Raw genomic sequence first — 144,179 nt, forward strand, 5'->3', positions numbered from 1 at the left:
TTCAAAGATACCTTCAAAGACCAAATATTACACCAGCTGTGTTAATTTTCTTTTAATCTTACCATACTGAAAATTAAGCACACCAATGTTCTGAAGTGCCGAGGAAATTCCCAAAATAAAATAAGAGGTCATTAATGTGACTATCTGATTAATCATTATAAGATAGAGTGATCATGCATTTTTCCCTAACAGTTACGTGCTGAGGTTGTAGGTAAATTATACTAAAATTCACAAACACTTCAAGTTAGCATAAACACCACTGCTGGAATTCTTCCTTTCTGCTGTTGGCTGCTTATTAGCAGCTATATATTAATGCATTTAAGGGCAATCTATTCTGATAGTGTGTTTATCTAAGGACTACAGTTTGAAATCAACTACTTTAATTGTCATTATAAATAACAATATTGTTATTTTGAACACACTTTTAGAAATAATATCACAACAAGCTCTATTAGGAGATAAATTAAGATTGTAAAATGCTGTAAAACCTATCATTTGAAGTTTTTAAGCATTTTTGAGATTAAAATAGAATTGCCAGAAATGGAGAAAGCATACAAGACAAATGACTACTTGATTCTTTTTTTAATTTACTAGGAGTGGGCTAGTAAGCTAAGCTAGAAGGTATCTTGTCTGGCACAGTTTTATTTTTATGTTCTTAAAACAAACAAAGCAAACCGGAAACCCTGGCATTGTTTGTCTTTGGTGTAGCTTGGTCCGGTTTTTCCTATGCATTAAGATAAACTCTAAATGTTACAATATTTTTACATGCTATCCCTTTTGCAGCCATTAAATGAATGATTATTCCATATTTCATTTCATATATTCATATAAATCTCCTATTAAAATAAAATTTACTAAATACCTAATTAGTTTCAATATTATTTTCACTTTTTTTTTTTTAATGGTGAAGAAGTCATTTTCAGAATACTGCTGTTGATGCTTTCCAACTGAAGAAATGAGGTACAGAGAAATTCCTTTTCCACATGTCAAAACTACTGAAATATGAGCATTCAGATTGAATCTCTGGTGCTTTCAAGTGCTTTAATGTTTTTTTTAGATTGGTACATATTGATGATACATCTCTATTTGGAAGCTGTGAGTGTTCAGCACTGCTGCATATCAGCATCCAATTGCTTCACATTGCTGGGCAAATAGAAATTTGGTACACTTATATGTCAGTATTTACATTCTTGTTTAGCACTGCATTGATTTCAGCTGCTATATTTAGTAACTTATGCTTCTATTTCCTGATTTCTGTTACAATATCTGTAGCTTTCTGTTCCTGTTCTCTCTGTCTGCATGGGCCTGCTCTCAACTATTTCATGCTCAAGTCTCAGTATTCATGTTGCTGATTCTTCCAAAATGCCGTGTAAGCATCAGCATCCAGTCATTCTATTTTCATGACTGGGTTCCTAGTAGCATGGGTTTGGCAACATGCTATAATGACCACTTCTGCTGAGCCTCAGTAGCCTTAGATTAGGATAAATTCGATTATTCTGTGCAGATAGAACACTTCCAGTTAAGTGGCATAGAAGAGAGATGGAGCTAGAATACAGAAATACTATTAGGAGAGTAATTTTGCCAGCCTCTTATGAACATTGGTGAGCTGAAATTCTCAAAACTCATAATTTCTTTCATTTTTATATAGTTTATAGTTATGGAGGGAAATTTATGAGGTAACAGAAGACAAGCTGTGATACAGGGATAACCCTCGTGCTCAGTTTTCATGTTGTTTCTAACAATGGAATGATCATTTAAGAAAACATTATGTGCATCTACAGCCTTATTTTAGAAAAGGGTTTTTATTTTGTTGTTACTTTACAGAAAAATTCAACCCGAAGACACATAACAATTGAGAATTTTCTGCCCAACTGCAGTTATAAGAAGAAGGAAACAGTATTGTAATGAAAAGACTAACTTTGCTGCTATTAGCTCCATCTATTATTATTTGAATTTTGCCTCTACAAAAAGAGACTGTTCTGTTAATTAACAAAATATGGGAGAAGTCCGGGAGATGAAGAACGCTCGTTGGATGATTCCATATGGAGTAAAGTAAAAAAACACTATAAAGAGGTAAAAGTTTTTCTATCAGGTAATGATGGTTCTTCCTTATTTTGCATGTTAAATTTGTAAAACAGAGGTACTTCAGATGGCTGGGCAATTCTGGGGACTGACTAAATTAAGCTTAATAATGCTAGTAAAAATACGGAAGTGTATAAAATTCCAAGTACTGAATGTGTTACTAGGGAAAATATCATTTCTATTCATGACTGAAACGGAAATTGGCAATGCTGGCTCAGAACATAATGCCTATTTATCCTTATGGAAAACATGACACCTCAATTCAGTGTCAGATAACAATGTGCCAAATATAAAAAGGGATTTTCGTTTGGCATTTTAAGTACTCCATCCTACTTCTAACTATGGTATGAGAAGAACAGTTCCTATTCTAGCTGGATGAGAAAATGCCTATAAATTTAAATTTCTTCTAAATACAAATTTAGGAGAAAACAGATGTATGTTTTTCTCAGACTTATATAGATTACAGTGTAAACTATTTTCTTACTGCCTTTTCCAGCTGCTATTTTGACTTTTGTGTGGATTTAAGATTTTTTTTTAAAGGAAAAAGAGTAAATGGCTGCTTCTCTCAAGATAACTGTAATTAAATTCCTATCTGTTAAAAATTGTGATATTTATTCTCAAGCACATTTCCTTTCCCTTACACCATTGCCCTTTGTTCATTTACTTAGATTTATTTGGACATAGTTTACAGAAAACATATTATTTTACCCTAGTATATCCCTCCTGGAGCCAGATCATAAGAGGATCTTCATTTTGCCACTCTTCTTTTAAAAATATAAATTTGTATTCTGTTCATTGAAGTCGAGGGGATCTTTGGATGCTGTGACATTTGGATCATACCCTCTGTTCTTGATGGACTATTGCCAGCATTCTAAAATGTTATTTTTCTGATCATCAAACAAAAGAACCCTGAGTAGAATAGAAAGAGTGTTTCAGTTTAACATTCCTATGGGTAGAGTATTTTAAACTACGATTAAATATACTAGTTCTTATTTATTTGAAAAGTAATATAAAGGAATTAATACAGAATCCTTAGCTGTACTGCTACAGTCCTTTATTTTAGGGTTACAGCTTGTTTAGGAATCCAATCCTGTCCTGTGGCTCTTCAATTTGTGTCATGTTGAAACCTTGTTATTTACTCGCTAGCAATTACTCACACTACTGGAACTACTTATGAGTAACTGCTGATGACTATGAGTAATAAGCTTATGGCATATAAGCATATTCTTAAAAAAAAAAAAAAAAAAAAAAAAACAACCCTGAGGAATTTAGATTCCATTCTCCAAAACTGGCCAAGAAAAAAAGCCTGCCACGTAATTGGTTTAAAATAATATGACATAGCACAATGAAATGTATATCATAAGCATTAGAGATTTTTCCATGTTTTATATTTACCAGTGCATTTATTTGCTAATTTTAATGTTCTGAGATTTATAAAAGTATCTTGGAGTTTGATTTTTTTTTTCATCATCCATTCTCAGTAGTTTCTTTGTATAATAGTATAAGCTATGTATAGTAACTTCTTTGATTCAGCCTGAATGAAATAATAAGAGACTGTCAAAGCTGCTATATTTTAGATCTATATTTCTTTATTAATCTGTATTTCAGGTACTTACTGATGTGATTTGTCTTTTTTTTATGATAGACTATTTTTTTTTACAATAAAGAGCATAAAAGAACAATTATACTTTAAAAGCAGGAGAACTTAACAAAAACTGATTTAACTTTTAGGCTGGTAGCCTAATTACATGAAATTAAAGCTCTTGATACTTTTGACAGTGCCTTTTTAAACAAGTCTAAATATGATAAATGAAAGAGAAATGCAGAATCTGGAATGAGACAGACTTTTTAAATGGAACAAATACAATTCAGAATCTTGGAACCTGTGCCTGTTATGTTCTGTCCCACTTGAATATCACCAGGCTAGCAGGAGTGGTAGTGAACTCAATACTATGTACAGTATAAATAATCCTCATATTTTGAGCAGCAAGCATCATGACCAGCTGATATTTTCTTTCCTCAGGACCAGTTGTTCCCAAGAGTGCGTGGCTGGAGCCATATGATCTTATCAACACATTTGAGAGCCCTGCCCAAACACTGAGAGAGATTTTGCTGCAGCAATGACTGTCATAGAGGAAAATCGCCCTTTTGCTCAGCAGCTATCTAATGTCTACTTTACTATACTTTCCCTTTTTTGTTTTAAACTTTTTGTGAAGATCAGCCTTGCTATACTTAGTCATTTCTACATTGTGAAAGGGAACCGTAAGGAAGCAGCAAGGATAGCTGCTGAATTTTATGGAGTTCCTCAAGGACAAGGTATGTTTGTACTTACTATCTTAGTTTATCACTATTGTTTAATTTTTTTCAGGTAATTTTTTTTCTACTAGCTTGATTTCTTTTCAGTTTGAGAAGTGATATGTGTGAGTTTTTAATGTAGTTTTCTCTGTTTTTAACAAAGTATTTAAAGGAGTTTTGTTAGATATCTTTAGTTATAAGTAAATATATATATATATATATATATATATATATATATATTTTTTTTTTTTGGTTGGTTAATACCAGGTTCAGAATAAAACAGAAGTATTATGGGCAATTTCCAGTTGGAAGAGAGGCCTATACTGAGATTACCATTACTTCCTATTCTATACCAATTTTCCCAATTACCTCTAAGGTTGCCCCCACTTAATCCACATGTGGGTGAAATTTTCCATACCTATCACATGGCTAAAATGAGGTTATTCTTAACATGTTAGTGAAAATAGTCCAGATATTTTTGTGAACAAATTAAGAAAAATATTTCCTCCTTAAATTAAAATGTTCCTACAATAATTTATTCAAGAAGATATAGTCCTTCTTTGCCTTGAATTAGAGACTTGGCATGCACCAAGAAGATTATTGTTTGTCAGAGTGAGCTTTTGGTCATTGTGGTGAAAAAACATCCAACTTCTGTTTGTTGAAGCAGAACTTTGTTAGAGCTGGGCACTACTATTCTCTCAGGCTCTCATCTGCAGTGAGTCTGTACCATTTTTGTTCAATTCTTTTCTGTGTCACAGGATACAAAAAACTCTTTTCTTAAATACATCTCCTAGTGCATGATGGAGCCATGCTTTTACTTAGCATGGGATCCCTGCTGCCTTGCTTTTCTTTGATTGCAGTTCTTTGTATTTAGAGATCATACCATGTGAATTATACAACAGAACAAAAAGATACTTGCTTTGTCTTTCATTGACTTCATTGCTCATCCCTAGATATCAGGAACAAGAAGAAACAGTCAAGAGTTAGATGCAAAGGATAAACTGTAGAAATGGGCTAGAAACATTTTCAAACCGAAAGATCTTTTCACTCTTCAGTGTTGGGATAAATGTCAGATATAATGTAATTCTGCATATGTGTTTAAATTTGCAAACCAGAGAAAGGCACCTACTTCCCAAAGTGAATAGCTTGTGTATTGGGAGATTTGCTTAAAGGTTTTATGTCATGTGTACTCTATATGACTTAGAAAGTATTGAAACCCAGGATTTTCACATCTGAACATGTAGCATCACATCACTGGATCTATTACACATATGTGTGAGTATATGTATATGTATAATTTATGTGGGTGTATGTGTGCACCTGTATTTGCTACGGTAGTGGGGGCAGGATAGGCTTTCTAGCCTACTGGCAAAATTACTTACGCAAGATATGGTAACTCCTGCTCCAAATCAAGAAGAATTTGTCATCAAACACTTCCAGCTAGCTCTAAGGAGGATCATTCTGGGCAGACTGAGACACAATCTGAGTAGTGAAGGAAAAAGAGTAGGGGGAAAAAGTAGCAGGAAAGGAATAAAATGCATTAGGTTAGAGGATGAAACAGTCTGTCTTCTGTTATCTGTCACTGAACCCAGGAGACTTTAGTTTGATCATTCATCAGACGTCTGAACAGCTATATAAAAATGTGTTCAACCTTCTAGCAGTTGGCTCATGTAAAAGATAAAAACTTATCACTGTTGCATGTAACCATTTTGCTGAGGTAGCAGAGGTTTATATTGATCTTAAAGGCTCCAACACATGGTAGAGTTTCTGGTTTTCTGCTTGATTTTTTTTTTTTAAAAAACAATTATTTTTCACAGTGGGCTCTGGGTGTCTTAGTCTTTCATTGCACTCAGTGTTTGGGCCTAGATTTGCAACTGAACTAAGCATGTGTTCGGCTAATGTTACATAATAATCCTAGCTCTTCTGCACACAAACAAGGCTCCTCAAAATTACTGTTTTATCTTAATCATTTTTGTACCTTTACTCTGTGTTCATAGTGGGGTAGCGTGTTGCTGTCTCAATTCACATCTTGTTGTGGGGATGGGTTTATTTATGTTTGTAAAGCAGAGTACACAGATACTTTGTAGAGTTTTTGGAATATAATGTAACAGTTTCTTGTTCTAAGCCACTACATGATAAAATTAAGCACTGAATATCTGCCTAATTAATGACCTCCTTCTGTGTTTTTTATTAAACAGAGAAGTCTCAGCAGAATAAAACAAAAAATAGTAAAATAACCTAATTGAAGGTATAATTAAGAAGTAGTTCCAATTAAAGGAAATGTTAGTTCTTATTTTCTAATTTTAACCTGATTACATTTTCTTAAAATCCTTTTAATGCTGGTATTTTCAGTTTGCTTGTAACTGTAAAATTATTTTTTGCTGCCCTAATGGGTGGGCCATGATAGAATGCTATAATTCTGTAGAGGAATAGCGCTTCAGAAGTAATGCACGACTAGCAGCAGGCATTATCTTGTGTTTACTGGACTGAGCTCCTGAGCTATAATAATCCTTTATGAAACCTGTATAAATGATAGAGTACAGAGGAGTAGTAGTTGATGAAATTCCATTTATCAAACTGTAGGCATATAGGTCAATGCAGGATTTGGGCCCTAGGGATCAAACATTTCTTGGCTGACATCCTTTGTTTTGTGACTGTCCTCATTGAATACGAGGAGACAGGTTCACCTGTGTCATCTGCCCAGTGTAGTCTTGTTGCTAGATTTAAGTTGGAAAAAAGGTCATATTTTGTCCCTTAATATTTCAGGAACATTTTCTCTCTAGTTTGGGTAGTCACCAGCCCACTGTGTTAAATCTATCCTTTGGATCTCATATGAACAGCTGGATTGGAACAGAGTCCATAACTAATTAGAAATGATTATCTTATGTATGTGGCATTGAAATATAAGAACTAGATCAGTGTTCAGCACCAGGTAAGACCAGAAAAGCGTATCTATAAACTCTACTAGTTGTAAATCACATTAAATTGTTTACTGGAGATCAAGTCTGAATCAAACTTTCCTTTTTAGAACTGCAGGAGTGTACAGCTGAAAGGCACCTTGGGAGGTTTTTTGGGCCCATTTACGATCCCACAGCAAATGTTTTTTCAACCTGTTTTTAAAATGCTTAGTAATAGGGAATTCTGCAGTCTCTTTCTGTAGCCTATTACAATTTTTACTATTATCATAATTGGAGTGTTTCTAACTCCACCCAAGATCCACCTAAATCTTTATTTCTGCAAACTAAATATATAAATTTTTAGTTTAATAATGTTTATTATAAAGCATAATTAAGGTATTTATCAGTTATACTCCATGTGTGAAAAGCAATCAATTTTAAGATTATTATCATGGATCTCTTCCTGTCTTGTCAGGAATTACTGTAGTTGCTCTCTTTTGGAATTCTGCCAGTTCATATACATCTTTATTAAAGTCTAATGTTCCAAGTTAAACAGAGTGCTCCAACTAAGACTTTATTAATGCAACAAGTGAAACTATTAGTTGAGTGGAACAGTTATATCACGTGCCATGTATATGATATCCTATGTAATACCTCCTGGAATGAGGCCCCCCCCCCTTTTTTTTTTTAACAGTAAAGTATTATTGACTCAGTCTGTAGCCCTTTACAAACCCCATGCTATTTTGAACAGTAGCACTATACTATGCATTTGCTTTTTCCTGTCTAAATATAGTATGTTGTACTTGTTTTTAGCTAACATCATGCTCTTGATTAAAGACAATTTCTCAGTTTTACTCAAATCAATTTGAAGTTTATTTCCCTCAGAGTAGTTGCAGTACCTCCAACTTTGTGTCATTTGCAAGTTTTCTGAAGATAAATGTAATAGTCTGTCACGTAAAACACCAAAACAATAATACAACAACAATAAAACAACAAAACCTAATGCATGACAGAATTCTGTAGTCTGTATTTGTTTACAGTGGATCAATTCTTGTCTTAATAAACTATCAAAATTAAAACTTCTTTTGTGAAATCAATAGTATTACTACTATAAAATAAGTAAGTGAAAAGGGGGTCTGTCCTATTATAAAGTACCCATTTACTGGATTATTTTTAACTTTGGCACTGATCTTGTAAATAAACACTTACTAGTGCACACATACTTGCCCTATTGAATTGAGGAGGACTGATTAGTTATTTAGAGCTAAGTGCTTTGCAGTCAGGGCCTATCACTGTGTTTTAAATAAATTATGGTATCTTCCTTTTCATGTTGAAGTGAACATGTATTCATTATTCTAGAAAATTCACAAAAATCAGCATTTTATTCATTTATTTCTTTTACGGAAAAAGTCATTGTGCATTGTACGTATATTCAATTTTAATATCCTGTACCCTACAAACTGATCTACAAAGATGAACTTACGCTCAAATTAATTTTGGAATTAATTATTTCCTTAATGGGCTATCCACAGTGACAGTGATTTGCAGTGATTTACTTCTCTTGATGTATTTCCTTAGCATAAAGCACAAGTAGTTTCAGAAGCAGAAAATAGAACCCAGGAATCCTTTCTCAATAATCCTTTGTCCTTCCTAAAAAATCAGGACAATAGTTCAGCTGTTGTGCCATCTCGCTGGGCACAAACATTAGAAAAAGGAAAGGAAAAATAATGTTTTTTAAAAAAATCCTTCTCTTGACAAATTCCTAAAATGTGTAACTACTGCACAACAGATTGGCAATCAATGACTGGTATCACTACCCTATCAACACTTAATAAAATAAAGCAATTAAACCCACCTAAACATTACCTTTATCTTAGTTCCTCTATCTGCAAGTACTAGTCTATTCGTATTAAGACTGAAAAAACTTAAGTTTTTAAGTCACTTAAGTGTGACTTTCTTCATGCCCATATACTACCAGGTGCATTTATGGATAGAATTTTATAAATTTTACAATTCAGGCTTATTATTCTGTCTTGCTTATTTATAATTCTAAAATTCAGAATGTATATGGATAAGAATATAAATATAAAAAGAAACTTTAAAATGAAGTATAATCTCACTATCATATCAAGTATGTAGAATTTAAAGGACACCTAGTTAAATTGGGGCTTGATGTAATTTTGAATGAAATATTTTAATATTGGCTGTTTCTATTTTAAAAAGAAAAGGGAGGAAAAAGAAAAAAAAACATGAAAGCAATTACTAGAATTCTTAGATAAGTAAATCTCTTGAATCTACAATTGAAAGTTCTTGGAGCACTTTCAAAGGTTGCTTTTTTCTTAACAACTCAAATATGACAGTTTTTTCAAGGTACATGTATTTTTTAATAGTTCTGAATGGAAATGCACTTCAGAATTATGATTGAAAAGTCCCTTACTATGCTGAGAAAGAATAAGCTTGTAGACTGAGAAGAATTTGGCTTTTGGCACCTGCAAAGCAACTGGTGTAGGCATGCTCATTGAAGAATTTTACAAATTTGACTTGCTATGAAGTGGTTGCACTTTGGCACAGAAACTTTTTTTGCCTTCTTTGGAAGTACAGCATTTAAGATTAAAAGCTCTTCTTTCCATTTGAGCCCAAGACTCGTTTTTATCCCTATCAACAGTTTCTTGCTATAGTGTTCCTATTTTGTGTGTTTTTGGTTTTTCGCCCCCCCCCTTCAAGACTGCATCTCAGTTTTGTCTTTGTTTTGGATATTTCTTTCTTACTTTGTGCCCAAATTGTGTTAATCTGCCTTGAGAATGAAAAAGTAACTTTCATTATCTAAACATAGATAATCTATTGAAGTGAATGGAGTTAATTCATATTTTTCAGAGCTTTATATCAATGTGCATTGTAATCAGGTAGTTAGCACTGAATTATTTTAATTTATGTTTTTTCATCCTTGTAAGATTAAAAAATTTAGCCGTAATAAAGAAGAAAGTTGTCAACCTTGAAAGCAGTTCTGCTGAACAAATTTGACTGAATGACCAGTTTGTCAATATTATAGGGGAGAAAACTCTGACTACACGCTCTTAGTAATATCCACATTGCTTCTCCTTTTTCCCTCTTAAATTATGGTAAGAAGATTGTACTGAATCCAGGCCTGTGAAGAGTTAATAACTCAGTCTGTTGTACAGCTGTTGCTTGATACAAACTGGAGGATCAAAAGCAACCTTTAGGCTCTTCCTACCATACCAGCTACTGGTCATACCGTGAAAGTGCTCTATATTTACAACTGCTGCTTTGGCACTTCAGCTGATTTTTATAGTTCCTTTGCTTTAGAATGAGGCAGTAGGGCTGCAGTAGTAAACGATTTCAAAGTGTAAGTGCATGTATCAAGTCTTAGGACTTGTCAGATGTTACTGGGTTCACAGGATATAAACTCTATTGGCAAATGCTGCTCAGAGCTTAGCTTAAAAGAAAAAGTCCATACTTTGATAATACAGATAATTTTATTAAAGTTCACATTCATAAACTTGTGTAAGGGAAAAAGATTTTATTTGTATCTAAATTTAAACTAATATTCAGTAACTATCAAAAAGCTTTTAGCTACAAGCAGATGGTGTTACAGATGAACTTTCCTATGAAAGAATCATTTGGCAGAAGTTAAGAAACAAATAACAACAAACAGTTAGTCATGTGCTTACCCTGATACCTGGGGTCTGATGCACAAACCAAGTACTTTGACAACATGAAATTGAATCTTTTGTAAATGTACTGCTTGAATTATGCATTTTATCTTATTTTTAAAATACTACTGTCAACTGCCTGTCCAGGTCTTCAGAGAATATCACTTTATAAGTATTTACATTACTTTAAAATTTTATTTGAACATTATTTTAAATCATTCTATTTGTAGAGTTTGAGTATAGAGTCTCAAAGTCTATTATATTGTTTTTGCAGAAATGGAGAGTTGAATATGCCTTGAATTCTTTTAAGTTAAAAAGTCTACTGTTGAATGAAAATTCTAATGTGTCCTTCTGTGCTGTATATGCCTTGGCAGTGGTAATTATTAGTTTATTAATTTAATTAATTATTAATAGTTATTCTTCATTATCGCATATTAGGCCATCCATGGAATTTTCTGTCTGAGATGGGAGTCCCCATCTCTTTTCAGGATTATGAGACTAGGTGAATATTATTAAGCCTCACATTTCCTGCTTCTTCTTGTACACTGAGCACTACTTATGCAGACATAAGAAACCAGGGACATTAAATACAACTCATAAATTGGAAAAAAAAGGTTGTGTATTGCTTTTAGATCTGCACTGTTTGGAAAGCTTACTTTTCTTTTTAATTAAAATTGGAACTGTAGTGAATGATTAGAGCAATGTTTTCCTACTATTCTATTCTAACAAGCTGCAATTGATAATGTCACTCAGCAACAGTTGTTAGGTAGGGAAGATAGGCGCAAGGCATTTTCTCCACTTGCATTCCACAGCGATCACAGTTCTATTAATAAAAGCCATATAAGACCTCTGCTAGCTTCCTGGATACAATAGGGATTCATTTAGTAATGACAGGAATACTGTATGGCATACCTATTCACCATACCATCCAGTGTAAGGCACCGCATTTAGCATTTGTTTTTCATACACTGTATGTAAGTTAATGGTGTAAAAATGCTTAAGATAGTATGAGTGCCCTTTTTAAAAGCTGTAAAAGGGAGAATTTTCTGATAAGTGTATTACCCCTTCTTCATATGCTAAATAACTCTGCCAGAGAAGAGTCATACTCAAAAATAATTCTGAAGATTCTAGACACTTGCTTAAAATGACGCAAATAACACCACATATCAACAAATTACCAGAACCTCCTCTGAAGAATATAATCTATCTTAAAGGGGTTTTGGTGAGGGTTATGTGATGGAAATAGACTGGCATAGCAATTCAAGCAGCCACAGCACTGGCATATCTGTGCCAGCAAAACCCAAGCACACCTCTTGGCGGGCACTGACTCTTCCCTCACCTTAAAGAAAATCTTTGGGGTGACAGAAGGCTCTTGTGAATGTGCCTGCTGGAACCTGTTTGCATCCTTCCTTCCCTGAAAGTAGCTGAGGTATCCCATTACAGGTATTCCTTCATGGAAAGTGTTTTTTTTTCTTTTTTTTTCCCCCCCACTTCCCTGAGAAGAACATTACCACAAGCTCTGTTTTCTGAAGGCCTTTACGCATTTTTGTCAGTATCATTCATGCTTACTTCCTTGAAATATCTTTTTTTTAAGGTAGATCTTTTACTTGTCACCAGCATACTTTTGGCATGCTTGATTGGCATGTTTTAAATTAACTCATGTGGAAATTCATCAATTCATCAATTGATTTATTTTTCTGGATGAAATGAGTAATGAGCTTTTGAACTACAAACAAGTAGACAATGAAACAATGTGAACTTTGATATAACTTAGAACTCTAGTTTTTAAAGGTACTTAGCAATAAGACTGAAAAATGATCCTGGAGTAAAGGATAGAGCGATCTACCTGCAATGGCAAAGACAACTGTTGTTAAAGGAGAGATATTAAGGAATCTCCAGTATTAGATTGAGGCAGGCTCAGACGTACCATCTGCACTGGTCTATTTTGCAGCAGAGGGCATAGAGCAGCCTGGGAAAACCAAAATAGCATAGTTCCCTGAAGGTGATTCTCCTTCCCACAGCCATAGATCTGTTGTGGCCAGGGTTCTGCTATTCACACTCTTCTCTTGTAGGAGGTGTTCTCAAACATTTGCAATGCAGGCAAGCAGAGAGTGAACTTCTGCCAGGGTTAGATGATGATGGCTTTGGGGGAATGCGTGACGTGCCTAAGTATTGAGCTATATTCACGATTGCAGAAAGACTGACTGGTTGATCATAAATTCATTATGGCATGCTCTATCTGTTTCACTAGTCTTCCTGGCAATAGATAAGATTTCAGTCTTTATAGTTGTGTCCTCATGCTAATTAACTGAAGATTCACTCTGTAGTGCTCTGTACCATTACCATGCCAGCTAATAATGTCATGCTTTGTCTCCTCCATCTCTCCTCCAATATCTGAAGCCTGGGCTTGTTTGACAATTGCTTTGGCCATGTTGACCAGCATCACTGCTTTGAGTTGTTTTTCTTAAGTGCACAGATTAGAAAATGCTGAGTTACCTCTGTCTGTCTGCATGAAGAGATCTAGAGGGTGCCCATTGCAAACCTGAAGAAGAAATGTAGTAAATGTATCATTGTTCCATGTCTGACTGCTGTAATGGCTGAGGCAGAGCCTTTACTGATAACATCAGAAATTTAAGCTCTTTCTAAACCTTCCAGTTTGGTTCCAAGCATAAAAGAGTGCAAGGCCTGCGAAGTGTTAAAATGTTAGGGAGAAGAGGTAGGACAACTAGTAGCTATCCATGCTATCACTATCTTAATAATGATTTGTACTTCAAATAAGAAGCAGTGATGATACAAGCAGGAGTCTGTAATAGTTTTGTTTTGTTTTGTTTTTTTGGTGCTATTGGTGGTATAGGGAAATGACATTTCTTGCTTGTTTGTTTGCACTAATAATGCTAGAGGCATATGTTTATAATGAGCAATTACCTTCCTGTATAACTGTTTTTGATTTTGATATACACCAGGTTGGTCCCAGATGAGTGTCAAATGGTGCTTGACTGTAAGCCTCATATGGGGAAACTTCTGAGCTGGTTGACTTACACTGGAAATGGACAGGAAATTTTTGCAAACAAGCCACTACACTATTTCTCATAAACAGAGAATGAGAGACATTGCAAATACAGTCAAATCTTCTTATGACTGATCCACAAGTACTACTTAAAAAAAAATAATAGTGGAAGATAGTACACTCTTGGGCATAAATAAATATTCTTGAATGTATGACCATCTAAGTATTACCTGTTTATCTGCTGGCATTTAGCAAGATGTGGAGGACAGAGGGCTGTGGTTGGTGACATATGGGTAATGTCTAAGCTTCTAGTTGTTTGCTAGTGATTGATATCATCTTAGCCACAGACCATGGCTTGATGCAAGCATTTGATTAAAAAAAAAAGGAAAATTTTTCCCCCCTTATCATACTACTAGAGCTTTATCACTGTGATGTACTGTGATGCATTTAATTTCCTTGGTGCTGAGCCAGCACTGCAGGATGTAACAGTGGCCCCCATGGCCTTTTGGGATGCTGTGTTTTTATAGGTAATGGTGTTTCTGTAATTATTTCCAAAATTTGCTTGATATTAGCCTCTTGTATATTCAAGATCTCTTCTGGTTCGTTTGTGACAATGTTAAACGACAGGCAACTCCTACGGTATTGGCACTGAGACCCAGGAAGCCTGTCCATCATGTCACCTTCTATTTACAGCCTATGTATCATACAAGGAGGAAAAGACATTTACATGTCCTGTTCCAGAATTTAATGTGGCAGGCTCCAAATAACCCCATAATTATACTGGTTGAAAAAGTAGATAGAGTGGTTGAACCTGAAAGCACAGAATAGTTTGGGAAGCCGGATGGTACATCGTTTGGCTAAATTGAGGAGGGTTGCACACAAAAAAAGGACTAATCTTTGGCATTTGGAAATAGGGCAATTTTGCCCAATTCTTCCCAGGATAAATTGTTATTTTTAGAGTGCGGACAGTTTGCATCAGGCTGCATCATGTCGATTCTTGGTGGTGTTATTGTTTTAATTAATGTATCATCTTGTGGTATCTAAATGGCATCTCTATGGCATTAAGAGCAGCATTCAGAATAGAATGGGTTCCCCATTGAAATAGATGAACAAAAATTTCTTTCCATATTCATTCCCACCTGTTAAGAGCACAGTTGTCCCCACAGAGTAAGCTCAGCTATTTGCTGGCACACAAATGTTGAGAGTGTACTGACATTTATTCTTACAACAATCTGGATAGAAAACATTATGAAGAAAATTTCTTGAAAGTTTCCTATAACATTTCTCCCCTTATAAATTAAATAAATATTAGTGAAATGCAACGTAGTGTATTATTTAATGTTTGCCAGTTAAACTAAGTCCAAAGGCCAAGCTCATCAGTAAAAACCTCTGGTTTCTTTATTCTGAAACTGTATTCTGTAGTGTCGGCCCCTTCATCTTGCTCCTTTTGTGCAGGGAGCTGCATTGCTACCATGAGTAAATATAATCTGAAAGCTTTCCCTGATTGCTTGTATACCAAAGTAGGTAAAAATATGGTCTACTGTAGTTTCTTAGATAAAAGAACCTATACTATACATTTGAATGTGTATTTAGATTTTTTTGTTGTAAATTTTGTTAGTGGATTTTGGAACTCCTTAAATGTCTACCTTTGTTTTAAAATAACCTTTTATGTACTTTTTATGTACTATTATAATGTGACTTTTGTATGGTTTTTGCCCAGAAGATGAATAGTTCTGCCTCGCAGAATTTAGTGGAAAGCTGCTTCTAGAATTCTGAATGAGTTTTGCCTTTTCTAATGCATGAAGGAAGATAGTACATATTTTATATATTTCATTCTGATGTCTTCCAAAGTATGCAAAGTCGGTGCACAATAGTCATTGGTAAGTGTCTATGGAATAGAGATACATTTCTCAATATCCTTGCCTTGAAGGTGGCAAATTTTTGAGGTAGTCTACTTCCATTGCCAGCTCACTGCTTTGTATACAGTTCTTTGGGTGTCAGCAGCACCTGCTCACCCTCCTCCTTGAGGGTCTGTCTCTTTGAGGCTGTGGCAGCTGTCTGTGCATGTGCTGGTTGCCTTGCTGCTGCAAGTCACACTTCTGCAGATGGTGATGATAATACTGTGCAGGGCTGGAGTATCTGTGGGAACTGAGCAGCATGAACTGCTCACCTCACAGAACAGACCTAGCTTCATTCTCAGCTGACAACCTCACCCACAAAGCTCCTATAAAAAACATGCAAGTCTTGTCTTCTCAGCCCACTGTCAATCCCTGCTGTACAGTGCCGAATGCTTTGCTTGATCCTAATCCTCATCACCTTCTCCTGAAAGTCTTGGGATTCCATTCTAAATGGAAAGAGAATGTAAAACTGAGATGAACCCCAAAGCCATGGAAAATGTAGAAATTGTCATCAGCTGTTTGTCACCTGTAGAATAATGCTGATATCTTCCTGACATGGACTTGTGTATACACACAGTAAGGTTTCTTGTGAATTCATCATATTTTTTCTGTATTTATTTTCTTGGAAAAGATAGTATAATTTAACAAGTAATTCTAATATTAAAGTGACATATTTGTAATGTGCATGCTGTTCTGCTCTGTTTCAGCTTTTACTTGCAGAGAGTCTGATTGCTGGATGTTGCTGTAGAGGTGTTTATTTCAGTCTGTGAGGCATTCTGGCTGATTCAGCTAGATAGACTCTGAGGAAAACCTCTTCCTGAAAGCTGCAGCATCTCTGAGAGAATGCAATTTCCTTCTCTTTTGCTAGAATAGAAATAGCTCACCTACTTCTGTTCTCCTGTAAAGATATTCCAGTCAGGCACACCAGTTCTCATGCACTGCATATTCAAGGTGAAATTCAAGGTGTTCCTTCTACATCCCCTTGTCCCACCTAACTATGATCCTGGCACATATTTTTTCCTTAAAGAAAGACAAAAGGACAGAGAAAGAATGTGTATTATTTCAACATTTAAGGGATAAATTTTCGTTAAATACCTGAAAGAAATCACACTAGGAAAAAAACAATAATGTTTATTTTCTTTTAAAAAGTTTGCAAATGGCTAGATTTTATATTAGTAGAAGAGGACAGTTAGGAAATACTAGAAGGAAGGAGGGGGAAGGGAAGGGGTAGTATGTTAACTATTACTGGTACAAGGAAGTCACTCCATGCTTGAATTTTATCATGAATCAGTTACTTCTTTTTGCTTCTCCCTGCAGATTTCTGTTCTGTAGTACCAGCATGGTGCATGGTAATACAGAAAAAAATTTGCTACTAGTGTGTTGCCCTTGTTTTCCTTATATTTAAAATATAATGAGTTGTGCCTCTTTTGATAAAGTTGCAGCCTTGCTTTTGTAATGGGATTAGACTTTCAAAATAACCAGGGAAGTCTTGTTTTGCTAGTAAAATCAAGCTTTTATTTATTCAAGATGTAGTTTTCAGTTAACATCTGTACGATACTGTGTCTCCTATTTAAAAAACAAAGCAAACAAAAACCAAAAGGTGTTTTGTAATTAGATTCTTCCTAGCTACACAATTTCTCTCTTAACTGCAAATTACATATGAGTAAAGCTTGATTCCATAATAATTTTTGTTTCAAGCTGTCATCAATAAAAGAATTGCCGTCCTGATAAACGCAGTTCTATTTTTTTCTGTTTTAGTTTGCTTGTTATGCAAGCAATAAAGCAGTGAATACTTACGCTTTAAGAATCTGTTTCCTTTTCGGTTTAATGATGAAAAATTAACACCTTCTTTCCATTTAAATCATGTAAATAGTTAAGACTCATGCTGTAGCTAAGCTGATTCTTTCTCCGTTTTAAAAATAGAAAATGCTAGAGCAATCCTTCCCTTCCCCCACTGTGTACTCACTAGTCCAAGCTAGTAAATGTAACTGAATGGATTTCAGTGTTGTAGCCATTCTACAGTAAGTACAACAAGATCCCTTGTGAAAAACTGAAAGGAGGAATAAAAGGTGGTAGAAATTCATTTGTGGATGTGCGTCAGACCAGAGTACCTGCATTAATGATAGACAAGCTTTCCTCGAGAAACAAGTAAATAATGACAACAAATACTGCTGTTGAGAGGAGCTGCACTCACCAGAATCTCCCCAAAAGAAGCCTAGAAAGTATAGGGGAGTGTCCTGCAAAACGAAAAGCTAGCTGGGGTATTCTGACCAGCCAAGGTTAGTATAGCAGCCATTTCACAAACTGATGGTGTACTGAAATATGCTAAGCTGACCCAGTTTATGATCTAGCTTTAAATTGTTATTTCTTTCCAGCTGTAATGTAAATTTTTGATTGTTTTTGGCACTCTATTACCTTCCATGGGTTAACACAAGGGTATTGAAACTATTTGCTGTTGTTCTTTCTGCACTGAAATCAGCTGATCTGAACTACTCTTTCTTGTTTATCTGCACTGTTTGTTTTATGCAAGTATTTAAGGCTTGACTTACCCCGACTTTTGCTGTCCTGCCATAAGGTAACTGGATACTGAGGGCTAATTGTTTACAAGAGAACAGAGAATGAAAGGAGGTGGAAGAGTAACTTTATACGCCAAGTTTAGAGGTAACTGAAACAGAAGGCAGTGGAGGAAATACAGGTGACAATTATTGCATCCTATACTAAGATACTAAAGGCAAATTTGTAATTGTAAGGGTTTGTATAGAGAAGTAATTATGAGGCATTTAAGTTACTGGACAGACATTTTGAGCAATGAGGAATAAACTGAATAATAATAGAAATGTTTAGGACTGCTATATTATATGTTCCATTTTTTTCTAATTTTGTCTTAGTATAACAAGTGTGTAAAAGAGCTTTGAGTAATTGTGCAGTTGAGTAATTCTCCGCTGAAAGGTGAGTTTTTTTAAAAAATAGTGATCATTAACCCTATTTAATAACAACTATATTCTAAGACTCAGAGTAAGCCAAATAAATGAAGGAAGTGAAAACTTGTTAGCATTGACAACATGAAATTAGTAAGTATTTAAAAACTGGAAGATAATGAAATAATCAAGGAAAGTAGACAGGGTAGGTGATGTGAGGGAGAGGTTGAATATATTTTACATGGGAATTTCATAATTCTTTCCATGCAAAACATAGCTATATGGTATGTGAACAGGAGGATGAGAAGCATTCCTAAAATAACTTTGCTAATTTCCAGTACTGTCAATTTTAGAATTAAGCAATGTTCAATAATTTCAGCAGCAGTTACTGTAGTTTCCTAAATAACCACTGAACTACAACGGTATTGTAAGGTTATATTTATTCATCAGTATTAACCTGCAGTGTACCTTTTACCCTCCAATTGTTCACCATTTGAGCTAAAATTACCTGATCTGTAGTAACTTTTCATTTATGAACGTTTCAGTTTATTAGATCAGCAGTTTCCAAGAACAAGGATAATCTTCATCAGAAAAGAATTTTTAAGGATATTTTGTTTAAAAATGTTAGCACTAGCTGCTCCTTGATCAGATCAGGATCAGAACAGGTTTTTTTTGTCATTTTTATAAAGAATTGCCTCAGTTAGCCAAGATTTGAAATTTTAAAAAATTCACAGCAAAATATGGAAAGTAAATTTTTCTGAAGGTCCAGCTACTTACACCTTCTTTGTGATGGCCAAACTGCACATCTATGCTTTCTGATAGACATTCTGAAGCTTCTGAGAGACTCCTGTTGCAGCTGATGCTTCCAGTTGTTGCATGTTACTTGAGCAGCAGGAATATGTAATATCAGATAGGAAGGATCCATACAGGCTTCCAAACCTGACTATCTTTGCGAGGCACCTTGCAGAGCAATGCCAGAGGACATCATTCCAGAATGCATAATATCTGCAGATTGTAAAATGGGCTAAAAGTGGCAAAGGGACAGGAGACATATGTCATAGTAGATTTGGATAGAAGGGAAAAGAGTAGAGCCAGACTAGGAAAAGATCTTCAGCCCAATGGCATGAGGGCCACAGCCAGGCTGTTTTAGCAAAATCTCTTGGATTTGGCAAAAATCAGCACACTAGGCGCATCTTTACTGGCCAACTGGGTATTCTCTGCAGTAGTTACACTCTGACGAAAGATTGAAAAAATGCTGAGAGTTATGAGCCTAATCTGGGCAAAATGACTTGCAGTCTGGTTTAAGGGCTACAAACTATTTGACAAGCCCAGGTCAAAAATTCCTCTAGACAAAAGTCCTCCAAAATCTGAAGTCAACTCAGAATGTCAGTTATTCCTTTTCTGTAAGCTTCTACTTGGGAAGTCCTCTGAAAAACTCTTCTTTTGTTTTAGTTATTAGTGCAAGCAAATATTAACAGCCTAAGAACACTACCAACTGCTCCACACACTCAAATCAAAGAATATGATGTGGATCTAACATTCTCTATTGATTACAGAAGTTTAGAGGCTAATATGACTTTTTACATCTTAGTGCTCTTGCTGTGGCATAGTTTGCAAGCTACTTTAGGCTGGACAAAAATGTAGCGAATTGTTGATCCTTCAGGAAGGTGGAAAAACAAACTGTGTGACTAATGGACAGAGGAAGGAGCAGTTGTTGCTATGCTTTCACATGACAGGAGAAGGCACCTGACACACTTCTGTGTATGCAAGGCCCAGAACTGAGGCAGGAACAGCTGCTGCTGCTGCCATTGCCATTACCACTGCTTTCATGTAGCATAATGTTGCTTTTATAGTGGTGGAAGCCAAGCAAGCAATGTTTGGTTATTGCTGTTGCTTTTTTAAAGGACTTTTAATACATTTCGGTGCCTCATGTTTCTCTGTTAAAAGTAGGTTGAGTTGCAATTCCAGGCACTCCAAATTTAGGAAGTGTTAAAAGATATGTTGCCTATGCCATGCTGATTTGACCCTCTGATGTACTGTAATGCAAAATTTGACAACATGGCCACATGCTGTACTTTTCTACAGAACTTCTGCTCCCTTCACTGCACAAGATAGTCTATGTTTTGAGAATGGATTAAGTTTATATATGAAAAAATATGTCCTGTGTGTTCCTATTTACTGGAAAGGTTAGAAGATATGTAGTGAATGAGGTAGGAATTCACAAGAAAAAAGGGTTTATTTTTTTAGTTCCATTTCTAAAACTGGATTTGGTTCATCTCTCTGCTGTGGCATCTAGATGGTTGAAGATGAGTCATCTAACCTAAAAGTTTTCTGAGTGATCGTAGTTATTCTTGATATTATCCAAGGCTGCAATTTCAGAAGATCCAAGCTCTCATAACTGTAATTGAACAATGCTTTCAATGTAAGCTACAATGCCTAAGTACTCTTGAAAAAATAAGTCATTAGATCTGTTTTACAATTTGAGCCTTAAAACTCTGTCTTTTGGTTCCTTAGTTATAAAACAGTATGAGTGGACAATGTTGTGAAGATAGATTCAATAAGGGTTTTGAAGTATTCTTTTGTTATTGTGAGAATACCCAATTGTTATTGTGAGAATACCAATGGAAAAGGCAATATAAATGTTTAGATTGTGGTTTGGATAGTATGTGCTAAAGAGCAAGAGATCCTTTTAGATATGAAGATATAAAATAATTTGATAACTTATTCATTGAATATGACACAGGTAGTCTCACAAAAATAATGTGTGAGTGTGTAACATGGCTGTATCAGAAGTTGAACTGTATAGAAAAGCTTTTGTTTTGTATGATTTTCAAACATTGGAAGTTGTTGGCATTTGAATTTGGAATGAAGTCCACAAATTTTGAAAGTCTGTGTGATGATTGGTTCACTGTGTGATGATTGGTTCAAAACTAAACTTTGCAGGGTTCATCAACATTTCAATTTCATGTGTGTATGTGTACACACACACAGAGTAATTATATGTGTTATAATTTCTATATTATATGTATATAATGTATAATTCAAAGAGGTGAGACTTTCACTGCTGACACATAGTTATTAAAAACTCTTTTTCCTGACCTCAAAACTGTTAAGAACTTCATTGACATAGTAGTGAACTGCTAAAAGAAAAACCTAGAATTAGTAGCAGTTGGTATGCTTGAAATATTCTATGCTTATTTCTTTTCTAATATAATGTGAGAAAGTAGTAAAATACCATATGAACATTTGGCAGTGCTTCCCTTACAAAGCTATTTACTAATACTGATTTTTTGAGGATAATAAACTATTGATTCCTGTGTTTAATTACATGAGGTTAGAAAAGAAAGCGTTTATCCTGCAGTTTATATGCAGTTCAAACTTCTATTGATTTCACTATGAATCTCCCTCATGCTGAAATTCTAGTTAGGCTGTCTTGGAAAGCAAATGCTGGCACTTTACAAAGCCTTTTTTTTTTTTTTCTTTTTTTTTCCTTTAAAAAAGAAAAAAAAGAAACAGGAAAAATAAAAAAGAACCACTGCCCTTTAACATAAGAAAAGAAACTGGCAACTGTTTGAGTTCATATCTTAGAGCTGTGTTTACTGCAGAGGTTTTACAGGTGAAAGTTCATATTACAGTGAGCTGCTGATCTCCTTCCAAACATAGCTGAAGTGTATTAAGAACAGGCCCAACTAGCAAGAACAGATTTTTATTTTGAATTGAAAGAAATGAGTAGGATTTATAATTGCAGCTGGCTGGAAGTGCCATGGGGAGATGGAGATTTAGGTATTGTATATTTTGTAATAATATTTTTTTTAGCCTTGCCTGTTAATACAATGAATAAATATCTTTATTCTTTCTCTTTAGAGTTTGTAGAGCAGTGTGGGCTGCCGTTCCTGGTAAACTATATGCCAGTGAGCTTGGAACTAATGTGGTTTCTAAATTTAGTTAGAATTACTTTGCCTTCAGCATCTGTCAGAGACAACGTCAGTAGGGACTTAATACATTAACAGTTTTTGAATATAATATGTTTGCTAATACTGTTGTTACAGACAATAATGAATTGAAATTTTACTCATTTATGTTCTTGTAAATGCTTTCTAAGTAATAGACATGGCAAACTTAGATTAGCAGAGGCAGAGGCAGGAAGCTAAACAAAAAATTTAATTCTTTTGATGACACCTGTTTATTTATAAGATAGGTATTTATTTTGAACATATTCTTGTCCACTTGATACTTAGTGATGAATTATTATGCTTAATGATAAATCAGTTAGAATGTGACATTTTTTTCCAAACTTGGATTGAACAGAATCTTTCTGTAGCTGTTATACTTACAGATTTTATTATAGAGCTGATAACAAAACTAAGCATTTCATATTTAAGAGATTTAGCAGAAACAGTTAACTGTGCAATGTATACTTGAAAGCGGGGATATAAAGTGGGTCTACGTGCAAAAGTGAGCTTGAAATGGGATCCAGCATCATTTGATTCTCTAGTGTCACTGAAACAGATACATCAACAGACATTCTTGCAGATGTAGGAAAGGAGAATGTAAAAAGCATATTTTTCAGGTCCCACCTGTGCCTCTGTTCTGTTTAGAATTATACTTAGTCACAAAAATGTCCTATGTATGAATATATTTAATGTACATATAGACTTAATGACATTTATATTTTTCTTAGTTGTTTTTTATATAGTAGTTGTCTTTTTTTTTTTCCTTCTTAATTTAGGAATAAAATAAATGGTCAAGAAAGAGAAATTCTCTTCAATTAAGACATAGGGACAAAATTTCAAAAACAACTTCTAAATACAGCTTTTAATTATTTTTGAGCAATTATTGGAAATTAATGTATCCAATGGTTTTGAAAGCTTACTTGAGTGCTGGTTCTAATAATACTAAGGAGGAGAGCATTAGTCAAAATTGTCGTAGTGATTGCACATATCCAGCCTGTTATATGATAACTATACTTGAGCTTATTGGAGTGGGAGCGAGGAAATTCTCACATTTTCTAAAAATCAGGATCATTTAAATTTCTCAGCTCTGTTACTGTAGTATCAAGTCCCCTAAATTGCAAACAATTTTTGTATGTTTATCAGTTATTCTCACTAGAAATAAGAATTGCAAGATATTTAATAAATGCAAAATAAAAGTATAGGGAACAGTGTGTACGCCTGTGTGCACATGTGCACACACACACGTACACACACGCATCTTAGAGCAAATAAGAATATTGGAATCTGGATCTTACCTGTGGTCCAGGTAAGTGTAAGGGAATCATACAGATTAAAAAAAAAAAAAAAAAAAAAAAGTACAAGAAATTTCACAGGTACTGGATACTACAATATAATAGAAATCTTCTTGCATTTTTAAAGGCCCAGATTGGGAAATTTTAATCTCTAGTATTTTAGTTCTATAACAAATTTTATCTAGTCCTATGATAACTTAAATGTTCAGTTGTGCTTTAATTTTTCTAAGGTTTTTCTTTTTTTTTTTTTTCTTTCTTTTCTCCTGTCTCAGTAGCATCCAAGGACGCTGAGTTCCATGGTGCGGTTGTGAGTTCTATGAGAAGATAGTCTTGTGCATGATTAAGTTTAAGTTTCATAGAACTGCTTGTTTAGTTAGGGGAAAAGGAAACTAGGAGCTCTTATCTTTTCCATCTTGTCTGTTTATATGTTTATATAAAATAAACGTATTTTATATGTTTTAACTATCCCCTCGTTTCTATTCAGGTTGAACAGTCTTAATCTTTCCGGTCATTCTTTATGTGATTCTCTGTGCATTCTCATCACTAGACTGTAAAATCCCACTGATTTACTGAATTCTTTTAGGGTACTGCACGGTGCATTCCAGAAGATGGCAGACAATTTGAGATGGAAGATGGATTCTCAATCTGTCTTTCTCTCCTTGCACTGGTGTAGTAGCAGCAGATGAATCTCATCATGCACAGGGATTTCTCTATTGAATTTCATATAGTTTAGCAGTTTTTTTGCACTTTTTCAGGGTGGTTTATGTCAGTGTTAGGTCTAAATATCATTTTATTGACGTTTATAAGTTTCTGTATGACAACTATAAAAATTAATTTTTTACAAAATGATGTAACTTACTATATCACACTAATATAATCAACGTATCAATACTTTGTTCTCCACTGTACAACAGATTCATATAATATGAATGTTTACAGTTAATGTAACTTAGTTTTTATTGTCTAGAAACTGGTAATTTGAAATACAGACTATAAAGAGGAACAAATAATTTCACAGAACAACTGACTTTGCTATATTCATTCCAAAATCCTTCTAATTTATATGGTTTACTCAATAAATGTTGTTATTATATAGGTTCTTGGGCAGATCGCTCACCTCTGCATGAGGCAGCAAGTCAAGGACGTCTTCTTTCACTAAAGACTTTATTGTCACAGGTGAAGGCTGTGTTCTTAAATTTGCTTTTCTTTTGTTATTTAATTTCTCAGCATAGATTGTTACTGTGGATTTAGTATGTTTTGCTTTGCTTTTTTTTTCAACTGAATGTTTCAGAAAAATTCACATTTGGGAATTTTTTTTTAGTGTAAGTTAATATTTAAAATATTCTCCCTATTTTAAAACTTTCTAAAAATTAGTCTTTGTATCTGAATGTATATCACTCACCCTCTCTTCTGTAACTGTAGTTCCACTAATTAGAGTCCTCAGGTAAATAGAGTTGGTCAGAAAGATACTTGTTTATGAGGAAGAATCATTCTGTTTTTTGCCTAGTTCTGATTAAAACAAGAAAATTATATTTTTAACAGCAAAGGAAGAGAATGTAAATCACTGAATTTTATACTGCAGTATTGTGTCATCTGTTACAATACTGATCAATTATACTGGAGAATATATTTGATGTAAGCCAATAAAGATGATTAACTTTAAAGAATCAAAAAACACCTACTACAGAAAATTTCAAGGGCTCCATCACTTTATCAATCTGAGAACAGTTCTCCTTGCTGAAATCTGTTTGACCTTAAGGCAGAGAATTGTGTAAACACAGAACGGTTTAGACTCAGGGGTTTGTAAAGTTTTAAAGCCCTCTACAGGTGGAGATTCCTTAACCTCTCTGGACCTCTGTCCCAGGGTTTGGCCACTCCCATGGTGGAAGAATTTTCCTTTGTAAATAATTGAAATTCCCTATGTTCCATCTTGTGTTCGTTGCCTTTTGTCCTATCACTGTATACCTCAAATCTAATTCCATCTTCTTTAAACCCTCTTTATACCTTTACACCCTATTTCAGACTCTAATATTTCCAATTTAAAAAGAGAAGAGCTGAAAGCATATTTTCATTCTCTTAGCTACATTGATTGATGAAAGATCCATCTTGTGCTTGTTCAAGATTTATTTATTGCATGTAAAGTTTTAAGTGTGTTTAGAGTAATATAAGCTGTTCATCTGAACAGCAGTGTAAGGGAATCACTCTTAATAGCTTTTCTATGATCTTTGTATGTCATTCATATCTTGTGTAGGGCTACAATGTAGACACACTAACAATCGACCAAGTCACACCACTTCATGAAGCCTGCCTGGGAGATCATGTTGGCTGTGCAAGAATCCTTCTTGAAGCAGGAGCAAATGTGAGTTTCCTTTTCTATATGAAGTCCAGTACCCTTGTTTAGCTGAGAAATATATTATTTTTGTAAGCTGTTATTTCACTGTATTGTGCCTACTGATTGCATTGATTTCATTTAATTACAGTAAGTTGCCATCTGAAAGCTAGCAAAGGAAAGTAGTGGGTCAAAGAAACATCATCAGAGAGATGATAGGTAAAAAACAATTAAGAGAAAAAAAGACTATGTAGGTGCGTGTGTAAGAGTAGCTTTCAAACAGAAGAGGAATAACGTAAAAATAAACAGAAGTTGAGAAGACAGTAAGATAGTTTAATGATTTGAAAAAAAATCTGTTAGTAGTGTGTCACCAGCCATGTGTTATTTCCCTTCTAAATTATATTACATTATTTCTCTTTTAATATGTAGACTGTTTCTCTCTTCTGTACTGGCTTTCTCTGAGTGGCTTGTAAGTGACCATTCTTTTAATCTCCAGAGTATCCTTTGCTGCACTGCACCTGCATGTTCTTTAAGACTCTTTGGACTGAGTATAGAAGAGAACCGGCTCTTTTTCTAAAACAGCCTCTCCATCTGTTATCCCAAAACAAAAATGAGAATTCATAGCTTGCTTTCACTGCAATCCAGGCTGACATTGGACTGCCCAGCAGTTTAAATGCATACTTTTCCAAACTTTTTGGAAATACTGGCCCTGCATGTCAGTTTTCACAAACATGTAAAATAATGTCTACAGAAGAAAGGAAATGTATAAGTGTGCTACAAAAGCAATTCCTTTTCACTTCAGCTAGCACAAGGGATTCTAAAGACGTAAAACTATAGATCCTATGGACAAACCTGTAAGAACAAATTTTATTTTTTGCTCTCTAGTTTTCTAGTACTTTTGATCACTGGATATGGGGGAAGTGAGAGGACATGAAAGAGAATATGCCAGAAGGATTCCTGGAAGGATTCCTTTCAAAATATTTATGTTCTTTCTTTTAGTATTGTCAGCCCTCCAGAAATTTGCCTGCTTTCCCTCTCTCTCTCCTCCCCCCTCCCCCCCGCAGTCTCTCAGACTGGGAATATTCAGTTGTTTTGGTAGATGACAAGGTTGGTGTAAAAACAGTGAGCCTCTATTATTAAGTCTGTCTCCATCCCATGAAATATCCAACACAGAGGCAAAAAATACAGAAGAAAATGGCAAATAGTTCCCACATTTAATAAGGAGCATGCAATCTGGCAGAGGTACAGACAGAAGGTCCCCATAATTGCAACACAATATATAGATTTGGATTTTCTGTGTAAATGGAAAGAGCTAAGTACAACTACTTTTGAAAATTAAGTCATTTAGTGCTTGAATAGATGTATTTTATTTTAGTTAACATAGTTTAACAAGAATAGTAATAAATTAGTTTTGACTGAGGAGTGTGATGAGAGGAGGATGTTAGCACAGGGACTCAGCAGTTAAGCTGTGTTATTCTAAACAATAAATTTGTTGGTATTTTAATGCAGTTACTACCTATGTCTTGTTTAAAAATTTACTCTTATTTCAATTCTGTTCTTATATAGATCTTATGTATTCTAGGTAAACGCTACAACAATTGACGGAGTGACACCTTTATTTAATGCATGTTCAAGAGGCAGTGCATCATGTGCTGAGCTCTTGTTAGAGTATGGTGCCAAAGCTCAGTGGGAGACCTGTCTTCCTTCACCAACTCATGAAGCAGCCAGTAGAGGTAAGAAATTAGCTGCTGAACAAAACAGAACAGTTGACAGATGTCTCAGCAATAGTGTTATGAAATATGTCCCGTTCTGTCTATGAAACAGCTTAGTAAAGTTAAGCAAACTCTGTCATTCTTTGTACTGATAGGTCACAGTGAATGTCTGGAGGTACTGATATCCTGGGGTATAGATGTGGACCAAGATCTTCCTCATTTAGGAACGCCTCTGTATGTTGCATGTGTTTCACAGCAGATCCATTGCATTCGAAAGCTTCTCTATGCAGGTATGTGATTATTTAACTAAAGATATTGCTAGATTTTAAGTAAGTATACAGTACTCAGTTGTGAAGTGAACTGTACTCAATCATCAAAACTAGAACTATTGCTTTCAAAGCTTTACTTGCAAGTTTGCTCCATGATACATGTTCTTCACAATAGTTTACTGTAACTCTTTCAACTTTTTTAAGCTGTAGCAAGCATATGAAGGGAAAAGGGAGCAAGATCAGTAATAAAGCATTCAAAATTTTCGGCACCAGCTACAGCTTTATAGATGTTCATTTTCTATAGGAAAAAGTAAGGTAAATTAGAAAGGAATTTTAAACAGTAACCATTATCTTTCAATAGACTTTCTTCAGCAATGTAGTCCCACTCTTTCATAATTTAGCATATTCTGATTCATCTTTTTACAACTATAGAGGCCGAGCTGCAGAGAGAAGAGGTAAGGTAAAAGGCATTTGATTCCTAAATTTAATTTTATATATTTAATGTCAAACAAACAAACGAGAGATGTTGGTGGTTCGCTCTGTTTCAATCCAAATCTAGGGACACAATCTGCATTGTTACAGGATCATTTGCTATGTTGATAATCACCTTTGTGAATTAAACATATATTTGAATAATTACAGCCAGAGTGGACCATCACAGCCTTGCTAGCATTACACCAGGAATTTTTCTAGTTAATTGACATGATAGTGGTATGCAGTAAAATTCATAAAGTGGCTAAATTCACTGTGTCATTCCAGGATGGGGGAAGGGGTGGAGGTGGGGGTGTACTCCCCCCCAACTTTATTATAAAAACTAAGATATTAAGCACTTTCTTTACTTAATTACCATTTTAATTAATATGTTCTTCTGTCTCTTTGTTTGTATACCACCAGGTGCCAATGTGCAAAAAGGAAAGCATTTGGAAACTCCACTACATGCTGCTGCCCAGCAATCTAGTACAGAGATCATAAACTTACTCCTTGAATTTGGGGCAGACATAAATGCCAAAAATACAGATTTTGAGAGGCCTGTAGATTTAGCTGCCCCAAGCAGTTTAGTGGAGAGACTGTTGCTCCTCCATGAAGGTAAGCTTTATATTTTTACAATTAAAACTTCTATTCTTGGAAAAATATGGAAATGTTATAGAAGCTAACACTGTGCTGTATGAAATTAATATGCTTACATTCAGCTAAATGCATTTGTAGCTGTAAAAAATCCTGGTAATATTTATAGTCTCAGACTATGTTGACCAAGCAGCATCAGAATTTAGACAAGCTGAAAAAGAATCTTCTTAGGTGTTTCCACACTTCAACATTGAAACTACAATTTTTATTGGCTATTAAAAAACAAAGTATTTTAATATTAAATATTTATTTAGTTTTGGCCAGCTATCCAAATTTTATATATATATGTATATATGTATATATGTATATATATATATTTGCAAAGTAAATATAAAGTACTTCATTTTGATTTTAGGTAAAAAGTATGCAAGTATTTAAAGTATGGGCTTTTTGGTTAAAATATTGTCAGCTTTTACAAGGTATAATATAAATTGTTTCAGTCCATTCCTAGTTATGTATACCAATGCAAAGACAAATATATTTTTAATATAGAATATTAATGAGTTATCATGTAAGATTATAAAGTGTATCATATGAGACAAACTCTACAATAAGAACTTTCTTTTTTGGATTGAATTTTCTTTGTTGAATTATAATCATCAGAGATATAAGAGTTGTCACTCAGAACTCTTGAAGAGCATTAAAAATGCTACAATTTACATAAAATATGAATGAACTATTACAGTTACACATAAAGTTCTTATTTGTGGCAGCAAAATAACACTGAATGCTATTTGTATAGGAAGAGTGTTGGCAGCAGGTCGAGGGAGCTGATCCTGCCCCTCCACTCAGCCCTGGGGAGGCCTCATCTCGAGTACTGTGTCCAGTTCTGGGCTCCCCAGTACAAGAGAGACATGGAGCTACTGGAGAGAGTCCAGTGTAGGGCTATGAAGATGGTCAGAGGGCTGGAGCACCTGCCCTATGAGGAACGGCTGCGAGAGCTGGGCCTCTTCAGCCTGGGGAAGAGAAGACTGAGGGGGGATCTTATCAATGTGGATAAGTACCTGAAGGGAGGGTGTCAAGGGGACGGGGACAAACTCTTTCCAGTTGTCCCGTGTGACAGGACAAAAGGCAATGAGCAGAAATTGATCCACAGGCAGTTCCGCCTGACTGTGAGGGGGAATTTCTTCCCTGTGAGAGTGATGGAGCACTGGAGCAGGTTGCCCAGAGAAGTTGTGGAGTCTCCTTCTCTGGAGATCTTCAAGGGCCGCCTGGATGCAACCCTGTCTAACATGCTCTAGGTGACCCTGCTTGAGCAGGGGTGTTGGACTAGATGATCTCCAGAGGTCCCTTCCAACCTTACTGATTCTGTGATTCTATGATATGTTAAAATTTTGCTTTGCCTTTATATATAGTGTACAAGAGAAAAGACAGCCTAAGAATACTTTTTATTTTTACTTTGAGTAGCTGGTTTGAAGCTGGCATCACTGCCAGCACATAAGGCAGCAAGAGTCCTACTCCTAAGGTCTGTGCCTTAAAGATAATATCCCAAAGGGAGCTGGATTTGTTCAGACAGGTATATGCACTGGGCAGGAAAATAAGCCACCCAAATGGATGAGAAATAAGCAGAGGAATTTTTGTAATAACCGTGGGCATATCTTTAGAGGTAAATTGACAAGTGGCATTGATTTAATGTTTGCCCCCAGATATGATCTGTGTACTATGAATGCTGTTTAGCTGCTTGCTAGTTCAGCAGCCTCTAAAAACAATCGGATGTCTTAATTTAGTGCTAGAGGCCTTTACACTAAATTACCAAGGCTAGTACGACTTTTAGAAACTAAAGATGTCAAAAAAACTAAATAGGCATAGAATGTGTGTGGTTCTAATGCTATTAGAAGCACAGCAATATGTTAATTTTGAGGGAGTGGAGGGGCCCAGGGGAACAAAGGTGTTATCATAAGCTAGTAGTACCTGTAGCATGATCTGGCATACTGAGGTATGGAGATTTTGCCTGCTTACTCCTGTTGCAGTAACGGACAACTTGTGTTGCTGTAGCATGTATTTTATCTGTTCTACAAATAAAATAAAATAAAAAAAGCAACTTTAGTCTTTCAAGTTGTTGTCATCTGCTATTTTCTGCGTGCAGCTTTTAAATTAAAAACACAAATTCTGTGCTGGATCTCAGTGACTCTGCTTTTTAGATATTTGTCTGATTATTAATTAGGTTTCAGCAAGCCTTTTCTGTATCTTTGAGGAAAAATACTATTAGAATAAGAAGAAGGATAAAGAATTTGCAAAATGTGAACTTATTTTAGAGATTTCATTATTGTACAAAACTGTTGTAAAACAAAATACTGGCTTTTATAGTTGTATAATAAAACTCCTTTCTTTTTGCAGCTACACCATCTTCTCTTTGCCAGCTCTGCCGGCTACGTATCCGAAATTACATAGGGAGAGCTAGACTCCATCTTGTCCCGCAACTCCAATTGCCAACAATATTGAAGAATTTCTTACAGTATAGATAATACAGTAATTAACGTTTAGAAACTTGAACAAGTACTTTTTCTTCTTTCTGTATATTTTATCTAAAAAAAACCTGCTGGGCGGAAAAAAAGCCTTTGCATATTACTTTAAAAAGTCTTTGATACCCAGTGTAGGGATGTAACTATAATTGGGAGCCATTCAGCAACTGGTACCAAGGTGCTAATAAGGCTGAATTGAATGAAGTGTGCTAATGCTCTGGGAAATGATTGTATAGCTTTAGTTTAACACTTACTAATTAGCTTTAGTGCTGTTAATTTTAATTGTGTTTATTCTTCATAATCCGTTTGACACAACTGAACCACAAAGTTTCTTCAATATTATTTGTTGTCCATTTAGAGTCATTATTTTATGTGTTTTTAAATTTCTGTTATTTGTGTACCTAAAAATACTTGGTGATAGGTACATTATATACATTGATAAATAAAATAAAATAAATGTCCATTTTTCTTCTTTATTTTTTTTATAGAGGCAATTTATTAATGATAGTGAGAAGCTTCCTTTATCTTTCCTCACTGCTTGTGTTGTGAACTGCTCAGGAGCCCATATTGTGCATACTCATTATAAAACTGAGAATACATAGTGAACAAGTTTGTTGTTGCTGTTTTTCATTCAGAAACTAATGATTTGCTTTTTTATGTACAATACCATTACGGTATATTACCTCAGCACGATCTAGAATTATGTCACTTGAATACTCTCACCTTTGGGTATACACAGTGCTTTTTGAGTTGACTCAGAAAGATGGTCGTGAAAAATCAAGAATAATCTTTTGTGTTCCACACAGTAAGATTAATTTTCATCAAATATGAATATTCTACAAAGGATCTGTTTGAAATAAAACTAAGAAAGGATATTAAGAGATTTTTTTGAGAGTTGCATGCGAGGCCCTTTTTGCCTCATGGGCGCCTTCTTGCTCTGGTAGCGTTAGGAACATCTGTAAGTGTTCTCACCAATGCCTGCGGTCATTTAAAGAACACGCAAGATCATCTTAAGAGCTTATTCCTATTCAGTACTACTTTTTTCCTTAATTCTACAGTATTCTTCCTCTACCAGAAGACTAGTCCACAGCTAGTTTCCAGTAGTATTTTTATGACTTGAATGTCAAGTAATTTGCAGTTGTCAGGAGAAGCTTTTATCTTTCCATAGGAGGTAATTCTATGAAAATAGAGTGACTTTAGCAAACTGAGCCAAGCTGGATAGGTATTGTTCCTGTTACTATGTAACACGAACAAACAAAACCGGAATGTAGCTTGTTGCCGGCTGGGGCTGTGTACTGGAGCAAGTCTCTGGCAGACTAGTAGGATACTCTAATGCTACGTACCAAAAACACATGCTAATGAAGTAACTGATATTTCGGCCACCGTTTGGTAAAATTCTTTTCAAAGAATGACCCCTCCTTAGCTGGAAATTAAATAAAACAAGCTTGTTACTGTTTTCAGTATCTGTTTTTACAATGGGGCTCTGATGAGGTCAATTCCTAGTAAGAAATTACTGTTAAGTAATAAATGTTAAGTAAGGTATTGAAATAATATGAACTGTGGTTTAAACCAAACATTGAACCGTGTCAGAGCACCGTTAAAGAATACTGCAACACACATTTTTAGAGGAAACCTTCTTTTCTAGCTGTAGTATTTGCGTTATTAATTATAATGCTAGCTAGTATAGCAGCGAAACGGTATTAGAGGACATTTGCTGAGGAAAAAAAAAAAAGTTATAGTGCAGTGTCTCAGTTCTGCAGCGAAATCCCCGGCGCAGGTAAAGCACTCAGCGGGGGCACACGGACCATGGAAACATCCAGAAGACGCGACTTGCCGCGCCTTCACCGCCGGCGGCGCCGCCCCCCCACCCCGCGCGCCCCGCGGCGCCGCGCTCCCGCCCGCGCCGGGGCGGGGCGGGGCCACCGCCAGAGCCGCCCGCCCGCCCGTTGCCTCCTAACGGCCGTTGGCGGCAGGCGGCGGCGCCGCCGTGGCCGCCGCGCAGCCGGGGCCGCCCCGCGGGCTGCAGCCCCTCGACCTCTCCGCCTGCCCTAGGCTTCGCCTTGCCTCGGCAGGGACTTGCGCCACGGGTACCTGGTGGCGGAGATCCTGTCGCGCTGTTACCGCGCGGGCGCGCAGCGCCGCGCCTGCGGGAACGGGAGCTCGCGGGCGGCCACGCTCAGCAGCTGCCCCCCGCGCAGGGCGAGGCGCCGGGCCGGCGGGGCCGCTGGGAGGAGCCGCGCCGCGGTGCGCGCGCCGCCGGCCGCGCTGCCCCGCGGGGCGCGCCGGGGCCGCGGGGCTGGGGGCGGTCGGGGGCGCCTCGGCGCTTCGTGTCCTTCGGCAGCGTGTAGCTTAAAGCGAGGTCTGAGTCTGATCAGGCTGGCTTGAAAGGGATCGGAGGGCACAGGGAGCCTCGATTCACACAGCAGAGCTCTGCTGTTCGTGTTTGTTCACGCCTGAAACTTGCTCGTGTTGCACAAACAGCTCAGCCTTGCCGAGGAGGTCATAGATGGAACAATTCACTGTGTACCAGGAGCAGCAGAAATTCTGGTGCAGGACACTTACTCAGTGCTAACAGACGGCAAGGGATGAGGCTTATGTATGGTTTCTTCACTCTTACTACTCACAGGCATATTAATATTACTCGGTGGCTTTCACAACTTCTGCCTCTTTCACCCTGATTTGACAAGAAAGAGCACAGCTGTGAATGCAAACGTGTTCTAAAGTGAAATTTGACTTTAGAAGAAAAGTTTGAGAAGGTTTAACTTGCTGGATTGAGCTCATGGCATGGATATTGAATGATCCTACTGGTTCTTTCTGTATCACTTTGGTCAAGCTATGTAAGATAATTCTGTTTTTGTTCCCCATTTACAAAATGAAAATAGTAATTTGCATACTATAGAACTGTAAAAACTAAGTTTAGCCAATGTCTTTTTTTGCTATTTGTTATTATTTATGGTAATTAATTCCTGAACACTTCTTTTTTCCCCTAGTCTTAAAAGCATTCAAGACAGGGAGATGATTGATTTTACAGACTACTATTATCAGGCACAGTTACCCATGGCTGCCAGATTAACAGCTTCAAAGGCTATCAAAAATAGCATTAAGCTAACTGAAATAATGGTTGAGCCCAGTGTGAGCATAAATAGACAGAAGGTTAATGCAGTCATTAATATGCACATGAGAATGCAAATGCAAGAAAGGGAAGAGAATCCAGCTGAGTACTTTTGTGTTTCCTTCAAAAGAAAAAGTAAAGAGCAGGACCAGAGCTTGGGACAGTCATATTTTTCGCAAGTTACTGTTCTAGTTTCAGGCTGATCATTGAAGACAGAAAGCAGCATGCTTGTGGTTGCCTAAACATGACTGGGGGATACCATTAGAACTGTATGTGTGAATAACGTGAATAGGGGTTGGATAATGAATATAGTCATCTCCTGAAAGTTTCCTGGTGTTTTGTGATGTTTGAGCTCTGCTGTGTGGCTAAGTTCAGCTTTCCTTTGGTAGTATAGTAATGTTATGTTATTGGAGGTCAATTTAAATTTAATAAATAGCATTTCCACCATTAACACATTACTGATAAATACTTGCTTCTGCTTCTCCTTTTTTTTAATCAAATGAAGCTGCTGAGTTCCTGAGATAAGTCTTGGCTGAAGTGTCCTCTCTGTAGCAGAGGTGTTACAGCATGCCACTGATTTTCTTTGAGAAGTGGCTTTGAGTACAAAGGGAGAGCCATGGATATCGTATGGCTTGCCTTTAGCAAAGAAAGACCCATAGTACCCTTGTAGTCAAAGTGTTGGGATATAGAGTGGATAAGTGAATGATAAAATGGATGGAAAACTGGCTGGACTGTCAGATCCAAAGGTTGTAAGGGCTGAATACAGGGTCCAGCTGATGGCCAGTCACTGGTGGCCTCCCTCAGGGATCAATTCTTGGGCTGGTACCTTTTAATGTCTATATTAATGAGTGGGACAAAGGGCACTGGGAAGTCACTGATGTGCTGGAGGGCAGCGCTGCTGGTCAGAGGGACCTTGACAAGCTGGAGAAATGGTCTGGCAGGAACCTCATCAGTTTCAACAAAGACAAATGCAAAGACTTGCACCAGGGATAGAGTAACTCTATGTACCAGTACAGCCTAGGGGCCAACTGAACAAAGCAGCTTTGTAGAAAAAGACTTGGGAGACTGGATGGACAAATGCAATGTGAGCCAGCGACGTGCCCTCAGTAACAGTGGAGGCCAATGACATCCTGGGATGTGTTAGTAAGAGTGTAATACGCAAGCTCTTTTAGAAGTGATTCATTTTCTTTATACGTGCGCTTGTGAGACTGCATCTGGTTTTGGACTGCCCAGTACAAAACATACATTGAAATACTAAACAAGTCCAGGAAGGGCCCCAAAATAGTTGGAGGGTATATCATGGTACGCATGATATACAAGGAGAGACTGAACTGGGTTTGTTCAGCCTTAAGGAGAGAAGGTTAAAAGAAAATTTTACTGCTGTCTATACCTACCTCATGGGAGGGCATGGAAAAGTTGGAGCCAGACTGTTCTCCGAGGTGCACAGTGATACGTCAAAAGACAGCAGATAAAACCTAGAACACAGAAAATGCTAATTATAGCTGTGGACAAAAATCTTCAGTGTGAGGGTGGTCATACCCTGGAGGAAGCATCCAGAGAGGCTGTGGGATCGTCGTCTTCAGAACTACCTAAAATCAGACTGGACAAGGCCTTGAGCAAACCCATCTATTTGAACCTGCTTCAGCTTGGGGATTGGACTAGAGAACCTCCAGAGGTCCTGTCTATGATTCAATAAGATAATTCAGTAGCTAATCATTTCATCCTTCTGCTTATTAATTTGGATTACTTGGATTTAGATTACTTGGATAATGATGGTTGGATCAGTTGCCCCATATCACTGATGTTATCAAAGGATCTTCAAGAGAGGAAAAACGTATTTTTAAATCAACCAGTTTGAATTTATAATTCTGTTCATTTTAATGTTTTGTATTTTTCCTCCAAAGACTAGATGACAGTCCTCTCCTATAAGACAATCTATAGAACCCCCCCCAACTTTTATATTGCTCCACTCTTGCAAATGTTTGTATGTGTACCTAACTTTCCTGCCAATGGTTCACACATTTTTGAGGTCAGAAGAGCTCACTAGCCTGTCTAGATTGACCTCCTGTGTCTTGCAGGCCATTGCATTTCACTTGACTATTCTTACCTGCAATTCCATAACCAACGTGTCAGTTAAAGCATGTCTTTTTGGAAGACAAGCTGTCTTGATCAAAAGCTATCATGGCTATCTCAGGAGTGTTCCCAAATGACACTGAGTTCCAGCTCCATCTCAGAGAAAAACCCAAGTGACCACCATGCCTCTAACGCCCTGGCTTCTGAGACTGACTCTAGGCTGGAAAGGAGCTGCTGCGTATTTTCTGTAGATCATGGAATCTGTATGACTGAGGAAATAGGACTGCAACTCAAGCTACAAAGCAGATTTGTCCTATAGCAGAGACATAGCCCAAGAGAGGATGTTGTGCAGTATGTTTTCAAAATCATGTTTTTGTTTGTGTCTTTTTTTGTTCCTTCCCCATCAGGAGGCTTTAAGATCTCTTAAAAATTCAATACTTCTTGGTGCAGGTTTGCTCATAAGCTCACCTCTCAAAAAAAAAAAAAAAAAAAAAACCATCATCTTGACTGAATGAATTTTCAAGTATTTAAAAGTCACTGGACATTTTCTCTGTTTTCATTTGCGCAGGGGGCTCTTTCTGCACTGCTGTGAGTTTTCTTATCTTTCTCAAAATGCTGACACTGAAATTGAACTTACATTCCAATGGCAGTCCTTCCGTGCCATAGGCTAGGGTTAAAAAAAATTCTCCTATTGATTTCTTTCTTTGCTGTATGTTACATGTACTGGGAGTTTACATGCAAGAGCAAATGAAGTATACATAAACAATGTAGGTATCAAATTTTTGATGAGTGGGTCTTTCAGCTGCATCTTTAAAATTTTTGAAGACTAAAGTACCCTGACTGACAGACATCAGATGAAAAATTTATTCTGGATCTGCAGAAGGATGTGTATGATCAGCATTTGTCAGAGGTTAGATTTCTTTTCAGTAGGAAGTCAAGTATGTTGTAAAATCATTAAGTATTTTTGTCATTTGAGTGTTCTTTTCAAATGTTTAAGTTATTCAGAGTCATCATGCGTGGTTTCAAGATATAAAACCAAGAGAAATTGTGAAGTATTTCATGCTTATTTATGATCTCACCTGCATTATGTCCCCAAAATCTCTCAACTTGTGCAAAATCTTTATTTAAAAAGAAAACAGTGTGCACTTTTACCATATAAACTTTTTCCTGAGAGGATCCGTTTGTTTCAGGTTTTTGCTGCAGTATTCATTTAATACTGCTACCATGGTGATCTGTGTGTCTTTAAGACAAATGGGATAGGTATAGTAACTGTTTTTAAACTAAAAAACTGAACAATTGATCAGATTCTTATTATGTTACTGAAATGAAGTTATTTTTGTTTAAAGAGCGCTTTAACGTTAAACCAAGATTAGGACAACATGCAGTTTGCCATCTTTCTTGTACAACAGCCTCAGAGAATACAGTTAATATCCTGAAGGAAAAACTGTTTGCTGCATCATGTAAGTCTTCATTTTAATCTTCTCAGATTATAATGTTGGGTGGGTTTGGTTTGCTTTTGATATACAGGCAATGAAGAGAGATTGTGTTACAAATTTTCAAGTCATCAGCTACAATTTCTTAGAAAGTAGGTTGGGGTGGTTTTTCTGGTCCGGGAAAACTAATGTGCATAGCCAGCTTTGTAGCAGGTCACCAAGTCCTACTCAGTCCTGACTTATACGGTGGCCCTATGGACATAAATGCCATCTTGTTCCGGACTGAACAGTTTTAAGGTTGCTCCTATGCATTTTTACCCTTCGTCATCAAGGTAGCATACATTGGTTCAAATAATCATACCCTTGGAATGTGGTACTGCTTTGTGTATAAGGCTAAAGTAGTACCGTACATGTGGCAAGATGAGTCTGTCTTTCAATGTTTAACTAAAAAATGGTTAAAAAAGATTAAACTTTAAAAAGCTGTCAACATGCATCTTAAAACAGTATTGTCCCTTTAAAATTATGAAGTTTCAATGCTTATAGTCTTCAAGTATATATATATTTCTTCCATTCTATAATTTCTGATCTTCCCCCCTTTGCATCTAGATTCCTCAGAAATCAGAGGCAAAAAAAGATGTTCATTTCAAAGAAATTCAGGTGAAACAGGCTGACAGATCCTCTGTTTTGATGGATGATGTTTGACGCCTCCAGCAGACTACTGAAAGGATAAGCTGAACCTCAGAAAGAAATCCCAGAGCGTGGAACTTTCAAACACAAACCCTGTTCTGATTAGGGTGGTGCTGACTGCTTATTCAACAACAAGAAAGCTGAGGTTTACTGTCTGTTAATTACAGAGTGATTCCATTCTAAATAAAATAAATTGAAAACATTCAAATTTAACATTTTAATTGTCACATTTTAAAACTACTTCTGCTTAATATTTGCAAACTCTGCATTACTGTAATTTCTGTGTTCGTATAACAACACTTCCACTTCATTTCTTACTAGAGTTGCTATATGATCTTAAGTAGCTTGGTGAAATTTTCTGATACAGATTTTCCGATAAAAAGATCAGAAGCTGTGAGGTATTATCATTACATATGAAATTCTTAATTTACCCAACTGTACTTCATTTCCTTATATCTTGACCTACTGTACAAATGGACACCAAGTCTTCACAAATGCTTTTTAAAATTTGTGGGTTTTTTTCTTTTTATAGTAATCTTACCTACAGCAAAGATGATCCTGGACTTCATTACTACATAATCGGAAAAGCTTCAGATTTTTAAAAATAATTCACGCTTATCCTAAAAGAAAACATATCTAATCTTGGTATTTTTGTTTTCTGTATAAAGAATGAAGGCAGTTTCTTGCATTACTATTATTTTAAAACTGTTGTAATTCTGTATTTAATAATTTTATCCAACAAAAGATTTTCTTCAGCAACAGTGGTTTAAAGTGCCAGATAAAATTTTAAAAGCAGAATTCCAAAAGAGAAGAGTTCATAGCACGATATAGTTTTTTGTATTGTCTTAGAAGCTAGCTAGGAAAGTGTTCTGCTCTGAGGATGTCATATTTGACTACAGCCTGTGAAGCTTCAAAAAAATGTGTCATTAATTGTGACCAGATTCTTTCAAAGAACAATGAATTTGATTTTTGTAGGGCTAATAATGTTAGGTTCTTACTTCATGAATACTGAGATCTATTGTAATTTGAAAGCATAAGCTAGATTGCTTCATAACTTCCTTCATTACAACAGAAATACTATCACAGAAAAGTCACACAATTATTTGAAGAAAAAGTATTCTTTAATGTTAAAGGCAAATATCTATATTTGCCTAGCTATGCCAGACAATAAAGTCACATGTTAGCACACAATCTGAAATGATACTTGAAAAAGGTGCATCTATGTTTTGACAGTTGCAACCACAGTTTTAACAGTAGACAAAATATTTTTTTGCGTGTTCCCCTCACTCACCACGAGTAAGTTTACCTTAAAGAAAACACAACCTCTTTTTGTTCACAATAACAGTTATCTGACAGATTTCTAATGTAAGAAAGTGCCCTTTGACTTAATTTTCATATTTCAACAATGAAAAAAAAATCCTTACTCTAAAGAGGGAGTAGATTTGTCTCAGGTTCTACATTAAGGCACAACTCCACAAACTGATGCAGTTACACTACATACTGTAGGATGTTCAGACTGTTAAATATCAGTAAAAATTCTTAGGATGCAAAAAAAGATTTGACGTGTAGCAGAGTGGCCGTTGCATCAATCATTCAGATCCTAATAATCAAAAATGGGGCTGCATGTTCAGTTCTTGCTTTCCTTGCCAATTTTGTATTTACAATTATTACATACAAGGACAGATGATTTATGTGCTGAAAGATAACTGATGTTTCATTTGACAAAAGCAGCCCATCAGATACTGATTGCTAGAAAACTCTTCTACAAACTGAACTTTTATTTCTGAAACGCAACTCTCATTCCCTGGGTTCTACATGATTAAACAAAGAAAAACATTTTCCAAACTACCTGTAAAAAAGAAAACATTCTGCTGCAACACTTAAGTGTGTGCAAAAATGTTTCTGTATAATTATGAAACAGCTAAGATTTTTTTTCAACATAGTCTTACACTAGAAATCCTATAATACTATTCTAGAACATTGACAACGAAATTTTAACTTTCTAAAGATGGAGGGGAAAAAAAAATCTTGAGTCCTAATTTCTTTCAAGCTTAATGGCTTGGGCAGACTATTTGTTTGTTCCTTTATTTCTGTTGGTTAAATGAGGGCATTGCTTACCCATCTGATGAGGATTACGTTACAGCTACCAAAAGAGTGTTTATTTTGTCCAGTTTCACAAGAGCTTCTTTAGAAATAGCTGTCATTTTTCATTTGCAATTTATATAAAACTATTAGGATTTTAACATTTATTTTAAAGCAGCAGCAGCAGCAGCAAAGGTAACAACAGGTCATGTGAATTTCTGCTCATGTGCCATCAATTGTTCTAACAAAGAATATAGCCAAGGGATATTTTTGACAAATTATTCTGACTGTAATATTTGCCTTATGATTAAATGTCATATTATACACAGTTTTTAAATTTAAATATTCTTACAGTCTATTGCCATAATTTTTTCCCCATTTTAGCACAGTGTTAATGAAATGCTGTAAAATTAATAAATGCTGTAAAATTAGTAAAATAAAAATACAAGCCCAAATATTTGTGTCTGGTCCTTCGTACTACATGCATATTTGTAACTAATACAAAATATAAAAAGAAAATGTATTTTAAGTGTACCTAATGTATTTAAACAATTTCAATACGTTTGCTGTTCGTTCTTTACAATCCTTTTTTTCCTTTTAGAAAAAAAAAAAAAGTGCATTTTAGCTTCCAGTGAAAATAAGGGGAGAGTTGCCAAAGATAAACTTACCAGAAAATACAATATTATAATCTAGCTATTCAAACATATCTAAACAAGCTATCAGTAAACATCTTTGTACTGCTATGAAAGCATAATATTTAATGGATGAAAAAAATCATCTAGAGTACTTAAAATTTATTTTTGTTACAGAATCCTCTCTAAGAATTCATTTAAAAATAAGAAGGGAACACAAAGCACAAAACTCATCTGCAGGATTCTGGTGATTCTAAAAATACATTGCAGTGGCTACCCATAAGTCATCCTATTATGTATTTGAAAGTGTATTTATGAATTTCACAGTTTCAGTTACACCAGTGTTTTAATAATGTGCAGATATTTGCCCACTTGCTTTACAAGACATCAGTTTACACAAAATTAACTGAAATATGTCTGCATTGGCTGGCAACAGTATTTGTATTAAGAAAAAAAAAAAAGACATGGCTGTCAATTAAGTTAGGACTTTTTTCTTTGGATTCTCAAATAACTTCTTTGGATTATCAACAAATATATATATGTGTATGTATGTATATATATATATATATATATATATATAAATTCTTTTTCTTGTTGTCTTATACAATTTGCAAAGTCCAAGTAATTGTCCTTCAGGAGGAATCAACTGCCATCTTTATGTCCTTTGACAATCAAGGTGAAATCAGTATTAACCCACCAAGTATTACTTTAAGCACTACAAAGTAGAGAGGAAAACATCTCATCAGAATGGGTTAAGTCGTATTCCTGTTCCTAATGGTGAAAAAGGATTCACTTTGGCCCACATCAAAGCATCATTCAGTGAAATAGCAGATTTTCCATCTTCAAGGAAGAACACTGGACCCTGTTCAGTGCAAATGTTTAGAGAGGAAAGAAAAAAGTAAGTACACATATATTGTGTAAAGACTACTATAAAAGAAGAGTTTTATCTGGGAAGGACATGAAACGTTACTTATTATCTGCATTCATGCAAAAATAGTACCCAGTCAAATTAAAGCACTAATACTTAGTTTAGAAAAGTGCAATAGGCAATTTGATTATGTTCTAAAATGTGTAAGCCCCAAACTTCGTAATACTTTATTTTTTAGTTTTTTAAAAAATAATTGTTATATTTTATATATGTTTATTAAAAAATAATTGTTATATTTTATATATGTTTATCAACTATTTTATAGTTAAATCTAGTCTCTGTTCGAGTCTGAAATAACATGTTTTGTCCTTCAAAATATCTGCTTATGTCATTGTGCCTATCACCTGTGGAGTTCTCCATGTTTCTCCATCTACAAAAAAAGGACATAATGCCTTCATGAACTGTTTGAAAACGTGTAGTTCACATGCATTCTACAGAATAATTTCAGAATAAAAGCATGAAAAGCAAACTACTAAATCTATCTGATGGGAGAAGAACTATTTGCTAATTTCTTGATTTGGCAAAACACTAGCTCAAAGCTGCAATTTAGTTCATAAGTGCCTTCTTACAGAGAGAATTTGTCACAGAAACCTTGTAAAAGCAAGTAACTGGGATACTGCATCTTTATTATTAACTAATCTGTTGTGAGCTGACCTGGACGTCTAAAGCAGCGACCCCTAACATTCTCTCAGTCAAGACAAGAATTTTGTAAATAAGCTGGTAATACCATATTTGCTGTTCTTGTCAAATGGATTCTAACAGTGGCAACTTCCAGTGTCTCCAGCAATGCTGAAGCATTTTCCTTTAAGCCACAGCAGGGACCACTGGTTTAATGTGGAAATATTGGCAACCAGCTTTTTGGACTTTATGGGGCTTTGTTTTCCTCAAAGTTCTTGCTAGTATTTTGCATCTCCAGATTCTGATGCAAGACTACCCTACTTAATCCCAGATCAACCTTGTTGTTATTTACTCTTTGGGCTGGCATCTTGCATTGGATAGAGGAAACAGATTCAGCTACATACAAGATGGTGCCCTATGGAGGCATTACGTGGAGAAAGGAACTCTAGAGTAGGCCCTGATGATTTTTTTCTTTATATGTTATATATAACATATAACGAAAGTGTTGCAAGGATTAGCACACATGGAATATGTTCAAGTGATGAATTTCTGAATATATCTGAATATTTAGTCTTCTAATATCTGGCATTAATTAATCAAGTGTAAGTTTTATAGTATGCATTTGCATAGCAGTAAGTACTAAAAACAGAATGGCACTATGTGACTGAAAATAAAAAAATTCTTGTTTTCATTTAAGCTACGGTGAGGCTGCTTAATAGGCAATTAGTTGTACACACTTTAAACAGATGGAACATTCGGTAGAAGAAATCTGTCCTTCCCATGGAAGTTAAAAAGTTTTGGATTAGGCAACCAGACAATTATTTGATTGGACAATTCTTTATGTGGCCTTCTTACATAGCAGATCTCTGCACTTGTCCTCTTCTGTTACCATGACAACAAGGAAGACACGCTTTCTTGCTAACCTGAAACGTTAAATCTTAGATTTAACGTAACCTTACATCTGGCCGTACCTGTATCCTTAGTCCTGTCAAGCAAGAGATGTGAACATCTGAATGACTAGGAAGATTTGATCCTGTGACATAGTCTGGCCCAACCATTCCTTTCAAAGGCTCTTCTTGTATTCGTGATGCCAATATTGAGTACACTGTTCTCTGTGATTCAGATGGTGGCGTGCCTGGCAATTCATCTGTAGGCCTGTCAACAAGAGAGACTTCATTTTGAACTATACATTTTAAATTTACATTAGAAATTAGGCCCACAGAGACCTAATTCTTTACATTCATATTCAGATTTTATACAGGAAATAAATACTGTACTGACAACTAGAACATTTAAATGCTGTAATCTCACTCAATTTTATATTTTGCACTTACTTGGCTAATTGAGTACAAGCTCTCCATGCATCTAACTCCTCAGAGAGCTGTTCAATTTTCAAAGGTACAGATACTTCCCGTCTTTTTAAAAGCTGGCTGAAAAGGAATGAAAATAATTAAAGTCCAAACTAATTCGAACCATAAATATTTTCTTAAAAGAAAAACAGACAATAGTAATATAAAACTAGTTCATATTGAATATGAATATAAGTTTAACATCTGATCCTTCTTGCTAAATACTAAACAGGAAATACTAAATTTTGAGATATAAAAGTACAGCTTTTTATTTAAGCTTGTCTTTGTTTTTTTTCTTTGAGGCCTATCTATATCTTAATGTTGTATATGTTTTTATTTCTTAATAATGACAATTTTAGTAAAATTAAGAACCTGATCTTTCTATATATAACTGACATGGAAAAATAAAGCAGTTAGAGTGATATGGTTCAGTACATGCTCTGGGACAGTCTTACTTCATCTGATTTACTTGTGAAAAACAGAATTTCAAAAAGATTCCAATATATATGGTTTTTATTTATTCAATATAATAAAAAGGACTGTTTTTTACTTGACCTAATTCAGCAATACCTTTAAGAAAGTGTCCAAGTTAAGCATGTACATGTCTAGTTTAAGCTGGCTGCAATCTAAAAAAACCAAAAAAACCCAAACCCTATGAATCCTGAAAATAGTGTGATCTAAGAAAAGTTAGAGCAGTATTGTTCTACAGTTATGTAAATTCCAATAAAACTTGAAGCTTGACAGCCAAATTATCACAAACTGAGTCTGAAAGATTGCTTGTTACCAGTTTCCAAATCAGAATAGTCCTTCTGTAAAAGCATGTATTTTATCTCATTTTTTTTCCATATGTAAGCCTGCTGGTTCAGAAAAGAAAGAAAAACAGTCCCCTTTCCCCTTCCCTATCTCTTCCCCAAGCTTCAAGGAAGAGAGTGGCTAAGAGAAAGGTGTGCTCTGTTCACATGGAGAAGTTCAATAAGGGAGGCAAACATAGACCTAAAGCAAATTAAGTTTACTTAGTTGTTTTGCTATTTTTGGAAGGCCATTACCGTAAAATACCAGGAGCTGTAGGAAAGCTTACAATTCTAGAAAGGTGCTAAATGACTGGGTATAACATATATGTAGCATTTATTCTAATAAATTAGCAGACTTCTAATTTAGCTTCTTCTAAATTAGCAGCAGCTGTTAGCAAAGCTGCAAGTTCAGTTAGAACAGCTAGTGGAGCTATACCAGCTGGGGCAATGGCAAAGTAGCCTGCATCATGAAATCAGTGACATGCAGGACCTGGCCTTGTCACCCTGTGGGATAGGTGACAAAACCATAAAATTTGACAGTCCCAGCTTGCGAGGAGGAGGTTACTGCAACAGATGGGAATCAGTCAGCTGGACAGCAGTAGCCTTAACAAATCAGAGAGGAAAACTAAATAATTGTGGTTATACTTTGAGAAGGAATAGTAAGCTATTGTATATTTATATTCTATTGTCTGTTGCCTATTTATATTTTATTGTCTTAATCTTTCTCCTTTGAAGAAGATGCTGTTTAATAAACTGACTAATGCCAACTGATTCTTGCCTACAAATAGGGAATATTAGCTCACTAAGCACCGGAAGATCAAGCCAAGTTTCTTGGTGCGATTTAAGTGAGCGTTCAGTCATGATTCCTTAAATTTGAGCCAAGTTCTTGCCATTACTGAGCAAGTCTTGGCAAACAGGTTACACATAGATACAAAATAAAAACTACAATTCTGAACACACAATCATGCATGCAGGAAATGGTGAAGACTCCTCTACTTTGAAAACATGTGCTTTTCTACAAGACTAAGAGTTTGCTGCAGTACACCAGTCTTCTACTTGTACAATGCACAAAGAAAATAAAGAAAGCTGTACATACAGGCATGGGTACACCCTTGTACACCCTTACAACTGTAAGGGAACTAGAACCTCAGATTTACAAATATTGGGAGTGGGGATTATGTATGGCATACACCATACAGGCCACGCACCAACAGGGACTGAGATTTCTAAGTGTTCCTGAAAACAATAATTTCATTACCTTGTATATTCATAAAGTGCAGGCACAATGCTATCGTACTGTCTTCTGATAGCAAGCAAAGCACCAACGTAACCACACAAAATCAGCAATTCATTACGAAACCTATAAATGGTAAAGCAACAATCATGAACAATAAGGATTTCAAGCATTTACAAAAGCCTTAGAACTAATATTCTAATATATGATTTTAAATAGTAGTTTATCTGCACAACTTTTGTGGGGAATATATGTTGATTGATTATACTTACTTTCTTTGTGATATAATTGTTAAAACATTTCACTAAAGTTTTATTTTAATAGGAGGCACAAAGCATGATTTTTGTGTGCATATATAATCATCTAAAAATACAGGGGGAGGGGGAGGGGGAGAGAAGGAAAGGCATTCAGACCTTTTAATGTGATAAAACTTCAAATGTAAATGTAATTGTCCCACCCATTCAGTTTCTTCAATTTCCCCAAAGGCTGTATGAGCTAAGCTTTTTGCTCTTTTAAATTCTTCACATGCACAGCCACAAGTGTAGGCTGACTGCCCAACCTACAGGTAAAACACTATTTTAGAGTTAATTCTGAGAGCAGCAGCTCTAATTTTCTTAATACTTTGACATAAAAATCTGTATTTTGTGTGGCACCACTGCTCTTTTTCTTCAAGCAACTGAAACCAGAGGTGATCAAAGTGAGTTTCTTCAAATAGGAAGAGAATTTCTTTACTCATTGTAAATACCACAGAGAAAGAGGCAATTAAGTATTTTTTTTTCTTACTAAACTTTGAACATGTAGGAGAATTCCACAATCTATTCTGCAAACTGGGAGTTAGCCCGCTTGCTGGAATTTGTTTGTATCCGTCTTTCAGTCAAAAGAGATGCTACTAACAACAAGCACCTGCATTTTTTGATTCCAGAAGTTTCTTTTTAATGAAACTCCCTCTTTTATAAGTATGGAAAAAATACTCACTCGCTACATTTATGCAACACTAATCGTTCAGTGCGTATGTAACTTAGAAGATCAAGATATGGACAGACTGAATCTAAACTCCAATCTGAGCCACGAAGTTGTTCTGTTGAAAAATATAAACAAAAGAAATCTCTGAAGAGGCAAGCAATACAAATGACTTACGCTTCAGTATGTTTCTTCCTCTAGGTACTTACCCTTGACGTACTGTATGCCAATAGGGAGAGCCTTTTCTGGTTCTGTACTTAACAGATAGTACTTTATAGTTTCAAATACATCTCCATCTGCTTGAATTGTTTCTGCCAGCTGCATACATTCTTCTACATCAGGAAGATTACACTAGAAAACAAAGATTTTTTTTCTAAAGAAATATTTAATTGTTTGAATATTATAATAAGGTGCACAGAACTACTAAATTTTGCATGTAGCATAGTAAGATCAAACTCTCTCTGAAAGTAGACTCATTGTTTGAAGGAAATATGTGCATATAATCTGCGTTAAGATAGTCATGTAGACCAGTGAACAACACCAGAGGAAGAGTTTCAGTAACTGCAGCAATAGGACTAACACCTACTTCCATTGCTGGGGCTTTTGTGAACTTGTTACTCTGTTTAACATATGTTTAGTCCGGGTCAAACCTTAAGGAAATCTCCTTAAGTAGTAGATCAGACTCTTCCACTGCTGAAGAGGGGATTTAAGCAGATCATAGACTTAAGACATACAATAACTCAGGATGATACAGAAAGCTGACTGTAATTAGACTGCACTCAGTGACATGGAGGTCTTAAATCTCACTGACAAGGAATTCTGAAGATCATAAGCTACTTCTGGAAGCAGCCTTTGCCATGGAAATACTGTACACATAGTAGAATTAAAGTTCCTAATGTGCAATGCTCAGAATAAAGCCTATGAAGCCTGAACAAAAAAGAGCAGAAAAAGATACTAAATGTACAAGATTATTAGTGACAAATTTATCCTATAAGTGTATTTGTCCTTAAGTACTCTGAAACTCAGAAACAAATCAATATATTACCTCTTGCTAGCATTGAGATAAACTCTTTCATTGTACCTTTTTATGTAGGTCATTTATTTCTGATGTGCATCCAGGATAAAAAGCACACAGTTTTACTAACTGAAGTTTATTATCAGGAATCATCATAAGAAGATCAGCTGCTAAATCCCTGTGTGAACAGAAGACGACATTTGATAGTTACTCTTGATGGTTTGTAATAGAAGGAAACTCATTTTTTTTTGTTCAGATTCCTTTTCTAGAGAGTATATTGAACAAACACTATTTTCAAAGAAGAGTGGAAGCAGAGACTCTGAGACATTATTTTTGGTGCAAAAAAGTGAGGCTTAAGATTTCAATCAAAAGCTCACTGAAGCCCAGTGAGGGATGTTCTACTTCTTCCTTACTTCCTGTTCTACTTTCATTCCTACATCTCTTTTCCTGATTTCAAAGGCACGATCCTCTCTTATATCTCCCTCTGATGCTCATATGATCATAAGGTAAAAAGATTCAGCTGCAAAAAAAAAAAAAAAAAAAAAAAATCTGCAAAAAACTATTTTGTGTGGGGGAGAGAGAAGGCATATGTAATTCAACTCACTAGAGCAACAGAAAATTAAAACAGCTGTAAATACTTCAAGTTTCCAAACCACCTCAAAGTGAGTTAGCTGTTCACCTCAGTGTGAACAGGGATGGGAAGGGAGAGTAGTAGAATCTCTCTGATTTGAAAACCCTGTCATGAACCCAAAAGCTAGGAAGCTAAAAGGCTTCTATCTAGAGCACTTTGACACCAACATAAAGCATCTCTCAGTCATTCAGAATGAATAGTGCTTCAGTAACATTATAAAACAGAGATTATAAAAGAAAGTGATACCTATTTTTATTCACTTGAAAGGGAATTTGTGTTTTAGCAAACTGCCGTTCCAGAAATATTCTCTGCCTTTTACTATTTTTTACCCCTACTTTACATAAGAAGCAGCTGCAAAGAGCATATGTAAATATTTTCTTTTGAAACAATAATTCTACTGAACTTTTAATAACTCATTATCCTAGTTGTTTTGCGACTGTCCTACTCTCATGCAGACTTTTCCTGTGACCCACAAGATCAACTATGCCTTGCCTCTGTGTAAGGCAAAGACTCCTACTAAGTGTCCTTGGATTTCCAGAATGCAGTTCTTGGCATAAAAAAACCAACCAACCTGAAGTCACTGTCCAATATTTGCAGCTGCTTGCTATCCCACTTTGAAGCACTAATCAAGATTAAAAAATGAAGATACTTGGCTTAAGTTTTATCAGCAAAGTTGCATACTTTTTAAATCTCTGTCTCTAGAAATAAGCAAAATACCTGTATCCAACTGATGGAAAGCTAAAAGGAAGACATTGAAACAGTAATGAACAAAACTTTGTTCTGTATTTTTACTTTACAAATTAAAAAAAAAAATCTAATAGACAGTAATTAAACTACAACAGCAAATCTATGAGTCAAGTTACCCGGCTTTGTGTAGTAACACCAAAAAAATCATTCCATTGCTATTTGAAAACCTAAACAAACAAATGCCAAGAGGTCTTCAGAAAATCTGCTATGTCATTAATATGCAATATGCACTTTTCTAAGGTACTGAAAGGCCTTATACAATAGAGTATATTTCACAAGATTTTAAACTATTTTCAAGATGAGTTACATGCATGCTGACCTGAAGAGGTGATTAATTTTTTTTTTTTTAAAGTGATTAGAAATTGCTCAGCTGGAAACTGAAATTAGATGTTTACTAAAGAAAAAAAGAAAAAGAAAAAAGAACCAGAGAAACCGTCATATAAAACATACAAGAGCCCTGGAATGTTTTTTAAAAATTAAAACTGAAAAAATAGCCATTAAAAAAAAAAAAAAAAAAGGCGGTGGTATTTAGGTGTTAAGTACAAATAAAATGGTGTTCTTAAATGGTGTTCTTAAAGACTCATAGGTTTTCCTATGGCGGTAGATTTGAAAGGCTGGGGAAGGGCACATGTATTTGGTTTTGACTCTCTTTGTTTGTATTTCGTTTTTTTTAGAACACTTCTAACAAAACATTCTACCAGTAATTGATTTCATCAATCAATCAAAGACCTTTCATTATTCTGTGAGGTCTCCACAATAAAATGTTTTCAGTTGTTGGATATTGCTAAGCATAAAAATCAGTACATGAAAAAGGAGTTCAAATATCAGAGCTTCTTGAACTCTGACTTCCCCATAATTTTATGTATGCTGAGGACCAAAGTATACTATACCATGCTGCCAGTATATCTTTATTGAAAAGATATGAAGAGATAAAGGAAACTGAGATCTTTTCCATTTAATTGAAAAATATGCTGTAACGACTGCAAATCCGAATTTAGGATTGCACGGTGTAGCTGTAAAGGTGGTCTGTATCAAATACGAAACCTGATGACAAAGCCAGATGTATATTTGGGCAATATGCAGCATACTAGCTTAAAATTTTATCATGTGTACTCAGGTAAACTTCAGTGTGAACATATCCTTAAGCTTGCAGAAGTTTTATGTACATATTTACATATAAATGCTGCACTATTAATAAGCAGTTTTTACAGTGCCGAGATCAGAAGAAGTTTTACTTACAGAAATGGAAAAAATACCCATTCTTTTTCTTAACTCCACCTTCAGTGCTTCCTATCAGGGGCTCCTCACAATGATGGCAGGGAAACTAGAGAAAGAGCTTCGAGAGACTGTAACTTTAAGAGCTGAATGTGGAGGTGCCAGAACAACCCTGTTACAAACCACTGTAAAGTCAACCATTTCTTGTTACACCTTTTCCTGCAATGCTTCATTGTCTAACTTAGGCTAAAGGCTCTGTAGACAGGAGTTCTACTGTGTTTCTCACAGGCTACTTCCAGATGCTTAAGCAAATACTAACGGTAGTGGCAAAACTGAGGCTTGATTGTAGCATCTATTTAAGCACCGCTGTCTACTGAATGTTAATTCTGAAAGCACCCGAATAGCTGACAAACACTCGTAGTATGATTTTCTGCTTTTCACTGCTAGACAAAAATAGACCAGAATCATACTCTTCAAAATAAAACCATCACAAGGAAGAAGAGAAAGTTTAGCACAGATGTGAAGTTTCCCCTATACAGAATAGGGAAATGGCCTACTCCTGCAAAGTTAAACAGTAAACCTGCATTATCCTTAAATTTTTCAGCTCTGCTGTATTCCTAATACTAATATGAAATAATTCCTTGGCTGCTTACATGTTTACATTTTAAAGTACCTAAAATCACTCTATAAATCCTATTTAAGCCTCTGTTCCTTCTGACTTTAATTCAGTTCTAGCCTTGCTTTGTCTGAAAACGTCTGTTTTCACTCAGTACAGACTAGTAGCTACTATGCTTGTTATTGCCCAAGCATACCATCGGGTTCTTCCAGCAGGCTTTACATGATAGGACTCTGTAAGACAACGAGTCTTCACTCATTTACAATACATATGTCATGCATTTTGAGATTAAAGTACAATATCTGTGATTTCTGTGCATCATTGGTCTAATCCTGCAAATCTTATTCAATCTACCTGGCCATAGTGATTTGGTCTATGTAAGAGTTTTCAGAACGAGGAACAACTTTGTTTTGTCAGGGGAAAAAAAAAAAAAAACCTTCTCTGGAGTGAGAAATTCTTACCATGTTGTTATTGTCATACATTTTCTTGCTAGTAATTCTAGAGCATAATGTGTTGCTTGCGCGGCACTTTCTCCTAAGACAGTACCCACACTGATTGCCAACTCCAGTTCATTTCCACGAATCAGGTTTGCCATGGCAAGCTTGCTCAATAAAAAAATTATATCATTAAGGGACACAAGCATTTTGAGGAGTCACTGTGTTGACTATATTACATTCATTTATGAGACTGCTTTTTACAGAAGGGCAAAATATGCATTAAGGAAACTCCTACATAGAATTTGGGCCTCTTGAATGCATAATTGTGTACCATACATGAATCAGTTTTTAAATAACCACATGGATTTCCTTTAGCTTAATCTTCCTTTATTCAACCAAAGAGATTAAACATCATACATAACAAGCATGATGCAAAGCCCCTTTAGTCTAGGGTAAAAATGCTAGCTTTCAGAGGACATACTTCCCATTTCTTTGGATAAAAGGAAACTCAAAAAACAGGGATAATTTCCTTTTCTTATCTTCTCCGGGAAACTGGAATTGCTAATTGGGATTGCAGAACATGAAATGTTAGAGACAATACAAAATTTTGAAACATCTCCATTTTGAAATAAAAGCATTAATTAATTACTACTTTCATTCTGAACAGCCTATTAAGATAGAATCTTATTCATCTGGGATGAGAGTGGGGGAAGGATAGAGGAGGAAGAACACAGGGGAGGTCAACAACAACAAAATCCACAGAGAATGAGGAAAAGAAAGAGATCAGAAAAGTTACAAATAAAAGGAAATTTAATGAAATATGTTTCTGTATTATCAGCTGTATTTTGCTGGTGTTTATCCCCTGTTTACTTAAATATTTGGATTGCAAATCACTCAAGGTGGAGATTGCATATTTTTGTTTTTTGTTTTTTTTTTTTTTTTTATCATGCATGTAGCACAATGAAGTTCTAATTCTGAATGGATTTGTTGAACTACCATAACAATACAAACCGCAAAAAAAATAATACTTCTGTTTATATGTATGCAAGGTATTTTCTGATATAACAAGTTTCTGCATTTATTAAGATCCAATTAAATAATAACATATTTCTTTTTGTGAATAAAGGTGAAATCTTAATGAAATCAGGGGGGTTTTGCCACTAATTTCAATTTTTTTAAATGTCAAACTCTCTATATAAATATACACAAATTGAATACCCAGGGTAAGTAATACATTTTAGAATGAAGTAGTTATATACCCCAATATTAACTGGTTTCTAAAATATAAAAAGCAAGTCACTGTTAGCCTTTCCATATATACATTTTTTTTTTTTCCAAAAAAAGTTACCTCTATATTTTCAACAGCCAAATGGCAACATGCTGCGAGTACTGCATGGCCATCCTGGAAATACCATTCTGCCAGTTCTTGACTGACCTTATGTAGGAGTCTGTAACAACAAAACAACGAATCCTGCAAGATCACCTAAAGGTTGGACTTGTTTGGTTCTTAATTTACATATAAGTCATCACATGTGTTTCTATACACTAAAATGTTTTAAAGATATTTTACTTATAGATAACAATATTACTAATGACATCAATGTAATCATTTTGAACTGCATCTACTACTTACATCAGTGTACATTCCAGTCAGTCTTACACAATCCACACCAGTATAGAGATGTTTCTTCAGATTGACAGAAAAAAAGTCAAACGTTTGAATACCCATTCTGTACCTGTGAAGCCTGTGTGAATATTCCTCTACTTGCTTAAAAACTGCACATGTAAATGAAGAATCTATACACCCTCCAAGCTACTTTTGCTACTACATATCAAGCTTGATAATGCATTCTAGGGTTTTGAGTACTGTTTTAATACAGAGAAGGGCATAATTTCTTTTGTGGGCACATACAATGAAAATTTGGACACTAGTGTACATTTTTTGAATCTTCACTGATGAAAAATAGTGAAAGGCTTCTGGAGGAGAAGATGCAAAAAACCAGACTCAAAGATACTCGCTAAATCTAAATCTTATTCTATGTACAAGAAAAATTATACTTTAATAAGCTACATATTTAGGCATATTTCAATGGATAGAAATGCATAACAAAGATCAAGCAAATAAAAAATAAGTAAAAATATTTATAACTGTAATACATACATATGAAGAATTTATAGAAGGAGGCTCTATGCAGTTGATTATTAATGTAGCATCAGGTATTAACTAACTGGCTCTTCCAACTAAGTCTGAGAAAAAATGTAATATTCCCTTTTCAAATTCTACATTATTACTACCAAATTAAACTAGTAAGATTTTCTTCCCTTGATGACTTTATATACTGCACAAAAATGAATCTTTAAATATAAAATAAAGCAACTTACTCATTATAATCATCTGTATTGTTTGCATCAGAATTTGAAGATCCAGTTGTTGTGGAGAGTGGTGACATTTGTATATTGCCCTCATAAGCTGCCTAGAAGTGAATAAAAAGAAGGATTAATTAATATGCCAATCAAAATAAGTAAGAAATGTTGTTTTCCAGAGCATAGAATAACACCACTCTAAAGCACGAATATAATAAAGGAAATTTTTAAACTAACAAATCTAGTCACAGAAAAATTTTTGCCTAGTTTTACTCAGCTGTACAAGAAATTTGACAGAGGCAGAAGATCTCTATCTTCCTATCTGCCTAACAGAGGATTTTCCCAGCTTTTGAATAAGCTTAAAATGGACAGTGAAGGCTAAAACCTTGATTTTCACTCCCCTAGGAACACGTGGCTGTGATTGAAGGGTGAAATCCAAGACCCCTCCTTAGTAGGTATATCAGATCTGAAAAGGTTTATATAGTAACATAAGCTGAACTTTTTTCATGTTTGGTAATAAATTATTTCTAACATTAAATGAGAAGAAATTGAACTGAAATTCTTTCTCATGTTTTTGCTGCGTTTGTGCATTCAGGTACAGCGGCGGTAATGACATTAAAACCCGAGGCTCAGACAAAAGGGAAAGAAAGTCTTTGTATTTTATTGCTTGGTATTTTCTGATTAAACCTTTGCAACAAAAGACTATTGTATGAATGGTAACAAAAGCAATCCATGCAATGCCTCTCTTGCAAGAAACCTAAACATCTTTTTAAACTTTAAGGTTCTTTGAAGTTCAAACATAGTAACTTGTTAAATTTAAGCATACTTCAAAGTTTTATCTTGTAAACTATACAGTCACTCTTCAGAAGAAAAACAACACACATATGGACAATTTCTAATGAACAAATTCACATTCATTATTCAGGTTCCACCCTTTGAGGCAACTGAACATTCTAAGATAGACAGGCATCAGAAAATGTACCAGCAATGAATCCGGACAGCTTTATTTAACACAAACTGCATTAAATACATAGAAATTATTCACAAAGAATAGAGTGAGACAAATTAATAATCTTGATTGTTTTATGTGCTCTTTAACTTGTGTTTACATTTAGGGAGCAGAAGAGACATACAAGCATGCCAAAATATGTTTGAATACTAAATATTTTCAGAATTCACAGTAAGTCCACTGCTAAAATACGCTTATAAAGATCAGAGTATTTCAGAAAATAAAAAGCATTTAAAATATGATTTGCCTAATTTGTTGTAGTCTTTTTTTGCATTCATTTATAAGCTTGATTTTGTATATTGATTACTACTGCAATTGCATGGTTTCCCACAAAGACTCTATAGAGTGAAGAATAACCAAGAGCTTGGTAGAAATGTAACAGAAATCCTACATGCCTTAAAAGTTGAGGGCAGTTCTGACTGCTGAAAAAAGGTCAATCTTTTACCTCAAGTGTCAACCAGACACTAATAGATCAGTTTTCATTATAGGTAGTTGACTCCAGTTTAGAAGAATCGGGCTTAAAATATCTAGGCACAAGATACCTTTTTGTGGTTTCTGAGTAAAAATTGGCCAACAGAACACGCAAGTAAACAGAAGATTTAATTATTCAGCCGTTTTACAAAGGTGAACAGAGCTAGCCTTTTAAATATGCTTGTCCTCTTTAGACTTAGAAATTAATAACTAAATACATCTCCCAAACTCATCTATGTTATAATACCTGTGCAATAAGTAGAGCCTCTTTAAGCTGGCCTCTTGAAGTAAAGAATGAAACTAGTTTCTTCACATCTCCAACAGCTATACAGTACGGGATGACATCATCATTTTCTTCCTGAATTAACTGATCAGCTCGCCTAAATAAACAAAAATAAACACGAAAGATCTACACATATAATTTATCATTAAACTTACTTCTCTGATATAGGTTTTAGATGAAGCTATAAACATTTCACTGAAACCCATCTGCCTTTCTAGACCTCAGAAAATATACAAGCTACTAGATTATTGCACTAAAGAATACGCAGTTTAAAACTTGCAATTTACATTCAACCCTTTAACTTGCTTTCTGTACATAATCTTTGTTGAATTCCACAGCTGTTCCATCACAAAGTTTTTTGAACAAAAAAAGTAACATCATTAAAATGTTGTAATAGAAGACAAAGGCAGTTGCTGTTATTAATATTAATCCTTTCTATTTGCCTGTTTTTGTTTTTTTTATGGACAAAAAGTACAATTCAATATAATTTTTATCACCTTACCTTTGCATTAACTTCTTCCAATATTTCATCGATACACCAGGTGCAACTGAGAGTGCTTTGTCCCACTAGAAGAAAGGGGCAGTATATTTTGCCTGATTATTTTGAGAAACAGTTCTATTTTTCACATTTTCAAGTTTTTCTATCAAAATATGTATTTGTCACAAGGCTAAATGAGTGATGATCTATGCATTAAACTGCATATGTTAAAAATAATGTAATTGGAGAAAGCTCACTCTTCATTTATGATCAATTTTGTTGCTATCCAAGCCAAGCCATTTTTATAAACTTTTGTATTTTATTGTTTTTTCAAAAGTGATTTGATATTTTACCTCTCCGAGCTCTACCATCAGTTCACAATATCTCTGAATTTGTCCTAATCTTAAATGTATTTCTGCAGCTTCTTTAAGTCTCTCCTCTTTGCTTGGTGCACCAATACCACCTCCAAACTTGGACATTTTTACTGTTGTCAGTTCTTGTGCTTTGGACTGATAAAAAGAAAAAATACTTCTGTTAGTTTTCTGTGATAAAAACTTCTCTGTGATAGAAACATTTTTTATTAAGACAAATGAATTAAAATCACACATTACAGAATCACACAGAATCACAGAATCGGTAAGGTTGGAAGGGACCTCTGGAGATCATCTAGTCCAACACCCCTGCTCAAGCAGGGTCACCTAGAGCATGTTAGACAGGGTTGCATCCAGGCAGCCCTTGAAGATCTCCAGAGAAGAAGACTCCACAGCCTCTCTGGGCAACCTGCTCCAGGGCTCCGTCACTCTCACAGGGAAGAAATTCCCCCTCACGGTCAGGCGGAACTGCCTGTGCTTCAGTTTCTGCCCATTGACTCTTGTCCTGTCACAGAGCACCACTGAAAAGAGCTTGTCTGACACCCTCCCTTCAGATACTTTCTGTATTCTTTTGTAATTAAGTATCTTTTAAGAAAGAAACTTAATTTGATAAAAAACTACAAATAATGAAGAGATTACAGTGAATGATTCATAATGTTAATACAACTGTATTAGTGTTTGGAATCCCATATGCATTCTTTTCACAATTATCTTCCTTTAATCTTTGTTATATATTTTAATTTCATTCTTAAACATTTTCTCATATGTAAGCCATCTTCACCCAGATGCCCACATAAAAATCTCTTGGTATTTTTAAAATTTCAATAAATATTTATGAACACAAAATATACAGAATTGGAAATGGTAATTATTACCATTATAATGAAGTCTAAGTAAAGAAAGAATAAAGATAGTAAGTTTAACCTGTCTCCTTGCATCCTTGAGATCTATCACAGCCCATTGTGTGTGACTACTTATATTCCTAACCATTATAATTTTTATAACAACCAAAGAGATAAGAGTAGATTTATCCATTCATCAGAGTCTGACAAAGAACTGACTGAATTCAGATACAACAGGATCATGTTTAATACAAGTAAAGCAAAAATGAGCTCCACTTTACATTTCAAGAATTCCTACTTTTTAGTTTAACTATTTCTATCTTAAATGGACGTGTGACAGTGTTTGTCTGTTAAAGCTTCATCATACCATACATGGAGGATAGAGAATGAACTTTGGACATTTGTTATCAAAATAAACTGCAATGTAGACCAATGTCAACTGCTAAGATCTGGTTTTCTTAATCAAACTGTATTACTGTCCATCTGGTGATCTGTCCTTTGTATCATTTGCATGTTAATACCCCCAGTGAATTCTCTCTGGTTGCTAGAAACCAGAAAGAACACACGTGCTCTAGGTTTCTGCTTGATCCTGAAATGTCTGGTTGTTGCAGTGCCATTGTCCAGTTTCTTATGGAAGGAATAATATAAAAAGTCATATACAGCAAGTCTCCATTACCTTACCACTTCCTTCTCCCAAAGCTCTCAAACAGGATTTTGAGCCAGCAAAAAGGGCATAAAAAGGCTTTTAATGAACGTGAACACTTAATACACATCCAGAGAATGAAGAGCAATTACCCGAGTTACTCTACATTGCCTGAATTATGAAAGCATGAAATCACATTATATGGATAACAGACTGCTTGCACTGCAGGAGTCAAGAAAGAATTTCCAGGGCTAACTGGCTGAAACAATTTTTTTTTTTTGTTTTATCTTTTGTTTTGCTTAATTCACAGTATTAACAGAACAGCTGCTATTAATACAGTTAACAACACCAACAAAAGTTTCCAATAGTTAAGAGTAGTCAGTTATGTAGGTCACACTTAATGGGGACCTGTGACTTGCACAAAAGGGATGGCCTAACTAATAACAGGTGCCAAGTGTTTAGCTCAGGCAAAAAAAGGTTAAACATTTTCTGATTCACACCAATAAATATCTTTCCTCTTTCCCAATCCACTTGTTAGACTAAATAATCCCATAACCTCTGACCAGTCTCCAACAGGAATGTCTAGCGATACTGTACAACTGTATATCTGGTTACATATTTATATAAGCAGCTACAAATAATTTTGTAGCCTGGTACTTGAATTTGACCTTGGCATCTGAGTCACTTTTCAGATGCATATCTCTGCTAGTGAAGGTTTCTGGTTTTGTACTCTTCCTTCCAGACAGCCACGCAGCACGCTTCTGCTGCCTCGCCTCCGTTTTCATGCCTGAATTCCTCTGCCACTTTATCAGAACATAACTACAAACTTTGTGTTTGCAAAAGCCAATAATTTGACCTTTTTGAACATAAGTACAGTACAGTATATATTATTGGGCAGGCAAACTGGCTTCACAGCATAAAATGTAGTTATGTTTTCAATTTCTTGTTTTCAAAGTTACCAACAATAACGTATCATTTTAACACTGAGTACGCATAAGTCATACATACTTAGCTAGAAGATATTGTTCTTACCAACTAGTATTGCACAGAGAACTTTTTATTTTTATTTTTAAAGTGATTCTGAGTTTGGTACAGTATTTGGAGAACTGCCTGACAGAAGCATTAACAGAAATACAAAGTAGAGTCTGACTCCGAATAAAATGGAATATAGGGCAAAGAAAAAATAGTGTTTATTTTTTCAAGGTATTTTATGTATTATTCATTCATAAGAGAATTATATTCCTGGTTACACACATACAAACAAAATATTAAATAACACACACAACTAACGACAAGATGCCCCCCCCCAAAAAAAAAAAAAAAGAAAGAAAAGAAAAGATTTAAAACAATCAATTCCACCTCTCTAAACAACACTATTTAAGGACTTTATGTCACCTAATGTTACCTATTATCTGTGTCTTTCAGACATCACACTGAAAGTGATCTTAGGAAGGATTTTACAGGAAAAAAAAAAAGCTGTAGATTTATAGATGTGATTTCAAAAGCAAAGGAAGAATTCCAAAGAACAGTGAGAAAGTAGGATTGTCATTTGTGGGAAAAAGTTTGCTTTGTTTCTGGAAGCCTGAGTATGGCAAGATAAAAGAAGTGAAAAAGCCAATATTCTGTAAGGCCTTAAAGGTTAAACAGAGCAGTGCAATATGTGATCCAGTACAACTCACAAGAGCAGGGCCAGTACCAGCTTGAAATCTTTAGACATGAAATCATGACCCTTTCATAAAATATTATATTATTTTTTAAGATTGAAATTATTAATTATTAATTATTTAATTAATTATTATTAATTATTATAATAATTAATTATTAACCATTCTCACATAATGTGTATGCTTCACTTACCATTCTAAATCTAAGGAGATGTTTCATATGCATAATTCCTTTGCAGTAGTTTTGTGGAAGCAAACTATCATCCTGTCCTTTTATTACAGCAACTAAATCCCATAAATTTTTGCTGCCTCCTGGAGGCTGTAATTGTTGGGGGGAGGGGAAAGGAAAAAAGAGAATAGTTGCATTACAGTTACCTTTGAGAGAAAAACCTGTGAAGATCTAGAAAAATATTTGTCAGTCAATTCCAAGAAATACAATTTCAGACCACCTCAACATTAGAAGCTTTACTATGAAGACACGACACTCCTTCGGTCATCTTAAAATCTGTGTAGATACAGCAACAATTCATGAGGGTAAGTATTTGATTACACACAGATGTAATTGAGGGCTTGCCATTAGACCTTCTCCTTTTGCTTCTAGGTGTATACAGCCTCTGTGGTGGTTACTACAGGCATGAAACAACATTCAGCTGTAGGCTGCAAGAGTTGCCCAAATAGTTGTTTATTGTCCTCTGTAACACAAAAAAGGTGGGCCAGACAGAAAACAACTCTAAAGTTCAACTGCCAGAGTAGCAAAGTTTTTTGAAAATTTTAAGCATTTTAACTGGTCTAATTCTTGAATCCTCCTTTCTCTAACTCTAGGACCCTAGGTTACTATTCAACCAGTTATAGAGAGAATGACTAATTAAAAAGAAAAAATATAAAATATTTGATCTAATGGAACTTTTTAAAGAATAACGGGGTTACAAATATAGAAGACACTTGGGCATTTCATCCTAACCCAGAATGTAGCTTTCCTTTTAATGGACTAAAACTAAATATTCCAATGTATTTGGATAAAACAAATCTTTTCATTTTCTCCAGTAGAAAATTCTTTTCTGTAGGAAAAGCTTTGCTCAGATAAGTAAAATATCCCACCTATTTCCCTTTGTGAAAATTTGGTGTTCACAACTGACCAACAATTCAATTATAGACATTTTGACATATGAAATTGTTAAGGGATTGAATCGATTTTTGCATATTTTCTGAGTCACCTTTAAGAGAGATAGTAAAGCAAGACAGAGTAATAGTCAAAAAGAATGCAAAAAAATTTTGTTTTGGTGACTGTCTTAAGAGAACAAAAAAAGGCACTCTGATAACATCCTTTAAGATCATAGAATACTTACTGAAAAACATTCTGAAAACCACCGTAGTTTTTTTCCTCGAGGATTTCCTGTCAATTTTTCCACCTCTTGTTTAATATCCCTAGAAACTTTACCGCATAGCAAAGGAGGAGCACCAGATTCCACAGCACGATCTAGTAAACAAAAAGTTTTATATACAAAAATAACTCAAAAATGGTACAGTAACGGATAGAAGGTTAAAACAACAGTATGTACAATTTAACTTACCTATATTACCAATAATCTCATCCCAACATCTGTCTGCTAAAATATTTACTTGTAGAGGGTTTATAAGAGGTGTCAATGACCAGAGTCTCACAGTAGAGTCACGAGAGCAAGATGCCATAGTAAATGGACGACTAGGATGACACGTTAACCCTAGTAGAGAGAGACAGTATTTAAAAATGCATTCAAGTTTAGCTAGTCACCTAATGACTATTTTAAAAACATTTAAAATATTTTAAAATGCAATTTAATAACACAAAAATAAAGTATTAATATTTAAAATACTATTACCATATACATCTGCACCATGATCATAAACTGTGTCCAAACATGTTCCATCTCTTGTGTCCCAGACTCGAATAGTATAGTCCCAACTGCCCGATATTAACAGGTAAGGAATTTCAGGATTCCACATCAGTCCCCGTACTGGAGCTGTATGTCCACTAAGAATATTTATACAGGCATCCTGTGTATAATCCCATATTCGAACAGTACTGAAACAGGACACAAAAACCCCATATCCATCAAATAATCTACTGAAATACGATTATTACTTCAGCAATATTCTAAACTTCAAATTTATCAGAATATTTGTTTCTAATCTGTTTATAAAAGTTTTAATAAAAAAAAGGACAAAGTCAGCTTTTAAGAGTAAAAAACTAGCCCATCACCCATACAGTCTTTCAGAATTCCACATGCACCATTATCTGACATGTGAGGGAAAACAAGCTTGCCTATACACTGCTTAATAAATGATATTTAATAAATTTGGATCTTAGGACTCTTAAAGAAATAAAATACAATAAAAACAAAGGAAAACTGTGACATTTGTCTTTCCTATAGCTTTAATAGCACTCTCCTTTGAATACAGTGTTTGTCACATAGCACAAGTAGATGCTACACTGTCTTCTTAAAACTATGAAACTCCTACCACAACTATACAAGGAATGAGGAAGAATTCATGTAATCTTTTTCACTTTTTTTTGTTCTGTATTAATCAAGTAAGTTTCTGACATTTCATTTTATTTTCAGTAGCTGGTATTACCGGGTACAGATAACTGAGCAGACTACAGAATTGGGAGGTTAAAAGAATAAAATACAAAAATAAGTAAAAAGATGTTTAGTTCCTCGAAAAGACTGTAATTCAAATTAAATACATTACCAAAGCTCACCCATGGCAGCTAGAGACACGTATGGTCAACTTACTACTCTTTCACTAACCCTGCAAAGGGGTCATCTGTGATGCAAGGTCCATCAAAGTAGAATCCATGAGTTAGAAGGCCGGTCTGTATATTTACATGCATATTGTTTTATGTGTGACCCTCACATACTACTTTTTTACACTGTATAAGCCTAGGTGTTGAGCAGGTCATTTGAAATAGTTCTGTGAGTTGGACTATGAACTAGAGTGTTACGAAGTAAATTAAACCCAAAAGATTGCTTGCTTTCTGTGCAACCCAGGACTAAGTTATTCAATGCTTCCTTCCTGCCAAGTAAAAGCAAATGTCTTCTGGAAATGATTCTGTAATCAGAACTTATTACATATCCATTACTGATATAAAATCAAAAAATATCATAATCACCCTGTAACACAGAATTTTGGATTCATTAGTTCTTGTTCATGTGAAACAGGATTTACAAGTAAAAATACTGTTAAATTGGGCTCTCAAAGTAGGGTTGGTTTCTTTAATAAGTCATCACACTATGAACTGAAAAGCCTTGACTGGAAATCTGCAAACATAATCCTCTAATGAATGGTATTGAGGAAAGCAACAGGAGCCAATTCTCCAAACACAGAAATGTTCTGTATACTGAGCAGGGAAGTGGCTTGTAATCACAGAAAAATCTCTTTTCTCCTGCTCACCATAGACTAAGCCTCTGTCCCTCAGAAACTGTCATAAAAATGACAGTAGAGGGATACCTGGATCCTTTTAAAAATCTCCAGATTCTACTTGATCATACTTATGAAAGACATCCAACAAGACTTCAATTCTTGCAACACATCTTTAGACGTAAAGTCAAAATGTAGCATCATCCTTGTATCATTCTCAGGAGTAATAAACCGCAGTCACTTACTACACTTTTGGGAAAGCATTTGAAAAGTTGCATTGATACAGCAGTTGTGACAAATTTAGATAATTATTCTGCTGCCTAAACACAGTGTTAAGCTAACAGTAAAGCTCCAGTCTGACTCTGTACAAGGCATAGATTTCAACTATTATATTACTCATGGACATAATGACAGCAGAGCTTTTGACAGTGCAAGCACTAGTACAATTAAAGATTTTAAGTTTCTCTAATACTCCCGTTTGAGGCCTAAAGTTTTACCTAATACATCAGGAATACACACCCATCATCAGAGCCACTGCAGAGGATTCCTTCTCTCAGAGGAGACCACCGTACATGAAACACCTTTGCAGTATGCCCTGTGAAAACTTTCAGCGGCTGATCAGAGCTCGTTGCTAAGTAATAAACACGAACATTTTTATCCTCACAACCAGTAGCTATCATATCCCTGCAAAATAAAAATAGTAAAATGATTAGTCACTGGGATTATCAAGAACACCTGCGTTTCAACTCTAGAAACATGATGCATATTTTACAGTTTATTACAAAATTAGCTTATTTTTGCTTCCTCTTTGTTCCTCTTTTTTCCTCAGAAAAAAACTGACAAAGGTCCATTATGTGCAATGGGGAATAATATTTGCACTGCAATCTGATCAAGCATGTCTGTATATAATGCACTCAGCACACACTTACTACTAGAATGATTAATGTGTAATTATTTTAAACAGAAGGTACTCACGTTGTCATTAGCAATTATCTACAAAATTAACATCTATTACAGTGTACTTAGTTCCCTGCTATCTTCAGTTTAGTAAGCATTAAAAGCAAGCTGATCTAAATCCCCCGTCCCTGGTGGTAAAAGTCTGCTTTCTTCTATGACTCTAAGGTCCAGTCAGCCGGTCCTTTAAGTTAAGTCAGCCTTCAGATACCAAATTCCCCTGCTATTCTTCCTCCTTAGCACAAACTTGGGTTAAAATCTTAGTATAAAAATTGATATTAAAAAATCCACAAAAATTTACTCAAGTTTATATTTTTAATAAACTCAGAAGGTCAGATGGATATTTTATCTCCTGTTAGAATTATATTACCATTGTTGCACAGTATTAGAAAGAATACCTTACTATTATTAAAAGATGAAATTTCAGTCTGTTCCTTTACCTTTTAGAATAAAGTAACAGTTTATATTATTATTTTCCCACAGACTATATTGTCAATTAATTGTATATATTATACTAAACAAAGCAAAGTGTAAGTATTTAAAGAAAAAAAGAGTGTTCTTGTGGTCATACTTGAACATATTCTGAATTAATTGTTCTTTATGTTTTTTTAATCCTTCACATTGTAGTAAATCTGTGATAATATTTGTATTTGTTCTTATATACAATTTATTTTATTGTGTATCACACATTTTATAATTTATGAAAATACAGATACAAAAAAAAAAAAAAATACAATGGAGAAAGAAATTAATGCCACAGACCAGAAAATACTCAACACACAGGTTTCCACAATTCACTTCTGCATGTAAATTAAGACAGAGTGAAACAGAAGTGCACAATGAGGAGAATCAGCCCCTTAAAAGATTTAAAATAGCCAGTTTCTCTCACTTCTCTGTTGAGCCTTCTTAGACACTACTGAAAAAAAGATATAAGGAACCTCATGAAGTTAGTTAATAATTCTGAAAATTCTGGCGAAAGATAAGAATGGCTCAGCCTTACTACTTTCTTGTCAGAAATATTTGAAAAAATCAGCCACTCAACCCCAAGTATTAGAATTGAGCCAATAATTATTTAAATAATTTTTCAAAATCTTATCTTGATACATTCTGTTTCTCATATAACATTTTAAACCATATTACTCAAGAATAATGCTGCAATGTATTGTGCTTTTACTTTTCTTACAATTAATTTATAACATTATGCAACTTGCAACCACTTATTTTTTGTAATTGTTCCTTCAAGTCCCTTCAAGAGTGGATGTATGTTGGGCTCTTCCTGATGACATCAAACGTAGAATGTACTTAACTCTTTTATTTCACAGAATTGCAATGCTAGCAGCTAGACGTAAGTTTGCTTACTCCAACTTCTGCATATTTATTACTATCAAAGTAACATACCAATAAAAATGTTACATTTTCTCAGACTTGGACAGTAAGCAAGAATTAAACATGCATAATAAAATGTTAAGAATGTATTAAAGTTTTTACATTAACATTTCTTCTTTTAGTTCTCAGAAGGACCCAACGGTATATTTCTACTATAAAATGCTGTGTAATATAGTACAGAGGTTGCCAGGAGTAGAAGCAGTACTTACACTTATTCTTTTGTTTTGCTAGAAATAATTACCTTCTGAGAGAGTGACGCCTACTGGCTAAGGCACAGCACTATGCTGACAAAACAATATTGATTTCAGTACCCAAGCTGGTATCTCGTCACAATATACAGTGCACTGTTGGATGACAGGCTGTTCAAAGACAGCTTAGGGGATTGGGGATCCCAGAGCTGTATGTCACTGCACCGGGTATATGTCTCCCAAGTCTTAGAAACAAACTTTTTTATCCAGATTTTCTGATTACATTATATAAATAGAACCAGAGAATTATTTTTTTCCTCTTTCATGGTTTGAAGATAACCTCTTCTGGAAGTTAAGTAGCCCTTGTCCTACTCACTGCTTTGCCACACTGAGCACACTTTTAGAAATACGGAGTTGCTACAGACATACCCTTCTGTGAAGCAAACAATTTCAGTGCTCTGATATCACAGTAAATAGCACATTCTAAAATAATTGTGTTACCATACTGAAATTCAATTAAATACTGTTATTTAAATAATTAATTTTTACTCACTTGTTGTTTTGACTCCAATCACAGCCAAAAACTGCAGCTGGATGTTTGTACTTGTGAAGAACTTTGCCGTCAACAGTTCGAATAATACTGAAACCAATTACAGTATATATAATGAGGAAAAAAATTAGCATTCGGAGTAAGCTATCCAAAAGTCAAGTTTGACTCTATACAAACAAGCCAGATAACTCTGTAACTGACGGGCTACAGGTATGTAAACAACTGTCAAATTCTCTCTCTCTCTCTCTTTTTTTTTTTTTTTTTTTTTTTAACTAACTATATATTTCTCAATACAACATTTAATCGAACTTCAGACTACACGAAATATTCCTTCAGGGGGGTTGTAAAGATACACACTGTGGTAATTCCCTTCCTGAGGGATCCTTCACAGGCCACAGTTTAAATCATGGTTATATCTTTAACATACAAACATATTTTTAGGGATTAAAAAAATGGATTTCGATTTATTATTTTCTAGAATATAAAATTCACACTCTTTTTGTTAGGCTTGGGCTGAAATAACATGGGTAGCAAAAGCAAGGAATGAACAAAGAGATTTTAAAATGTACTGGAAGACAATACATACAAAATCATTCTTGGTGGTCATTTGCAGGTTTTGCAAAAACTACTACACGCCTAGAGTAATATAGTGGCAAACATTACATTGTTGTACCAAAACAGTCATTTCTATTCATTGAAATAACTTTTTTTTTTTAAATTACAAGCAAAGTTGGATAGCTTTTGACAAGTTTCATCTGTGTTCACACATAAGAAACCTAGAACATTCTTGGCTAAAAAAAAAAACAACCCCCCCACCAACATTCAGTTTCTGTATCAGTCTTAAACACAATTCCTGTTTTACCCTTTACTTTTTCTTAAAATCATGAATTTAATTATTGATGGTGTTGTCAAAAGTGACTGAGTTCTCTCTCTCTCTCTCTATTTATTTATTTATTTTTGAGACTCACCAAAATCCATCACTGCTGCAGGTTGCTATTCTTTTGGAATCTTTATGACTCCAGGCAATGCAGAAGATTCCATTTTTTCCGTGCTTCAAAAAATGCAAAATACCTATCAATAAGAAATAATTCACCCCTTTTTCTCTTATGTACTGACTGATCTGTTTTATTATGTTTTCTAATGGGCTCTAGCCCTATTTCTCCTAGTAAAGTATACTATAAAAAATACATTAAAATGAGCCCCCCAAATAGCTGGGGATATAGCAGATAAGAAGTCCAGAAAACTGAGACTAAAGAGAGGGACAATAAAACCGCTATACTCTCCAGGATTCAAGAGAGAAGATGGAGTTAAAAGGAAGAACGAGCTAAAAGGAAGAACGAGCAATCTATATTGTAAGTGAAAATTAAGTGGGATGTGAATCAGTACCAAAGTTGAAAAACAGATTTTTAGTAGTATAAGTATCAAGTGCAAATTGTTAATTGACGTGTTAGAACTCAGGAAGTCCCGAGGTTTTTTGTTCTTGTTTTTTTGTTTTTTTCACCATCCCTGTCTTCTTAAAGCGCATCCTTTTTCCTCTGATGCAGAAATCGCCTCAGCTAACTATGTCTGTCTAAACTGTAGAGCCCCCATTAGGGCTACATACTAAGAATACACAGAACACTACAGAATACTACAATACAGTGTTACATAACCCCTTCTGCCAACACTAAATTATGTTACTGCTTCAAAACTTAAATGCTTGTATAGATTCCAGGTAATACAAGGAAAGGTTCTAAATGAGCCAAACTGTTCAGTGCACTGCTAAATGCAACTTTATGGTCTAGACTTCAAGGACTGAAAATTTTGTCTGGGTCTTATGTTTGTACATAACATAAGTACATAAGTACAGAACATAATTTCATTATTTTACATTTTGATACACAGCTTTGAAGTCTATATGTATATATCCCTTTACACATTTAAGAAAGGATCAGCTTGACTTTTGCTGTGTATTAGTAAAGGACTGATTTTAAGATAGAGACCATCCTGTGCTTCATCATTCTTACATCACAAACCCAGTCTGAGGGAGTGCAAAATACTTCATTTACAACCACAGCATTCTTACTGTATTTTTACTTTATGGCACCTACTTAAAATGTACGAATATTGATATATCTTTATTTACTGGCACTAGTGGAAACCTCTAACTTGTATTTAGTAGACCAAAAAAAAGTAAACTCATCTTACCTCACTGAACCGGGTTATCATTTTGCCCCTGGGGACATCCCAGATGAAGCCACCATTTCTAGATGTTGCACCTGCTATGCAGTTCAGATCTCCTTTAGAGAAAGGCACTTATAAGATCTCACAATGAATATAAGAAACAGTATTGTTTGACAAATATATTTTTACTTAAATATATTTAATACAAACAAAAGTCAGCAATGGCACATAAGCAGTAAACTGCAGCATTTGATACTAAGTCACACATATCAATTTCATCAAAACCTGATCTGCTTTGACATTCCTATTTTGAGTATCAACAGCAATGTAAATGTTGACTCATTGCAAGAAGTGTTCTTAATGTCTACCGCAATCTTTGCAGTTAAGGTAACAAGAACAATAATGTTCATTTTGCATATGACTCTCTTAGAAACCCAAAAGGCATACTATATCAATGTTTCAAACATGAAGCAGCAGCAATTACAGCTTTTTCTTTTAGAGCTCCCTACATACTAAGACAGACGAGGAAGAATGCTACAGAATATATGAGCGTATTTTTTTTTCTTAAATCTTACATTACTGCAGCCCTGAGTCCTGATCTTATGTCACGGAGCACACCAAGAATGTACTTGAATGTAATGACAAGAACGTAATTACAATGCTTCTAAAAGATGGGAAGTAAGAATGTATAACTCCGTAGTGGGAACCTGAAACTGAATTCAACACCCAAATCCAAACCCACCAGATCCTCTTCACAGGAGGGACCTTCCATCTCAAAACAGCTATATATTTTGCTAAACAACCATGTAATACAGAAATGTAAGTTTCCACTGTAGTCTTCTACTGCACTTTAGAGGCAGAAAAGAGCAGCTATACAGGTAGGAGGAATCTGTCAAGAAAGTCTACTCATCAAATATTGACATCAGTAACATTATGAGACATACTCTCAAACTCAGCTAACTGTCCCAGGTTGTGGTACAGTTTTAACAGCAAATTTCCTATTGATTTCAGAGACTGTTTTGCTGCAGAGGGGAAGACCCTTTGCAAAAAGAGCACTGTCTATTTTAATGAAGTAAAAGAAGAGCTCTTCTATGACTGGAATCCTACACAAAGAAGGAATAGATAGAACCATATATCTGCTCCAGTTTTTCAATATAATATGGAATCTGAATTCCTTGAATCAGCTGTCTCCCATACAGATGACCTCATCTGAGAAATGTAATGCTAAAAAGACTCTAGAGAACTTCTTCACTCTGTTCTGATTCACTACGGAATGCATAGATTATCCCTCACAAGAGTAAGCCTCAACCAGTTCTGAAGGAGTAAATTCTACAGCTTTTACATATATTTCTTCAGTTATGTTTAAGTCTTATAGGATATCCTAGGATCTAAAACTAATCATTTTATACCACAAATTGCTGTTAACTAGTGCTAATACAAATATTTAGACCTAAAATAAAATATTCTTACCTGGAGCCCAAGAAAGGGAATAAATAACTCCCTCATTACCAGGAGATGTGTAAACTGCTGTTAAAGTATTTATATCCCAAACTTTTATTGTGCCATCAAATGATGCTGTAGCAAGAAGATCAGGGTTATCAGGTTTGAACTTACAATCAAAGATGGTCTCAACATGTCCCTTAAATAAAAAATAAAAAAATAAAAAAATAAATAAATAAAGGAAAATAGTATCATCACCTTTGTTTTAGCTGATATGAAAAGCATTCTAACATCATTACCAAAGTGCTCAACTTTTAGTAATACTTAGTAAATGAAAAAACTCAAACTAGAAATAACACCTACATTTCTCCTGAGCCACTGAGGACTAATATCATAAATTAACATTGCTAAATTCCACTAGCTGAGGTTAGTCTTTTAAACTTGTAGGATCTTGAAATAAATAAATAAAACAGAAGTCTAACTCTAGATCAAGCTCTAAAATACACCATATTATAACCAGACTAGTTATGAGTTCCAATCAACCCTTATGTTATGGCTAATCAGTCAAAATTAAAAGGCATAAAATAACTGGGATTATAACACTCCTCCCTCTCTCAAGATCATTAACAACAGTTCTGTAATACACCAGAAAAAAAAAAATGTGTCCTGAAACAACAGGATGATGCAACAGCAGGGACTCATTGAGTTGCTACAAAGCATAACTTAAAAATGTTAAGCCAGAAGAATACAAGAAAAAAAATAAATAGAATTAATTTTACCCTTTAGATAATGTGTATCTGACTGAAAAAAATCAAGCTTTGCACGTTGACTGTTATGACTCATGTTTTATAACAAAGTTTTTGATGTTCCGCTCAGTTTTTCATGTTCTAAATAGTGTCAGTCTACACTCTACTGGAATAAATTAAACATAACTGTACCATTCCAAAGTTTAAAGACAGAAATGACACATACCAAATCTCTAAGGAAATCCCATTTTTTGGCTCCCATGTCATAAAGCCCCACTCCACCATCCATGAAACAACAGACAGCATGACCAGGAGGAAGAGAAAACGCTTGGTTTTGGGTTAAAGTTGGAGGAGGAACTGCCTCACTTGTCGAGGATGTATGATGATTTTTAGTAGGAGATTGTGATGAAAATGCTTAATAAAATAAAGCAAGACATATTAACACATTAAGATTGTTTTTATGTTTTCATTTAACAAAAAAATAAGTTACAATGAGGAAATCACTTTGTACTCCAGTGAGGTTAAAACTAAAGAAGTGAAGACTTCCTGTGTTAAGCCTGGCCTACAACAGAAGGCCCTTAGAATGAGCTTGATCCTCTCCACATTCACCTGTATAAATATCCACTGGCACCAGAGGGCAGTTTGTTTAATTAAGGACTAGAGAACTGACAGAATACCATAGAGATTTTGACTTGGATATAGCAAGATTTGCAAACATTATTTTCTTAACTTGCATCCATTGCTATGAATGATAATCAAAATTATACTTACACTTCTTTTTAGGAGGAGAACTTAGCACATGCAAACCATGGAAACCAGTTTTCTTCAATTTAAAATTATCAATAGGTGTTGTACGTGAAACATTCCAAATACGCAACACACCAACCTGAGAATCTGAGATTTAAAAAACATAAGACCTTATTAACTTTTTGTATTTATTACACTTTTTTTTCCATGTATGTGGGCACGTAGTTTAAGGACTGATTTAAGCAAAAATATAGTAATAAATTAAATTTATAATCTTAAATATAATTTTATAGGCAGGCATTATCATCATCATGATAATATTAATAACAAATAATTATTAACATTAACCATTTAGAATTCAGTAGATAAACTGCACGGAATCTCACTCATTATAAAATACTCTCACATCCCCACTTTCCTAATTCATTAATTCTCCAGTCTGGGTGCTAATCTCCTCTATGGTGCATAAAAAGGCAGAAAACAAAGTAGGGGAGCAAGAAGTAACAGTCACTAGTGCAATGCATGCATGAAACATGTATAGTATAAAACAACAAAAAGTATTCATTTGCTTGTACAGCCAGCAAACATAAAACATGTCATCTGCTCAGAGTAATTTTTTATTTTCCCTAGTTTTATGTATTTTTTCTAAAATAAATTAGAGCATATAACATTTCCACTAACAAAAGCGTAAGATACAGAAAGATAAATTGGAAGACTTGGTGCTATATCTTTCCATAAACGAGGAAGCAAAAGGCTTACCTCCAGTTATAAACATTCCGGGTGCACTAGACACCCAGGCTAAACACTGAACTGATGCCGCTGCACTGGGAAAATTAAAAGTTGTGATACAGGTCAGAGATTCAGAATCAACTAGTCGAATACCATTATGTAAATTAGCAACAAGAAGGTAGTCAGTTGACAGAGGATCCCATTCCAGCGCTGTAACTGGATCCTCCTCATCTGTCCCTTCAAGAGACTCCGGTCTTAAGACATGTTTCTGACTTTTAGAACCTTTAAAAAACAACAGAAAAAAACAGACTGTATCAAAATAAAATCAAATATATTTTTTCAGTAGTTACATGGTTTGCAAGCATCATTTTGGTCTCTGACATGCAGACTATTCACATCTCTCCTCGAAATGCTTAGCAGCCTGTTCAGCTGACATTCCCAGAGAAACTATGAAGCTTTGACATATTTGACTCAAAAAGCAGTTCTGACTCCAGCAGAGATTACTTTCTTTTTAATACAGCAGAAAATAGAAATGGCTTTGGGTTTACTAATGCAAATTTGTATTTATGAAAAATACATTAAATATGCTGTCCCATGAGTATAGGTCTGCAGCATGTAGCCCAAGGCACAAATTATTTGAGTATAAATAGTCTACACAACAAAGCAAATATAGGCAAAATAAAAGCAATATGAACTAGAAAAGAGAAAAAAAATCATAACAATCAAAGGAAGTATAATTTGTTTTACAAACATTTATGAACAATGATTTTAGACTTTTTTTCAAAATTAGGCATGTAATTATGACAGCTTTTAAGGCAGAATAAGCCACCAAATATCTAGCCTGATATCTACATAATGGAAGACATTTCGCTCCATGACTCATATTACCATGACCCACAAATTTTATCATGTTTATTTTCTGCATTTGTGTTTTTATAGAGCTGGCACTTAGTTTTATAAGACAGTGTGCCGTTCAAATGAATAAATAACTGCAGACACCTGTGCAGTTGAAGTTGTGATTTTCTTTCAAAAAATTAATTTTGCATCGAATTTGTGAAATAATGAATTTATATCTACCATGATTCATTTTTTTTCTACTTTTCCATTTTGACAATGAAGAATACAACTGATTTGTCGCATTCTGCCAAATGCCAAGACCTACCTGTTTCACTTAATGACTGATGCAGAACAAAACCTATTCCTATAAGTACTAAAAATACTACGAAAAATTGTTGTTCATTGGGGAACATTCCTTCTTAATATTAAAATAACTATCTCTCACTATAATTTTCTGAAGAATATGCTTATTGATGGACATTGTATCTAAGGCAACTTTATAAAACAATTACCAGAAAGACAGGGAATAACTAATTAGCACTCTGCTACAATTAACAGCTGCATAAATTAGCATATCAGTTTTTACCTGGCTGAAAAACAGACAGACTTCCATCAGTATGTCCAAAGACTACTTTTCCTTTTTTCTTTGGATGCCACCTAAACAGACAGATATCTGACAAGAAACTATGTGCTTCCTTATGTACAGTTACCCCACTGTCAGGTCCTGAGATAGTCCAAATGTACAAGGGGCCTCTGTGGGACACAAATGCAACTGAGTCACCTGCATTCCAGCACCAGCTAAGTGAAGCCGGAATTCCTGAAACATACAAATAATCTTATAAGAACCAGAATATGAAATACAATGTAATATTGCTTAGCCCAGCATTTGTCTTACACAGCTACAGAAATCATTTTTCTACATTAAAAATGATGAAACAAACTTAAGACAACTGTGTGAATATCTTACAGCATAAAAATCAACTACACATATGCATACGCAGGAGACAGAACTATTTCTCAAATCATTTTAATAATACTTTGATGGGCTGTATTTTATGATACGTATACTTGACTGCATTAGTGCAAAGGATAAGCATGCATATGACAGAAGATAAGCCTAGTTCTGTAAACAATACCTCATTCATTCACAGTTTTATTCATTATTATGATTTTTACTGTAAGGTATTTGCTACCAGGCTGGTAAAATATTGCTGACTTTAGAATACCTGTTTTTGCAAAACAATGAAATTTAATTTAGAAATATATATAACAGAGAAAGATAATCTATGACAAAAAACTAAACCTCTGTAATTAAAGAGAACTCTGGACAGCTTCCCTCTGGACATCTGACAGCATTAATTCGGTTGCTTAAGGCCTAACTTTAGGCATTGAAATTTAAAGATTTTGAGATTTTTGACCTTAACATCTCCAACGCTCATTATCCCCATAATTTTGTAATGCGAGACTGAAGGAGTAAGTGACCATAAGATAAATTTCTCAAGCTGAAAATTCACAGATGTTTTTATTTAGAAATTTTAATATGGTAGTGTCAGAGAGAGTAAAAGTACTACTAATAGGAGGCTTAAACAGATTATCCTAAAAGTAATTTTTTTAAATAATGAAAAACAAATATATTTCATACATACTTATAGGCTCAACTAGTCTTTTTTAAGACATTAAGTAGCCACTGAAAAATAAATACCAATCTTTATCTTGGTGTATAATTTGTGTCAAAATTGAGTTTGTAAAACAGTCAAAATGTTTTCCCCTACTTATTCCTTTTGCAGGATTCGTAAATGTACACAATTTTCAGAGTTGTTTCATAATCTGGAAAGAACAGAATAAGGAGTGCCAAAATGTCTCTAAAGCACCCAAAAGACCAACTGGCCTGGGGTTGCATCTAAGCTTCCAAGTTTGCAAATGTAGGAATCATGGATACCTACTAAAGAGATTGTCTGTAAAACAGAAATACAGGTACTAGTTTTAACTGAAAGGAATGAATCAAGACTGGGCAGGGAAAGGTGACAGGCACAGATTTTAATCGCCTAATTGTATCCTGTGATCTCCCAATCAGCAGTTTCAAGATCTGACATGAGATGCAGGTAGGCATCAAATGCTAGAATATTTAAACAAAAACCTTTCTTCAAAATCATTGGTAGTTTATACCTGACTTTCTTGAATGCTATATTTTATTTGTGTTCACTTTGGTAAAATTAGTATGAAAACATACAATGTTTAATCTTAATTATTTAACCTTTGTATGATGATGGTTTTTCCGCTCAAAAGGATATCAATGTCAAAAAAAAAAAAAAAAAAAAAAAAAAAAAAAAAAGGCAAATTCTTGAATTGGTTAAGTACTTTAAGGAAAAGAATAAACTTTTTCTTCACCAATTTCTGGTGAAGCAGATGAAAGAGCTGTATCAAACAGATGTCCACCTCTGAAATACCTTTTGTATTGTCCAGTCTGGCGACAACTTTCTGTTCAGCCACATTCCAAATAATTACTAAACTATCTGCACTGGCACTTGCAAACATGTCTGGGTTGTGGGGACACCAAGATATGGCTGTGATTGTCTTCTTATGCTCAGACATAATCGCCCGGAGCTTGAATTCATTGTATCGGTGATCCAGCTAAACAAAAAGTACAAATTTATTTTAGAAGTATTTCATAAAATCAGTTTAAATATTGTCAGTTTAGAGACCAGTTCAAAAACCAGTATTGTACTTAGGCTTGCAGATGAAATTATACTGCATTTAACAATTCTCAGTACTTGTCATTTCAATAAATGAAATTCTTATGTATTTGACTTGCACAGGAAAGTTGTCAAAATTCAATTAGCATAACCAGTATTATCATATTCTCTCCTCTTTTCACTTATAAACTATCATACTCCATTAATAATTGCATTTAAACACAATTTTCCTATCAGGATTCTAAAATGCTTCATTTATGGTAATGGTATATGGCATAATGATTTATTGTAACAATCATTGCGAAACCACAAAGCATTAAATAGTATAGAATATGAAAATGAATTTGAAATTCGTTCTCATTTCTTAAATCACTTAAACTGGTTTTATAAAAGGAGTTAAAAAACTCACAAATCTGACACAGTAAATTTTGATTCTGTTACTCTCACTAGCAGCATTAACTGATGCAGTTAAGACAAGCCTACTCACTACTTCCTGACATCTTCCCTCATTTCTTTTCTTTTTTAATTCCTGGCATTTCTTTCTTATATGTTAATATATAATAATTGGGCACTTCAAAAGACAATACTGCTGTGCTGTAAGAGGAGTAACTTGTTCCAGACAGTGATGGGCTGCTGAATCCACAGCTCTGAAGATCCACATCCCAAGCTCCCCACAGTGGATTAAAAATATTTCAAAAGACTACTTCTGCACTATAACTTTAACTGAAATCACAGACTCGCTTCATTACTCTCACAATCTGCTCTTCTTTGACAACATTCTTCCCGAGTGCTTGCTGTACAGATAATCTGTCTTCTATGCACAAGCCTGAAAACAGTCAATTTCAAATAAAATGTTCACACTGGTTTTGTGTACTAATTGTAATAAGCAGGAAAAATAATTTGGAAGAGCTGCCTTGAACGGAAGATTGAGTTTTACGTAGACAACTTCTCAGTAGCAAATATACTCCCAGAAGTATTACAGAAACATTTATAAAAAGGATTGAAAGTGAGACAGACAACAACGTAAAATAAACTGTAAACAGACAGTTTACAACAGTTTACAGTTTACAACAACTGTAAAATAAAATAACATTACCTGATAAATATAAATTGCAAGAGTAGCGCAGTAGGCAAATCTGTCCCCACTAGCAGCACACACATCTTTGTTCCATGGCTGACATCCAGCAGCTAAAAGGCCCACTTGTTTAACCTGTGACATTTTTGCCTATAAAACAGAGATTCATTAAACTACAACATGAAGAAAGACTGTTAAAAAAATATCTATTTTGTTCACATACCTTTTACATGTGTACCTTAAAAATATAAAATACAGTCTTTATGTTTGAACAAAGTCTTGTTTTATGAGGTACAAATGAACCTATCAGCAATAAAGCCAAGCAGATGTTCACAGGCTTCAGTGCTATACAAGAAAGGGATTTTAAAATCATTCACGAGAATGAATTAATAATAATAATAATAATAAAATGATTTTAAAAAAGTGGGAGAGGGCACATGAAAATCCTGACTAGTTCTTGATTTGCACTAGTTGAAACTGTTCATCATTTTCATTTTCTTCTGCAATCAGGGTCAATACTTCCTTAATTTAACCGTAATGGCCTCTCTGCTCCCTTCGTCTTTCATTCCCCACAAAGACAGACAGACAAAATACACCATGTGCTAATGTACTTTACACAGAAGCATATTAAGCAACTTGTCAATAAAAGGTCTTCAAAACACTAGCTTAGAACAAGTATGGATTACTTAGAATTATCTCTTTTGGAGAAGTTTTCTGAATTTCTGCAATACTTAATACTGTCCAGTAAAAAAGTTGAAGCGAACTACGGAATATAAAAAGCAAAGCTCTTACATTAATGTATAGCAAACTATGTCCTTGTTGTTTGAAACAAGAGTCTTCTCCAGACCAGCTTTGCTAAACAGCATTAAAAATCAGCACCAAACTGCTGAAACACTATTTGACCATTATTCTAAGTCCAAATTGTTAAATCTTTCCTGGATATGAGGGAAATGATCATTTATAAGGAATTTAAAAGCTTCAACAGAAAAGGTCCTTGAAGGAATAAAATGGTTTAAGATGAAAAAATAAAAAATTAGATCCATTTTGTACTGTAGCGCAGAATCACAGAATGGTTCAAGTTGGAAGAGACCTCTGGAGATCATCTAGTCCAACCACCTGCTTAAGAAGAGTCACCTAGAGAGTGCTGGAAACTAAACACAATCAAACAGGTTTCCCAGAGAGGTTGCAGAGCCTCCTGCTCTGGAGATATTCAAATTGTGCCTGGACACAGGATATGCTCCATCTCTAATATACTGAAACAGTAGGTACAGCTACACAAGCAGCACACAGATGAAGGAACACTGAAAAAAACATGGCTAAATATATGAGATTGGGTTACAAAATTTTAGATTATTATAGGTTTAATTTGTGGGTTTACTGCACCTAAGATTGGTGCAGTATCAATGAAATCTAGACCGTCAGAAAATATTACGCTAAGTGCCTGAGAATAAGGATTCCAAGCCTAAATGCTGCAATCTAGAACAAAAAGGAAGAGATCCTCTACATTGGGTTTACAGTTACCAAGATCCCTTAAAACAAAACAGCACTTTGGGCTTAGACATGGTTCCACTATCAGTGCTGCTATTTCCACGTTTTCCAAGCAGCTGATTAACAATGAAGAGACTTGTATGTATTCTTCTCATGTTAACAGGACACCTGTATATTTGAATAGTTTCCAAATGCATGTCACTGACTGGAATTCAGGCCAGATTAAAGATGACCAAATATCATTGTCATTCAAAATGCTACAAAGTTATTTTAGCCTTGTTCTAAATGTACCTGTGTATGCATTACTGGATATATTCTATTAACTACTGCATTTCAAATAGAAAATCACATTTGGCTGTGCCTTCTCTTCATTCTACATTTATATAAAAGGCAAAGGGTAACTTTAATATATATTTTTTTGAAGAAATTCACCAACAGAAGCCTCATCCACACGATTAATTTTAAATAACCATTTTTTGATAATTGAGCAATTTTCTTAAAGTCTGATACCCAAATAAAAATGCTCTCTAAATAAGACTAACATATAGATGAAAAATGCTGTTTTGTGATTATTTCATGTTTCGTCAAGTTAATAATTCAAGCTTAAGAAGTATTATTTTAAACTTTAGTTCCCAGTATAGATTTTTTTTCTTATATTTAAGTATATGTAAAAGTTTTAATTATATGTAACATATTTTCTTTGAGCTGTATTATGGAAAGTACTTTAAACTTCATTTACTAATTTTTGTGCTGATTTAAACTTGGTAATATTTCCCGCTCCTTACACTGCAATTAATAAGAGTACTTTCTTTGAAACAGTGTACTATCTAGGGGAAGAAATTACAATTGTGTGGCATACAGACTGTTTTATCTCTTGCGAGCATCATGCATTAAAGCAGTTTCCTGCAGATTTCTTCAGACATTACAGGTTTCAGTTGAACATGTTCACAGTACAAGTGAGAAAGCAGCATTCATTCGAACATCCTGAGTAAAATGGCAGGAAACCAGAAAACAGTATTTTATATATACACACACAATACATGACCTGTCACATGTTGCATTTTTAACAATGGCAATTTTTCAGTCCTCTTTTGTTTAAAATAAGAAAGCATTTTATTTCAAACCTAAGAGATTTATGAGTAATTACACTGGACTTTTTTTGTGCATATCAGAATGTAAAAAGCATACCACAGTGGGAAATCTATCAAAGGATCCCCACAGCTTCCAAGGAGATGAGGGGAAGAAGACAGACAAATAAAACCTTTCTCTTTTCAATTGGTATGAGCAGCAATATTCTAAGTCCTTTCTTGCTGATAAATATAGGGGAGAAAAGAAAGAAATTCTGCATACCACAGAGCTAATGTTATTTAAAAATAACAACTGAATGGACTGGATACATAGATATGGCTATATATCAATAACTTAAAGACAAATGCCTAATAATCCCTACCTTAGCATAGGTATCATTTTTTGTGAACCACTTAAGAACGTCCATGTTCATTCCAAAACCTTGCTGCTCCCCAAAATGCAAAATCTTGTTCTGATTGTAGAATGAAATCACTTTACTTGACAGATGAAGGAACTAAACCTTGATGTTCACAGAATAATGCAGTTACTAAAGGATGCAGGAGAAAAGCCTGAGCATTGTGTCGCACCACACACCAAACAGCACTGCCAGTAGCCTGGCAACTGCAGCTCTTTAACAGACACCATTTTAATTTTAATCTAAGTCCTTTTTCTCTGCTTCAGCTACTCAACATATTTCACTGTTTGTTCTGTTCTTGATTGTAATACAACAACATTCACAGAATAAAAGCTCTTTAAGTTCATCACTCAGTATCCTTTGATTATCAGGAAATGTGTTTGCATAGTATATAAATATACACAAATTTGTAACTAGCAAGCATAACCAATAATGCACGCCCATACAGTTAGTGACTGTGGTCTATCTTGTGTATGTTCTGTCCATATGAATGCATCTGCAATACGGTGTGCATACAAAAGTGACTATACAGTATCCTTATGTTAATATCCCGTGTATACTCAAAAACCATAATTTCTAAACAGCTCTATGCAGTAAAATTGTTTGTGTCCCCTGCTTCTATTGATTCGCTTGTGACTATTTCCAATTAAGTTTGTAGGTGTGTCCTGTCACTCCTGTATATTTGACATATAAAGACTATTGCCCCACAGACTATTATTTTTGTCAATGATAAATGTAATATTTAAATACTCAATTTAGCAATATAAAGAATGTCTTCATAAAGACATTGGGCAAATTCACTCATCCTCACAGAAAAATCCACTGGAGATGAAAATGTGACCTGTGAACCATACATATACACTCATTGCCCCATTCTAGCAGACCAACGTGCAGTGTCAGAGAATGGACAAAGAATCTACCTTGTTAGAAACACTGATGTCTTCAAACCTACCAAGAAATCCTTGGGTCTCTGCAAGATTCAGCCGCCACCACCCTCAGTAGCCTAGGTTACTTGTAAAAGTAGCAGTGTACTTAGCATCAGCCCTCTTCCAAAGAGGTTGGAAAACACCAAAGACATTACAGTTATGTTAAGAAATTAAATTTTGACAATTATTGTGTCTGGACCCATCACATAAAGGATAATAAAAAATATGCTGGTATACATGCAACTTAAAAAGCAATAGTCAAATTTTCTAAGACTAAAGAGAGCTATGAAAGTTGAAAAAAATTAGTGTTTCTGGATGGATCATTCTGGAAGTTATTTAATAAACAAGAAGTTTGCACATTTTCTAAATTCTGCTCTATACTTGTAAAGTATACAGGTGAATACTTACAATTTCACATCTTGTATTTCTTGCATTAAAATGAATTTGCATCTATGATACATTTATGAATTTTGGGAATCTTGAGATATGCTAAATCTCTGATATGCTAAAACTAAGCATATCGGAAGCTGAGAAGAAATGTTACACTATGAAAGATCTGACAATATGAATATTGTCAAAAATCAGATGTCATGGATTTTATTAAATCCACAGGAAAAGAAAGGTTAGAAACAAATAGAGGCAATATCCAATACATCAATTATAATTTCTTAAGAATCTGATTATTTTGAACTGCTACGAATTTCAGCAAGATTCTTCATAAACATCAGAAACCTCGGCTAGTACTCTTACAGTCAGCACTTGCAAATTAAATTTCCTAACTTCTGATTACCTAGTAAGTTCAAAATAAGTGCATTTAGTTCCTTATAAGTTGACTAGAAAAAGAACACTATTATTTAAAGGACCATTTTAAAAGAACAACAACATTTGACCAGTTTTCATGGCCAGTTTATCTCCACAATAAATCCTGAGCCAAAGTACTACTAGGACTAACTACAACTTCTCTGATATCATGAGGGAAGGAATCCTAAACACATCACAGAGCTTTGATTGAAGTTTGGAAAAACTTCACATTTGAAACCAAAACCTAAGACTACAGCTTGCCCCATAACACTGGATTTTCTGGTACTCCCACTATTTTCACAAAGTGAGCCAAAAAACTCCAAGACTTGTTTGAAAACCAGCCAATAAAGCCTCTCCTCAAAGGTCACTTCCATTTCTTGGAAAACACTGGCAAAGCAGGTGGGCTGGAAAGAAGACAAGAGAGACAGAAAACATCAAATGTCCTATTGCACCAGCCTCAGCATACAAATAAAGGATTCTTCCATTCACCTGCTTGCCTAATCCCTCATTTTGTAATTGTTGTCAAATTTGTACTTGTAGTCAAAACTATCCTCCTGCAGGCTGGTATTTTTGCCCTTCTCTGCTTATACAGGTCCTAGGATATCTAGTAAATAAAGAAAATGTTGAAACAGTTTTATTGAATGTTTCTCTCTAGAGAAGCATTCTAGAAGTATATAATCACATCCACTAGATAATCTACAGTAACAGAATGTTAATTTCAAGACCAAGGATTCAAAAAACTAGGAAGTGCTAAAAACAAGTTGCTCTATGCAATTTTAATTCAGCCACTTTGAGTAACTATGAAATCATCTTTAAGAATATGATTTTTTTTAAAAAAAAAAAAAAATCATTTCTTCACGATATCACAGTCCTCATCCACAATACAGTGAAGCTTCTCAAGGACATGACCAAAGAATTTTAGAGAAGAAATAATCACTTTTCTCTGAAATTAAAAACACATTAATTCAAAATAGATATCCATCTTGAAAAAATTAAGACAAATAATTTAACACTACAAAATTATGAATGTGGAAGTCTTCCAAAGGAGTGTGCTGGAAGGTCCTGACTACACTACTTGCACAGCCTAACTTATATATATTTTAACGTGCAACTTTAACAAGATAATCAAAAGAGCAATACTCAGGTCTGAATATTCCCATTAACATACTGCCCGGAATGTTAAACTACATACATAATCAACCAGATTTGCACACATCAATGGTAATAAAACTCTAATCTGTGGACTACTGGTTAGTCATACAGAGCCAGAACTCCTGTTTTCAGATACTGTATGTAATACGGAGAAACATGTAAAATCCTGTCTGATCCAAATATAAAGCATCTAAGATGTTCCCTAGGAATTCACTTCTAATCTTCTAATCCATGGATATTACAATCACCAGAAGATTGCTTTGCAGGCAGATTGCTAAGAAAACATTTTTGATTTCAGATAAAGTTATCTCTTGACACATCTCACAACAGAGTCCTCGATGAGCAGCTATTTAAAAATTATTCAACATCTGAAGCATCCAGATGGAAAGGGAAATGTATTAAAATCTGCTAGTTTTTAATATATATGAGCAAATAACTGGCATGATCAAGTAACATACACTAATGCAATTAAAAAAAAAAAAAGTTGGTCCCTATTTTTCAGTAGCATCTCCTGCATTCTGATTCTGACTTAATATCTGAGAACATAGTATCAAAACTACAGATAGAAAAAAATTCCCACACACACAGTTACACAAGGGAATTTGATACAGTGAAAGAAATGTGACTTACATTCACTTCCCATCACAAAGCTATGAAAACAGTTGTAGCTCAAGCTTGCCTAAGGCATACAGTTATTAAAAATAAAAGAAATCCAAGACATTGTGTAAAGGTTGCCATAGTGACCACTCTTCTTCTTTGGAAAAATATGCTAATAGTCCCATAAAAGATGTACAAATGTCAAATATACAACTTGGAAATGCCCCTAGGTTAATTAAATATTTTTTGGTTTTAATAAATTACTGCTTATAATTAGTTTAATCCATAAGCAGTATATTAATTCCTCTAAATACTATAAAATTAAATGCTTGATTTCTATTTTGTTTTATATTAAACAATTCCTACTCATTAAACTAGACAATCTAAAAATGCAGCTAGGTAGGCACTGAAGTTTCAATATCTTTTATTCAGTTATCCACATTAGTCTTCAAAAACACATTTTAGATGTGCTTTTTTATTATTTAAAATCTCATTAGATGTACTAAATATCCCTTCTTAACACCACACCATGGATATTTATTTTTAGCACTAGTAACAAAATAAACAGCAGTATAAAGAAGAAAAATATAAAGGAGGTAAAATAAAAAATATTAAACAATTCTTACTCTTTGTTGTCCTTCATACCAATCATCTTCATCAAACCAGTGGGAAATATAAGTCATCCAAGCCATGGTAGAGGGCAAAGTTGAAATTAAAAAATAATAAATCCGAACACATGTAAGGACAATGAATTCTGTACCAAAATTTATTCAAAACTAAGTCAAGCTACCCAGAGATCAGATCAAAGCTCTGTGATAAGATTCTACATTAACAAACTATAAATTCATAAATATTTAATCTGAAATACTTTTAACAATTGAAATGATATCTATATATTGGATTCTGAATAAAAAAACAGAAATAAACACTGAAATAGGCACAAAACAGTTACTAGATATAGTCTAGTATTTTAAAATTAAAAGAGGTTAGTGCTTCAAGCTAAATTTTATGGTGCTTTTGAGCTCTGAAAATGAGGTGCTGTTTGAGTCATTCTCATCTATCTGCTAAAAATGATGTTCCTTTTGTTAATGCACTGTCTGCAAGAAATGTGGTTCAATGCATAAAAGCAAACATTGAAATGTAAAATACCTTCAGAATCACGGGGTTTGCTATGCTTTGGTTACACGGGGTGTGGTTTCAAGTGGCACAAATAACGTTACAGGAAGGAGGGGCCATAATTATTGCATATGCCCCATATTGTACATTTAACGACAGAAAACACAAATATTCTGATCACGTTTTGGTATTTCAAGAGATCTGCATCTCCACTGCTCGCAGCCAGCGGAGCCCGAAAGGCTCACCTACAGCCACCAGACTTTCTAAAGCTCCCGACCAAAGCTGATCTCGCTCATTCATCAGAATGTTTCTGCTTCTTCGCTCTCCCTCAGGATAGTTTCGCTGCCTCACTGTGTTTATTCCTTCTGCAGCTGATTAGCAGGTTTTGGTATGCTCTCAAGTTTCACGTCAGCCGAATTCACAGTGCATTTTACTAACGAGAACAAGGTAAAAGAGGGAAAAACAACTGTATTGCTCATACCCCAATTCAGTACTGCAACAGCACACCTTATCGGCTGTGCCTGCTTCAGAACCATCACAAATCTTTCAGACTCTGGGGTCACAGTAACTTCCAAATCCTCAAGAGATGGTGCTGGTGAGCTAACCACCCTCTCCCCTCGACTTCATTAGAGATCTGGAATTCAAACAGCTTATGTCTTTTGGGATTGGATTAAGGAGACGTTTCCCAAAATTAATAATATAATAAATGCAAAAGCCATACTATGGAGTAAATTGCTCAATCAACAAACAAACAAAGCAAAAGAAGAAAAGAACAGCCAGAAGGACCAAATACTAACTTAAAGTTAGTGGCCAACACTACCTAGCGTTTCAAAAAGAGAGGAAGCAGTAATTCCTCCTTCTACCACTGGTATGTGATTCAGTGTCATTCAGTGCCCTGTTCTAGCAAACTTACTTTCCATTAAGGCTGCCGCATATGCAGGTTGAGCTCTCAGGTACACAGTAGGGAAGTAAGGAGGAGAAGCAATATTTTTGCCTTCCAACCTTTTACTCAGAAATTATGCCACCCAATGAAGAAAAGAAAAAAAAAAAAAGAAAAAAAACAAACAAAAACAAAAATCATAACATCTACTATATGTACAGGAAGCAGCAGCATCAGTATTAACAGTGTGTAATCCTCCAGACAAATGGATTCCAAGAACATACAGAGGAACTTCCCATATTACTGAAATCTTTCAAATTACTTCAAGTTTAATACTCAATAATTGAGTATTGAGTAACTTGAGTTCAATTACTTCAATTACCTTTGAAACTTCTCCAACTTAAACAATGCCAAGTGCACAGAGCTGCATGATCTCATATGCTATATGGGAGACATGATTAATTCAGACACCATCTATTCATGCAGCTGAAGAAATGCCCAGCTATGCCCTTGGTCTATGACTAAATGATAGTGTTACCACACTCCTAGGAACAACAATTTTACAATATGCTGAACAAATCATATCAAGATGTTCACGTTATTAATGCCTGTCACATCCTAAAAATCATGGATTCAAAGAAATCAATACTGGCATATTTAAGAAAGCCTTTGCTTTCAGGCTGTTCTGTCTCATCATAAGGGAACAACCATCATCATTCTGAATGCTGTTAAGTATTATATATAAATCCGTGGTTTAGTTCTGAATTTGTTCAATAGTAAACAAAATTTGTTTCTATTCTATTTCTGTTCCACAGCATAGGTAAATTGAATTTTCTAATGTCAATACCAACTTATTAAAAGGCTGCGATTCTCTCAAGAGGAACTAACAGAGAGGTTCACACTCAGTTTCAGGACCACCAGGGAAGCGTAAATGAATATGCATTCTGTATTACCCTTTGAACAAACTGGTGATATCATCAGCTCAACAATACAGACACAACTAAAATCTCACAGGACAGTGGATAGGAGCTTAAATTGCTGAAAACTATGTCTTCCAACTATCTGTAAATAAAGTAAAAAGCTTTAGACTAAATTATATACAAAAAATAAAGACAAAACTAGTAGCTGCAAATGTATCAAGGGTCCATTAAATATGGTATTTGTTTGCCTATTCATTCATGCATCTCCAATTGCTGACAAAATTATTTCTATATCAATAATAATAGGGCAGTGTAGGATGCATGAAACTTCAGACATTTCATAATTTTATTGTAATATTTAAAATCTCACAATATTCCAATCATTAAATTGTTATAATTAAGATTAATCTTATCAAGCATTACATAAATAGTTTAGCATACACTTAACTTAAAATCCATTTAGTACATCCATTACCTGTTCATTGTTCTCTCTTTTAAGAGCGACAAAAGGTACTATGATATAGTAAACAGAAAAACTGAGTTTTGATATAGTATTGAATGTTAATAATTTATTTTAATAAATTCAATCAGAAGAAATGTCTTAAAAGATTGCTTGATAAATATTTTGGTAATATTCCAAAAGGAGTAAAACAATAAAACATCATATTAATTTAATGGTGAAATTAACTCCTGAGTTAATGCAGTGATAAAGCCTATGTTTGCAGACATTTCATAGCTTTCCCTTGGGAGCAAAGTACATTTTACGCTTCTCAGGGCCAAAACTCAACTCCTAGAAGGAACAATTCTGATGGAGTACTACATTTTAAAACTAAAGTTGTTAAGCTTATGGAATAACTAATATCATGTAAAGATAAGAAATAAAGAGTAATAGTATCAGTGTATGATACAAGTCAAAAAAGTCTGTTATTACTTAGCATTTCACAAATATTTACTTCTTATCATTTGGGAGTAAATTTAAATAACCATGAATACTGTAATATAAAGCTGCCAAGGGAATATGAACATATAAAAATTTCATAGCAAAATCCAAGATCATATTTTTTGATATCTTGTGGAAAACAGTACATTAGTTTTTTTTAAATTGCCATGTGCATTTCATAAGCCAGGCGGGACACGTAAAACAAGTAAACCAGAAGTATACAAAAAAAATGCTTAGATCTAATACCGTTCTGAGTGATTTCACACCTTGGGACCTCTGCCACCTGAAGTCATACCTGAATGTGTTCTAGTGCACTGTCTGCAGTGATTGCTACCTTTTTCACCAAACCTCACTGTCATGTTTATTAGGTTGCACCTCAGGGCTGTGAATGAGCCAGTGTGCTTGGAGGCAAGCCAGCTTCCACCATTCCATTGATATAGCTGGCAAACCCACGACTGCGGGCTGCTTCCCCCCTCCCACACACATAATGACACAGTATTTATTTATGATCCCTCAGTCAGAACTTGGAGAAAAGGTTCCATTAGAAGCTGGGCCTTGCAGCCCGAGCTTCAATGCAGCTCTGGAGCCAATGGGCAGAGGGTGCATGGGTGAAAGCCCCAGACAAAGCTTCTCACAGCTCTTTCTCCTAGCCTATATATTTTTATTGAGTCTGATCCAAGGTTCCACAGCTGCAGAACTGGCCTTGAACAAAGACAGCTAAACCCATAGCACAAGGAGAAAAAAAAGGTTACACAGGAAGACCTCAGAAAAAAGACAGTTACAGGCTGGCCAGACTAATTAGAGCCTGTGCACTGGTGGAGTGGAAGACACAGACCAGCACTACACTTGAAGCCACATCATCAGGTCAGACAGAATCACATAGCCAATCTTATGTTCTCACAGTGTAACGCTCAGAAGTGGGTATTACCCTCAAGAATGTAACAACATTCAACATTACAACCAGCTGTGGGCTCTGACGATTTCTTCCTTTGCTTTTTGAGGCTGCACCCCAACAACACAGTGAAAACCTGTATTTTGTCATGACAGAAGACAGAAAATAGTCTTCCAGAAGACTATTATTTCTGTTTTCAAACCATAATTTGCTCTGATAAACTTCACAACTCCAAGGAAGTTAGAGTGAGGAAGGAAGACAAAAACAGAACAGAAGAGAGTTTCTGAAGTGAAAGCTAAACTGTGGAGATAGAGTTTACATCAGCAAAGATGTCTGGACACTAAGTGCGCCTAAACTGAAGCACTGTACAATCCATATGGATTGTAGAAACACTGGATCTCAAAGTTTTAAGACTAGAGTTACAAGGACCCAGGGAGGCTGGCTGTTTCAAGAGGAAGAGCCCAAACCAGGCAAAGGAAAAGGATGGAGTACACAGTTTCTCAGCTCAGTGGGTCATAAAGGAAGTAACGTTGTTTATAGAATACATTTCCACTTATCCACACAGGCAACACATGGGGGGGGGGGAGATGTGCACGCATGGAGTGCAGCGCAGTTCTAGGATATGCTGGACCTGGTCTCAGCAGCTACATACCACTGTACAGCAACTGAACAAATAAGTTTGGGAACTTTTCATCTAAAAGTTTTCTACACTCTGCTACATTAATTATTATTTACTTTTACCAGTTGATAATATTTATAGTCCCAGAGATTTTAAAATTACAGATATAATTTATTCTTAAGATTCTAAGCATCACCTGCCAAGGATAATAAAAACTCCATAGTCACACAACTACTGCATTTGAAGTGACATCTGGCCAACTATACAAGATTCTTAAGTCTTTATTTGGATTCCTAAATCAAATTAATTATTCTCAAAAACGTTGAATACCAAACAGTTCAAGTGATTTCAGAATCAGAAACTTCAAGAAGATGAAGTCATCTTCTTGAAGCTAAGTGAAAGCGTACTTTATTGATGATGACAACCTCAGATTATCCTTGATATAGATCTTAGGCAGGATAGAAACTCACAAAATTTCCATGAAATTTCCTCCTACTGGATTGCTCCAGTAGGATGAAGACAGGATCCAGTAGCAGTAAAACAGTAATTGTTTCTTCAAGTGCTTTTAATGATTCTGCCTTGTATAATAACAATGGAAGGATGTGCTAGGAATCTGTCTTATGATGACAGTTACTGAGCTGGTCACAATCCCCAATAATGCAGATAAAATAGTTGAGTACTTAGCCCAGATTTCGATTAGCTAGGCAATACAAACACACACACACAGTCAGAAGGGTGAAATGGAAATGTTGATGAGTTGTGATGTTTTAGCATCAAAATATGACAGCGTGTGGTTTCAGTTCAGAGTTTCAAACTTCAATACTTGAGGGGAAAAAAGTGTTTTTCTCCTATTTGTATTTGATTGTATTTGATCTGAAAGTAGATCTTACTTCTGGGTACTTTTTTTTTTAAGTATTAATCTATTATTCTGCTTTCTACATAGGCATATACACCTTAAAAGAGCCTGAAAGGACAAGCTACTGAAGGATGCTGTGGCTTCAATCTAGATCTAAGCTGTATTCTTAAACATACCCCTAAATATAATACATCCAATGTCTTCTAGATACATGCATACGTACATATATATATATATATATATATATATATATATATATAAAATAATACTTCTGAGCAGTAAGAATCTCAACAGCACTAGAATGAATAAGCTAACACTGTTCCATGTTATCCTGCAACAGCTGAAGTCAGCAAGGCATTTCAGTTATGAAGAAAGACACTGAAGAAAGGAAGAGAGGTAAGAAATCTCTCTACCTTAATCTGTCACTTCTGCCTCCTATTTTTTCTTATTAAATAAGTAGCAGTTGATATGCTATGTCAAATCAACTACGCAGTTCTCTCCGCCCAAAAAGAATTCTAAACACTGTTTGCTTCTGCTTAAATCATATACAGATATTTGTCTATTTCTTATAAGAAGTCAGGGTTTATGTATTCTTGCCATAATTCAGTAGCATTAAATATGAGCCAGAATTAAGAATGAATTCCAAATAACTGACACTATATACACCCCACAGAAACTGGAATTTTAGTAAGCCTACCTCCAGAGTCACTGTATCTAGCCAAATCGACAACAAAACCCATTCTATGTCAATCTACATACACAGAGTTTTATAATTTTTAGTGCTGTGATGAGGCATATTATGTGATTAATGACTAAATACGCTACAGGTTTGTATTACGTCTTTTGATATATTTTGAAGCTACTAGATACATAATAGGAACTCAAGGTCTTTGTGACAAAAAAAAGTGTAAAATAAAGAAAAAGAACAAAACAATCAAAAAAATTTTAATCTTTATTTTAGAGTATAACATTTTTAAAAATGACATTATATACATTCATTATACTAATATCTACAGTAAGGAGCTAAAAGCAGCTCACGTTTTATTTAATTAGTGCTTTGAAAATCTCTTCAATGAAGGTATGACATATAACGATAATAAAATAAATTACAGTATGTGAAAACTTTGGAATTTACTACTAACTAGAATAATGCAAAATAATACAACACTTTTGTTGAACAGACACACAACTCTAAATGTTTACAGTAAAACTCTGCAATAAACAAACATGACAATGACATAGTGGACCTATGTCTCAGTGATGCTATGCCATATGAGCTCAGTCTACAACTAACATCCACCCACCCTCCAGTTATTGATAGTGTAAACATCAGCGGAGCGTTAGTGGTTGTCCACTCTTCCTCATTTGCTCTTTCCCAACAAGCTGTACAGAATTATCAGGACATTCAGGATAGCCAAGCCATTTACTATGATCAGAATAAACTGTTAGTAACACATGCATAATACCATCACCATCATGAGATTTTTAGAACAACCTTCCATTAAGAGTACAAGGACAAAAACTGAGCTACTTTTAAGATTCAGCTTGATCAGTTTATGAGGAAGATTAGGCTCTAGCTGCTAACAATAGCAGTGGACTGAGCTTGATTATATATCTTCCTGAGGATGTTCCATAATTGGATCTTGAAAAAGAAATTCAATTAATTATTTTTTATAGTTACACTTCTTTCCTTTTTAAGGAGATAGCTTTAAAACATCTGTGAAGAAAATAAACATTTTATCTTCCCTTTTTCTTAATACTATATGTGTATTTTACAGAATAAAATTGAAGCATCTGTTAAGCAGAAGTAACAGTGATACTATGCATATAAACACACTCATTTATAGTTTGAGATTTTTAAACTCCTTGGAGGAAAAAAAATAAAAAAGACAAAAAACCATGGGCGCATGGAATATTCATGGAGGAAAATTATAGCCCTTATTCATAAAGTTATTTCTATATCAAATTATTTGCCCTGGTTTTTATAATTGCTACACATATATCAAATATGCACCGAAAGCTGAAGTATCCCAGTTTCATTTTTAAAAAAAGTTTATTTAGTCTATTAACAAACAGTTAACATGGCAAGACAGACATGTATCATGCTACAGGATTTATCTATGTCTATCTATACTGCAACTCATTTTGCCTGAGCCAAACTTATAGTCAGTAAAAGCATCAAGAAAAAAAATATCATTAAGGAAGGGAAAGGAAGTATTAACTTCACCAAACATAAGGCCAATGATATACAACACCGGAACGAAAGACATCAGTGTAACTTTTCCAGTCCAACAACTGGCTGTGAGAGCTCAGGATCCACCAACGTTAAACAGAAAATCAGACACTGGGCAATGAATAGAAAGCTCCATCACTGATGCAGATTTTAGAAGTTACAATTTTGTAATTTGTCCACTTACACACAAGTTCCCACATAAAACTGAACAAAATATCCCAGGTGGTCTAAGGAAAAGCCTGAGCAGAGAGGATGGAGCAGTCAAGGCCATTGCCACAAACTGAAACAACAACAAATGAGACAAAGACCCAGAAGAGCCAAGTCCCCACGCGACATGACAACAGTGCCTTGGGAACTAATATACAATATTGTAAAATAGTCAACAAACTTGCACAAGTTTTCACTGTTAATCCAACAAATGCAACACAGTAACAAACCCAGGTTTTCTAGACTGTGCTAGGACAGGATAAGGAATAAGATGGCCTTAATGGATTCGGCCAAGGTGTACTTACTATAAGACTTATATGGTGAAAAGACAGCTGTATAAAACTTTTATCCTTTTCTAGGACCCAAAGGATAGCTCTGCTGCTACCAGAAATAACGGCTTGCCTGAATCACATAGTATGTTACTGAAATACACTATATCTTACTGGCGGATTCTCAGCTCTTAACTTTTGGATTCTAACACCTTGTTTCATCTTGATGCTTTCTTCTCTGTTCTACATATAATTTTGCCTCATATTAGTAAAACACACAAGTTACACAGTATCATCACCAGGACTTGCTGAAGTAACTCTCATTGTCCACTTGAACTCTGACGCACCAAATGTGAGAAGAGAAAGTATCAGAAAATACACAATGTGATGACAAGATTTTAAAGTGAGGCGTAAGTGAAAAAAAAATCTACACTTCTAACACAGAAGAAATTTAAGCTTCTCCACCACAAGATATTTTTGAAGGATGTGCTTCAGAAAGTCATTCTTGATACAGTTTGATGGCCTGAAACAGGAATTTTCAGGCAGGTATTTATGATTTATCTCATGAAGTTATTACAACAAATATTAAGGTCATTATGGTCCTTACTGGTTTTAAAATCCCAGATTACACTCTTTACTACAGCATTCCAAGTAATTAAAGATCCTACTCAGACTCTGATTTCACACCTGCTATTTTCAAGCCTTCTATAGTAGTGCCTCAAACCTCTGCAGGACCGTTCCCATTCCTCCAAAACATCAGAGGAATTTAGTTAACATAAGTCACTCTCGGTGTTTATTTCTTCATATGTGCAGCCATCTGCCTTCAACTTGTTTTCCTATCTTCGGTTTGCTTAACCGGTAGTTTAGTTTTTTTTTTTTTTTTTTTTTTTTTTAAGTCTCTTAACTCTCTAAGCTTGTTTTTGTTTTCCCCTCTCACCTCTGTCCCAGCTGTGAAAAGCATTTAAAGTACAAACAAGCCAACAGCTCTCCCTCCCTGCAGACAGTAAGTGTTTTCCAAGCAAAACGCTTCTTCTAAAGATTGCTCCCACCAGGCTTACAGGATTTTAAGTTGTTCACACAAACACACACACACGTATATATATAAAATACGTATTTCTTTTTATGCCAGCATGCTTGCACAGAGATATGCATACAGTGCGGAAGTGCCACACACAAAGCAGAAACCAACAGCGCCTCGAGCCCTGGAATGCTCTGGAGCACTGCCCAAAGCCCTGAAAGCTCCCCGGGGCCGCCGCTGCCCCCTCCCCCGGGGCGCAGGGCGGCGCCGAGCGTACAGGAGCGCGACAACCAAGCCCGCACCGGGCTCAGCCGCCAGCCCGAGGCCGAGCACGCGCTACAGGTACTTACCCACCCGCACGGCCACGGCCACGGCCACGGCCACGGCCACGGCCACGGCCCTCACCTGCGGGGCCGGCAACACCTCCGCCGTCCTCACCGCGCAGGGGCAAACGAACCCCGTCGCCCGGGCAACCCGTCGGGCCCGCCCCCGCCGCGCGCTGATTGGAGGGAGAGGCGCGGCCGTTGGGAGTCGGGAGCGGCGACCGGTGCGGCGCGGAGCGGGTGGGGCGAGTTACCTAGCAACGGAGCGGGGAGGGGGCGGCGCGGCGCCGGCCGCACCTGCCGCGGGAGGGCGGCGGAGGGCGACGCGGTTGGCGCGCTGTCGCGGGCGCTCGTCCCGGTTTCCCTGAGGGGAACTCGTTATGGCTGGAGGAGAGTATGCTTGCCACTAGCAATCTGTATTCTGTTAAAGAGGAGCCGTTTTATCCTCGCTGAAAAGCAAACTAGTTCGTCTTTGCTGGCATTTATTCCTTTATTCGTGGCTATCGGTTTGCTGTCGGTATCCCTCACTCTGCCAATGAGACTTTAAGGGATTCCTCCCCGGCAGTATCCTGTGGTTTAAGTGTTGTGCTCCTCAGGTCAAAGAAAACAGTATTTGAGTGTGCTTGGAGACTCTCTCTCTGTTGTATTCATATCATCCCATAAAGTCTTGGGAAAGTACATTGCGGTACAGTGGACTGCCATAACACTTTGACAATAAACTGGTGAGCTTTTTCAAAAAAAAAAATCTATCTTTTATTTAAAAATATGTATATACCAATTTCTAGTTAAAGTATATTTTCTCAGCTGCGGTCTGTTCACAGGAAAAGCTAAGCTAAGGATTTAAAGATAATACAAATTTTGAGCCTTTTACCTCTATGTGAGCCCCATCTGTGAACACCACCGCTCGGCACTCAGGGCCTGAAAAGAAATGCTGGCGGTCGTGTTACGTACAGAGGAATTCCCCCAGTCCCGAATCGTCAGGTCCAGCATGCTGGCTTTTAATCCGTGTACATTTATCGGACAGCAGCACTCATTTCTGTACTTGCTTTTCCCATCTGCTTGTCTTTCTCTTCTCCTTTGAGAGAGGTGCACAGAGAATAAGAAAGAAAGCCGTATACGCTTTCCTCTCTTCACATTAACCCATTTCACAATCGTAAATTAGGGTCTTGGTCATACAAGAGGTCCCATGAGCACTATGTTCCATCTCCAACAAAAGCTTCTAGAAGGAGTAGATGCAAAGAACATAAGGAAACAGGCCACCTATCTTTTCCTTCCTGATATTATCCCTTTTGACAGTCATAAATTCATACGTCTTGTATGAAAATTATATTTAGATCATGTATATGTCCTCCTCGAGTTTGTGCACCCTTTTAAATGTTAGCCTCTAAAACATCCCATTGCAATGAATTCTAAAATTAATCTCGTCTGGCAAAGGATTTCTATTTGTTCATTTTAAAACATTCTGGTAATTTATGTTCTCCATTTTTAATGACAGATAGCAAATAATCTTTTCCTGTTCTATTTCTATGCATCACTCATGATTTCATTGCTCTTTTCAGCTATGGAAATCTTTTCTGCTCTTTTTTCCCTTTCATAGGTTGAAGAGCTCTAGCCTGTTTTGTCTCTTCTCAGATAAGAACGGATCTATACATCCAGATTATCATCCTTGTTCCCTGTCTCTATCTTTTCTGGTTCTACTATATCCCCTTTAAATAGAGTGAATGGAACTGCCTAAAATCTGCAAGGTGTGGGATTATCATATATTTCTGACAGTATAATGGTATTATTGGCAACCAGGATGCTCAGAAGAGTGATTGCATAAAAGGAGAGAGGCTGAGTGAGCTCAGAAGATTCATCCTGTAAAAGAGATGGCTTTTGGGAATCATAGCATAGATTCACGGGATAATAAGATAGTATGATAGGATAATTCAGGTTGGAAGGGAGTTCAGGAGGCCATCTAGTCAAAACTCTTCTTCAAAGTGGGGTCAACTGTGATGTCAGACCAGGTTGCTCATGGCTTTCTCTTGGTGGCCCTCTGCTGAACTCGCTCCAGTTTGTTGATGTCTTGTGTGTACTGGGGGTCCAAAACTGGAAGCCATATTCTGGACAAGGTCTAATGAGTTCTGAATAAAGAGGGATAATCGCTTCCCTCAATCTAAAAATCATGCGTAGAGAATAAAATGTTAAAGAAATGTGTTACAGAGAAAAGATTTAATAATCTTTCACATGTTAAGAACAAGAACATTTTATTTAAATAGGACTACTCACATCTGAGTGCATGAAGTTTTAATAATCTCTCATTCCTGAGGTCATATTGAGCACTCCTATGTCTGTGTTTTGCTTTAGTCAGTAGAATAATGCAATTCTTACTAAATGCTAAGAGTTTTGGTTAATCTAGGCCTGTGTAATGACCCATTTATGTAAGGTATCTTACTCTACCACACTCCGAAGATCGATTCCTAGTTCTTCTGACTTCTCTTGTGGCTTTCAGCTCAAGAAATGTGACTGTCATGGTGAGATATGCTAGCTTGTTGCTGTCCACCTCTATCATGCGCAGTCTTATCCATTAGTTACAGTTTACCAGCACCTTAGGTTTTTACAGAATTGTTTCTTGCTCCTTCATAAGAAGATATATATTCATTTTTTATCTCTGAAAGCTAATCTTAAACTTACTCAGCTAGTTTATTCTTTTTGTTACCAGAGCTCTATATTTTCTCCTGCAGTTGTGCTGTTAAGCCAGGATAGAAAATATCTATCCCCACAATAAAAGAATTAGAATTAGTATTTTAAATTTGACTAAAATGGAGTTTAAATTTATACCAAATGTAGACTCAATGAGTACTTAGAATTTTGGTGACTTATATTTGATTCCTATGATGTGACTGACCTCTGGTGGGAGTGAGGAAATATTATTTTATTTTAATTTTTCACTAAGGTTTATTTCCAGCAGTGATCCTATAATACTGTTAGACTGCTGCCTGGCAGTGGTTGTATGCTTTTCCACCTAGTGTTAACTGTCAAATTACTTCCAAGTATCTAAAAGAATTTCATGTAGGATGCAGGCTGATGTTTCTTTTTCTTCATTCTTGCTGAGAAGTGCTTATTGAGGGGGGTTGAGGAAAAAAAATACTTGAAAGAAGTCCCATTCATTATACCTAATTGATGCATTTGTTTTTTAAATGCTGATGGTCTGTACTGTGACTAAAATCATTAGCTTTTAGGATGTCTGGTAGTTAAAGCACTATGACTGCCTAGAATTAATTTCTGGAAATGGGTATCCATCAAAGAGGCCAGTGTATGCAAATGAGGTCAAAATCAGAAAAACTCACTTGCTTTTAAGGACTTGTACTGTCTAGATTTTGGACACAGAGGTTCTGCATGAACTAAGGAACTGATGAGATAAGGACAGATTCTTCCTGCCTGATGACTGCCAGTAATTTTCAAAGAGCAGCTTTTCTAACAACTTATGATGCTCTCTACTCTGGGTGGCAATTAGGTTCTGTTAAAAAATCTGCCATTGGGGTGAGATTCAATTTGAGAGTAGAGCATTTACATTGAAGCACTTAACTGTAAGTATTTAAAGTGTCTTTATGGTGAATCTCTCACAGAAGTCTCACACAATCTTTCAGAATCTCTCACAGAGAGTACTCAGTTCACCAGCCACTGGGTGTTTCTTTAGGGTAAAATGAATTGTTTGCTGGGCTCTATTGACTGTATTGATTAACTCCTTATTTATTAACTGTTACAAGAATTTTAGATACCTAAACTTAAGCCACCTGAATCCCTTCCAAAATACTTACTGGCAAAGTAGGTAGGGCTGCCCAGGCCTAGATAATGCTACCCAGATGTTCTAGAGACCTCTGGATTAGGATTTATTTTTGAAATATATCTCCAAGAAGCACATACACAAAGAACTGGCATTGCTTACCACAGATGTGTCCTCCAAACACATGCTTCTAAAGCACCCTTACATTAGCTATAGACAAAATTTTGGAAGGCTCCTCTGCCTATCTTGGATTCATTCCAAAAACGGAATCCTGTGTACTCTGTTCATGCCTGCTGGCTTTATCTCTTGAGATGCTACTGCATATTCAATTCAAAGGTGTGGCTGAAGATGATCTGAAAGTAGAGGAACTTCAGGGAGTGTTCCTGCACTACAAAAATCATAGATATTCATTAGCTTTCAAGTGGTCTGGTCCAAAATACAGAGGAATTGGGTAGTCTGTCAAAAATTGCAGTTTTGGAAAAATCACTTTTATCCTCAGTCTAATAATAATACCAATAAATTGGCTCATGCCAAGTATTAGGTAATATTTTTTGCTTTCATGAGCCATTGCAGAGCAAACATACAAGCCAACTATAGGTAAACTGGAGTTTTGAAGGACTGGTTAAAAGATAGGACCTTACTGTAGATTAATGTTTCTGCATTATTTGTGAAGTGAAAATAACTAATAGATGAGATTTCAGTGATGGTACATGTATCTGAAAATGACACATAATGTACTGAATTGCCATTTCAGCAAAGGTGTCATCCTGGTACTCTGCGGGAATAATGATAGAATCATTAGAAATAAAGATACCGTGATAATCAAAAGTGAAAAATAGAGAATTAATGGGGATGGAAATGGCGAGTGAGAGGCCTCGCCAGATGCACAGCTGAATCACAGAATCAGATTTGGGATTAAGTATTTTATTAACAAGTAAAATTTTTATTTAGAGTCCTTTAACATTTCTAAAAATAAAAATCTATATTGTTGATTATACACAGACTTGTGTTCTATATTGATTGATTAATTCTATGTTTTGGAAAATACCCTAAGTGACACTCAAGAACTATTTAATACCTGAGATTTTTGAAATACTAATAAATCAATAGATTATAAATAAAAATGAGTTTGAAAAATAAGCATTTTATTGCATAGATCTGGTATTTTGCACAAGTTTTCAGTCACTTCATTTGACATTTAAATGACAATGAGATCACAGACAGTTACTTCATTATCTTCCTTTCTTCCCTTAAGTTTAAGGTACTTAGAAAATGTTCTAAGGCCTGAAAAATCTATGAGATCTTTAGCTTTAGGTGGCATGATAAATCCTTTTCTCTAATCAAAAGAAACTATAGCTAGGACTAGAATCAGTAAGATAAACTATCAAGCTGTTTATTGATTTCAAAAACATTTTTATAATACAGAGGTAGCCTTGTTCCAGGCTCCTAAGATGCAGTTAAGAGTTGGTCTGCATTGAAAGAAAGTTTTTTTTTTTTTTTTTTTTTTTTTTTTAACAGCATGCCCATAAAGAATGTACTAAGAATGAATTGTAAAAATGTTGAACTAATGATATTGCTATTGTACACATTCTAAGAAGCTTGAATGATGCAAAATACTTTGGGTAAATACTCTGTTTTAAAAAGACAAGTGTGTCCTGGAAGATCTAAATTATCATTGCTATAGCATGGTAGACTGAGTACCAAAAATAAACTATACATTTTATATCATTAATATTGAATATTTACATAAAAATAACTATCTGATATTATTTATTTTATGTGCTGTTTACAGGTATGTTTGTGTCCATAATGGTGTACTGACTCATGTTTGTTAAGTTTTATAAGAGAGCTATTTCTGAACTAGCCTCTAAATTGGACTTGGCTTTTATAGTAAACAAACCTCTAGGATAAAGATAGAGAATTTAAGTTCCATGAATTACAGAAAAATGCTGGACTAGTCAAAATTCTATGCTCTATTTGTGATGAAAAAGATATGGTTAGTTATTGGTTTTTTTGCAAATTATGTACAATTTATCATTCCACATGAAGGAAACAGAATTCTGCCTGCTACTAATAATTTACTACAGCAGAAACAGAATGAGTTATTGCTGAGTTCAGTCCCTACACAATGTTTTGCACCAACAAGTGCTGATTCTTTTGGATCTCAACAGGAAAGGCATTAACACTTTCAGTTATCACTTACAACACTTACTTCACCAACACTGTGGCATCAGATGGACCTCTGGTCAAGGCACAGTGTGCTGCACAGATCCCATCCACAGTGAGGTTCACCAGCTCTACATTTACTTGCAGTCTTACAGAGTCTTGTTTGCAGTACAGATTCATCAGTCACTGGTAGCAGTTAGACCTGGAGTGTGGGCTTAGCCTCAAAGGGCCCACCAGGCAATATGCCCCAATATTCTTAATGTAGGGCAAATGAATGTAAAATCCTAAAATAATAAGCCTGAGAACTAACATTCATAACTCTCTTGGATATTATGAATCTTCTACTCAACTATTGGTGTGATGGTGCATTATAATCTCTGCCCTCCCTTCTTCTTTCCCACCATAACAGAGATGGCTATTAACTGTCCTATCACTCAGTTCCACTAACAACACCTCACATCTTTCACAAGTAGCAATCATCTTTTCTCTCAAATAATTTACTTCACACATTTCTAATTAAACTAGGAGCAACTGTTCTCAACTTGCATTTAGCTTTAAAGTTTGCTTCATGTGTTTCAAGCTCGAAGAGCTTTTTTGCCTACAAGTTTTTTCCTGTGGTAGTTCATCCATAAAGGATACTGCTCTCACCAAAAACCCTTGTTCTAGAAAGTACTGCATTAGTACGTATGATTAAATAAAAATAAAGAAACCCATGAATTAAATTTCTTTCTTTTTTCCTAAGTACATTGGCACTAATTTGAACTAGCAGATCAAGAAATCATAGGAACATCTGTGTTGAGTCAAAAGCTACTTTTCTGAGATGCTTATGCTTTATAACAACTATATGCGCAATGTATTTAGCACCAGATAATTACAGAAAACAGGAGCAATTTCAGGTCTTTAATGATTCTCATCTTGTTATTTTCAATAACTACTTAAAAGGAATAAGATATGCTGCCATCTCTGCTACAACTGTTATGTATTGGTTAAAGTTTATCCTTATATATGCTGCAAACTCTATCACTTATTTTGGTAACCCTTGCCTGGCATCACAAGAAAAAAAGAATGATGTGCCTGTGTATACAGGCTGTCTATCAGTCTCTGTCACCAGCAGTCAGATGTCACAGCACTGCCAATGCCTAGATATGGCAATTTTGAGACACAAAGTCTGAAATTGCACCTTCAGCTAGAAAAAAACTTGCTATCCTGCTGTAATAGCCCCAGCTGGATCTGGACGTGGCTTCTTTGGGCTAGTTTAGGTTCAGCACTGTGGTCTAATGCCATTGCATGTGCGAAGCTCCTCAGGGTGTGTGATGGGACCAGGACATGTGGTGGGACCACATAATGCCACTGTGGAGAGTTTGTAGTATGTGTGATGCAGACTGCACCACTTGCAGGAGTGTGGAGTGCTGTCCTATTGGCAAGAGCTAGAGCAGAGAGTTTAGTCTTGTTCTCTGGAATCGGGGTTTTCTGTCTATACTGGAACTTTGTTTTTGAGATAGCCCTGTGAGTTTGCTGTTCATATATTAGAATATGAGCAAGAGAGCTAGAGTCTGATCTCTTCATTTGTGGATCTATGAAATCATTTTCTCTGCAGTTGTTACTGTATCCTTTCTTGAACTTTTGTTCTCCCCTCCTATTTTGTCTGCTTGTTACTTCTTTCAAGTCCTCTTCTGCTTCCTTCATCTTTGAGTAGCCTTTTGGGTCCAGATTTACAACTAATCATTTGCTTTTAGCCTTGTCTCCTTGCCATGCTGCTTCCAGTGTTTAAACATACCTTGTTGCCTCTCCTTGGTAAGAGTTCTCTTACTTTTGTTTTTCTTTCCCCTTTCTTCTCCTCTCCTTTTCTCTCGATTACAGGTTAACAGTTGGCAGCTTTTAAGTACAGGCAGATAACTTGGGCAATAGTTAGTAACATGATGTCAATCTGTGACAGATACAACTGAAGAGTAAAAAGAAGAATGAGTTCACACGTTCGTCTTCGGTGTAGCAGGATGTTGTGAGTATTAATCTTTCATATACAGAGATTGGAGGATTCATGTATGGAGATTGGAGGATTAAAGAAGAGTTCCACTTAATTCACATCTCTTTCCATTTTCTCTTTTTTTCCCCTAAGTACCACTCAAAACCTTCAGTTTTCATTTAATGGAATACGATATCATATTTCTTGTCAGGTGCTTTCATGCAAGTGTAATTTCTTCATGCTCCCTTACTCATCTCTGCAGGTTAAATCACTGTTTTTCAACCAAGCAATGTGGTTAATGTAACTGGAACTGGACCAGACTGTGGAACTGATATCTTGTTGTTTTCAAACTGGGCAATTTTTGGCATCTACGTTAATTAAAGAGTACTGTAGCTTTTGTACAAAAGCAATGCAACTGAAAACCTTGCCTTTCTGAGAACTTTACAGTATTAAGGTCCAGGGATTAAACCCTGTCTTTCATTATATAAAACAAAAGTTTTACCATTGATTTCAGTCGGGAAAAGATTTTACTTGGAGATAATCGAAACTAAGAGGTGAATATCAAATTGGGATTTTAAGCTATTACGAATAGTCAGAACTTGCTGAAACACCAAGCATCTCCTAACAAGGAGAGTGCAGCAGAACTAATGTCATACAAAAATGCATTGTAGACTAACTTTAAAAAATGTTGGAAACAACTGGACATTTTAAGCTCTAATTAATGAACTCTACTTTTGAGCACTGCTGCAGTTATGCAAATTTATAATAATACGGACATGTCTGGTTTTATCACTGTTTGGATCTATCATATAATTCTTTACATCTTAACCAAAGTGGAGTAATAAGGAGGCAAAATTTGTTCAGGAATTGGTTGACATAAGCAAGTTTGTTAAGGATCATTCCGTAACCTTAGGGTTAAGGTTATGTTTGTGAGAGAGAGAAAAGTCCTAGAGCTGCAGTGTCGGTGTAACCATGAAGGGGCTGTCAAAGGAATTATTGGGCTGCAAAAGATTTCTTCCTAAGAACTTCCTCTTGGCCGTAGGAGTAAAACCCTCTAGAGGGATTAGGGTTAGTACTGTAGGAGAGAGAATACGTAGAGCTGTACAAGAGAGGGGCAAGGAATGGATCTTCAAAAGGAAAGGACAGATTTTACAAGTTCTCCCCCTTAAAATTCTTCCTCTGGGTCATCGATTTTCATTTTGTGTAAAGGCTAAGCCTTACAACTCTCAGTTCTGTCAGACAGGATCTTTGAGTTTATTCATCTCAGCAGTTCTTTGAGCCAAAGATCATTTATATATTAAATGATTCTCTTTGTTATGTATACTGTTTATTTGATTTCCTTTGCATAGTCATCAGAAGTTCCTGTATTTTTAAGGTGTAGTGCTAAACTACCAAAAAGTGTGATTCTACATTGCTTAAATAAAAAGCAAGAGAAAAATAAATGATGACAGTTCAGACTGACACATTCATCAGATACTGCATCAACATTAAAGATTGTCTCTTAACTTCCCATGAGCACTTATAAAAGACCTGAAACCATTAAAAGCACAGGAAGCATAGCTTCCTTCTCTTATATAAAACCTTTGCAAGAGAAGAAAGAATCACAGAATCATAGAATCAGTAAGGTTGGAAGGGGTCTCTGGAGATCATCTAGTCCAACACCCCTGCTCAAGCAGGGTCACCTAGAGCATGTTAGACAGGGTTGCATCCAGGTGGGCCTTGAATATCTCCAGAGAAGGAGACTCCACAACCTCTCTGGGCAACCTGTCCCAGTGCTCTGTCACTCTCACAATGAAGAAATTCCCCCTCACGGTCAGGTAGAACTTCTGTGGTTCAGATTTTGCCCATTGCCTCTTGTCCTGTCACATGGGACAACTGAAAAGAGTTTGTCTCGGTTCCCTTGACACCCTCCCTTCAAGTACTTGTACACATTGATAAGATCCCCCCTCAGTCTTCTCTTCCCCAGGCTGAAGAGGCCCAGCTCTCGCAGCCTTTCCTCGTAGGGCAGGTGCTCCAGCCCTCTGATCATCTTTGTAGCCCTATGCTGGACTCTCTGCAGTAGCTCCATGTCTCTCTTGTACTGGGGAGCCCAGAACTGGACGCAGTACTTGAGATGAGGCCTCCCCAGGGCTGAGTAGAGGGGCAGGATCACCTCCCTTGACCTACTGGCAACAGTCTTCCTAATGCACCCCAGGAGACCATTGGCCTTCTTGGTCACAAGGGCCCATTGCTGGCTCATGGTCAACTTGTCATCCACCAGCACTCGCAGGTCCTTCTCTGCAGAGCTGCTCTCCAGAAGCTCAGCCCCCAGCTTGTACTGGTACCTCGGGTTATTTTTCCCTAGGTGCAGGACTCTGCACTTGCCCTTGTTGAAGCTCCTGAGGTTCCTCTCCGCCCAGCTCTCCAGCCTGTCCAGGTCTCTCTGAATGGCAGCACAGCCCTTGGGTGTATCAGCTGCTCCTCCCAGCTTGGAATCATCAGCAAACTTGCTGAGGAGGCACTCTGTCCCCTCATCCAGGTCATAGAACATATCTGCTTCTAGACTTCTGTGTTTTTTTCAGTGAAATGTTGCTTTTATCTTAAAAAAGTGTGGAAACAAAAATCAGTTGACCATAGATCTTATATATATTGTCTCTCCTCAAGCTCATTTGCACACTGAGTCTGATTTAGTCATTGGTGTAAGTAAAAAAGATAGTTCATGTATCACTGCAGGTAGACTGGGATTTTAAAAATATTTCATTTGAGATACTAATTACAATTAACTGGTACTACATCTTGATTAGTTCATGAGCTTGATGCTGTGCTAAGAATGTGAATTTCTTTAAGTCTGCATGGGATTCTTCAGATCCCATTAAGCATGCAATTTCATTTTACTCCTTTGAGCTGCTTTTCTATTGCACTTTGTCGCTTCAGTATCTGTATGTATTTCAGTTTTGATTAACAGCTAGCTTTTACATGAATAATTTCAAATATTTACAGTATCAAGTAAAATTAGGTCAGATTCCTTTGCCAGGAAGAATGATCAATTTATTAGGAAATAAAGCATAAAGTTTATCTTAGTGCCTTGGAAAATCATACTTCAGATGGATGTGAATGTTTCAAAATACACTGCTGGTTTTGGTTTGCCCAACACAAAATGAAGGGCTGAGAGGAAGAGCCTGGTATACTATTGACTTGCTCTCTTAAGTGGGATATATAGAGAGAAATCATCTTTGTTCCTCTTGCTCCTGGGAAGACTGCAGATGTGTTTGTCCTAAGTAGAGACATATAGATATTTATTTGTACTGCTCTAGTTCCTTTTGGAAATAAATCAAAGCAAGACAGTTGAATACTTTGAGAATATGTGCACAGATATTGACACTTTTGAACAGCAGTTTACATTTAATACATATTATCTTTGCAGAATACACACTTTTGTAACTTACTAAAATGATCAATTTGTTAATTTCTAATACTAGCTGCCCTAGAAATAACATCTGTTGTATATCAGTGTTTCAGAGCCAGCAATTGATAGTGTGCAGCTTTTGGAGTTAAGAACTCTTTGCTAGCAATAAGAATTTGTGTGGGGGCCAGAAAAATGTTCAATTTGTTCTGTTATAGGGCTTTCATGTTGTCTTCTGTCAATGTGGTTAATAGAAGAAGGGATCACGGGCAGAGAACTCGCATCTGATGCCTTCCAAGTAGATGCCTCATTGAATAAAAGGTAAGTTTTTAATCATCTTCTGCACTGAAAAATGCAAGCTTCTGTTTCTGTTGAAGTAAAAAAAAAATGGAACATCTCTGGTCAGAAAATAAGCCCTTAAAATCAATCTCCTGTTGTAAACATGATCTCATTTGTCCAGTAGTAGAATTTGTATTGTAAAATCTTGAGAGCTTACATGGAATGTTTAGGGAATAACACCTTCCTATTGCTGCCATTTAATTAAAAAAAACTTTAATTTTTATTTCTGTCATAGGTTAGTATCGTACGTTTTCGGGAAGATGATCAGTTTTTAGGCTAGGTGTCCTAGCTAAGTATTTTAATTAGCTGGTAAGTGCTAGGCCTTTGCATTATTCTAACTATCTTAAATATATTAATATAAAAACAGAAATTTACTTTTATGAGCAATTGGAAAACGTGTATTTCAAACAAAAGATGACAATAGACTTTTGCATAGGCCATAGTGTATGGATTTGAGTTTGCCTGATATGTTATAAACAGCTGCTAAACTTTGCAGCTGACATTCTAATAGCTCAAGAAATGAATTTTATGTTCTGTGGCTAGGTCTTGCTTGGATTATTGAACTGTTTTAAAAAGCATGGTGGTCTGTCTAGATTCCAAATTTATAGACAGGAAAATATATCTATATAAATGTGTGTAAAGGCACCTTACAATATAGTACACAGTCTAAAAGACATTAGTAGAGTTTTTATCTGTTGATGATGATTTATAAAAAAACGTAACACTGAAATACAATCAAAAACTCTTTTGGGGTCTGCTGCACTTGTTAAATAATGACACATATGTGCTTGACTTACCTAAACAGAGTAATCTATTCTTCAACAAAATAACTAATTTTACCATTCATAATATTGAAAAATTCATAATCTAGTATCAATGAGCATCTCATTATTTTCAACAGTGGCCAAATCTAGTCATTATTCTGTACCAGGTGGTTTATGCACTCTTGAGGTCGTTATAAAGTACCCTTGGCTGCCTAACTTGCTCCAGAAGATGGTGATGAAATCAAATTAGAACAATAGTCTAATTTTCCTATTTCTTGAGAAGTAGTCATGGATATTTTTTAGATTCTTTGCTCTTCTTTTTTGTATGCCTCTCTCTTCCTCCTTTTTTCTGTACTTTCCTTTCTTACTCTAGTTTTACTTGTAGCTCTGGAAGAGATAAGCCAAGTGAGTTTTTCCCTCTGGCTACAAATCTTGCTGCTTTCAGAACACGCTAATCTCTAGTAATAGGTTCAAAGCTTTTGCCTTGTTGCTGAGATACCCTGTCTCCTGACCCTCCTAGCTCAGCTTGTTGAGGCTGACTGCTTTCTTCAGCACTTCTGAGAAATGTATTTAATGGCAGAGTTAGTTTTGTGGATGGAGAAATGCTTTTTCAGGAGTGTTCCACTGGGGTAACCTGAAGATTAATGTAAGAGATACTGACTTTGACTAGAAGTTCTCAGCGGAATCAGTGCACCAGTGAGATTTATGGGCTGAGATTTTCTGCTTTTTGTTTTCTGAGGTTTTTGGTCAGCTCCTTGTGTTATGAGCATGGCAGAATGCTATATTTTTGTGACCAAGAGTAGTTGGTTTTGTAAAAACACAGGAGAGTGATAATATTGCTGGTTGTGTGGTCACCTCCTGCTTCATTCAAGCTTGCTTATTTATTACACAGCATACGATCAGTTTGCATTTGAATTGCAACATATGCTAGTGGCATATACCATTTTGCATTGCTGAATAAGGTGAGCTGACTGTTGTCCAATGAGGAGTGCTTCTTTATGGCTTTCTTTACAATCTTCTAATATTCTGTAGCATAAATATTGGTAGGAACAAATTTAAATGAGCAGGTATTTCAAAGCCATACAAAAAAAAAGCAGGAGTAAAAGCTGCTGAAATATTTATTCTTTAGGAAAGTTACGGGAAGGGAGCCCTTCTGTGCTGTGACTGCTATACAAAGCTGAGGTCAAAAGCTGCGAACATGGGAACATGACAGATGCTTATGTCTGGTATCTATCCCTCTAAGTTTTTGAGACTATTTTTTCAGTTAACTTGGAGTACTGATTGGGGCTCTCTAGTCTTATGCCATTTATTCTGGTATCCTGTAGAGCAGCAGGGAACTTGGCTCATGATAAACTCCCCTTCTACAGCAAGACCTGGCAATAAATAAATAAATAAATAAATATTTAGAGCGCTGCTAGTCCTAGTATTCAAATTGACTGTTTCTAAGAAATGTGTCTCTATATCATACACAAAGAATCAGCCAAGAAAACTAAACTGTCCGTAATACTAATATTCCTAATAAACATTCCTTCAGGTGCATCCTTTTGGGATGCAACATTGCTGTCCTCTAAATCTGTCAAGGAGTGAGGCTGCTGCCTAGTGCCCAAGCTGCCAGTGCTGGTACATGCACTGGTGCACCCAGCAGAGGGCAATGTGCTTTTACAAACGAGTTGGAGCCTTTTGGACTAAAATCAGAAGGATTTTCTTGGTTTAGATGTGTAAACAGTTTGATAAGCTGTTTTCTATTACTTTATATGTAAGTTGTAACTTTTCTTCATTGAGAATTCATGAGAAGCAGAACTCTCTAGCATTCTAGAATCTAGTTGCTTTTTAATTTTCGATCATAAAAAACAATGGTACAAAATGACAGTTGGAACATAATCTAGAGTAATTTTGTCTCTTACCATCCCACTTTTTCTTTCCTACATTTATTTCTGTCCTTCCCTTTCGAGTAGCCTATGGTAATTACTTCTGTCCTATAAAAAGCAATGACTGCATCATGTTTTTTTTAAAAAAATGAATGGAAATCCCTTTTCTTTGAGGGGAAGAGTGAAGGCAGACTGATCATTTTTTTTCCCCAACAGTATGTGCTGAATGTGGGTGCTTCTGCCTGCCTGCAGATGGAGAACTGAAGGATAAGATAAGGTGTGATAGAGGGCAGGAAGTGGGGGAAGATAGAAAACAACACAGTTCCAGTTCTTAGATAGAAATTTCTTGAAGTCAAGATTGTTGGTCTTGATTCAAGTGCCTATCCCAGCATAACATGCCACTTTCTTTCTGTGTGGTTAGAGTTGATTTGATTCATGGAAGAATGCAGTTTGTATTGAAGCCAATGCATATCAAGCCAGTGGTAGATAAGTAAGGGGAATGTAAAAATAGAACCAGGGAAGCTTGTATGAGGTAGGAGTATTGTATTAGCTGACAGTCTCTCTCCCAGCATCTTTGAGGAGAAAAGAGATTGTGACCAGGCCTTTTAAATAGCCTTCCTGATAGGTCTTCGTTAAATGCAACAAGTTGAGTTAAAAATCAAAGGACTAATAGAATTGACTCATATCCTTTCTAAAAAACCTGGGAAACTAAATCCAGTCATCTGGGCACAATATACATGATTGAGCTCTGCTTAGAGGTAGAGAATCAAAGAATACTTTGAAGTGGGAAGTAAAGGGGGAGTAGAAGAGGGAAGGTTGGAGAGAAAAGGAAAGCAAAAATAAAGTGTAATCTTTATCAGTGCATATGTTTATCACTTGCACCCTTCTTCCAGTTTGGCTCTGATATGGGTTTCTAAGGCTCTACCACTTATCCTGGTTTAGGCTCCTCAGAAGGATTTGAGTTATCCTGAAGGATGTGTTCTGTCCATCAGTTGTTTTTGCTAGTAGTTCAGTGTTAACTTAGGCTTTTCAGAAGGCAAAGGCCTGGAGGGATTGTTATAGAATCCATGCCATGGAAGGGAGACTCCCTACATAGTTTTATCTCCTTTTCAAAAGTTTTTGCTGATCTTTATCCAGAATTTCTTTTCCCAAGTCTACAAACTAAAGCGTCGTGTTATGCTGACTGCTCACCTTCAGTACAGCTTCGTTACCCAAATACTCCGAATATGGTGAAACAGGTATTATCTCATGATAGACCAACCTATTACATCCTTCTGTTCAGCTTACTTATTTTCAGGCTGTGATTCTCAATCTCTGTCCTTCTGAAATCAACAAGGAGAAATTGCTCTTTTCCCTTGGTCTTCAGGTCAGCAGGCTTATATGCAAATAACCTTAGGAAACCTTTATGTTACCATGTTTGGCATAAAAGAGTAGTGAAATACATGCCACATCTTTTTTATTCCAAGAAATTTTAACTGTGATGCGGAATGAGACTGTGATGCAGATTGTGATCCGCTGATCATGTTGCACAAAATGCTAAGTTTTGATAAATGATTGAGGATTGCTCAAAATGTTATAGGAGGATTTTCCAGTCAAGGTATTGCTGATTTCCATTTGTTTTGGAATGCTGTGTTACAAACTGGAGCTTGTAAACTACAGCCCAGGAGCTGATGGTTGTGCAGCTCATATACCTGTACAAGGAAGGAGTCAGACAGAGTAAGAAATTTCTATCTCAGTCGGTCAGAGCCAACACACTCTACTCTTCTAAAGAAAATAATGTACATTATAGGACATTGTAGGACATCATAAGGACTAGTTGGGACATCTCCATCTTCAGACCTGGAAAAATCACAATTTTACAGACTAGTAGCTTAGCAGTCGACTTTATATTATTAATTACTGAACATGAATATTGTAGATAAAGAGAAGAAAACTTTAGTTTTCTTTTCAGTGGGATTATCTTCATCTCTGTAGTAATAATGAAATATTGAAATCTAACTTCCCTAGCCACTTCTAAGGTAATGTCTCTTCCTTACAACTGTAGTCTGAGAGATGAGTTGTTTCCTTAGTATCTTTAAGGATAAATGGATTAGAGATTACCCAGATCTATTGATTGTATTCTGCAAACAAAATAAATTAATTTTTGCCAACTTTCAAGAAAATATTAACATGTCTAATTATAATGTTGTTCTTTCTATCAATGTTTCTTTCTCAAACATGGAATCAAGTGTAACTGGGGGAAAAAGACAAATTAGCCTCCTTAATTTAAGAACAGATTTTCAAGGGCTTTGTTTTTTTTTTTTTTTTTTTTTTTTTTTGGTTTTTCTAATTGGAATGTTTGTATTCTGAAATATGAAGTATATATAAAATCTCAAGTACTCCACTCTTGCTTGTGATTCAGCATTTACCAAATCATATCTATATTTGGTTCTGATATTAATATAGGTGTGTATATATATATATATATATATACACATATATATATGTAAAATATACCTGCCTGGTCAAATATGGTTGTTAAAAATACAAACTCTTTTTGATTGTACTGGTGGTTCAAGGTACTGCATCTATTATTTCCAAGAACAGAAATGTAAAAAGAACAGTGTTCTTTTAACTGTTACTGTTCTCATTCTGCATTCTTTCTCTTATGACACCTTTCCTTGTAATGGAAGAAAAGCAAACATGATATTGGTGTCATATCTGGGATTTTTCTAGTTTCATTTTTTCTAGCAGAATCTCACTGCTTCTCAAATTAAAATCTCATGGACCAATTTCTTTAAAGTAGATCTCTTTGTTTCATCAACAGCCAGTATGCACTGAATCTTGCAAAATGCTGATGTCCTACTCTACATGCAGTATATATGTTGGCTGTGAATGGAGCTAAAAATAGAAATGACTTGTGCAGCATTTTATCAGCGCATATATGAGTTCTATTATCAGTTATGGTGCTCTGTATATAGGGTGATATTCCCATGTAGGAGCACTTGTTTTAAGCCACCACCTGTATGATATTGCTTTTCCTGTATTTAGTAATTTACTTGCTCATAGAACTGCAAAAAAGAACGGAGTCATTGTGAGGGTGCCCAAACCTTATGGTGAAGCTTGCTGTTGTGGCCCAGGACTTAGAGACTGGCTACAGCTAAATAGTAATGACTGATAAGTAGTGCCAGTGGCATCACACCAACTCACTAGGATTCTTGCCAAGAGAATTATTTAACTTAATGCCAGAAAGCGATTGTTTCTTTTTTTTTCTGCCTTTCTAAGCACACGAAGCAGTCCAGCAGTTACTTCAGATGTTGCTGAGGTGGGTGGGCAGTGGCTCAACAACGTTACAGTGATCAATTTTCTCTTAAAGAAAATAAAATATACTGTTAGCAGTGAGTGGGAGGGATTGTGTTGGAGAATGTTCCCAAAATGTTGCTTCTGGAATATACAACATTTCAGTGATCCTTGAAAAGAGAAATGCTCTTGAGTGTGCCAGAAAAACTTTTTTTGTGGTATGTTCTTGAGTCATTTTCACTTTTGTTGAGGATCCTGTTGTTAATAGTGGAACTGGTTAGGGTATTGTCAGATATGCTTTGCTACTGTATGAGAAAGCTAATGCAATTGTTGAAGTTATTAGTCTGGGGATTGAGAGGGTGATGATAGCATAAAGTATAAATAATTGAAGAGATAGATATCAGCCCAGGAAAAAAATAGTGAATATTTTGCTAGTGACTTGTTTAGACCTTGTCACTTGTAATAACAAAAGTAGTCAGTGTAAAATTTTACAGGTAACCTTGCTGGGCATGATTTCTTTATCTTAGTCCTAATTCATTTTACCAAAGCTTTATTATTTTCTTTTCTCCGCAAAAACAGTTAGAATTCATTGGCAATCTTCATGAATTAAACTCCAAGAGCTAACATTTTTCAACTGAATTCTAAAACAAAAATCATACCACCAGCATAATAAAGAAAATAATTGAAGTTTTTTCCTCATCTTTCTTTGCAAAGTTATATAGACTTTGAGAAGTGAGCATTACTAATCAGCATGTTTTTATAGATTTGGACTTTTATGTTCTACTTTCTTTCTATTTCAAAAATACAATGGCAAACCAAAAACTGAAATCAGTTTTATATGTTTTTGCCCAGTCTTTCCAAAATTGGAAAGAAATGATTGTCTCTGCTCATCGAAGTGTGACATCAGATATAGAAAAAATATTAAATGTAGTCACTAGACAAATCACAAATTTTGAATTAAAAGATGGATAGGATGACCGGTTTCCTTACTCAAATTATCTTGGAATGATGGATGTTGATGAGATTCTGCTGAAATTGCTAGTGGTACTAGACTTTTTTCATTTAACACAGAGGTACAGAGCTCTTAGCACCTATGAAGTAGGGGAGATACAAGAGTAGGAAAGTGTCTGAAGCAAAAACTACAGGCAGGAGCAGAAAAAAAGAGAAGAGAAAGCTTTGTCTTTGTCATGTTCATTGTATTGTCAGGGTCTTTATTTATTTTTAATATTTTGATTTTTTTTCTCTCTAGCAGTTGTAAATAAAAATGAATGACTACATGAAGTTATTGCTAAAGTGAAAAAAATAGAAAAAAGTCTGAAGAGAATATGTGAGAGCTGATTTCATTTGCTTTTCTTTGTTTAGATATTGTCTCTTCACAGTTCTGTTGAATGATGATCCTCTAATATAAATTGTATTAAGTGATAAGATTGTTTACTATTATTAATTAATGTTATATCACAGATGGAGGAATATTTTTATTTCGCTTAAAATAGTGTGTGCGTACGTGTGTGTGTGCACGCACACATATGTAACACTTCTAGGATAAGGGAGTGAGTGTTCCTTTCTTGAAAAAATTAGTATGGCACAGAGGAAATTTTACACTGTTGATGCCACAGATATCATTTTATGAAGAAGTAAATACGTACAATCTATTTAATACAGAATGGGACATCAAAAATTATGCACTTTTAACATCTAAGAGTGGATAGGCTGAGAATTTCTGATATAAAAACTGTTACTACTATTAAGTAGTTTGGAAAGAGCACTGTTGTTTCTAACCATAAAAAAGATAGGCAAAATAAAGTAATATCTACTCTTAGTATTCCAGTTTGCATTATGAAAAAAAATTTAAATAAACAGATTAAAAGATGTTTATGATTGGTTTATTCAGTATTCTCCCTTTACACTTATTCTAGCCTGCTTTGGTTTCCATAGCTACTAGTTTAATCATGATGCACAGAGCTATTTCTAATTACAGTATATGCCAGCATAAAATTAATTCTTTGAGTATCTTAAGTAACAAACAGCTTGCAGATTGTTCTTTGGCATTTTATTAGCACACATCCTGAAGCACCACATTAACACATCATATTTAATCTGTTAAATTTTGTTAAAAGTAAAATTAATCTTTAAATATATCTTTGCTTAGATCTGTGTCAAGGGAGTATCTTTAAAGGAGAAATTTATTGTATTCAGGGTTGATGTATTCATTGCAAATTATAAAGCACTTTTACAGTGGCTACTGTAGAAAGCATACTGAGCATCCATTACAATCCAGTTGTGTTTTTAAATAGTTTTTATCAACATGAAGTCTGTGATGTGTTTAAATTCTTCTTGGGCAAATACAAATTTTTGTCTTCACAGAATAGAATTAGGTATACCTTCCTTCCTGAAGAACTTGCAGCATGCAGAACTCAGGTTCTACAAATTAATAGAGATGAAGCAGATCTGTGTATTTCACTAGAAGTTATTCAAGTACAGTGACTGCAGGATAGGTGAGAAATGAAAAAGGTTACCTTTTCTAAGAAGTGGTATACATTTTTAAATTGTGAGGAAGTCATTGGCCTTCAAAATTATTCTAAAACTTGTTGATATTTGATTTCTAAATGAAACATATTTCTTATCAGTGTACAATCTTCTGTATGTCAAATAATACCTGTATTTTATTTTCTTATTCAACTCTCCCATCTCCTATTTACATTTTTGCAACATGCTCTTTTGTTAGGAACCTTGTTTCTGGCCACATGATTAAATTCTCTTACTTTGGAACAAATCAGAACATTAGAAAGTAGTTTAATTTTTCATGTGTAAAGTAGTCTTTAAGAGGTGAAATATTAATGTGGTTAAAAATGTAGTTCTGTCAACAGTGCATAAAACATTTTTCTATTTCACCAATACTGGTAGAGTTTTCAATCTAAACTGACCTAATCAATATATAAGCCAAAGTCAAAAATCAAAAAAAACCCCTTCAAAATAATAGTCAAAACCCCCAAACCCTAATTTTAATGTGGAACACTTGCAATGGTCCTTTGCTAGCAGCACACACAGGTATGCTCTCACCCAGGCAGTAGGAATAGAGTTGCTCAGACAGACTGCAGTGGTCAGGCACAAGGCTTGGCCAGACAAGTTTACTGACCATCAGCTTACTTTTGGGTGTCAGGTCTCTTTTATTCTCCTCTCCTCTCCATTTTGCTGCTCTTGTTCTTCCCTGATCCACCTTGATCCCTCCTTTTGTCCATTCTTGTCTCCTTCCAGATAAACAACCTGCACCTAGTTACTTCTACCTCATGCATCTTCATTTCGTTGACTTGTTACGAAAATTTGGTATTTCTGATACAGTAACCTAAGTACTACTGGCTTTGCAAGATTCTGCTCCCCCAAAAGTCCCCAGCCTCCCTCTCTCCCTTTAACTTTCTGTGTGGTGCTACAGTGTGATCTGTAGCTCCTTTCAGATTCTCACTCTGTTATTCAGTATGTCCAGCAATTTCTTGTGTCATGTTCAATGATTTCTTATGCGCTGTTCAGATAGCTAAACTCCAGGCCAGGGCCTGCATACCTTAGCAACTCGTGGATCAAATAAACACAGAAGCCCGTCACCTGCAGGTTAAGTACCACAACATATTTTTCAAGGGGAAATTGATGGTGTGTCCTACGTAGTGCATGCAATGTCCAGTCTTTTTCTCTCTGCAGGTGGTGAGGTTTTTCTGTTTGTTTGTTTTTTAATTTCCCAGAACTTGTGTACATATGTCATAGAATTCAGATTCTCAAAGATCATTTTTAGGTTCACTTGTGCTTTTGTCCTTTACATAGGTGTATTTTATACCTACAAAAACCCTGCATGCACCAGGAAATAGCTATATGAAAATTGTGCCTGCATGAAGAGAGATTCTGTTTATAAAAATTGAGTTTAGGTGACCACGTGCTTCTTAGATTCATAGGGAATTATAAGCAATAAGCAGTAATGGCTTGTTGTCTAGCCTTCATGCAGGATATTCAAGACCACTTTAGAAGGAAAAAAAAATAAATTCTTCAGATAAGTGTGCCTTGTGAGATGATGTAAATATTACAACTTTGCTCTTTGTCTCTGAAAATGTGATTGTGCTGGGGCAAAATAAGATCTTCTTGGACAGAAGAAGGATCAATATGGTTGACTTTCCTTGTTATGTGACCCACCATTGAATAGATACTGCTTTCAAATAAACTCTAATGCTTTGAGTTTTAAATCTATATTTTTTTACATTTAGATATTCATCCTCAAATTCCTGTGGTTTAGATTACAATTATCATCAAGCATGGCAATTAAAAGCAAACACATTGAGCTGCAATAGTAGAATAATTTGTGAGACAGTGCTTGCATTTCAAGTAAGTTACATCAAAACCATTATTGAAAATATGTCAAAACTGTTATTAAGACTTCATGACTATCAATAGCTTTGAAAATTAAGGTATAAAGTTCACTTCCACAATGAGCATTTTTTAGGCTTGTAGTTATGTTTATATTTCTGTAAAAGAGGTAATATACTATTAATCATATCTACGGTAATTTCTTCTGTCACAAGATTAACTTCTATCTTAACTGCAGTGAAGAAGCCAAAGATAATTTTCAAAATTAATCAGAATTGCCTTTTGTACTAAGAGAGTGAAGCATAATTTTGTAGGGTGCTAAGTGAAAGTTTACATTTCCATAGGATGCAGGTGACTTCAGCATTAGGACATGCAAGTTAATAATATGCAAAGACACAGTAGTCACTATTGAAAATATATAAACATGGATTTGGTTTGGAAATGATACCCTTCTACATTATGGTCTGTATTATAATAACACCAAACTCATCTGTCTTCCTTAAACTAAGGCCATTTTGTTCATCTAACCTAGTCAGTTATTCATATTGCTTTATCTAAAATGGTTTTTATATTTTGTTACTGTTATTATTTGGAGGAGATAGGCATTTGCATCAATAACAAAAAAAAAATTGATGACAACAGGACTTTTCATAATATTTTAGTTCATGTAGTATTGGAGCCTTAATATGAAACACTGTTTTACGATCTTACCTCATTTTAAAAGGCTTGGAAGAAAATTCTCTTTTGGGGTTTGTGGTTTTGTTCTTGATGTTAACTAGAGTAGTGTGATTTCTTTAGTATCTACAGGCTCTTGAAATATAATATATATTTTATAAGCATACAATTGTGTAATGTTCAAGAAGTATGAAATACTAAATTTAGCATTATATAAAATACTAATTTTGACTGAATGAGTGTCCTGATGGGCCATGAGGTAGAGACATTTAGATTTAATAAACATTTGCTACTCAGAGCAGCTAGTAAGAGAACTGAAATGGAAGAAGTAACTCCTGTTTTGGCCTTGAGCAGTACCCAAGACCTAATCCAGATGCAGTTATCAAAAGAGTAATTCTATAAGAGTTTTATATACATGATAATGATAATATAGTTACATTCAAAATCTTCATAGGAACAATCCCCCCCCCCCCCCCCCGTCAATTTAGAAGTAGAGGCTATGTACAAATTCCTATCTTTAAGAGGGAGTCTAACATGTTCTAGGTGACCCTGCTTGAGCAGGGAGGTTGGACTAGATGATCTCCAGAGGTCCCTTCCAACCTTACTGATTCTATGATTCTATGAAAGTAAAAGGGGCAGCTAAAGGTTAAAAGGCTCACAGGTAGCAGGGAATTGTTTTCAAGAGAGCATAAGAAAAAAAAAAGTCAGCATTCCTAAACATGTTCCTGTTAGAAATAAAAAGATACTATTTTTAGAAGTGGAGACTGTATCTAAATGTAGAAAAGAGCATAACTCAGGTATATTATCAATACGTTTAAGGCAGCTGAAGGAAACCTCCATGAAAGGAGGTTTTGAGGAGCAACTTACTAACACTTCTGCCTCATGCTCGGACAGACTTGTTTAAGTAATGGAGACTCCAAAAGAGAGGGACTGATAGATGACTGAAGTGTAAAAAACTGAACTTAGGAAAGATACAGCCATAACACATAAAGCTAAATCACTGTGACTGGTGTTCACTGGAGTATAGAGGAGCTTGGGCTCCTACAAGAGTTAGAGACACTGACTCTAACTGATGTGCAATAGAGGAGGTATTTAATCAGTAACATCATAAGAAACTGCCAGAATCAGATAAAACTTATCTGAGAATATACTGAAAGAATTCTGAAATTACTTAGTTGGTAACTGGTAACTGTGGCATTTAATGTAGAACTTAAATCAGCTGTGGAATTAGGTAAGTGGTAGATGGCAAATGGGTGTTTTTTTTTTTTTTTTTTTTTTTTTTTTTAATTACCAAAGAGGGCTCCTGGGAGTTTCTTAGGGTGATACCAATGGAGTTTGCCTGAATTATGAGGTTGTGGTGCATGTTCCTTGCTCTGCTTATGTAAGCATCTATTGCTGGGTATTTGTTGAAAGCTGAGTGTCAGACTAATAAGACATTTTGATCTGATCCAGTAAGGCTATTTCATGAGGTTTTGTGTTTTGTTATGCTGGCTGAATTTTAACTAAGCTTTTCTGTTTGTGAGTGAAAAGGTATTTTAAAGAGTGAGAGATCCTATTGAAATTTAGGCCAAAAAGGGATATGTCTAATTTCCTGTAAAATGTACCCACTGGCTGCTAGTGAATTCATATTGTATCATTGTTCACAGCATGTGTGTCTTTATAGTACTTCACGTGGTCCCTTGTGGGATGTGTAATGAGCTCAGTAGCAGTCACGAAAGAATATTAAAATCTGAGCGGAAGAATACTAATGGCTAGTTTTGGTTCTTAAATATTTGAAGTAGCAAAAAGAGAAGCTCAAAACTGTTATCGTGCATCGAATGGATGCAAGAAAAAAAGAACAGAAAATAACTTTCAGTTGACTTGGCCAGAGAAAGCTGTAGAGAGGATCATTGAGTCCAGGGTACCAGTGGCCTAGTAATTAGGTCAATGATCTGTTTGGGTAAAAAGTCATGGGACAGAGACTACAATAAACTTTCAATATTTGGTTGTTCTTGGTGTGTGTGCGTGTGTGAGTGTGGTGGTAGTGGTGTGGTGTGGGTTTTTTGATGTCTTTTAATATGAGAAGAGTAGAAGAGGGAATATCCTATTCAGGGAATGCTACAATTTTATGATGAGGATACTTAATAAAGGATGTGTTTGAATCCCTTCAACCAGAAAATGCAAGTGAATTTGGGTCTTCTGTTTCACAGGTGAATGTTCTGGCACAGGTTTTCATGGTTAAATGTTTTCTGTCTTCTCCATCTGTATGTTAAAATAAGATCATGATCCCTTAGCTTTTGAAAGAGAAGTTGTTGGCACTCACTTTCAATAAAGGTGATTTCAGAATGAGGGTATGACTGAAAACAGGTGGACTTATATATATTTTGCTTTTTTCAGTTTTCCTATTGGTTATGCCTAGGCAACTTCCTGATGTGTAATCTGTTTTTGTATGCCTTTAAAAATATATAGCTCTGCCCCTAAAATCCTATCCAATTTCACTCCTGTGAGGAAGCAGCTAAAAATTAAAATGAAAGGTATGTTATAGGTCTTGTAATTCTTCCAGCCCTTCAAGTTCAAATTTGATTCTTATCAAAGTATTGATTTTTGATACATCAAAATATAGCTGCACATTGATCCCAAATCAGTGAGAGGTAGGAGACATTAGAGCTGCTTATGTAAATATATATATATATATATATATTTTATTCCAGTGCATTTCTCTGAAAATCTATTCAAGCTTCAGAAAGTATTTAATAAGAATCCTTTGAATGAAACTGCCAGCGAGGACTTGGGCTTCCATGAATTAGCTTGCTGATTAGGCCAACCCCTTTTTTTTTTTTTTTTTTTTTTTTTTTTTTTAACATGAATGTTTCCACCAGATATTTAGGTGGAAATTCTACATATTTGATCCTCCTCTATTAGCTCTACTTGATCCTTAACTGGTTTTGAGCTCTAATTGCTGCAGATCTTAATTGCTATTGTGTCCCTTGCTTGGACTGACAAATGTTGAACTTGCATCTGAGTCATTTCTGCAAATAGCATCCAGAGGCTGTCATGCTGAACGCACACCAGCCATGTGACTAAGAAGTTTGATATATGAATTATCCTGAATCATACCTTGTTTTCTTAACAAGCATATCATTTCCTAAATATTTTTGAGGCAGACGTTATAGTTGGCTCTTTGATACACTAGAAGAGCTTATCCTAGCCTGTGCCAGGAGATTTAGACTGTGTTCTGTCTTTGTGCTTCAAATGCAAGAGCATCTTAGCCTGCTTATTTGTTTCATATACACTTTTTTTTTTTTTTTTTTTTTTTAGATATGTCTGCTTTTGCCTGCACAGTCCACATGTATATGTATTAGGTGTTCTGTGAGTCTGAGCCACAAAAGATGCAAGATCATTATAGCCCTGTGCTACACAGCCTGCCTTGCACTATAGAGACTTAGACTTTTTTTTTCTAAACTCTGGAAGGGATTAAATACTGATCTTCACTATCTTTGTACATAAGCTTTAGGGAGTTCCCTGGTCAACATGGATCATATTCAGAAGTGCCTAGTACTTCTGTGCCTTGTAAAAGGAGCTTAGGTACTTTAAGGGAGAAATAGTCTGTGGCTACTAGTATAAATACATAACAGTTAAAGGGAAATCTGTAACAATGGTTTAATGAGACTCTAAAATGTCTTTTTAGAAGTGCTTTTTTTTTTTTTTTTTTTTTTTAATGAAGACAAAGTTTTTAGAATCTGGATAAGTGCTTTATTCTTTAAGAAGACGCTTTTGAAAATTAATATTCTTGTCACTACAACAGTACTGTAAACTGAGAACAGTCATACTGCCAAATGACAATGAATGCGAGAGTTGTTTTTAAGCTACTGAATGGAGTTCTTTTCATGTAGTTTATGCTGTGAAATGCTTTTAAATGTTTTATACTTTTCCACACTTTATGAATGGGAATAAAAATATGTGTCAAAATGTATAGTTTTTATATAGAAGATAAAAAGTGTGTTTACCTGAAGATTTTACTTTGTGTGCCCCAGAATCAAAAGGTTTTTTTTTTCAGTGAAATTCCGAAAGTTCTGAATTGGAATTGTTGTAGGAGAAACTCTATTTCAGAAACTACTTGACTCAAAAGGACAAACATGTTAATTGATCACAGTCAGCTAAATTTATCCCAAAAAGTAAAATCCAAATCTTAGTGTATTAATACAATATCCACTGCCTCCCTTTCAAGTGCCTTCCACCTGAAATTTTGTTCTTTCTTAGTATGTCTGCTCTATAATTATTACTGTCATTGCACTCCAAATCCTAACAAAGTCCAACTGCCATAAATGCATACTAAGAGCAGTTTACCCACTATTTGAAAATATTTATTTACATTTATGCTTTTTTAAGAAAGGAAGGTGATATGATTAGTATTTTATTTCATCTAATTCCCATGAATAACATGTAGTGGTTGTTACTTTGGTATCTGTATGTACATGGTTTTATAGATTTGTCTGTATTGGATTTAAAGTTTTATATTTGGGAATATGCAACTGTTAAAATATCTCTGTTTAAATATAGCTGGTTGGGTGACATACAGATATTAGCAAAAGTGTGTTTTCCTTTTTTTAGTGTGAATGATCAGACCTTTGTGTTTGGTCTTCGTGTTTGGTCCACACTGGCCAAACTACTTTGTTTAAGTTGCTGTAGCTTTAAATTTCTTTGAATCAGAACTTGGAATTGGCTCCATTAAGGTAGCTTAATGTCTAGCCAAGGTAGATCAAATATATACCATCTTACTTTCTGGTTCCCCCTAAAACTGCTTCAGAAGTAATTTTTAATGGTTGTCTGCCTAAATGCTACACTACAAATCTATTTTTTGTCCAATAGAAACAAGACAATATTATCTTCTAAAGTGATATGTGAATAATGAAGTATCTATTATTTCATCTGCTATTATCTCAGTGAGAGGTAATGTAGGTTGGATATTCACTATCTACTTGCATCTAGGTATAACTGGTACATCATCAAGTTAAGGCCATATTACTAGAATAATTTTTGTAAACAGTTATTAAAACTTACTCCGAGATACTCTGACTAGATTAAAAGATCAGCTCAAATTATAGGTAAATCTGAGAAGTTGAATAGTGGGTTTTTTCCTCCCCCCCTTTTTTTTTAACTGAAGTAATTTCCTATCTATGCACTCATTAAATTTAAATCATTACTGCCTGATTATTGAGCTCATAGCAGTTTTTCTTTTGAAAAACTTAGGCACAAATTTAGGCTTGGTCTAATGACTAACTTTCAGAACACCTGGAAGAATGTGATTAGCCTTCTGTCAAATTTGACTGAAGTTTTCCAAAGGGATACAGACTGATAAGCAGTATATGTTTTTTGTTCCTTTAATAACTCGAATTCAAAATACATGTTTAACTGGAAATAATACCATCTGTTTTGGAGCAGTATTTGTAAAGAAGAAAAGAAACAAAAGTCAAAATCTGACCTTGTTACTAACTTCCAAGTCTTTCTAGATACCTGATAATCAAATATATCAATATATTACTTTTTAAATTCAGTTTTTCCAAACTGTCTATTTAAGAAACAGGAAACTTTCTCTCCCCCACCCCCATGTTTTTTTCTTTATGACACTCTATTTCTGGAGTTATGCTTATTTGTCAAAGAAAAAAAAAATATCCAGCACTAGCTGTAGTGGGAAGAAGTCTTCAGTTTAATTTCTAAGGAGTGTGAAAGGGCTATGGCTCTGCCATACCTTCATGTATGCAATCAAGGAATTAAGTGTTATGTATAGCTGGTAGTACTGTTAATAGCTGGTAATTTCCAATGTCTCAGAGTCGTGTCATTAGCAGAGATGAGGGACTTATTGCTGGAAGCCTCTAGGGAGCTGGTAATACTGCGTGGGATTTATTTGAGGAGGGGTAATTGAAAGCATAATGTTCGGTAGAGTCAATGAGTTGTGTGGATGGGACTTCAGTGATCCAACATCCTGCTCAAAACGAGACTGCCACCAGCTCTGGACCGGGCAGCCATGGATTTGTCAAGCCGTGCCTTGAAAACCCACAAGGAGGCAGATTTCACAGCCTCTCTAGGCAGCCTGTCCCGGTGCAGCATCACCCATCTAGTGCAGGCATTGCTTCTAGCATCTGGAAAATGTGCTTCTAGGGTGAATTTCCTGATTGATCCTATTCACTGCAGTGTGGTTCACAAGGTGGTTTCAGGGCATTGACTTGATTCCTTTTGAGCTATGCAAAATTGGAAGATGCACTTCCAGAGAGCTCCTAATTCTCTTTAGCCATTATTTGGTGGTCCATGCATTGGACTAGAGCTAGCCTGAAGGAAATTGCTCTAGGATGCCTGTAGTGTAGTTGTTCGGTCTGCAGCACTTCCCATTTTGCTCTAAGATCTATTCCTCTTGTGTCACGCTGCATGTTCATGAGTACATAGTCTAGGACATCCAACTTGCATAAAACTGCCAGCTGTATATCATAATTTGTTCATCAAACTTTAAGTAGTTTTCAGGATTTCTTCATGACTAAAGCTGCAGCCACTGAGCATAAGGCAGGATGGAAGTCAGGCAGTTGAAATAAATGGGAATAAACAGAGCCCTGCATGCCTGGAGCCACTGTTAAATATGTGCTTATATCAAGAAATACTTTTTGGTAATAGATACTCTATTTTGAGATTCAGTATTCAGTTACTCAGTTTCCTCAGGTTTGGATAAATATTCTATCCTTAAGCCTCATGAGGAACAACCAACTGAAAAGTAATTGGAGAAAGAACATGTATTTTCAGAGTACTGTTTAGTAGGGAAATACTTCTTATCTAGATGCAGCAAAATGTGCACTTTTTCCCTGATATGATTAATCAGTAACTATTTGTTGTATCCAAGTAAAAATCCATCTTAAAGATGGACTTCGTAAAAGAGCTGGAAAAGGGGTGATACCAGTCTGCTTTTGATATCATAGCAGACTGAGAGGAATTTGTGAAGTACTGGGTTCTTGTCATTTCATACTCTCAGCTGAAACAAATGTAGTCTCACGGGAGTGAATATAGCCTGAAGCAATGGCTGAAGCACCTGAATTCCTTCATTTGCTTACATGATGTTCCCATCCCTCCTCCTGATGTCAGCAATGCAGGGAGGCCTGTGATGGACGCCATCCTTTCCTATTCCTACTGATATATTATACTCAGATTATATTTTCAGGGAAAAAATAATGTCAAAGCATGTATATGTTGCTGCTAATAGATGTTTTTCAAATGAAAGTCAAAGGCAGAATTTAAACTATTTTTTCCCTTGATGTAGGTTAGACAATGAATGCTGTCTCCTTGCATCATGAAGCACATGTGGATTTTGACAGGTCTGACACTCTTTGTAGCTTTGTAATGCATATACATTTTAATCCATTTGATAAATGAATTATGTGGGATTTTCTACAAGTGCTACATTTGTATGTATATATTTTTCTAAATACCAGTTTCAGTTTTGCTTCTCTGTGGGGCTAATAGGTGTTATGAAATAGGTGGAATAAATATTGATTTGTGGTGACTAAATACAATTGAAGCTATCATGCTTGATCTTCAGAGCTGTGCAGAGTGCCTCCAGAACTGGAATTTAATTCTCAGCCTTGATGATGGCAAGGTTGGTAGTCTCTTATCTAGCTGACTTGAAAGAGATTGTCTGCTTTAAATATGAGATCTGTTGAAATGCAAAGAATTTTTTTGTGAAATGAAGAGGTTTTGCTATATAGAAGATGCACATTTCCTTCCTGTGTACTTTTTAAAAGAAGGAAGAAATTGATCTTACTTGAATGAGAAGGCTAAAATATACTTTAATTCTCTGGGTTAGCCATTATACAGGATTGCCTCCCTTTCTTTTGCAGCATGCACAAAAGTACTGGCATCAGAGGTATTTTTATATGAGATATATTTTATGTAAAATATATTATGTCACATGTTTTTATAATGTATGGGTAAGTGAACAGTTAATGGAACAGATCTGAATTAAGAAAAGGCTTGGTTTTTATTGTTTCATTTTCTTACCTCAAACTTTTCTATATTTAAACAGGGAATACTGTGATAATTGCTTGCTTTCTTTGGCTCTGTGTTGTCTTAAACTGAAAAATTTCTAGGAAGATGGGTTTACTTTCGGTAAACTGTAGATAAATTGTACTATACGCTAACTGTGGGCTTACCTGTAGCAGGCTTATTCGTGAACAGGTATGTTTCAAGCCTTGTGTTTTCAACATGAGTTTCTTGCTTGCCCCTACTGAACTGCCTCAATACAGTATACTGGTATATCTAAAGGTATGTTTCCTAGAAACATCTTAAATTGCATGCAGCAGTGCTTACTCCCAGTTGTGATGTATTTTTTTCTTTTAAGCATTACAGACTTGATATGCTGTTCCCATTAAATTTGTAATTTCTTAAAGATAGACTTAAATGAGAACAGAATTAGTCTGTCAACTATATGGGTGTCTGGAATTTTCAATGGCCTTTAACACATAGACATGAGCCTGTTGCATGAATATCTTTATAAACCTTTAATCTAAGTTTCAGTCGTTTGTATAAAATAAATTGTTTATGTCCTTGATGGAGATGCCTTTCTGGCATAGTACCTATTCAGAACTATAAATTTAATTTTTATTTAATCTTACATCTACATTTATGCTTAGAATTCACTTGGATAGTCTCAGAACTGAAAGTGCTTTTCAGGAGTCCAACTTGCCACATAGACTATATGTCCAAAGGCCAAATTTCATAATTTAATGGAGTATGCAGGCCTGGAAGTCCTGGCACCAGAAGTTGCCACTTTCAGGCTGTACTCTATTGGCTATCATTCCTGGTTGCCTATGATAGGGACAGCTTAATGTAAGCACTGGAAGACTCAAATCACTTTGTTGCAAAGTGTAGCATGGAGAAGACTCTGGGTGCTGATGGATGTTCTTTAGTGGTGCTGGGTTCAAGAAAGGGGAGCAGCTAAAGCACCATGATCTGCTAGAGCTACTTGAGATGGATGCTCAAATGAATTTTGATAATACTGTTGAACACAGTCTGTCCTTGCTTCGGACTGGGTGCCTAATAATGCTTTTGAGGAAGGGTGGCAGCCCAGTCACTGTCACTGATTTTGGCTTCTATGTCTAGATTCATTTTTTTTGGCTAGCATTAACAGTTTGTTTTTCCCTGAGGCAGAGTACCATGGTTTCTCCTGAAAATATCTTAAATTCTAACTGTGTGCTGTAGTATCATAACTGCCCTGAGGCTATTGCATGTCAATCCCATTAAGTTTTCATGTTAACCTCCTCATAAATCTAAGATATAAATACCCACCATACCAAAAGATGATTGAATTTATTTGTATGTAGATGATATTAAAAATAGAATATATTGGTTAAAAATAAAAAACAAAACAAAAACCTGACCAGCTCGAAACCCTTTCTGCTAAGAAAAGCTCCTAAAAAGGAGCATATGGCATAGTAACTTTTTGTCTTTATTGTCTGAATGTAGTTCTAGTATCTGTATCATTGACCTGGAGGCCTTATCTTTTCCAGGAAGAAGTCTTCCTGCTAGAGCTGCTTTGTGTAGCTGGATTAGGAGGAAACAGATGGCTGGTCACAAATGAGAATATAAAAATGCATAGAAATATTCTAAATGCTGTGCTGCTTTTCATATTGTTTAACTTAAGGTCACTTTGTGCCTTTCTTACCCAAATCTTTGCTGGAAGGTGAATGTGCTGTAGATTGTAAAACTCTTCTCCACCTTTCATAGCCGGATGAAAGAGAATAACTCTTTGATTACTACGAATAATACGAAGATTGTAAAGGCAGAAGGAATCTGAAAAAGTCTAAAAAAGAAAGATCAACAACTTCAGATTAGACAACATGTTATTTTAATTCTGTCTTGATTTAGTGGATGAGTTCAAATTGGTAGATTTCAAAACAAATCTCTGCTGCACAAGGTCATGTAGGTTGTTTGTTTGTGTATCTGATACACAAGATGATATTCAGCATAGAGGTTTGTCATACCAAGAAGCTGTTTACTAGTTTGGGATGACCCAGCTTTGCTGATCCTTAAGGGATAGAGTTCTTACTTTTAATGAGCTTGAAGATCTTTCTGCTTAATTGATTAGGTAGATTTTAAAGTAGTAGCACATGAATTACTTAGCTTGAAAAGTTATTTCTGTCTGTGGTCCAGAATGCTTTCTAGTATTCCTATGAAAGATGCTGAACTCTGTAATCTGGTAGTGTTTTCTCTCTTCTGATTGTCAACTCCTGTTTTATCTGATCTGTTGTTTTTTAGAAGTATTAGTCTAACATATTATTTTTTGTGATAGATTATCGGTTCAGAAGATCACTCAGTAGAAGACCCATAAATTCAGTGCTACACTGAGTAAATTCATAGAAATTTTCTACATAGTAAATATCTATTCCTGATTATCAGATACTATGTTTAGCATCCCATCTTCCAAGATCTTTATATCTGCTAATATATTCAGGTGAGAATACTTTGCACTCTGAGTTCCATAATAATCAGTATTTTGTTTTGAAGGTTATGGTATATACTATTAGCACTTCATATTAGACAGACTTTTCCACATCAGGGAATGATAAATGACCTAAAGTGAGGGGCTTTCATTGCCACTGATTTCATGTAGATTGGAGAGTCTGGTGGCTTTCAAGCTTAAATTTTAGAATGGAATTGAATTGAATTTTAGAATGAAAAATAGTGAATATTGATTGTTTGCTCTGCAGTCCAGAGAATAAAGTAAAATGCTTGGGTCTTATCTGACTTACTCTAGGTCAGTCATGACTAGGTCTACAAAAATTGATGAGGTGAAGAGTGGTAAACCATCAGTGATGAGTGTGTGCCAGAGTAAAGTTTAACACTATATTTAGGACTGAATGTAATCAATGTTATCTCTACAGCTGAGTATTAGTACATTTTTTTTCTTTTTTCCCACTTTTTTTTCACTGCATTCTCTGCAAACCCCTCTGTAGGAGCTCTATGACTAGCTAAATAGTAACTAAATCATTCTGAGAAACAGTTGACAGAAAGCCGTGTGCACAACCCCTATCCCACTGTGCTATAACCAAGACTATAAATAACCCATCTCCTCTCTGTCTGCTAGCTGGAATGTTTGCAGAAATAGACTTTCCCTTTCTTTGTCATCCTAACTAGCATAAATTCTTGTATGTAGTGTGGATAATGAAGATAAGACCTGTACATTTTATTTAAAATAATTGTTATCAGTTAATATGTATATATTTTAGATTTCCATAATGGTATGAACTTGATAAAATTCACTTTAAACAGCAGTTAAGTGGAGATGCTGCTGCAAAATTACATGCTTTGCTCTAGAAATAAATATTTGCTGTGACAGGAATTCTCCATTAACAGCTATGATACCAGCAAGATGACCTCAAAAGGCTCTAAAAAATCTTTGAAATTTCTTCAAATCATACATTTCAATATTTTATTGTCATTTTTAAAGCCTGATTCAAAATCTTAAACTTAAAGGAGTAGTCCTATTTATAAACATCAAAGTTAAGTATTCAAATTACTTGCATTGGTGCAGGAAAAGGTCACTTTAGGCTGAAGTTTCACAGTTCAGAAAATGAAGATTGCAGCTGAGATCCCTCTATTAGCTCCAGAAGAAATACAATCATTTATGCCTTGGACTAGTTGATTAAATGCCAATAATGGTTTCCAAGGAGTCTCAAGGAATGGCCAACACAATGTTTGTCTTTTGCACTTGAGATTTATGTTTTGGTTTATAGTTTCATTGATCTAGTATTGCTGTAGAATATAGCTGTTCTGTTTAGCAGAGAAAAAGTGATGGCATCCTCAGGGCCTGTAGCCAATTTCATGGTTGCCGTATGGGGTTTTTTTTTTTTTTCCCCCCCACTTCTAGATCTGATAGCTGCTCTAGGAAAAAAAAAGCACATTCTGAATGTTAAAAGATTTTTTTTTTTCTTGGAAATGAATTTTAAGAATCAGTCAACGCAGCTATGGCCTTTAGAGAAAATTCTAAAGGTCAAGCCATACTTACTCAATTTGTGTAGATCCTGTGTCTGACTACTGTAGTTGAAACTGTGAGGTAGCATATGTACTTATCCTATTCCTAAATAACTAAAAGCTAACTGAAGCACATAGCACAGTAGATTCAAATGTTTTGTAACCTCTGTGGATGGTATGTGTGCTGTTGGTTTTCACTTCCATAAATTCCTGCTTTCTTTGCAGATCTAATCCCATTCTAAACTTAATGTCCTAATTCTTTGGGGAAGTGTAATGAAGGAATTATTATAGAGACATGTTATTTCAGTCCAGTTTGCTGAGAAAGTTACTCTTAAACATAATAAAAACATTATATTTCTAACTTGTCAAATTTATCAGGTTTGGTATCACACTGCTTTCATAATAGAAATATCTGTGAGGTGCTCCATGAGAGGAGAATCATTATAAGGATCTTGTGTTCTTAAGAAATGATATTAACACTTTTATTTTTAATACTGTGATTAAGTAGTTGTTGCTTCCACCCGAACTTGATCAGATTGGGTCTTAAATGAAGAGGCCTCCCACAGTGAAGCAACGGGAGAGATGCTTGTGTGTGTCCGCATGGCTGCTGGGATGGCAGGAGAATACAAGCACTATACTATATTAACTACCCAGAGTGAAAGGACAAAGAGAATTTTTGGCAACCTTAAATGGAAGTTCCCACCCAAAGATGTGGTTAGATTGCAACTCTCTCCCTGTGTACTTTGGAGACAAGAGAAATCCTTACTTGGTAACCCTTTCAGGCATATGTGTATATTCACAGAGTTGCTATAGGAACATGATTTTAGACAGAGAGATAGAAAATGAACCAAGAGAACTTAATGTACAGTACTTTTGATGAGTAAGATATCCTTTAATGCCTCCCATCTTAATTCATCTGGATCATTTATTTGTTATTTTTCTAGTATGCCATACAGGTTTCTTCTAAAACATACCTATTGATGAAAGGTAATTAAAAAATATTGAATACAATAACCTACTTGAGATCTGAAAGAAGGTGAAGTGCTACTCTGCAGGGCCTGGGTCATTCACAGCAGCAAGTAGAAGGCTTATTAACAGATACTTCTTTATTTTTACATATGCTAAAAATGTGCCTGTAAAAATCCCTGAACATACATGCAATTTGCATAAAACTTCAAATAACAATCTTGGGAACTGAGTGGAGCAAGTTCTATTTTAAGGATGATAATCTCTTTAATTTAGACTTCTGGCAGAAGATGATACCTCACTGCAGTGTGTTTTCAAAGTTAATGAATCTGTGCTTTGGTTATTTTGACTGAGGAGGAAATGGCAGCACGGAGTCTAGTTCCTGGTGTTCAGATATGAGGGCTGATACTGAGAAGTGTTGATCTGGTTAGTCATCAAGAGGGTGATTTTGGATGGTATATTTCGGTGTTTAAAATAGTGAAAAAATAGACAAAATAGAAGCCTGCATGAGTGAAAGATGAACAGTTAGGGTAATGAAAGATTTAATGAACTGAGAATTTAACAGGCTTAAGAAAAGCACAGTGAAAACTCTAAAGTGAAATGTACCAAAATCATTCTCTTATTGCAAAGAAGCATGCTCTAGGTAATGTGCACTGCTGTGGAAAGCAGAGTATAGAGAGACTGGAGTTTAGAGGAGATTAATGTTATCTTATGAATGTCCAAGTATAACCTGAAACTCTGTAGCTAAAAGAGAGATTCTGTACCCCTGTTGGATTCCCACTGCCTCCTTATGGTTTCCTCTTTTTTTGATCATTGAGAATACACTTTGTCTGATAAATAACTTTATGTGTCAGTCTGTGTGTTGTCCTTTGACTGATCTTCAGGCCTTTACGTTATGAGTATGTGTACTTATTGCAGATTATTTCTGCATAAAATCTCCAGAGACTCAATCATTCATGTTCTTCCAGATGACTAAAACTTTCACCCTGACTCTTATTATTTTGAGAGATGATAACGATACAAAGCTTAAAGTTTATTTAAACTATCTATAACTTCTCATTTTAGAATATTATGGGTTTAGTTTCTTTACTCTTATTTTTGTTTCTTTGATTTTAAAAAAAGTTTCTTACTTGCACAGGATGAGGGACCTGAAGCAATGAAGTGGGATCAAGAGGTTATGTTGAGTGAGGTTTTTATTAAGAAGGTGCAAGGTCTGTTGACATATGTGATGGTATTAAAGATAAGCCAGGTGGTAGAATTTCTCTGCTAAATTCTGTGGAAATTCTGACTGGACAAGTATGTGGATCCTTGTTATGTCCTGTTTTTATTGAATGTTTGGGCCTGTATATCTGAAGGCACCCCAGACTGCAATTTCAACAGGCATGAAAGGGATGTGATAGTGGAAATTGTTAAACTGCATTAATGGGAGATGTGGGTGTAAAGAATGTGGATACACAAGGAATTTATCATTGGGAGGTTTCAAGATAGTCTGGAAAGGCTTGAGCAGAGAGAGGGAAAAGAACTGTTTGGTTCGCAAGGAGAAGCATGACTGCTGCTCTACATTGTGTGCAGTAGAAAATAGGTTACCTCATTCTCCTGGCCATATTCCATATCTGGCAAGTGTAAGGCCTATTACAAAACCTAGAGATGGGATTTTGCAATTCGTAGGATCACAAATTATAAAGACTGGCAAGTATGTTCTCCTCAAAATAATGAAACTGATTTTTTGGAGTCTGACTTGCCACCCAGGGAGATGGACTGCTTGACTGGAACCAAACTCAGACCTAATGACAAAGTGATCACAGAATGGGTGAGGTTGGAATGGACCTCTGGAGATCATCTAGTACAACCCCCTGCTCAAGCTAAGTCACCTACAGTGTGTTGCCCAGGATCGTGTCCAGACGTTTTTTGAATATCTCCAAAGATGGAGACTCTACAACCTCTCTGGACAATTTGTTCCAGTGCTCTGTCACCCTCATAATAAAGAAGTTTTTCCTCATGTTCAGACAGAACTTCCATTTCAGTTTGTGCTCATTGCCCCTCGTCACATCACTGGACACCACTGAAAAGACTCTGGAATCATTCCCTTTACATATGCTTACATATGTTGATAAGTTGCCCCCCTAATACTATGGAGGAGAAAAGAGTTGATAAATCTTGGTGAAGATGGAAAGGAATGGGAATGGGCTGTGTGCTAGGCTACCTAATCAAAAGGAGGGGATACGTATGGCTTTTATACTCAAATAACGGAATAATTCAGAGGACTGATTTGAAGTTTGTAGAGGATTTCCTTATAAAGGAAACGTATTACCACAGGATGCAGACAATACATCAAGTCCATAGCCTATCTGTAGGAAATCTCATGTTTCTAAATGGAAAATTAGTAAGGGAAATGGCTTAGATTTGACTCTGACTGGTAAAAAGGAGGACTAATTGAAAAACTGAGTGAGGATTTAGATGAAAATGAGCACAAGACAGAATTCGTGATGCTATAATAGCGATGAAAGGAGACAATGCATGTCAAAAAGTAGGGTTTCTGGTTCTCCAAGTTAGCTGAAATCTAGACAATCTCATGTCATGAAATGAATTATATTAAAAAGTAGAATAAAGATGAGGAGTATTCAGAGAGCATGAAGCAATAGGACAAACATAGGAAAAGGTTGGGGTTGAAAAGGTTACATTACAAAATGAATTACAATAATTGAGGAACAGAAAAGGTTACAAAAAAGATTCCCTTCCTATATTAGAAGTAAGAGTAATATAGAGAAAACTTTATATCAATAAAGATTAATATCTGACCAATGTGGAGAAGGTACGAAGTGGCTATGATGAAGTACGAAGCTTCAGCCCTCTCAGGCAAGGTATGGGCTGCTTATTTTTAAAAATTAACTAGTTAAAGAGACTAGTAAAGGGGGCTGAAGATTGAAGGCTTTCAGGTCTGCAGGGCCCTAGAGTAATTACTGTGCTAATGGAGAGGAAAAAACAGAGTACCCGTTTCTGAAATATTAGCAAATGTCAGATCTGGCAGTCTAATTTTTTCTGGGCGGAACAGATTTTATTTAATTTGTCAGGGTAACTTGGCTTGTGCACATGAAGGAAGCAGTGCATCTAAAGTAAGCTTTACTAATGCTTTGATACTGTCTCATTTGAGCAAAAAAAAATAGTTTCATCTAGCTATAAGATCAGTGCACAAATAGCTGAAAAAATTATTCAAAGAAGATAGAATTAGTATACAAAATGATCTGATATATTGGAGAAATTGTCTGAAATCAACAGGATGAAATACAATAGCTATATGTACAGGGTACTGATGGCACTGAAAATGTCAATCTCAAGTGCAGATGAGAACAATTCAATAGACATATAATAGAAAAGGCAAATCTAATTCTGGGAGATGCTAAAGAGAGCGTTTTATGAAGATCCTTTATGTACTTATTTCTCTTTGATATTCCAGAAAATGCACTAGATGAAGTCTATCAAGATTTGGCCATTAGCCTTATGGAGTGATTGATACAAAATGTTGAGGCTCAAACAGAAAGCAAAAGCAGTAATAAGAAAGATTGTCTAGACAAATCAGGTAGTCAAAGCCATTTCTGTGTGGCAGCCTTTATTCAGAAAGACTTGACTATCTGATACTGATGGAATCCATAGTAGTTTTCAAATGGCCATCAATTGCTTTTTTATAAAAAATTATTTCAGCTCTTACAAATAAATTGTTTCCTACTATGCAGAGGTGATGCAATGATACCTTCTATTGGATATGCTGTTGTGGCAGAAACATGAGTTTTCCACAATGATGAGGTATGTTTGTCTAGTCTGTTATAGTGGGCTCCCCAGAGGAGAACGAAAATTTAAGACCAGTAAAACTATGTTTTGTTAGAATAAAACTAGAATAATTAACTTAAATATAGAAAAAGCCAAGTGACTACATCAGAAATAATAGAAATAAAAAGGATTTACAGACATCTGGCTACTCTGCCCTTGCTGGCCATAGTTGCCCACATACAGCCTTGCTTGGTTTTGGTCGCTTCAGTGACTTTGTGACCTATTGTAAATTCTGTGGACTTCTCTCTGATATGCAGAGTATTTTTTTCTCTGAGACTTGGTTGTCTGCTTCCCATTTCACTCAGTAATCTATATCTGCAAGACTGAAGCTCTTTAGCGCAACTTTCTTATTTGCTTCTTTGCCTGCCACACCCTGCAAAGCATCTCCACCATAAGTATACTGAGTTGCTCTCTGGGGAAAAAGTAGTCTTCCCCTGCCCTTCCATCCCATTGTTTTGCAAGGGATCCTACCTGACCTGTTTAGTTTGTTAAAGGCTTATAGCATAACCTAAGAACAAACAAACAAACCAGTATCTGTTACATATATGAATATTCTTTTAATTTTCAATCAGCTTTTTTAAGCCCATTATGTGAATCATATCAGTAAACAGAATAGTAACTTTCTACTTCAGCTCCTTAGGGAATTTATCATAGCATAATAAAATAAGTGACATGAAAATGCTTTTAGCTAAGATAAAACACAAATAATTGTTTAAACTTTCATGAAGTAAACTGATCTCAAAATGAAAAAACTTTGAATTAGTATCTAGCTACATTTGGATATATAATAAACACATCAGACCAAACCTGTTTTTCTGCCTGCATATTAGAAGGTTAATATGAGGTACTGGAAGGTCAATATAGAGCATTTTTGTTTATAATAGATATTTTTCCTATGTTATCTTTCAGATCTGTCATTTGGCTAGTTCTCTTTTCATTTGCTTCCCCTGCTTTATTATTCTTTTCTCTGTACTTTTTGACATGATCTTCTGTCACTGAATCTCTTATAGAAGAGGGCATTCAGAGATTGCCTGAAACTCTGCTTCAGAGAAGGATATTTATGCATTCTTTGGTATTTCTCACCTCCCCACGTTATTCACTTTCTCAGCTAGTCTAGGTCACGCAGTTACTGTTTCTGTCCTTCCTGGTGGCTTTTTACCACATCCCTGCCCACTTAGCCTGCAGTCCATTCGTTCACTTTGGCTAGAGAGGCAGTCAAAGCAGCTGTTACTTAGCCAAATGGTGAAAGAAGGATTAGACCTTAATCCTTGCATGACAGTCAGGGCTAAAGCCATTCTAGGCTTCTGATGAGAGAGAATGAGATTTGCATTTCAAAGATTTAATTAAACAAGGAGTTTCAAAGGCACTCTCCACTGACCTGGTTAATTTTTAAAGCTTTCTTTTTCCTGCAGATTTCATTAAATTTCTTTAGTACAAGTATTGGTGATAACTTTCTAAGTATCTAGAGTGATCCTGAAAAGACAGACAATGCTTTTTCTCATGATAGTACAAAAGACAATATGTTGTTCTCTTCTACATCTTACTACTTTTCTATAGATCTTTTCTAAAATTTAACTTCCACAAATGTGAAGCCCCCCATTAGAACCACTTTCTTTTGTTAGATACCGAGTTTGGGGCTGAAGATTGGCACCACTTTCTTTCACTATCAGTCTTAATTCTTACAGCTAAGAGGTAAAGCTAGAGGAAACCTGGGTTGCTTTTCTCCCACAGATGTATGTTGCTGAGGAGATAAGCTGCTGTAAGAAACATCTAAGTGAGTTCTTGCTGTCTCATTGCGCAAGGATAAACTAGATGATCTCTTAAAGGCCTGAGAGCTGTTTCACTTTTTTTTTTTTTTTTTTTTTTTTTTTTTTTTTTTTAAATTCTGAATTTGGCAGGCTATGAATACATACCTACGCTTTGGTCTAAAATCTAAATATGGCCTAGATCAATCTAGATAGGACATCTTTCAGGGTGTTTACTGAAGGTCCTGAAGTCTCTGCTCTGTTGCCTGAATACATGTGCTCCTGCTAATGTCATGGGATGTCTAGTTTTCATTTTTATAGTCTAAATGCCCTCCCTGCTTAATGGCATGTGTTTGCCATATGATGTGTTTTTGCCACATGTGTGTCTGGGTCCTTTGTTTAGTACATCCAGTCATATGACATCATATGTGACAACTCTGTTGTCACAAAGCCATGTGTGTGTATATCATGTAAGCTTGCATATGTACATCACTTGGTAGGGTCGGCTCCTGATGGACTGTAAAAAAGTGATGGGGAGAGCCCCAGCAGTAGCGAAGACCCAAGCAGTGTGGGAGAAAGCTTCCCATGTCCCATCCTGTGGGCTGTGCCCACTGCTTTGACAGGCCCATCATACTACACCAGAATTTTCTTTCCTCAGATGCTCTGGATGTCCTAACCTTTTGCAGCTGCTGGTACCACTGTCATAGGTCTTCTGGGTTAAATTGTCCATGCGTAATTGAAAGCAGGAGGTAAAGGTACTGGAAGTTGAGAGAGAAAGGAGATATTGTGAGGGTGGTCACTCTTATCCCTTTACAGTATCCTCACAAAAATGCTGTTTGTCAAGCATAAGGATGCTTCCTTATTAAAACAGATAGAATTGCAGCTTGTATTACCTCACTGATGAATAAGTCTGTTTGATAAGTAACACTGTAACCTGTTTGTCTAGCTTCTTCTTTCCTTTCTTATAGTCTCTTTAGGTCAGAATTTGCAGGAGACTATCAAGCCAATACATCAGATGGAAATCCTCATTAGAATGGTGAGGTAGCTTAATCTGCCTCCCATAGTGTGGCTTACTCCTGTCTTGGACATGAGGTTTTATTTTCAATCCTAAATTTGGTTTCAATAATTAAATCTCTGGATCTTGGTTGTTTGACCTATGGCGTTACGAAAGCCAAAGAATAAAAGCAGGTTTCTTCAGGTCTGAAAAATCTGGGAAAATTTGTCGTACTTGCTGAAGGGAAGTGTTCAGCATATTAGAATTCTTGTTGGATAATAGTTGCGGTTTTTAAAAACGGTGATGTCAAAATCTAATCATATATATATTTTGTAAAAAAGCCTATATTTTGCAAACTTAGCTTATGATATGTATTACAGAAGTTTTAGTGAAAAGGGGGTCAAAAATGTTATGTTTGAATATTTGTAGATTTTCTGTAATAGCACTAACGGCTTGTAAACTTAAGTTATAACTATTTTTTTTTTCTTCCTTACCTCAGATGTGGTCCAACCATCTCCTCAACTTAAGTGTGATTGTACTTCAATTCGATGTTTCTGGTGGAGGAGATGATGCTGTAACTAATTAGCACAAATTGTTAAACGTTAATGTAAGCATTTGGGATTATGGACACACTTCTTGAGTGTCATTGTATTGTCTCTCATATCCACTTGGAGAACATACAATTCCTGCCATAATTTACTAGGGGAAAATTCCTCAAATGGTTCTACTGAGTGCAGAGATGTAGAGAGATGTGTATCGTAAGCCTGTAATTTCAGTGTTATTTTTGTGCCTGTAAACCTAGCTACTCACCAAAGCACGAATCAGAGTGTAGCTCAAGGAGCAGTAACTCCAATTAAGAAACACCTGCTGTGGTGTTAAGTCCAGGTCATTTACTTCATGCTCACAGAAGGTGAGGAAGACAAGAAGTGAGACTTGAACCGGCAGTGACTCTTGAGTGGTTAGATACAGTGATTTACTCTGAGAATATGGATGCAGATAGTTTAACAAAAATGACTGAACTTCTGGTGTTGCACTGATTTTGGAATTATAGAGCCAACTTGTTCTGAAGGCTAAGAGCTGATCAAATGGTTAAACATCATATTAAGATTGTGAATATCAAACACACATTCCTGATCTGCAATTCATTTTTCTAATCTTTCTACCTTTCTTTCTCCACCTTATTTTTGCCCTTTATTTTTTGAAATAATTCAGGGGGTGTGTAAATGGCTTGCTGTTTTACTACTTTTCACAATAGAAATAAAAGCTCTTTGGGGCATGGCCTGTCTCTAATTCTGTTTTCCAGTTTGAAGCACTGTAGGTATCTGATACCTCACTGAACTTTTAGGCAGTACCACAGTATTACTAGAAAAATAGTTTTTCACTCCTACTTTATATATAGTTAGCATTCCTGCTTGAATAGGATTTTAACAGTTTTGTGTACTTCCTGAAATGCTATATAGAGATTTTCAGGAAAAAGTTCAAGTAAATAATATGGTATTTCTATCAATAGTTATTATAGAAAGTTGTACATATGCTCAAATACATATGTTACATATGTACATATGTTACATATACCAAACTGGGATCATCAAGTTATGCTAATTAGTAGACAAGATGCTGATCACATTACAGTTAATGAAAATTTTGATTTTTTTTTTCACAGGTTATACGTCTGGCCCTCACTTTTATTTGGTGCATCAATTGCATTAACCTAATACTTTTTGTGTGCAAGCTGCCTACACTAACTCCTTTATTTCCTGTGTCTTCTAAATTATTGTCCTAATTAAGAGCTCAGTTAGCAGAACACTGCATATTAATGATATGGTCTCTTTTAATAGCATGCTAATTTTATTAAGATAAAATAAAACTGTAATACTTCAAGAAATGGAACGTCCATAGTGTTTTTATTCATAATATCTGAATTTTCAGAATTACTGTCAGATATCATCACCTACTATTCTTACTGAATTAAATATGTGGCATCAGTGCTTAATGACTCTGAAATTTAATGTTCTCCACGCTAATATTATCTTCCATCTCTCTTCTATGAGGGCAGTGTCAACTGCATAATATTAAATCAGGGGCCTCCCTCAAATAGAGGAGGCTTTCTATCAATCTGTGGTTTAGCATGTCATTTTACTTGTGGAAATATGAGGGAGTGTATATAAGCTTTTGAAATTTAATTGCAAAAACGAGAGGGCTTCTCAGCTTTATAAAAACAATCATCTTGAAAATGAATTTATTGCTATCTGTATTGTTTATTTAGGGTTTATTATTGTGGATACTGGAAGTATGTGAAATTTCCTCAATCTTGTAAACATTATCAGGAATGAGTTTTATTTCACTATTAATTCAGTAAAATCCTTAGAGAAAAATCTGTTTTTCCTTTCTGTTGTGGCTCCAGCTCAGTAAGATAAATTAGTTGTGTGAATGGTTACATCAAATAAAATTGGCTTGATCATACACTTAAAACTTCAAAAACTTTCACATTTCAGGACTTATTTGTCCGTACTGAACTTAAGCTGTCAGAAAAGCTGAATATTTACACTGAATGAGCTAGTTGTGGAGTACAATGCAGCGTTTAAATGATGGAGTAGATTCTAAGAGTTTGTAAATTTTGCTTGGTAGCAGGGCTGGTATAACAGATGATGCTGTATTTTATTTTCAAACTATTTCATATACTCGCAAAAAATGTTTCTTTCAGGTGGTAAAGTTTTTTTTTTTTTTTTTTTTAACTCATTTCAGTAAACTTCAGTTTTCATGGATTCATTTGATGATTCTAGTCAACTTATCCTCTAGACTTTGAGGAGATTGTGTTCAGAAGTACTCAGTCCTTTGCCTTTTCTCCTATCCTGAATACATAGGAGCAGCCTAAAATAGCCTTTTTTTGTCTTAAAAACTAATTTTTTGAACTTTCCTAAAACCTTGTGAAGCAGAAGTATTAGCTCCTGAAAACTGGCATAAAAGTAAAGCTATTACAATACTGGAAAATGATGTGATGAAAGTTAGAAGTATTTGTTCTCTTCTCATTATGCTCCTCATCTCAGGCAAAAAAGATGGAATGATTCTTTTGAGGTTTGGTTAATCAGAATCTGAAGGAATATAATATAATTAATGTAGTCATTTGGGGTTAATGGAAAGTAGATCGTGACAGAAGTAATGGTGTAATGATGTTTTTTAAAGCAAACAGGGGACACTGAAAATCAAAGTCGATATTTTTTAATGCTTGACATTTTGATTAAAAGTAGATGTGATACAAATTTAAAATGGTACATTTCAAACTGATTAACTAGAATAAAAATTGCCTGATGGATCTCAAATTAATTTTAAAAAGGGAATAGGTATCAGTGTGCTTTGTTTTAAGTGGGATCCTGAAAGGATTATTTGTGTATCTTATATTTAACATACTTTCTTCCAGATCACTGGTAAATATGAAATCATTAGTTACAATGAAACACTTCAAGACTTCAATGCAACACTTAGCTAGAAAGAAGAAGTTCTGAGATGAGCTGATATCAGGCCTTAAGTGTGATATGGCAGCAACAAATTGATAGTAGGAAGCTAAGCAATCTAGTCAATAAAAACATAGTAAGACCCAATGCTGAAAGTTGAAAACATTTCCTAAACTCTTTTAGACTTAGTAGAACTTTAACAGCAAAGGCAGTTAAGTGTTGGAACAATTTCCTTGTGGTTTCTGTGACGGTTCTTTTGACCTTGCAGTGATATAACTTGCACAGTTGGATTTGCGTTAATGGAACTACACAATAAGATGGTCTGACACATTTTAAATCTTAACAATTGAAGTTCATCAACATTTCATGATAGTTTGCCATATAAATTCCATTAATATATGCTATAGAGGAGATGGGAATTGAAAATCTATTTGATGTAACTAGTATATCAGAATCCTGACTTTCAGGATTTTGTCAGAGCTATGACCTGACTGTTTGCAACCATGTCTACTCTGTCATAAAATAAAAAGAATTAGTTCTCTAGCATTCTCTCCCCCTTATTTTTCCTATTATAAGATTATTTTATTTTCTTAAAGATAACGGTTCTCTTACACCTATTACCTACAATTGAAAACTCTGAGAATAGGAAAAGAAAGTTCTAGTGTTTGGTTTTTTTAATTGCATTAAGAGGGGATTTCAGAGTTTGTTCTAACTGCTGAAGGAAAAATGCATGTGCTTTCAAAAGTGTGTTTATGGCTATTTTTTCACTGTTTTGCTTATTAGATATTGAGTTGATGAAAAGCATTTTTTTTCAGAAAAAGAATGGAATGTTTACCATAAGAAGGAATAGCATTTTCAGACTCTGTGAAAATGCAATTTATTTTCCTCATTTGCCATTCGACATCATCTTGATAGATCAGAACTAATGACTGTCTAATGTATACTTGATATCATTGACTTAAGGTCCTCTATGCTTGTGCAGAAAAGAGGAAAGTTTGTTGTTATACAGTACACATGCTTTATGGCTTCAGCTGTACAAAATGAATGACATGAACACTTCATTGCAAGGAATCAAAGACTTTATGATAAACTATTATGATAAACAGATGGATTATAGAAGAGGAGTGAGATGAATTGTGTTTAAGACTCATTTTAAAGTGTGCAAATTGATTCTGATTTGAAACACCAAAACTCCTAGAAAACCTTTTGTCTTGTCTTACTGCTAACTTGCATCAGTGCTTTGGATATTTGCCCCCCAATATTTCTCACAGGAATTTGCTCCATTAAACTCTGAGTTACTTCTGATTTATGAATAGATCTGTGGAAGAGAGAGACTAAACTTGATATTTCTGTAAACATACTTCCAACAGGTGCACAAATGCACTTACCAAAGTATTTTTTTGTCTTTTGGAGCACCACAAAATGAAAAATCTATACACTTGTTGTGTAAAATGTTGTCAAATAAATTATAGCTATAAATTATGTAGCTGGTCATATTGTCCATGCTTGATGGAACTCAGTTTTAGGATAATCAAAATCCAGCAAGATAGGGGTATTTCTCCATCATTATTACTGTATTACTGTAGAATCAACTGTCAGCATTTAGTTGGTGATAGCAATGATATTAGGCCTCTGTAAGTGATTTGTATTTTGGGTAAATACAATCCATTCTCTCTATGCTCGCTTTAAATCTTGTTAGGTTTCTGTTGGAGAGATAGTGGAAATTGCTGGAGGAAAAAAGTTACAGGAAAGGTATGTCACAGGTTCATCTGAAGCAGAGGCAAACGTGTAGCACAAAAAGTGCAGGAAATAAATGGGCTGCGGTTTCTTCAACACAGACTATTCAAGATTGTTGTTATTGGGTTTTCACAACTTGCCTGATATTACTTACCTGGAAAGCAAACACTGAGTGAGATATAGTTAAATAATTTGTACTGTGCTAAGCATTAAGCAACTTATTCTGAAGAAATTTGAATTACACTCTCTATTACTCAATTACTGGTCTACTCTAAGTTTTTGGGATGTTACCCTTCCTTTTCCTCTTGATCCACATGTTACATCCCAACACCCTGACTTAATCATTAGAGTTAATGTAGTGTGGTTCATAATTTTCTCAAGATTATGCAGATGATAGACATGCTAATTCTTAGAACTGTGTAAATAATGCAATGTACACTGTTGTTTGTTTGTTTTTGTTGTTGTTTTTCCCCCATGCCCACGTAAATACCCAATTCATCTGTAGGTTGGTTCATGAGACTGGAATGAGGCCTAGTAACTGTGGTTTTAACAAAAGAATTATACAGTCTGACTTTGAAGTGGGAGTTGTATGTCCATTATACATAACATTGTGGTGAAGAATAAGATAGCTGTCAGTCTGGATCAAAATCCAGAGACATTAGTACAGCACTCTTTATGTTAGTATGTGACCTCTGTCGACTTCTTTTTCTCATTTCTGCTTGATGTCAGTGGAAGGGAGTGAAAGGATATTTATTTCTCACAGCAGTGCTCCCAAATACAGTTCTTCAGGGTGGCATTTCTTTTTAAAGTAACAATCGACAAAACTTCAGTGGTTACCTTCTGATTGTATTTTCAAGCTGCTGCTCTGTATTTAGTGACGTTTTCCTATTTTCCTTTCCTGGTGAAGTATAGAAGAAAAGATGACACTCATACTGGAAGATGTTACTGATAGGAAACACTGCTATCAGGACACTGCTAGGACTGTGTGAGATGGGCGTCCATCCTGACAGCTCTTTCTGAGGATAACTAAATAGGAACGTAACTGTTGACGGAACCAAAAACCTCACTTGTAATATTTTTTTTCACTGAAGGTTAGCATATGGGTTTTCACAGGTGCTCTCTATTCCTTTTAACATCTTTAAGAAGAAAATTTGTGAGATGACATCAAATTTACATCCTTTCTCAGGTAGCCAAAGGTCTTGTTTTGACCCTGGTGCAATTCGTAGAGCAACATAGCTGTTTCTGTAGCAGGTAGAAAAAAGTCTCATAATACTGAATTAGTGGTGGAATTACTCAGAATTATGGTAAATTATATTAATTTAAGAAATTGAAATACATCTTCTACCATGTATTTAAAATGCATGTTTTAATTTCCTACTTAGTAAGAAAATTACATGAGAGTATTTATTTTGGAAATATTTGATCTGTGATTTTGTGTATGTAACTTGTAAGCGTAGTTTCCTGGTATCACAGAAAACAGGAATTTGAAGGTTACCGTGACATCACTTAGGTCACCTCTTTTCTACAAAGCAGATTTAACTTAACCTGTTAGACACACATGTAGATTTGACCTGTTATTAAAGATATCCAGTGGATGGAAACTCCATGACTGCCATGGGTGTCATGTTAAAACTTCACTGTTTTACCAATGCAAAGATTTCCAAGACATCGAATATTTTTTTTTTAAAAAAAGCCAATATTTTTGTATGATTCACAACAGACAAGGAAATTAAAACTTTTTTTTCTTAGTATTGCTTTTCATGTGGTAGAAATGTATAACACTTTCACTCAATCTTCTCTTTTACAGACTTAACCATTCCAGTTTTTCTGGTCTTTCTATTTTTACTTCATATTTACTTCATATTTTCTATACCTCTTGCACACTTTGCCTCTTCTGTGTAGCTCAGTAATCAAGATTGGAAATGATATTCCAGCTGCAGTCTTAGGAATGCTGAATAGAGGAGAAAAGGTTTCACATTTCTTCACTGCTATAATCTTATTTATACCTCCCAATATGATGACTATCTTTTTCAATACCCTATTGACTAGTGATCTGCTTTGTGATTCACTGCAATCCTCTGAAACTTTTCTATGAAACGGTGGTCTTTGCTTTTGCAGCTTATTGCCTGCCTAACTATTGCATCTTCTGTTTGCTCCTACTCCAGTTCCTTAACTTTTTTCAGAGAATTTATCCTACCACTTTGAATGCTATTTCTGTCCTTTAGGATATATGTAGCCCTTTCAAGTTGCATGTCACATGCAAATGTGGTTAGTCTGATTTCTGTTTTATCATGGAGTTTGTAGGAAACCATTAAAGAAAATGGAACCCTGGAAGGTAAACTTGTTAGCATCAGTTAAAACTTCAGTTAGTTTTTTAAACATAAACAATAATTTTGGTGGTGAAATGAGGAAATAGTAGCCCCTGGGAAAGGGGGTAGGTTTTAGGTGGTTGTAAGCACAGCAACTTGAGGTCGGGATTCTCAGCTGTTTGTGCCCCTCGCTGTGGGTATATGTGTGAGCCTCGGCTTTCTGGCACTACTTGGGAATGAAAGATCCTTCAAGCACTTCCTTCAGTTTTTATTTATTCGACAAGACTCTGTCAGAACATCACTTCCTTAAAGTGTGTACACCAAACAGTGTTGTAAGTTGAAAGATATATTTTTACTGGGACAGACACTAAAACATGGCAGCTTCTGAAATAGAA

The 144,179-nt window shown here is 35.5% G+C and overlaps 2 protein-coding genes and 1 long non-coding RNA gene across 5 annotated transcripts; 1 reads left to right on the forward strand and 2 right to left on the reverse strand.

Moving 5' to 3' along the window:
* The first annotated feature begins 1,856 nt into the window (after positions 1 to 1,856).
* On the forward strand, positions 1,857 to 32,522 carry ASB5 (ankyrin repeat and SOCS box containing 5). Of its 3 annotated transcripts, none has more exons than XM_062575787.1 (8): positions 1,857 to 2,092; positions 4,106 to 4,398; positions 25,110 to 25,189; positions 26,265 to 26,372; positions 27,925 to 28,075; positions 28,210 to 28,344; positions 29,218 to 29,409; positions 31,786 to 32,522. In XM_062575787.1, exons 2-8 carry the CDS (start codon positions 4,203 to 4,205, stop codon positions 31,911 to 31,913), a joined length of 990 nt encoding a protein of 329 aa, XP_062431771.1. In that variant the 5' UTR covers positions 1,857 to 2,092; positions 4,106 to 4,202; the 3' UTR covers positions 31,914 to 32,522. The 3 variants fall into 3 exon arrangements, with proteins under 3 accessions (XP_062431771.1, XP_062431772.1, XP_062431773.1); XM_062575788.1 differs by having other exon boundaries at positions 1,857 to 2,073; XM_062575789.1 differs by lacking the exons at positions 1,857 to 2,092; positions 4,106 to 4,398 and adding an exon at positions 17,937 to 18,129.
* Positions 27,941 to 34,114, reverse strand: LOC134140492 (uncharacterized). Its single transcript, XR_009958407.1, has 3 exons — positions 34,002 to 34,114; positions 31,360 to 31,460; positions 27,941 to 28,090 (listed from the first exon to the last, which is right to left on the reverse strand). It is a non-coding gene; the product is annotated as an uncharacterized LOC134140492 (long non-coding RNA).
* An 8,488-nt stretch (positions 34,115 to 42,602) lies between these two features.
* WDR17 (WD repeat domain 17) lies at positions 42,603 to 84,641 on the reverse strand. Its single transcript, XM_062574671.1, is given in 30 exon segments — positions 42,603 to 42,791; positions 44,447 to 44,622; positions 44,787 to 44,905; positions 46,874 to 46,975; positions 47,825 to 47,927; positions 48,019 to 48,160; positions 48,891 to 49,002; positions 50,173 to 50,193; positions 52,495 to 52,634; positions 53,819 to 53,918; positions 54,853 to 54,944; positions 56,562 to 56,694; positions 57,100 to 57,164; positions 57,429 to 57,584; positions 60,789 to 60,914; positions 61,942 to 62,072; positions 62,167 to 62,316; positions 62,455 to 62,657; positions 64,514 to 64,678; positions 67,076 to 67,162; positions 68,041 to 68,123; positions 69,260 to 69,351; positions 70,706 to 70,874; positions 71,648 to 71,835; positions 72,193 to 72,315; positions 72,928 to 73,179; positions 74,321 to 74,551; positions 76,182 to 76,365; positions 77,524 to 77,652; positions 84,576 to 84,641. Coding segments are annotated over 30 exon segments (3,960 nt in total). The 3' UTR covers positions 42,603 to 42,671.
* Between the last annotated feature and the right edge of the window lie 59,538 nt (positions 84,642 to 144,179).

This window comes from Rhea pennata, chromosome 4, assembly GCF_028389875.1.
Source record: "Rhea pennata isolate bPtePen1 chromosome 4, bPtePen1.pri, whole genome shotgun sequence".
Lineage (NCBI taxonomy): Eukaryota > Metazoa > Chordata > Aves > Rheiformes > Rheidae > Rhea > Rhea pennata.

Bases quoted from the DNA above. Each gene is read 5' to 3' on its own strand.
- ASB5 (XM_062575787.1), top strand. From the start codon at position 4,203: ATGACTGTCATAGAGGAAAATCGCCCTTTTGCTCAGCAGCTATCTAAT. The intron at 25,190-26,264 runs GTGAAGGCTGTG...TATCTTGTGTAG, and splicing joins TAAAGACTTTATTGTCACAG to GGCTACAATGTAGACACACT. The intron at 26,373-27,924 runs GTGAGTTTCCTT...TATGTATTCTAG, and splicing joins TTCTTGAAGCAGGAGCAAAT to GTAAACGCTACAACAATTGA.